The sequence below is a fragment of the Bufo gargarizans genome, chromosome 9 (genome assembly GCF_014858855.1).
Source record: "Bufo gargarizans isolate SCDJY-AF-19 chromosome 9, ASM1485885v1, whole genome shotgun sequence".
NCBI classification, from domain to species: Eukaryota; Metazoa; Chordata; class Amphibia; order Anura; family Bufonidae; genus Bufo; species Bufo gargarizans.
Window position 1 is genome coordinate 12,774,733 of NC_058088.1, and position 144,179 is coordinate 12,918,911.

At 43.8% G+C, this 144,179-nt stretch overlaps 1 protein-coding gene across 1 annotated transcript; it reads right to left on the bottom strand.

Annotated features, from left to right (window-relative positions):
• Window positions 1–2,835: 2,835 nt before the first annotated feature.
• LOC122946645 (serine-rich adhesin for platelets-like) lies at window positions 2,836–118,255 on the bottom strand. The gene is made up of 74 exons (XM_044306397.1): window positions 108,316–118,255; window positions 108,121–108,227; window positions 79,508–79,608; window positions 70,762–70,957; window positions 62,716–62,745; window positions 61,812–61,887; window positions 53,552–54,131; window positions 24,654–24,668; window positions 23,691–23,726; window positions 21,098–21,127; window positions 20,933–20,962; window positions 20,768–20,797; window positions 20,601–20,630; window positions 20,455–20,484; window positions 20,296–20,325; window positions 20,123–20,152; window positions 19,926–19,955; window positions 19,761–19,790; window positions 19,598–19,627; window positions 19,429–19,458; window positions 19,254–19,283; window positions 19,057–19,086; window positions 18,892–18,921; window positions 18,727–18,756; window positions 18,558–18,587; window positions 18,384–18,413; window positions 18,187–18,216; window positions 18,021–18,050; window positions 17,857–17,886; window positions 17,688–17,717; window positions 17,514–17,543; window positions 17,321–17,350; window positions 17,153–17,182; window positions 16,988–17,017; window positions 16,819–16,848; window positions 16,649–16,678; window positions 16,456–16,485; window positions 16,293–16,322; window positions 16,128–16,157; window positions 15,959–15,988; window positions 15,785–15,814; window positions 15,588–15,617; window positions 15,422–15,451; window positions 15,258–15,287; window positions 15,089–15,118; window positions 14,915–14,944; window positions 14,722–14,751; window positions 14,554–14,583; window positions 14,389–14,418; window positions 14,220–14,249; window positions 14,047–14,076; window positions 13,854–13,883; window positions 13,691–13,720; window positions 13,526–13,555; window positions 13,356–13,385; window positions 13,180–13,209; window positions 12,061–12,090; window positions 11,904–11,933; window positions 11,740–11,769; window positions 11,571–11,600; window positions 11,396–11,425; window positions 11,199–11,228; window positions 11,041–11,070; window positions 10,877–10,906; window positions 10,712–10,741; window positions 10,515–10,544; window positions 10,351–10,380; window positions 10,186–10,215; window positions 9,989–10,018; window positions 9,825–9,854; window positions 9,661–9,690; window positions 9,463–9,492; window positions 5,459–5,559; window positions 2,836–3,192 (listed from the first exon to the last, which is right to left on the bottom strand). Exons 1-74 carry the CDS (start codon window positions 118,253–118,255, stop codon window positions 3,143–3,145), a joined length of 13,122 nt encoding a protein of 4,373 aa, XP_044162332.1. The 3' UTR covers window positions 2,836–3,142.
• Window positions 118,256–144,179: the final 25,924 nt, after the last annotated feature.

Genomic DNA, 144,179 nt, shown 5'->3' on the forward strand with positions numbered 1-144,179 from the left:
CAGAGAAGCCAAGACAAGCAGAGTCATGCACTACATTTTCTGCCGCTTTCCTACCTCTTGTTGCTCGAGAATAAGCCGAGATGAACTGGCCAACGAATTAGGCCCATATCATTATCCTTACTGTTGTCTAATGGACGTATTCACACTACAAACATTTACCCCAAGCTCTTTGTATCATGCCTGCAATGTGCATGACTAAGGCTACATGCACACGACCGTATGTGTTTTGCGGTCCGCAAAAAAAAGGATGACGTTCCATATGGCATCCGTTTTTTTTGCAGATCCATTGTAATAATGCCTATCCTTGTCCGCAAACTAGAAAAAAATAGGACATGCACTATTTTTTTTTGCGGGGCAACGTAACGGACATACAAAAAAAACGGAATGGACAAGGAAACCAAATACGTTCGTGTGCATGTAGCATTAGGGTCCATTCACACATCCTTTTGTGTTTTGTGGACCCATGGATCCGCGGATCTGCAAAACACGGACACCGGCAATGTGTGGACCGCACATTGCCGGCACTAATAGAATATGCCTATTCCTGACTGCAATTGCGGACAAGAATAGGTCATGCTCTATTTTTTTCGGGAACAGAAATGCGGACCCGGAAGTGCATAGATGCGGACCCGGCCGCATAGAAATGAATGGGTCCGCAAAGGTACGGCGTTTTTTTTTTCATGTATAAATACCTGTAACATGTACCACTTCAGCATTAAGCCTTTTTCAGCAACATTCAATAAATAAGAACCTATTTTCTGCATTCGTCCTGGCCCGTGTCTTTGCGCCCCACTGCGATCCTGCCACACTACTACTATATTGTATTTGGAAAGATTGGGCCTCTCCCCCTGAAGAATCGGACGCTACGGCGGCATACCCGGCGATTCCAACAAACCCACAATAGGGTTGTGCCTATATTTAGCACAACCATTTAAGATGAGCCTCCATTTTTGTTCTATCAACCAGTCTCATAACCTGGAACATACTACACTATAGTGCGCTTTCTTTTATATGCTTTTATAGCTCCTGCACGCCTTTTTTTAACCTGCCACTTGGATCTGAATACTTTTGTAATTTTATGTAATACATTTTTTTCTATAGCCAGTGAGTTATTCAATAAAAATCTGAATAGCGCCACCTGCTGTTGGTTCTTTTCTTTATTTCTCCGTCCACCTCAGTAACATCACTTAGGTGGTCACACATGTTCAGTCCTTCAACTGCCACCAGCCATACCTGCTTCTTGCTTGTGGGCCAATGAGGAGGCTGCAATGTCTTTGTCTGAGCTTAGCAACATCCCTAGCGACCAATAGGAAAGTTGCCTACCCGTTACTATATAAGAACCTCCCCAGCAGCCATTTTCTACAGTTTATTGCAGTTATGAAGGCGACAGCCGTGTGATTGCTGTGCTCTGTGCTTTGTTGTATTACCTTAGACCAGGCATCCTCAAACTGCGGCTCTCCAGCTGTTGCAAAACTACAACTCCCACAATGCCCTGCTGTAGGCTGATACCTGTAGGCTGTCCGGGCATGCTGGGAGTTGTAGTTTTGCAACAGCTGGAGGGCCGCAGTTTGAGATCCCTGCCTTAGACTGTTAACATATATATATATATATATATATATATATAATACAGATAGTTAGGGGGAGATAGTCAGTGTGGGTTAGATTGATCTATAGTGTAGCTGATAGGTTCTGCTGTCCATACATAAATGCTACAGACATAGTGCTGGATGTCACAAGTTGCGCGTATTGCGCCAAAATATGCGCATCATTAATTGCCGATTTGCGCAAGTGCAAATATATTGGAGCACTCTATCTGCATATAAAGCTATTCTAATGCTCTGCCGTGCCAACCATTTTCTCTAATCTCAGGAAACTTATACCAGCTAGAAAAATGTAGCATAAGTGACCCACGCCTGTATTTCGCACACATTACGCACATATTACATTGCCGGTTTTCAAAGTCAAGAATATAACGAATATATATGACAAATATATGGCGAATATTCGCGAAATATCGCAAATTCTAATATTGCCCCTGCCGCTCATCCCTAGTTACAGGGAGAGAGATACAGCAGAAAGGACACATCCACTGAGAACGGGCATCTTTCTGAACGAGGAGAGATCTTCAGCAAAAAGGACACACCCCATGTTATTGAAGACTCTGTAGAATAACCCCGACCTGATATTCATAACTATCCTTTCAGACAGGCTCGGACTGGCCCACAGGGGTACAGGGGAATCCCCCGGTGGGCCCTTGAGCGAGGTGGGCCCCTAGTCTCCCACCCCCTACACAAGTGGCACATAACCCCGTAGACTTACTGCCGTACATACATATATTCAATGTACAGCGCCTCAACCGGTCTATGTTCATATAAAAAACTTGTTAAATGATTTATTATATTTGACTGTATCCGTATGGTGGGCCCCCAAAATAAATTTTACTGGTGGGCCCTAGGTACCCCAGTCTGACACTGCTTTCAGACAATGCATAATATGTAATTACCACAAAAAAAAATAAGACATTTTTGGTTGATGTATTTATTATGTTGATCAATAAGGTACAACCACTGCGGCAAGATGAAGACACCTGCGTACGATAGCGGTACGAAATCATCTCTATATACATCGGAGCGCTACACAAGTCTATGGCTCCTATATGTTTCACAAAAAATAAATAGACATCTGACAATAACTTATATATTACATAGACTAAAAGTAATACGGATAGTAAAGAGAGGCTACAAAAGGCTACCTCTACCCCTATCAAGTTGGGCGAGGTTCACATGATGTGGAGGTAGGATGGCAGGAACAGCGCCGCCGCCAAACTGACGAACCGTCTAAAAAAAGAGTTTAATACAGGTGGTTTTGGCACAGTTGGAGGCACAGATTTATCTTACATTTGCTATTGGATGACTCAATGTTGTGGTTTTATATGACTGACCGACTCGGTGCTCACTGATTGAATCGGCTCAATAGCAAGTGACAGTCTGAGCCTCTTGATCGTTGCCCTGAAGTAGGATAACTGCTGACTAGATGGATAGTTGTAATAAATTAAGAAAAAAAGTTATATTAGAAAAAGACACATCAAATTGGGATTTTCTGCTCATCTTCTTTTACTTGACTTAAGATAAGAAGAATAACTTCATGCTGGTAAAGGTCTTGTCTTGAGCAACAGAATTCTTACAACAGTATCTATGAAGGAAAATAGAGTAATGTTAGTTTAAATTGCCTTTAGTCACCTCCTCCACTAGGGGGAGCAGTGGAGCTTACTGCATATGGATTTATACAGCTCCCTGTATAGGGAATCAGTATACAGTGAGCTCCCTCTAGTGGTGGATGCAGGCAGTCAGACTTTGATCACATAAGTTTATGGATTGATGAAGGAAATCAGGGGATTTGGAGCTCTGTAAAATATAAAACTGGGTTTCTACCCTTATAAAAGTACATATCATATTACTGGGAATACTGTGGTACAAGGAGGTATGCGGAGATGCCACATGGACAGCAATAGAGGTTTGTACTACTAGCCTAAACCTAACCAAAATATTAACCCCTTAACCTATAACGCCGTACATGTACGGCATTATGTGCCCGTGGGTGTATGGAGCGGGCCTCTGCAGTGAGCCCACTCCATACGCTGGTGGGTGCTGGCTGTTTCATACATCCGGCTGAAGCGATCAAGCACGAGGCATAGCTCAGAATGGAGAGAGTAAAAATACAATTCAGCCTAATAGATGTCTATTAGGGTGAATAGGAGAGGAGATCAAAAGATCCCATGTACTAGGCCCCCTAAGGGGTCTAAAAGTTATAAAAACACCAATATATTAAAAGTTTAAAATCACCCCCCTTTCCCAATTTTACATATGAAAATATATAAACAATATAAAAATAAACATATTGAGTATTGCTGCGTTGGGAAATGTCTGAACTATAAAAAAATATATAAAAGAATTCCTGTGCGCTGAACACCGTAATGGGAAAAAAATGAAAAACACACCATTTGCCATTTTTTTGTCATCTTGTCCCCCTAAAAAATGGAATAACGGTGATCAATAAGTCATACACACTACAAAAATGGCTGTCAGAATATAGCGATGCCAAAAATGTTTAGATTTTTCCAAAGGTTTTTATTTTTTTAACAGTAGTAAAACAAACCAAAAGAAAAACTATTCAAGTTTGGTATCGCCGGATTCGTATTGAGCCACAGAATAAGGCCTCTATCACACTTGCATTGTTAGGATCCGGCATGCACTTCCGTTGCCGGAAGTGCCCGCCGGATCCGTAACACCACAAGTGTAACTGAAAGTATTTGAAGACTGATCAGTCTTCAAAATGCGTTCAGTGTTACTATGACAGCCAGGACGCTATTAAAGTCCTGGTTGCCATAGTAGGAGCGGGGAGCGGGGGAGCGGTATACTTACCGTCTGTGCGGCTCCCGGGGCGCTCCAGAATGACGTCAGAGCGCCCCATGCACATGGATCACATGCGCAGTGGGGCGCCCTGACTGTCACTCTGAAGCGCCCCGGGAACCGCACGGACGGTAAGTATACTGCTCCCCACTACACTTTTACCATGGCTGCCAGGACTTTAGCGTCCTGGCAGCCATGGTAACCATTCAGAAAAAGCTAAACGTCGGATCCGGTAATGCGCCGAAACGACGTTTAGCTTAAGGCCGGATCCGGATTAATGCCTTTCAATGGGCATTAATTCCGGATCCGGCCTTGCGGCAAGTCTTCAGGATTTTTGGCCGGAGCAAAAAGCGCAGCATGCTGCGGTATTTTCTCCGGCCAAAAAATGTTCCGGTCCTGAACTGAAGACATCCTGATGCATCCTGAACTGATTTCACTCCATTCAGAATGCATGGGGATAATCCTGATCAGGATTTTTCTGGCATAGAGCCCCGACGACGGAACTCTATGCCGGAAGAAAAGAACAACGCAAGTGTGAAAGAGCCCTAAGAATGTCATTTTTAGTTCAAAGTGAACGCTGTGATGTCAACACCCCCAAAACCTTGCCGGAATTCAGTTTTTTTATTTTTCAATTTTGCCACGCAAAGAATTTTGTTCCCGTTTTCCAATACAAGACATGGTAAATTAAATGGTGGCATTCAAATATGCATCTTGTCCCGCAAAAAAAAGAGGTCTCGTATAGCTATGTAAAAAGTAAAAATAAAGAAGTTATGGGTGTTGCAACGTAGGGAGGAAAAATCCAAAATATAAAAATTAAAATAGGCCCGGTCTTTAGGGGTTAAATAGTCCCCATGATTATAGAGTAGAATGCAAGCACAGGTCAAAAACCTAGCTAAGCTGGGGCAACCAGTATGCCCAGTTACATAGTCAAATCAGTGGGGACATGACTACAACTTGGCTGGAGCCCCACTAACTGGGCATGGGTGGCTTATCTTAGCGTTACATCATTGCTGCATGGGACAACCCCTTTAATTTCCAAAACTACTTACAATAGCTAATATGTAGCAGAATCCGCCAATGAGGAAAACAGAAACAACTGCTGAGAAGAAAGATATGAGCACAATGCCATAAACGGGAAGTCCTGGAGGTTCTGAAAAAAATCAAATAAAAATTAAGACTTGTGTGTTTGAAACCTCCCCAATTTTTAGATGTCAAGTTTCCGAATATGATTTGCTTATTACTATCCTGAGGCAAAAGCACGTGACAACTGGATCAGACTACACAGAGTTGGTTTGTAGTCTGTAACCGCGGAGACACATAGGTCTACATAGGAGCTGTTTACACAAAACGGTAGAAAATTTAGACATTTTGTAAAGTTGCTTATTTTTTAATATATATTTTCGATGCAGGGTTAATCTAATTATCTCTCCAAGAGATAAGGGGTGCCGGAAGTCTCTGGGAGCCATTTATCTGCCTAAACTTATCTGAAAGGTCAGGATCTGAAAACTTTTCAGTTGGTAAATTTCGGAGCCCCATACAGCGCGGGACCGTCTATTTATGGGTGGGGCTTACAGAAATCCCACCTATTTTTGATCCAGGGCAGTTCAAATTTGCAGGGACTTTCTCCGAAAATTAGGGACAGTCCCTGCAAATTCGGGACTATTGGCAACTATGTGTTATGATGGAGGATGAGGTGATGTATAGAAATACCCCTGTATATAGTCTGCTTACCTGGTTGGGCGACTGGGGCTGGGCTCTCAGCTGTCAGTGTGAATAAGACTTAAAGCTCAGTCGATAAGACTCATATAAATACATGGAGGACGATCGTATGTATAGTAATATGTGGCTCTTCTAGGACTAACACTGGAGCCTCTGCCTCAGTGCTTAGGGACACACCCCAATGACAATGGAAATGGTAACACCCGGTTGTCAATGTAGGCTACCTTCACACTCGCGTTTGGTGCGGATCCGTCATGGATCTGCACAGACCGATCTGCACCGATAATACAACCGCATGCATCCGTTTGTATTATCTTTAACATTGCCAAAACAGATCTGCCTTGAACACCATTGAAAGTCAATGAGGGACGGATCCGTTTTCTATTGTGCCATATTGTGTCAGTGAAAACGGATCCGTCCTGACACACAATGTAAGTCAATGGGGACGGATCCTTTTGCCTTTGCCTCGTCAGGCGGAGCGTTTTGGTGTCTGGCTCCAGAGCGGAATGGAGGCAAACTGATGCATTATGAACGGATCCTCATCCATTCAGAATGCATTAGGGCAAAACTGATCCGTTTTGGACCGGTTGTGAGAGCCCTAAAAAAGGATCTAACAAACGGAAACCAAAACGCCAGTGTGAAAGTAGCCTAATTCATAAATTTCCAGGAGGAATAACTGAGAAATGGCACAAAACAAACGTCATCACCACATTCACACCACAAGGGTGTGCTCAAAATTTTCTGGATGTTTACTCATTACATTTAGTGGCAGTAACGATATTATATAAGTATCGACATGTAGGCACCTAAGTAATAGTTTTGTAATTTGACGCAGTATTGTGGTATTACTTGGGCACTGTATGGTACTATTCGACAATGTATAATGGTATTTAGCTGCATTATGGCAGCAGGGCCGCCATTAGGGCTATACTGGTGGTACTCCTTCAGGGACCTGATGAGACTCCTAAACTTGAAGGAGAGTAATAATAATAAAAGTAATAGTAATAAAGTTTGTACATACAGTATCTCCGGAGAAGAGCATAACCTGTCAGGAGTTTACCCAGCCAAGGTACTATGCAGGCCTGTGCTGTGTCATGCCAACCAGTCAAGCCCTGGCTGGTCTATCAGTAAGACTGGAAGCCTGGCCAATCAGGTTCTTAGAGCTCAGGGTGAATTAAAGACCTTTAGGGTAATTTTGTTATATTTTTTTATTATTATTATTATTGCATTGTACTCATTTTAAGCTAAAAATATTTTTTTCAATTGGTCTTTATTAAAATTTTTTAACCCCTGTCTCTGTGCAGCCTTGAGTTTCTCTACAAGGAGACTCAGAATTTTCACTCTGTTTCGTCAGGCAGTTCAGCTGATGGCTCCTTAGCTCAAGTCTTATCTTTCTGATAAGAATGTGGCTTAAATAAGTGTTTATGACCTTTAAGTAAGTTAGACATAATGTTTATTAGATGTTCTACCCTTTTTGATAGAACGGCTCAATTGAAAAAAAGATTTTTAGGCCAAAATGAATGAATAGCAATCAAAATAAAAATTACTTCCAAAAGTGTACCTTTAATTCCCATTTGTCTGAGCTTTTGTTCCCTGGCCCCTGTGTTCTCAGAACAGCGCTGCTTCTCTGTTGGATATTCCTGTGTAATGACTTTTGGCTCCTTTTTCTTGTATTAACCTCTCATCTCCTGTTTTTGCAGTTTCTGGCTTTCCTGACCCTGCTTGTCTATTACACTTTGCACCCCTGGTAATTCCAGTAGGTCTGCTTTTAGCAAGTTTGCACCAGTTTTCTGCTACCTTACTCCGCAGACTTAACCTGGGTCCTTAGAGACCTCACAGCGGGTTCTGGTGATGAACCTAGAGAAAGCATTACCTTCCCAACATCTTGGCTGATTAAGGAAAACTGGTAGCAGGTTTTGAATTAACAATGGTGACAGGTCTGGACAGTGAACATAGTATTTCCACACATAAATGTTGCAGGTGCCCAGTATAATATATTCCTAGTACTGTTACTCAGTGTCCAATGTAAAGGGATTGGGGATAGCAGTGCAAACATGCCTTTTGTTGAGCTTTTATTATCAGGAGTACTGTAAATGTGAAGTTTTATTCTGCCAGATTCTGCTCCTGCAAATGCTCAGGGCAGGGCTTCACTGTGAAGTTCTCTCAGCATTAAGCTGCTTCATGGCCGCTCTCCTCTGTGTGACAGCTGTAGCATTTCACCAGGAGATCACTACAGCTATTATTCAGAGAAGAGGAAAGAGATTGTGAAACAGCTCGATATTCGAAATCAACTTTTTGCCAGGTGTGCATGGAGTGGGACCCATGATTATCGGCTGACCACCATGGTGGCTGGTTTTAATCTTGACTGATTGGTGGTTGATCACTGTATAATACTCATATTATATAGCGATCTATGCATAGGAGAAGGACTGACCTGTACTTGCTGAAGTAAAACCTGTTGTACCTGAAAATTATGAAGATTGAATTTACAAAGGTTGTGTCACGGAAGGGGAGAGCGTGCACAGCCCTGAGCTCAACCCACACCTCTGTCCCTGCCTACTTTCACGGTCCGCCCTAGGCGGCGGTGTAAAACTGGACGATGTTCCCTAAACTGAGTACATGCTGGGCCTTAAAGGGAACAATGAAACTGTAGAAAATAATAAACAAAGTGACAGGCAGCCACGGAGGGGTAAATACACCAACAATGCAAATATAAGCAGAGGTCAAAATAAAGAACTAAAGATATACAGTATATAAAAGAGTAAGGAAGGTCAAAACAAGCCGAGGTCAGTACCAGGAGGTCACGTCAGTAAAAAGGAATAACCAAATCAAAACAAACACAAGCCGAGGTCCGAATGCCAGGAGGTCAAGTCAATACAGAGGAAGCGTGGTCAAGGAAACAGAGCCGAGGTCAAGGTACAATGCAAACCAATACAGAGAACTTGGTGAATGTTAAAGACCTTATTCACAGGCAACCTGTGGCTAGCAGGCTGCCTGTTTAAATAGTCCTGGCCAGTGTCACGTGACTCACAGGAGCCCAACTCAGCCGAGCACCGATCATCATTATCGACGCTCGGCTCTCCTGCAGCTCGCCTGCTGTCATGGAGACGAGGACACAGGCTATGTCCCTCTCCCTCTCCTTGCGCAGGGTGCCAGTGGTGCTGCGAAGGAAGCATGCGTCGCCGCCCCCTCGTTACAGGTTGTGTATGGCATGAAACATATGGTGGTTGCACCTAAATGATAGATCCTCTGTTTACACATATGAGAATCCAGTTTTGGCAATAGGATTTGTGTTTGGGGAGGGAATCAATTAAGAGAGAGTAAGAGGACTGACCTGTTGTTGGGGAAGTAGATCCTGTTGTACCTGGAAAATAAAAAATGAAGACAGAATTTTCAAGAGTTCTGTATGGTGTGAATCGGGTGGTGGTGGCCCCTAAATGGTAGATCCCACATTTACACATATGAGAATCCAGTTTTGCCTACAGGACTTGTGTTCTGGGGATTCAATGAACAGAGAGTAAAAGGGACTAACCTGTCCTTGGGGAAGTAGATCCTGCTGTACCTGGAAAATAAATATAAAGATTTAAATTACAAGAGGTCTCTATGGCCTCAATAGGGTGGTGGTGGCACCTATATGTTTGAACCCCCATTTATACATACTAAGTTGTAATGAAGAGAGTAAAAAAAAGGACTGACCTGTCCCTGGTGATGTAGAGCCTGTTGTACCTGGAAAATAAATATGAAGTTAAATTTACAAGGGTCGTGTATGGCCTGAATCGCGTGGTGGCGACACCTAAATGGTTGATCCCCCTTTTATACATACTAAGATGTAATGAAGAGAGAGTAAGATAAAAACTGACCTGTTCTTGGTGAAGTAGATCCTGTTGTACCTGGAAAATAAAAAATGAAGACAGAATTTTCAAGAGTTCTGTATGGTGTGAATCGGGTGGTGGTGGCCCCTAAATGGTAGATCCCACATTTACACATATGAGAATCCAGTCTTGACTACAGGACTTGTGTTCTGGGGATTCAATGAACAGAGAGTAAAAGGACTAACCTGTCCTTGGGGAAGTAGATCCTGTTGTACCTGGAAAATAAATATAAAGATTAAAATTACAAGAGGTCTCTATGGCCTCAATAGGGTGGTGGTGGCCCCTATATGTTTGAACCCCCATTTATACATACTAAGTTGTAATGAAGAGAGAGTAAAACAAGGACTGACCTGTCCCTGGTGACGTAGAGCCTGTTGTACCTGTAAAATAAATATGAAGTTAAATTTACAAGGGTCGTGTATGGCCTGAATCGCATGGTGGCGACACCTAAATGGTTGATCCCCCTTTTATACATACTAAGATGTAATGAAGAGAGAGTAAGATAAAAACTGACCCGTTCTTGGTGAAGTAGATCCTGTTGTACCTGGAAAATAAAAAATGAAGACAGAATTTTCAAGAGTTCTGTATGGTGTGAATCGGGTGGTGGTGGCCCCTAAATGGTAGATCCCACATTTACACATATGAGAATCCAGTCTTGCCTACAGGACTTGCGTTCTGGGGATTCAATGAACAGAGAGTAAAAGGACTAACCTGTCCTTGGGGAAGTAGATCCTGTTGTACCTTGAAAATAAATATAAAGATTGAAATTACAAGAGGTCTCTATGGCCTCAATAGGGTGGTGGTGGCCCCTATATGTTTGAACCCCCATTTATACATACTAAGTTGTAATGAAGAGAGAGTAAAAAAAGGACTGACCTGTCCCTGGTGACGTAGAGCCTGTTGTACCTGGAAAATAAATATGAAGTTAAATTTACAAGGGTCGTGTATGGCCTGAATCGCATGGTGGCGACACCTAAATGGTTGATCCCCCATTTATACATACTAAGATGTAATGAAGAGAGAGTAAGATAAAAACTGACCTGTTCTTGGTGAAGTAGATCCTGTTGTACCTGGAAAAAAAATAATTATGATTGAATTTACAAGAGTTCTATAGGACCTGAATTGGGTGGTGGTGGCCCCTAAATTGTAGAACCCCCATTTACACATATTAGGTTGTAATGAAAAGAGTAGGACTGACCTGTGCTTGGTGAAGTAGAGCCTGTTGTACCTGGAAAATAAATATGAAGATTGAACTTACAAGGATTGTATATTGCTTGAATCACGTGGTCGTGGCACTTAAATGGTAGATCCGACATTTACACATATGATAATCCAGTCTTGCCTACAGGACTTTTGTTCTGGGGAATTCAATGAACAGAGAGTAAAAGGACTAACCTGTCCCTGGGGAAGTAGATCCTGTTGTACCTGGAAAATAAATAAGAAGATTGAATTTACAAGAAGTCTCTATGGCCTGAATCGGGTGGTGGTGGCCCCTATATGTTTGAACCCCCATTTATACATACTAACTTGCTAACTTGTAATGAAGAGGGAGTATAAAAAAAGGACTGACCTGTGCTTGGTGAAGTAGAGCCTGTTGTACCTGGAAAATATATATGAAGATTGCATTTACAAGGGGTTGTGTATAGTCTGAATTGCTTGGTCATGGTACCTAATTGGTTGATTCCCACCCTTTTACACATACTATGTTGTAATGAAGACAGAGTAAGAGAAGGACTGACCTGTCCCTGGTGACGTAGAGCCTGTTGTACCTGGAAAATAAATATGAAGTTAAATTTACAAGGGTTGTGTATGGCCTGAATCGCGCGGTGGTGACCCCAAAATGGTTGATCTCCCATTTATACATACTAAGTTGTAATGAAGAGAGAGTAAGATAAAAACTGACCTGTTCTTGGTGAAGTAGATCCTGTTGTACCTTGAAAATAAAAATTAAGACTGAATTTGCTAGAGTTTTATATGACCTGAATTGGGTGGTGGTGGCCCCTAAATTGTAGAACCCCCATTTGCACATATTAGGTTGTAATGAAAAGAGAAGGACTGACCTGTACTTGGTGAAGTAGAGCCTGTTGTACCTGTAAAATAAATATGAAGATTGAACTTACAAGGATTGTATATTGCTTGAATCACGTGGTTGTGTCACTTAAATGGTAAATCCCACATTTACACATATGATAATCCAGTCTTATAAAGTAAAATCTCTGTATAGGAAATTAGTCCCCTCAGGCGCTGCAAATCCTAGGACAATGTGGGTAAAAAGTCAGCAAAATATAATGATAAGAAAAAGGATTGCGCTGCAGGAGAAGATTCTTTTAAGTGTTCCTGTTTTCCTCTTATATTCGTAAAAATCTTCAGTTAGACGGACCACATTCAATCCATAATTCTCAACAGTGGCATGGAAACCTGAAATGCAGTAACAAAACGCACTATGGTGTAGTATGCTCTGAACACCTGTCGCATCGGGTGAATGCGATATACTCACAAAATTCCACTTGTGACGCGCATAGTAAGAGACCTTGTGTAATCAAAGAGCTCTAGTTGTGGAGCAGGCACGAACCAGGAGCCGTCAATTCAGTAGATCTTTATCCGAAGCACGATCCCACCAGCAGAGTGTCACTTTGAGATATCACCCGTCTCACACTTCCATGGATCTCAAAAAGGAAGGAGGGCGCAGGAATAGTGAAGTACGTACCAATTGTTGCGGATAATAATTGTTTAATATACTCACAAAATTACATAGATAAAATTGTATTAAGAACAATCTGTGTTGCCCGACCCGGGTTTCGCCATAATGCTTCGTCTGGGTCCCTCCTTTTTGAGATCCATGGAAGTGTGAGACGGGTGATATCTCAAAGTGACACTCTGCTGGTGGGATCGTGGTTTGGATAAAGATCTACTGAATCAACGGCTCCTGGTTCGTGCCTGCTCCACAACTAGAGCTCTTTGATTACACGAGGTCTCTTACTATGCGCGTCACAAGTGGAATTTTGTGAGTATATCGCATTCACCCGATGCGACAGGTGTTCAGAGCATACTACACCATAGTGTGTTTTGTTACTACATTTCAGGTTTCCATGCCACTGTTGAGAATTATAGATAATCCAGTCTTGCCTACAGAACTTGTGTTCTGGGGAATTCTATGAACAGAGAGTAAAAGGACTAACCTGTCCCTGGGGAAGTAGATCCTGTTGTACCTGGAAAAAAAATAAGAAGATTGAATTTACAAGAGGTCTCTATGGCCTGAATCGGGTGGTGGTGGCCCCTATATGTTTGAACCCCCATTTATACATACTAACTTGCTAACTTGTAATAAAGAGAGAGTAGAAAAAAAAGGACTGACCTGTGCTTGGTGAAGTAGAGCCTGTTGTACCTGGAAAATATATATGAAGATTGTATTTACAAGGGGTTGTGTATTGCCTGAATCGCTTGGTCATGGTACCTAATTGGTTGATTCCCACCCTTTTTACGCATACTAGGTTGTAATAAAGACAGAGTAAGAGAAGGACTGACCTGTCCCTGGTGACGTAGAGCCTGTTGTACCTGGAAAATAAATATGAAGTTAAATTTACAAGGGGGTGTGTATGGCCTGAATCGCGTGGTGGCGACTCCAAAATGGTTGATCCCCCATTTATACATACTAAGTTGCAATGAAGAGAGAGTAAGATAAAAACTGACCTGTTCTTGGTGAAGTAGATCCTGTTGTACCTAAAAAAAAAATTAAGATTGAATTTACAAGAGTTCTATATGAACTGAATTGGATGGTGGTGGCCCCTAAATTGTAGAACCCCCATTTATACATATTAGTTTGTAATGAAAAGAGAGTAAGAGAAGGACTGACCTGTGCTTGGTGAAGTAGAGCCTGTTGTACCTGGAAAATAAATATAAAGATTGAACAAGGATTGTATATTGCTTGAATCACGTGGTCGTGGCACTTAAATGGTAAATCCCACATTTACACATATGATAATCCAGTCTTGCCTACAGAACTTGTGTTTGGGGGAATTCAATGAATAGAGAGTAAAAGGACTAACCTGTCCCTGGGGAAGTAGATCCTGTTGTACCTGGAAAAAAATAAGAAGATTGATTTTACAAGAGGTCTCTATGGCCTGAATAGGGTGGTGGTGGTGGTGGCCCCTATATGTTTGAACCCCCCATTTACACATACTAACTTGTAATAAAGAGAGAGTATAAAAAAAGGACTGACCTGTGCTTGGTGAAGTAGAGCCTGTTGTACCTGGAAAATATATATGAAGATTGCATTTACAAGGGGTTGTGTATTGTCTGAATCGCTTGGTCATGGTACCTAATTGGTTGATTCCCACCCTTTTACGCATACTAGGTTGTAATGAAGACAGAGTAAGAGAAGGACTGACCTGTCCCTGATGACGTAGAGCCTGTTGTACCTGGAAAATAAATATGAAGTTAAAAATTTACAAGGGTTGTGTATGGCCTGAATCACATGGTGGTGACTCCTAAATGGTTGATCCCCCATTTATACATACTAAGTTGCAATGAAGAGAGAGTAAGATAAAACTGACCTGTTCTTGGTGAAGTAGATCCTGTTGTACCTAAAAAAATAAATAAATTAAGACTGAATTTACAAGAGTTCTATATGAACTGAATTGGATGGTGGTGGACCCTAAATTGTAGAACCTCCATTTATACATATTAGTTTGTAATGAAAAGAGAGTAAGAGAAGGACTGACCTGTGCTTGGTGAAGTAGAGCCTGTTGTACCTGGAAAATAAATATAAAGATTGAACAAGGATTGTATATTGCTTGAATCACGTGGTCGTGGCACTTAAATGGTAAATCCCACATTTACACATATGATAATCCAGTCTTGCCTACAGAACTTGTGTTTGGGGGAATTCAATGAATAGAGAGTAAAAGGACTAACCTGTCCCTGGGGAAGTAGATCCTGTTGTACCTGGAAAAAAAAAAGAAGATTGATTTTACAAGAGGTCTCTATGGCCTGAATCGGGTGGTGGTGGCCACTATATATTTGAACCCCCATTTATACATACTATCTTGCTAACTTGTAATGAAGAGAGAGAGTAAAAAAAGGACTGACCTGTGCTTGGTGAAGTAGAGCCTGTTGTACCTGGAAAATATATATGAAGATTGCATTTACCAGGGGTTGTGTATTGTCTGAATCGCTTGGTCGTGGTAACTAATTGGTTGATTCCCACTCTTTTACGCATACTAGGTTGTAATGAAGACAGAGTAAGAGAAGGACTTACCTGTCCCTGGTGACATAGAGCCTGTTGTACCTGGAAAATAAATATGAAGTTAAATTTACAAGGGTTGTGTATGGCCTGAATCGCGTGGTGGTGACCCCTAAATGGTTGATCCCCCATTTATACATACTAAGTTGTAATGAAGAGAGAGTAAGATAAAAACTGACCTGTTCTTGGTGAAGTAGATCCTGTTGTACCTGGGGAAAAAATTAAGACTGAATTTGCAAGAGTTCTATAGGACCTGAATTGGGTGGTGGTGGCGGCCCCTAAATTGTAGAACCCTAATTTGCACATATTAGGTTGTAATGAATAGAGAGTAAGAGAAGGTCTGACCTGTACTTGGTGAAGTAGAGCCTGTTGTACCTGGAAAATAAATATGAAGATTGAACTTACAGAGATTGTATATTGCTTGAATCACATGGTCGTGGCACTTAAATGGTAGACCCGACATTTACACATATGATAATCCAGTCTTGCCTACAGAACTTTTGTTCTGGGGAATTCAATGAACAGAGAGTAAAAGGACTAACCTGTCCCTGGGGAAGTAGATCCTGTTGTACCTGGAAAATAAATAAGAAGATTGAATTTACAAGAGGTCTCTATGGCCTGAATCGGGTGGTGGTGGCCCCTATATGTTTAAACCCCCATTTATACATACTAACTTGCTAACTTGTAATGAAGAGGGAGTATAAAAAAGGACTGACCTGTGCTTGGTGAAGTAGAGCCTGTTGTACCTGGAAAATATATATGAAGATTGCATTTACCAGGGGTTGTGTATTGTCTGAATCGCTTGATCATGGTACCTAATTGGTTGATTCCCACCCTTTTACGCATACTAGGTTGTAATGAAGACAGAGTAAGAGAAGGACTGACCTGTCCCTGGTGACGTAGAGCCTGTTGTACCTGGAAAATAAATATGAAGTTAAATTTACAAGGGGGTGTGTATGGCCTGAATCGCGTGGTGGCGACTCCAAAATGGTTGATCCCCCATTTATACATACTAAGTTGCAATGAAGAGAGAGTAAGATAAAAACTGACCTGTTCTTGGTGAAGTAGATCCTGTTGTACCTAAAAAAAAAATTAAGATTGAATTTACAAGAGTTCTATATGAACTGAATTGGATGGTGGTGGCCCCTAAATTGTAGAACCCCCATTTATACATATTAGTTTGTAATGAAAAGAGAGTAAGAGAAGGACTGACCTGTGCTTGGTGAAGTAGAGCCTGTTGTACCTGGAAAATAAATATAAAGATTGAACAAGGATTGTATATTGCTTGAATCACGTGGTCGTGGCACTTAAATGGTAAATCCCACATTTACACATATGATAATCCAGTCTTGCCTACAGAACTTGTGTTTGGGGGAATTCAATGAATAGAGAGTAAAAGGACTAACCTGTCCCTGGGGAAGTAGATCCTGTTGTACCTGGAAAAAAATAAGAAGATTGATTTTACAAGAGGTCTCTATGGCCTGAATAGGGTGGTGGTGGTGGCCCCTATATGTTTGAACCCCCCATTTACACATACTAACTTGTAATAAAGAGAGAGTATAAAAAAAGGACTGACCTGTGCTTGGTGAAGTAGAGCCTGTTGTACCTGGAAAATATATATGAAGATTGCATTTACAAGGGGTTGTGTATTGTCTGAATCGCTTGGTCATGGTACCTAATTGGTTGATTCCCACCCTTTTACGCATACTAGGTTGTAATGAAGACAGAGTAAGAGAAGGACTGACCTGTCCCTGATGACGTAGAGCCTGTTGTACCTGGAAAATAAATATGAAGTTAAAAATTTACAAGGGTTGTGTATGGCCTGAATCACATGGTGGTGACTCCTAAATGGTTGATCCCCCATTTATACATACTAAGTTGCAATGAAGAGAGAGTAAGATAAAACTGACCTGTTCTTGGTGAAGTAGATCCTGTTGTACCTAAAAAAATAAATAAATTAAGACTGAATTTACAAGAGTTCTATATGAACTGAATTGGATGGTGGTGGACCCTAAATTGTAGAACCTCCATTTATACATATTAGTTTGTAATGAAAAGAGAGTAAGAGAAGGACTGACCTGTGCTTGGTGAAGTAGAGCCTGTTGTACCTGGAAAATAAATATAAAGATTGAACAAGGATTGTATATTGCTTGAATCACGTGGTCGTGGCACTTAAATGGTAAATCCCACATTTACACATATGATAATCCAGTCTTGCCTACAGAACTTGTGTTTGGGGGAATTCAATGAATAGAGAGTAAAAGGACTAACCTGTCCCTGGGGAAGTAGATCCTGTTGTACCTGGAAAAAAAAAAGAAGATTGATTTTACAAGAGGTCTCTATGGCCTGAATCGGGTGGTGGTGGCCACTATATATTTGAACCCCCATTTATACATACTATCTTGCTAACTTGTAATGAAGAGAGAGAGTAAAAAAAGGACTGACCTGTGCTTGGTGAAGTAGAGCCTGTTGTACCTGGAAAATATATATGAAGATTGCATTTACCAGGGGTTGTGTATTGTCTGAATCGCTTGGTCGTGGTAACTAATTGGTTGATTCCCACTCTTTTACGCATACTAGGTTGTAATGAAGACAGAGTAAGAGAAGGACTTACCTGTCCCTGGTGACATAGAGCCTGTTGTACCTGGAAAATAAATATGAAGTTAAATTTACAAGGGTTGTGTATGGCCTGAATCGCGTGGTGGTGACCCCTAAATGGTTGATCCCCCATTTATACATACTAAGTTGTAATGAAGAGAGAGTAAGATAAAAACTGACCTGTTCTTGGTGAAGTAGATCCTGTTGTACCTGGGGAAAAAATTAAGACTGAATTTGCAAGAGTTCTATAGGACCTGAATTGGGTGGTGGTGGCGGCCCCTAAATTGTAGAACCCTAATTTGCACATATTAGGTTGTAATGAATAGAGAGTAAGAGAAGGTCTGACCTGTACTTGGTGAAGTAGAGCCTGTTGTACCTGGAAAATAAATATGAAGATTGAACTTACAGAGATTGTATATTGCTTGAATCACATGGTCGTGGCACTTAAATGGTAGACCCGACATTTACACATATGATAATCCAGTCTTGCCTATAGAACTTGTGTTCTGGGGAATTTAATGAACAGAGAGTAAAAGGACTAACCTGTCCCTGGGGAAGTAGATCCTGTTGTACCTGAAAAATAAATAAGAAGATTGAATTTACAAGAGGTCTCTATGGCCTGAATCGGGTGGTGGTGGCCCCTATATGTTTAAACCCCCATTTATACATACTAACTTGCTAACTTGTAATGAAGAGGGAGTATAAAAAAGGACTGACCTGTGCTTGGTGAAGTAGAGCCTGTTGTACCTGGAAAATATATATGAAGATTGCATTTACCAGGGGTTGTGTATTGTCTGAATCGCTTGATCATGGTACCTAATTGGTTGATTCCCACCCTTTTACGCATACTAGGTTGTAATGAAGACAGAGTAAGAGAAGGACTTACCTGTCCCTGGTGACGTAGAGCCTGTTGTACCTGGAAAATAAATATGAAGTTAAAAATTTACAAGGGTTGTGTATGGCCTGAATCGCGTGGTGGTGACTCCTAAATGGTTGATCCCCCATTTATACATACTAAGTTGCAATGAAGAGAGAGTAAGATAAAACTGACCTGTTCTTGGTGAAGTAGATCCTGTTGTACCTAAAAAAAAAAAAATTAAGACTGAATTTACAAGAGTTCTGTATGACCTGAATTGGTGGTGGTGGCCCCTAAATTGTAGAACCCCCATTTACACATATTAGGTTGTAATGAAAAGAGAGTAAGAGAAGGACTGACCTGTCCTTGGTGAAGTAGAGCCTGTTGTACCTGGAAAATAAATATGAAGATTGAACTTACAAGGATTGTATATTGCTTGAATCACGTTGTTGTGGCACTTAAATGGTAGATCCCACATTTACACATATGATAATCCAGTCTTGCCTACAGAACTTGTGTTCGGAGGAATTCAATGAATAGAGAGTAAAAGGACTAACCTGTCCCTGGGGAAGTAGATCCTGTTGTACCTGGAAAAAAAATAAGAAGATTGAATTTACAAGAGGTCTCTATGGCCTGAATCGGGTGGTGGTGGCCACTATATATTTGAACCCCCATTTATACATACTATCTTGCTAACTTGTAATGAAGAGAGAGAGTAAAAAAAGGACTGACCTGTGCTTGGTGAAGTAGAGCCTGTTGTACCTGGAAAATATATATGAAGATTGCATTTACCAGGGGTTGTGTATTGTCTGAATCGCTTGGTCGTGGTAACTAATTGGTTAATTCCCACTCTTTTACGCATACTAGGTTGTAATGAAGACACAGTAAGAGAAGGACTTACCTGTCCCTGGTGACGTAGAGCCTGTTGTACCTGGAAAATAAATATGAAGTTAAATTTACAAGGGTTGTGTATGGCCTGAATCGCGTGGTGGTGACTCCTAAATGGTTGATCCCCCATTTATACATACTAAGTTGCAATGAAGAGAGAGTAAGATAAAACTGACCTGTTCTTGGTGAAGTAGATCCTGTTGTACCTAAAAAAAAATAATTTAAGACTGAATTTACAAGAGTTCTGTATGACCTGAATTGGTGGTGGTGGCCCCTAAATTGTAGAACCCCCATTTACACATATTAGGTTGTAATGAAAAGAGAGTAAGAGAAGGACTGACCTGTCCTTGGTGAAGTAGAGCCTGTTATACCTGGAAAATAATTATGAAGATTGAACTTACAAGGATTGTATATTGCTTGAATCACATGGTTGTGGCACTTAAATGGTAGATCCCACATTTACACATATGATAATCCAGTCTTGCCTACAGAACTTGTGTTCGGGGGAATTCAATGAATAGAGAGTAAAAGGACTAACCTGTCCCTGGGGAAGTAGATCCTGTTGTACCTTGAAAATAAATAAGAAGATTGAATTTACAAGAGGTCTCTATGGCCTGAATCGGGTGGTGGTGGCCCCTATATGTTTAAACCCCCATTAATACATACTAACTTGCTAACTTGTAATGAGGACAGAGTAAGAGAAGGACTGACCTGTCCCTGGTGACGTAGAGCCTGTTGTACCTAGAAAATAATTTTGAAGTTAAATTTACAAGGGTATGGCCTGAATCGCGTGGTAGTGACCCCTAAATGGTTGATCCCCCATTTATACATACTAAGTTGTAATAAAGAGAGAGTAAGAAAAGTACTGACCTGTCCTTGGAGAAGTAGGTCCTGTTGTACCTTGAAAATAAAAATTAAGACTAAATGGCCTGAATCGTGTGGTTTTGGCCCCTAAATTGATTCTCCCATTTATACGTGCTAGGTTGTAATGAAGAGAGAGTAGGAGGAGGACTGACCTGTTCTTGGTGAAGTAGATCCTGTTGTACCTGGAAAATTAAAATTAAGATTGTATTTACATGAGGTCTGTATGGCCTGAATTAGGTGGTGGTGGCCCCTAAATAGTACATCCCCCATTTACATATATTAGGTTGTAATGAAAAGAGAGAGTAAGGGAAAGACTAACCTGTACTTGGTGACGTAGAACCTGTTGTACCTGGAAAATAAATTTAAAGATTGGATTTACTAAAGTTTTGTATAGCCTAAATTGCGTGGTGGTGGCCTCTACATGGTTGGTCCCGAATTTACGTATACTAGGTTGTAATTATGAAAGAATAAGAGAAAGACTAACCTGTACTTGGTGACGTGGAACCTGTTGTACCTGGAAAATAAATATGAAAATTGAGTTTACAAGGGTTTTGTATGGTCTGAATCGAGTGGTGGTGGCAACTAAATGGCTGGTCCGCCATTAACATGTACTTGGTTGCAAAGAAGAAAGAACAAGAGAAAGACTAACCTGTACTTGGTGAAGTAGAACCTGTTGTACCTGGAAAATAAAAAGTAAGACTGAATTTACAAGAGTTTTGTAAGGCCTGAATTCCATGGTGGTGGCCCCTAAATGGTAGATCCCTCATTTAGACATGCTATAGCACTTGTGTTCTGGGGGAGGATGCCATGAAGAGACAGTAAGGGAAGGACTGACCTGTCCTTGTGGAAGCGAACCTGACATATAAGCAAATCAGTACACAAGATGAAATAATAATATAATGACATGATGGGAGAGGACTGGGAATCCTGCAAAAGGTTATTAGAATTACTGGAGCCGGTGATGCGGTTGAGTTTGTGAAAGGAATATAAAGAGTTAATTCGATTAACTAAAATAAAGGAATACATCAATGACCTCTAGGTAGCATTACACTCATATTCTTCATTTGACTTTTAGCAAGGCCCTGATCCAGGTCTGCAGAGGCCCCTGAATACGATTATATTTTTGTTAAGAGATAAATGAAGAGTAACACTGTCATAGTATTGAGCAAAAATAGTTTCATATAGTGCTCACATAATAGTGCCCAAATAATATTGCCATAGAGTACACAGGTATTACCACTATACAGTGCTCACGTAATACTGCCATACTGTGCTCATATTACAGCCATGATGTGCTTACAGGCTTATGGAATATTGCATTCATAATGATGCATATTACTGTCAAGGAACCATGAACCAGACGTACAACAAGAGATGAGTGGAAATAAGAAGGCTTTATTGAAAATAAAGCTGTAAGGCAAAAGTCCAAACGGATGGCTAAACCGAAGCAGGGTCTTGCGAAACCAGAGATCAGGAACCAGAAGGGTAGTCAGACGAAGCCAGGATCAGGAACCAACAGGGTAGTCAGACGAAGCCAGAATCAGGAATCAGCAGGGTAGTCAGACGAAGCCAGGATCAGGAACCAGAAGCAGCAGCAGTCTTAGAAGCATGTGAGCACAGAAGGACCAAGCAGGGAACTGAAGCCACAGACCTCCTATATATATGAACTAGGCATCCAGCTCCTCCCAGTGGGAAGGAGGAGCCGCAGGGTGGGAGGCTACAAGAAACCCAGAAACCAAGATGGCCGCCAGCACATGTCAAACGAAGGAGAACAGCAAGGAGGTAAGACCATGACAATTACATTGCCATACAGTGCTATCAAACTACTGTCCAAATAATAGTACAATATGGCACATAAATGACATCTATGTGATCCCACCATATTGTGCCCATTTGATACCGTCATACTGTGCAAGTAAAGATAGATAGATACACAAACAAAAAACAACAGCAGCACACTCTACTACAAAAAAATGAAGTGGGTGCAATCCCTCCTAGATTCGAGGCACAAATCCTCAGATAATGTCCAAAGAACACCAAGGAAGGGGAGGGCGGCGGACCCGTTCTTTACCCCAGTCGCAACGTTTCAGCCAAGCTCAATGGGACCTTTGTCAAGCAAACAAATGATGTCCCACTGAGGTTTAAATACCCACATAGTGATTTGAATACATAATTGATAATCAATAATACACAATTAAGTGTACAAGGTAATAACACATAATATCCATCATACAAAGTGCATCAATAATTAATAATGTGAAAAACTTCATGTAAATTCATCTTTTAATATATAAGATAAACTAAATTTGAAAGTGCCTGTGCATAAATCACCTGTAGAAAGTGCAAAGTGCAATTAAAAATCATCATCAGCCGTAATATGTAATAATACAGTTAGGTCCATATATATTTGGACAGAGACAACATTTTTCTAATTCTTGTTCTGCACTTGACCACAATGGATTTTGAAGAAAACAATTCCGATGCAGCTGAAGTTCAGACTTTCAGCATTAATTCAGTCGGTTGAACAAAATGATTGCATAAAAATGTGAGGAACTAAAGCATTTTTTAATTTCTAATGCTTGGTTGAAAACCTTTTGTTGGCAATGACTGCCTGAAGTCTTGACCTCATGGACATGACCAGACGTTGTGTCTCCTCCTTGTTAATGCTCGGCCTTTACTGCCGCGGTTTTCAGTTGCTGTTTGTTTGTGGCCTTTCTGTCTGAAATTTAGTCCAATAGGGGACCAACGCTGCACCGGCCCCTGTCAATATAATGTATCAGAGCGTGGCCAGAGGTGGAAGAACGGAGCCTCTAGGAGCAGGAACAACGCCCCGCCCCCCCCCCCCCCCCGCTCCTAGAGGCTAATTAGCATATTATACAAGTTATATTTCTGGTGTGACGGGGGCATAGAGAAAAGTAGGAATAGGCTGGTTAGGTTCAGCTGACATTAGCACATCGCTAATGTCAGCTAGCTTAATAGGGTTAAATCTGGTGACAGAAACCCTTCAAAGGATGAATTTATTTTTATACATGAATTAAGTTGTTATGAAACCAGTTTTTCACATTATTAATTATTGATGCACTTTGTATCACATACTAGGGTGGCTCGGTGATTAGCTTCTGCAGGCATCAGCATGGCACTACGAGTGCCCACATAGCAATACTATACAAGACATTACATTACAATAACATAATTGGAGTGGTGGACTGGGAAGTCTGCAAAGGGTTAATATAATTACTGACCGCTGCTTGGAGACAGTGATGAAGATAAGGTTGAGCCTGTGAAAGGAATATAAAGAGTTAATTTACTCAACAACAAAAAAATAAAAAATATATAACAATGACCACCAGAGGGCACTGCACTCTTATTATTGACTGGTTCTACATTACAATCGTGCTGTGTAAACCCACAGGTACGTTTTTCTGTTTGCTGTAGGTGTACGGTATACACTGTGTATGAATGTGGGAAAGTAAAATGGGGTGCACAAGCAAATAGTGTAGTATTCTAATGACCACCAGAGGGCGCTGCACTCTTGCTCGTCATTGGTTCTGCATTATCAGGTCAGTTTTTCTGTTTGCTGCATGTGTTTAGTTTACACTATATATGAATGTGGGAAAGTAAAATGGGGTACACAGACAAAAAAACTGCAGTAATCCAATGACCACCAGAAGGCGCTGCATGCTTGAACTGTGCAGTATGCATCTGTGGTATCTGTTAGTAATAGGAGGACTGACCTGTAATAGGTGAAGTTGAACCGGTAGACTAATACTGCCAAAGAATTGTTACAGTGCCGTATAGTGGTCAGATAATACTGCCCAAATAGTGCCGCTTAGAGTTAACATGAAACACCACTTTACAGTGCTCACATAATACTGCCCAAATAATACCCATGCACAGTGCACATGAAATACCTGTACATAATGCTAAAATAATACCGCCCAACAAATACCCACATAGAGTCCAGATGAAATACCTCTATTTAATGCTCACTTAAGACTGCCCAAATAATACCAACAAAAAGTGCACACACCTGATATACCAGTACATAATACTCATCAAAAACTTCCTAAATATTACCCCCATAGAGTGGACATGAAATACTACTATATAATGCTCATATAATACTGCCCAAATAATACCCCTATAGAGTGCACATGAGATACCACTGTATAATATTCAGGAAACTCGTGGCTTCTGAGACTCACCTTTCGGTGTTGTAACTGTAATATAAAAGGAAATACATCATTTAACACACAAGAAGTTATAGTATCACATAGGATACAAAATAAGACTTATAGGGGGTCATTTATCAAACTGGTGTAAAGTAGAACTGGCTCAGTTGCCCGTAGCAACCAATCAGATTACACCTTTCATTTTGGACAGCTCATTTGGAAAATGAAAGGCGGAATCTGATTGGTTGCTATGGGCAACTAAGCCAGTTCTACTGTACAACAGTTTGATAAAGGTGCCCCATAGTGCTTTTTATCAATCATATCTATCTACAGTTGGGTCCGTATATATTTGGACACTGATACAAATTTTGTTTTTATTACCTGTTTACTAAAACATATTCAAGTTATAGTTATATAATGGACATGGACATAAAGTCCAGACTTTTAGCTTTCATTTGAGGGTATCCACATTAAAATTGGATAAAGGGTTTAGGAGTTTCAGCTCCTTTACATGTGGCACCCTGTTTTAAAGGGACCAAAAGTAATTGGACAATTGACTCAAAGCCTGTTTCATGGGCAGGTGTGGGACATTCCTTGATTATTTAACTCTCAATTAAGCGCATAAAAGGCCTGGAGTTGATTTGAGGTGTGGTGCTTGCATTTTGAAGATTTTGCTGAGAAGTAAACATGCGGTTAAAGGAGGTGAAACAAGCCATCCTTCATCTGCGAAAACAGAAAAAAACATCCGAGAATTTGCTACACTATTAGGAGTGGCAAAATCTACAGTTTGGTACATCCTGAGAAAGAAAGAAAGCACTGGTGTCCTCAACAATGCAAAAAGACCTGGAGGCCCACGGAAGACAACAGTGGTGGATGATCACAGAATAATTACCATGGTGAAGAGAAAACCCTTCGCAACAGCCAACCAAGTGAACCCCACTCTCCAGGATATAGGTGTATCAATATCCAAATCTACCATAAAGAGAAGACTGCATGGAAGTAAATACAGAGGGTTCACTGCACGGTGCAAGCCACTCATAAGCCTCAAGAATAAGAAGGCTAGATTGGACTTTGCTAAAAAAAAATCTTAAACCAGCACACTTCTGGAAGAACATTCTTTGGACAGATGAAACCAAGATCAACCTCTACCAGAATGATGGAAAGAAAAAAGTATGATAAAGGCATGGTACAGCTCATGGTCCAAAGCAAACCACATCATCTGTAAAACACGGCGGGGGCAGTGTGATGGCTTGGGCATGCATGGCTGCCAGTGGCCCCGGGGCCCTAGTGTTTGTTGATGATGTGACACAGGACAGAAGCAGCCAAACGAATTCTGGGGTTTTCAGAGACATACTGTGTGCTCAAATCTAGCCAAATGCAGCCAAACTGATTGGTCGGCATTTCATAATACAGATGGACAATGACCCAAAACATAAAGCCAAAGCAACCCAGGAGTTTATTAAAGCAAAGAAGTAGAATATTCTTGAATGGCCGAGTCAGTCACCGGATCTGAACCCAATAGAGCATTTCACTTGTTAAAGACTAAACTTCAGACAGAAAGGCCACAAACAAACAGCAACTGGAAACCGCTGCAGTAAAGACCTGGCCGAGCATTAACGAGGAGGAAACGCAGCGTCTGGTGGTGTCCATGAGGTCAAGACTTCAGGCAGTCACTGCCAACAAAGGGTTTTCAACCAAGTATTAGAAATTAACATTTTATTTGCAGTTATTTAATTTTTCCAATTACTTTCGAGCCCCTAAAATTAAGGGATTGAGTTAAAAAAATGCTTTACTTTCTCAAATTTTTATGCAATCATTTTGTTCAACCGACTGAATTAAAACTGAAAGTCTGAACTTCAACTGCATCGGAATTGTGTTCAAAACCCATTGTGGTCATGTACAGAACAAGAATTAGAAAAATGTTGTCTCTGTCCAAATATATATGGACCTAACGCTATCTATCTATTTCTATTTTTCTATCTGTCTCCATCAGGTTGCGGATTCACCAATCAACCTCAGTTTTCTGTGATATCTCAAACCCCAACAGTAAAGTAGAGAGACTCACCTTCAGGTGTTGTTGATATGACTGTAATATAGATAGAAAGACATCATTTATCACACAAGAAAATTAAAACGCATAGTATATAAAATACAACCTACTTATCACTTGCATTGTATGAATCTCATCTATCTACGGTATTATCTATCTATCTACCGACCTTTCCTTATGGTCCTATAGGCAGCACAACACAAAGAGTTAATTCCTCCCGTTTAGGACAGAAGATAAATCATTAATAAATCTGACTAATTAACCCCCTTTATAAAGGAGGGCACACCCACTAGGTAGATGTGTTTTTAAAATTCTGTCTAGGTGTCACAGGACGCCGGCTTCGCGCTCCTCCTCCTCAGTGCCGCCGGTGCCCTGTGGTGAGATCGGAGCGAGGACACGCACTGCGTCCTCGTCCCCAGAGCAACGGGGGGCGGGGAGGACCCAGCCGCGCACGCCTCCTTAGCGTGGCCGCCGTCCTCCGCTCCTATGATAACAGTGAGGAGTCTGAGCGCCGAGCTGGACACTCGGCGCTCAGCTGGATGCAGGGAAACGAGTCATGTGACGCTGGCCATGTCACATGACTCCTTTTCCCCACTATTTAACATGCAGCCTGCTGGCCACAGGTTGCCTGTGATTAAGGTCCTACACTTGGTGTATCCTCCTCAGTGATATTCCCTGGTTTAGGTATTTGAATCTCGGCTCGTTTATCGTCCTCGTCCTCGCCTGCTCCTTGTTTCCAGTTGCATCTCCGGGTATTGACTCCTGCTTGGGTTTTGACTTTTGCTCGCCTGCTCCCTGTGTCTAGTTGCATCTCCTAGTATTGACTCTTGGCTAGTGTTTTGACTTGTCTTCGTTTGCTCCTTTGGTCTTATTGTATCTCCTGGTATTAACTCCTTGCTCGTGTTGGTATTGGTTTCCGCTTGCTCCCTGGTACCGCTGTGACCTCCTGGTTTAGACTTGCTAGTTTGACTGCCTTGTGTTTGTCTTGTTTGTCTCTCCAGCACTTACCCAGGTTAGGGACCGCCACCCAGTTGCGTCCGTTACCTAGGACAGGAAAGTGCAAGTAGGCAGGAACAGAGGTATCGGTGGAGTCAGTAGTCTACCCTTCCCCACCCCTTCCTTGTGACACTAGGACAATGAAGCTCACACATACAGAGACTCCTCCTGCTGCTGTGAAGGCCAGTATGGCTGCTAAGTCTGATATTATAGAACTGGAAGTGTATCCAGAGTTATATGCATGTTCTAGAGCTGGATGTGTGCTCCAGAATTAATTGTGTGACATGACTTAACTGGAGGTGGTTTCCAGAGTTTATTTTCCCCATCGGGTGTCCATGGGATGATTGAGCTGAGATTTATCCTGGAGTGGTCCTGGTAAGTTTCTCATATGCAGCGGATGTTCCCTGCAAACTATCAATATATGTTTCAGGTTGTGTCCATGTAAGAAGTTCTGGTTCGGCTGTTACAAGCACTGTATAACCTTCCGGCCTGCAGGCAGTGTCTCCATCCAACATGGATGTCGCAGTGTGCATTCAGCATTTGCAGTTCAGAACATCTGCCCTACGATGGTAATGCCCATTCTTGTCCGCAATACGGACAAGGGTGGGGGACATTTTCTATCTCTTTTAGGGGCCTCGGAATGGATGTGCGGATGTGGACGGCACACTATGTGCTGTCCGTGTCTCTCAGTCCCATTGTAATAATAGGTCCGCATGATATCTGCAAATTAGGGGACATGTCGAAAAGAAATACTTTTGTGTGAATGGGCGCTGAATGTGCCTCTGAGTTCATGTGATCCCCATAGACACTACGCAGAGGGACATTTTGTTCCTCACCAGATTAATTCTATTTAGCATCCATCGTTGTTTCCACTATATACCTCTAGGTCTAGTTTCATTCTTGTCATTTTCATTCCAAAGATCACCTAAGAGGGACTCAGAAGGGTCAGATAGAGAAGAGTAATGTCACGGCCATGGTTATGGTCGTGACTCCTGAACCGCATGCGGTTGTCAGCGGTCTTTGGTTTGGTTGTCAATCACAGGTGAGGGCTGTGGTATTTGCCTCACCTGTGGTTGCCGCTGGCAACAGTGTGTATGTGGCAGCATAGCAGTCTGAGTTGTGTCGTGGCAGCTTGCTATGTTGGGCATGCGGTTTCATGTGATATGTGTGTATGTGTGCACTTGGTTTTATGTTATTGTGTGCACTTCCCCTTTAAGTGGTGTTTTCCCTTCCCTGGTGCTGGAAGGGTTAACTCCCTTTCTGTGTGTGTGAGACACTGTGTGTGTCTGTGTGAGTGTGGCCACTTAGGCCTATATAGCCTCTGTGTTTGGCATGTCTCAGTGGGTTGCTTCAGCCATGCTTAGCTGGAGCAGCCTCCTGTGAACTCCATCTGCCAGTGGGGGCCACCCTTGTGGTCATAAACTAACTGTGACTCTTAAGTTTATGTTGATGTCCATTTGATGTTTTCCTTTGTTATGTTATGCACCTATGGATCTGGCTTCCTGTGTGTTTGTGTGTGTGCGCTGTGTCCATCTGTGTTTGGGTGTGGACACTTGCTGTCTTGCATGGGATCCAGTCTGAGTGTCTGTGGCAGGTAGGTGTGGAAGTGCTTTTCAGCCTCCTGCCATATCCATAGGCTGTTTATGTTCCTTTCCCTGCAGCTTGGCCAGTGAGACTCCTGTTCATTCATGTCCAGAAAGAACAGGTCGTCTTACCCTGCTCCTTGTTCCAGGGCAATCCTGAGGGCTAGTAGGGACCCCTAGGCATCCGGTGTATGAGTCCTCCCACCTTCAGGGTTGACTCATATGGATAGGAGTCAGGGTCAGTTTAGGGACGCGATAGGAGGTGACCTGCTCCCTATACTGTCGTCCTGGTCAAGCAGCGCGTAACATCTTCTGGCATCGCACGGCTGAGGATTTTCCCCATCCTCAGCCATGACAAGTAAGTTCTAAATGTTCAGGCTCTCCAAGCACTAGAAAGTAGAAATTTGGAACAGGGAAACATCAAGTTTAGGACACCAGGATTCCGGTGGGAGCAAGATTACAAAACCGTTTCTCAAATTGTGCAAAGATTTACGTCAGACTCCTGGATAGAATCTTGTACCCAGGTCACTTCCCTCCAAGGCAAATAAGTCAACCCATCCCAAAGCCTCATATTGTGGTTATTCCAGGACTTCACAGGAAGATCTTGACCTCTTTCCCAGGACATTTGTGGGGTGCAGTGGATGCAGTGCCAAAGCCACAGGTAAGATGGAGGCTAGATCTGACGTGTCTAAACATATACCTTCTCGGAAGAAATTCATGATGTAACATTCACCAACAGCACGATTTTATGGCCATCATTCACCAGGGTTTCTCATCTTCAATTCACTGGCCTTTAGTTTCTCATCATCGCCTGGTGTTTATACTAAGTTAGTTGTGGCACTAACTCAGCCCTTAGCTTCCAGTTAGACTCCAGAAACTGGTTGCTTAACCACTTCAGCCCCGCTAGGTGAAACCCCCTTCATGACCAGGCCACTTTTTACACTTCGGCACTACACTACTTTCACCGTTTATCGCTCGGTCATGCAACTTACCACCCAAATGAATTTTACCTCCTTTTCTTCTCACTAATGGAGCTTTCATTTGGTGGTATTTTATTGCTGCTGACATTTTTACTTTTTTTGTTATTAATCAAAATGTAACGATTTTTTTGCAAAAAAATGACATTTTTCACTTTCAGCTGTGAAATTTTGCAAAAAAAACGACATCCATATATAAATTTTTCGCTAAATTTATAGTTCTACATGTCTTTGATAAAAAAAAAATGTTTGGGCAAAAAAAAAATGGTTTGGGTAAAAGTTATAGCATTTACAAACTATGGTACAAAAATGTGAATTTCCGCTTTTTGAAACGGCTCTGATTTTCTGAGCACCTGTCATGTTTCCTGAGGTTCTACAATGCCCAAACAGTAGAAAAACCCCACAAATGACCCCATTTCGGAAAGTAGACACCCTAAGGTATTCGCTGATGGGCATAGTGAGTTCATAGAACTTTTTATTTTTTGTCACAAGTTAGCGGAAAATGATGATGATTTTTTATTTATTTTTTTTTTCTTACAAAGTCTCATATTCCACTAACTTGCGACAAAAAATAAAAAATTCTAGGAACTCACCATGCCCCTCACAGAATACCTTGGGGTGTCTTCTTTCCAAAATGGGGTCACTTGTGGCGTAGTTATACTGCCCTGGCAATTTAGGGGCCCAAATGTGTGAGAAGAACTTTGCAATCAAAATGTGTAAAAAATGCCCTGCAAAATCCGAAAGGTGCACTTTGGAATATGTGCCCCTTTGCCCACCTTGGCAGCAAAAAAGTGTGACACATCTGGTATCGCCGTACTCAGGAGAAGTTGGGCAATGTGTTTTGGGGTGTCATTTTACATATACCCATGCTGGGTGAGAAAAATATCTTGGTCAAATGCCAACTTTGTATAAAAAAATTGGAAAAGTTGTCTTTTGCCAAGATATTTCTCTCACCCAGCATGGGTATATGTAAAATGACAGCCCAAAACACATTCCCCAACTTCTCCTGAGTACGGCGATACCAGATGTGTGACACTTTTTTGATGCCAAGGTGGGCAAAGGGGCACATATTCCAAAGTGCACCTTTCGGATTTCACCGGTCATTTTTTACAGATTTTGATTGCAAAGTACTTCTCACACATTTGGGCCCCTAAATTGCCAGGGCAGTATAACTACGCCACAAGTGACCCCATTTTGGAAAGAAGACACCCTAAGGTATTCCGTGAGGGGCACTGCGAGTTCCTAGAATTTTTTATTTTTTGTCACAAGTTAGCGGAAAATGATGATTTTTTTTTTTTTCTCTTTTTTCCTTACAAAGTCTCATATTCCACTAACTTGCGACAAAAAATAAAAAATTCTAGGAACTCGCCATGCCCCTCACGGAATACCATGGGGTGTCTTCTTTCCAAAATGGGGTCACTTGTGGCGTAGTTATACTGCCCTGGCAATTTAGGGGCCCAAATGTGTGAGAAGTACTTTGCAATCAAAATCTGTAAAAAATGACCGGTGAAATCCGAAAGGTGCACTTTGGAATATGTGCCCCTTTGCCCACCTTGGCATCAAAAAAGTGTCACACATCTGGTATCGCCGTACTCAGGAGAAGTTGGGGAATGTGTTTTGGGCTGTCATTTTACATATACCCATGCTGGGTGAGAGAAATATCTTGGCAAAAGACAACTTTTCCAATTTTTTTATACAAAGTTGGCATTTGACCAAGATATTTTTCTCACCCAGCATGGGTATATGTAAAATGACACCCCAAAACACATTGCCCAACTTCTCCTGAGTACGGCGATACCAGATGTGTCACACTTTTTTGCTGCCAAGGTGGGCAAAGGGGCACATATTCCAAAGTGCACCTTTCGGATTTTGCAGGGCATTTTTTACACATTTTGATTGCAAAGTTCTTCTCACATATTTGGGCCCCTAAATTGCCAGGGCAGTATAACTACGCCACAAGTGACCCCATTTTGGAAAGAAGACACCCCAAGGTATTCCGTGAGGGGCACTGCGAGTTCCTAGAATTTTTTATTTTTTGTCGCAAGTTAGTGGAATATGAGACTTTGTAAGGAAAAAAGAAAAAAAAAAGAAAAATCATCATTTTCCGCTAAATTGTGACAAAAAATAAAAAATTCTAGGAACTCGCCGTGCCCCCCACGGAATACCTTGGGGTGTCTTCTTTCCAAAATGGGGTCACTTGTGGCGTAGTTATACTGCCCTGGCAATTTAGGGGCCCAAATGTGTAAGAAGTACCTTGAAATCAAAATGTGTAAAAAATGGCCTGCGAAATCTGAAAGGTGCCCCTTTGCCCACCTTGGCTGCAAAAAAGTGTCACACATCTGGTATCGCCGTACTCAGGAGAAGTTGGGGAATGTGTTTTGGGGGGTCATTTTACATATACCCATGCTGGGTGAGAGAAATATCTTGGCAAAAGACAACTTTTCCCATTTTTTTTATACAAAGTTGGCATTTGACCAAGATACTTTTCTCACCCAGCATGGGTATATGTAAAATGACACCCCAAAACACATTCCCCAACTTCTCCTGAGTACGGCGATACCAGATGTGTGACACTTTTTTGCAGCCTAGATGCGCAAAGGGGCCAAAATTCCTTTTAGGAGGGCATTTTTAGACATTTGGATCCCAGACTTCTTCTCACACTTTCGGGCCCCTAAAAAGCCAGGGCAGTATAAATACCCCACATGTGACCCCACTTTGGAAAGAAGACACCCCGAGGTATTCAATGAGGGGCCTGGCGAGTTCCTAGAATTTTTTTTTTTTTTGCATAAGTTAGCGGATATTGATTTTTTTTGTTTTTTTTCTCACAAAGTCTCACTTTCCGCTAACTTAGGACAAAAATTTCAATCTTTCATGGACTCAATATGCCCCTCACGGAATACCTTGGGGTGTCTTCTTTCCGAAATGGGGTCACATGTGGGGTATTTATACTGCCCTGGCTTTTTAGGGGCCCTAAAGCGTGAGAAGTCTGGAATATAAATGTCTAAAAATGTTTACGCATTTGGATTCCGTGAGGGGTATGGTGCGTCCATGTGAGATTTTATTTTTTGACACAAGTTAGTGGAATATGAGACTTAGTAAGAAAAAACGAAAACAAAAACAAACAAAAAATTTCCGCTAACTTGTGCCAAAAAAAATGGCTGAATGGAGCCTTACCAGGGGGGGAGTGATCAATGACAGGGGGGTGATCAATGACAGGGGGGTGATCACCCATATAGACTCCCTGATCACCCCCTGTCATTGATCACCCCCCCCTGTAAGGCTCCATTCAGACATCCGCATGATTTTTTTACGGATCCATGGATACATGGATCGGATCCACAAAACGCATGCGGACGTCTGAATGGAGCCTTACAGGGGGGTTATCAATGACAGGGGGTGATCAGGGTAATCACCCCCCTGTCACTGATCACCCCCCCTGTAAGGCTCCATTCAGACGTCCGCATGATTTTTACGGATCCATGGATACATGGATCGGATCCACAGAACGCATGCGGACGTCTGAATGGAGCCTTACAGGGGGGTTATCAATGACAGGGGGTGATCAGGGTAATCAGGGTGATCACCCCCCTGTCACTGATCACCCCCCCTGTAAGGCTCCATTCAGACATCCGCATGATTTTTTACGGATCCATGGATACATGGATCGGATCCACAAAACGCATGCGGACGTCTGAATGGAGCCTTACAGGGGGGTTATCAATGACAGGGGGTGATCAGGGTAATCAGGGTGATCACCCCCCTGTCACTGATCACCCCCCTGTAAGGCTCCATTCAGACATCCGCATGATTTTTTACGGATCCATGGATACATGGATCGGATCCACAGAACGCATGCGGACGTCTGAATGGAGCCTTACAGGGGGGTTATCAATGACAGGGGGTGATCAGGGTAATCAGGGTGATCACCCCCCTGTCACTGATCACCCCCCCTGTAAGGCTCCATTCAGACATCCGCATGATTTTTTACGGATCCATGGATACATGGATCGGATCCACAGAACGCATGCAGACGTCTGAATGGAGCCTTACAGGGGGGTTATCAATGACAGGGGGTGATCAGGGTAATCAGGGTGATCACCCCCCTGTCACTGATCACCCCCCCTGTAAGGCTCCATTCAGACATCCGCATGATTTTTTACGGATCCATGGATACATGGATCGGATCCACAAAACGCATGCGGACGTCTGAATGGAGCCTTACAGGGGGGTTATCAATGACAGGGGGTGATCAGGGTAATCAGGGTGATCACCCCCCTGTCACTGATCACCCCCCTGTAAGGCTCCATTCAGACATCCGCATGATTTTTTACGGATCCATGGATACATGGATCGGATCCACAGAACGCATGCGGACGTCTGAATGGAGCCTTACAGGGCGGTTATCAATGACAGGGGGTGATCAGGGTCATCACCCCCCTGTCAATGATCACCCCCCCTGTAAGGTTCCATTCAGACATCCGCATGATTTTTTACGGATCCATGGATACATGGATCGGATCCACAGAACGCATGCGGACGTCTGAATGGAGCCTTACAGGGGGGTTATCAATGACAGGGGGTGATCAGGGTAATCAGGGTGATCACCCCCCTGTCACTGATCACCCCCCCTGTAAGGCTCCATTCAGACATCCGCATGATTTTTTACGGATCCATGGATACATGGATCGGATCCACAGAACGCATGCGGACGTCTGAATGGAGCCTTACAGGGGGGTTATCAATGACAGGGGGTGATCAGGGTAATCAGGGTGATCACCCCCCTGTCACTGATCACCCCCCCTGTAAGGCTCCATTCAGACGTCCGCATGATTTTTACGGATCCATGGATCCATGGATCGGATCCGTAAAAATCATGCGGACGTCTGAATGGAGCCTGACAGGGGGGTGATCAATGACAGGGGGTGATCAGGGAGTGTATATGGGTGATCACCCCCCTGTAAGGCTCCATTCAGACGTCCGCATGATTTTTACGGATCCATGGATACATGGATCGGATCCGTAAAAATCATGCGGACGTCTGAATGGAGCCTGACAGGGCGGTGATCAATGACAGGGGGTGATCAGGGAGTGTATATGGGTGATCACCCGCCTGTCATTGATCACCCCCCTGTAAGGCTCCATTCAGACGTCCGCATGATTTTTACGGATCCATGGATACATGGATCGGATCCGTAAAAATCATGCGGACGTCTGAACGGAGCCTGACAGGGGGGTGATCAATGACAGGGCGGTGATCAATGACAGGGGGGTGATCAGGGAGTTTATATGGGGTGATCAGGGGTTTATAAGGGGTTAATAAGTGACCGGGGGGGGGGGGGGGGGTGTAGTGTAGTGTAGTGTGGTGTTTGGTGGGACTGTACTGACCTACCTGAGTCCTCTGGTGGTCGATCCTAACAAAAGGGACCACCAGAGGACCAGGTAGGAGGTATATTAGACGCTGTTATGAAAACAGCGTCTAATATACCTGTTAGGGGTTAAAAAATTCGGATCTCCAGCCTGCCAGCGAGCGATCGCCGCTGGCAGGCTGGAGATCCACTCGCTTACCTTCCGTTCCTGTGAGCGCGCGCGCCTGTGTGCGCGCGTTCACAGGAAATCTCGCGTCTCGCGAGATGACGCGCCGATGCGTCCAGGAGGAGAAAAGCAACCACCTTCCGGACGCATCGGCGCGTTAGGCGGTCCGGAGGTGGTTAAAGGGCTTCTGTCACCCCACTAAAGTCATTATTTTTTTTTGGGCTAGTTACATTCCTTATAGTGCGATATATGAAAATATAATGGTGTTACTTACTTTCATTCAGCCGTTTCTTATAAAAACGAAGTTTTATAATATGTAAATCAGGTCTCTACCAGCAAGTAGGGCGTCTACTTGCTGGTAGCCGCTGCAAAAAACCGCCCCCTCCTCTTGTTGATTGACAGAGAAGACGTCATCGGCGCAGGCGCACTGAGGGAGTTCTGAGGAGACGAGCCTCCTCATCTCAGAGCGCCTGCGCTGAATGAACAGAGGCGCGCGATTTTTAAAATGCTGACAGGGCCGGCCGGAGGAGGAGATCGCGGCTGGCCCTGTCAATCAACAAGAGGAGGGGGCGGTTTTTTGCGGCGGCTACCAGCAAGTAGACGCCCTACTTGCTGGTATAGACCTGATTTACATATTATAAAACTTCATTTTTATAAGAAACGGCTGAATGAAAGTAAGTAACACCATTATATTTTCATATATCGCACTATAAGGAATGTAACTAGCCCCAAAAATAATAATGAGTGGGGTGACAGAAGCCCTTTAAGCTCTCACAGGAGCGGATCCAGAAATCAAGGTGGATGTGAGATCTAAGGTCCCATCACCAAGTGCCAGTCAGGACCAGTAGAGTAACTAGAAGTAACTGGGCCCCATAGCAAATATTTGAACAGCATCTTCTGTGCAAGCCCCACCCATCCTCCCGTACAACCGCCGCTCCTGTCGCTAGTCAAGATCACTATTAGATCAGGCCAGGCAACCGCTCTGTCTACAAATATATATTTTCCTGACCCCTTTGAAGTTGTAACATGGGCATTTGTGTACATTGAAAACTAGCATTGTTTCAGGAAGAAACCAATGTTTATCAAGTCCAGTTCGTCTTGTGGTGATCAAGCTGGAAACTCGGGAAGACCTGTCTTGATGGCGTCATCTGAGAAATACTGAACAAGGTAGAATTTTCTGGCCATTCCTATAACTCTGGTCAGGAAGTACTCTTCCACACTCCTTGAGTTCAGGGGAGATTGTCTCCTCAAGAAATGTATCTGTATCCAATATCAAAGACCTGGGAGTTATCTATCTATCTATCTATCTATCTATCTATCTATCTATCTTTCCATATCTCCCCCCCTTCAGGTAGCACATTCACCAATTTACCAATTTCTGTGACATCTCAGGCTCCAATATTAAAGAGTCTGTCCAGTAAATAGTAAGTGACAGTAAGTCTACTATCTATTATCTATCTGTCTATCTATCTATCTATCTATCTATCTATCTATCTATCTACAGTATCTATCTATTATCTATCTATCTATCTATCTATCTATCTATCGTATATGTATAGATCTGTTTATCTTTAATCAATCTTTTCTTTCTTTCTCTGTCAGTCTATCTATGTATCTATCTATACTTTTCTATCTGTCTCCATCAGGTACCACATTTACCAATTTCATGAGATCTCAGACCTAAATATTAAAGAAACTTGGAAAGAAGTGGTTCCGGATACAAATGGAGATCCTCTTTAAAACGTCCTTTTTATTCAATATTCCATTTACAGCAGACCGTCACTTGGCACACAAAACAAGTTGACGCGTTTCAGGTACAAGACCCTTAGTCGTAACAGTACAGCACAGTGAAACACAAGAATTTAACTAGATATTGAGCCCACCCCTCCAACAATCTGGAGGCGAGAGCACCTTTTCATTGGTTGTTTCATTGTGGTGAACACCCATCTTCCACACTGCTAATCACAGAGTAGATATCATTCACATTGTGCTAAAGCTCCCAAGCCCATTAACCCCTAGTGGGCTGTGCCTAGTTGAATTGAGCTAGACTGAGGAAAGGAGAAAGCCGCACAATGTGAATGGTGTCTTGCATATAAAAACATATAAACACATATAATGACATTACTAGAATGGCCATATTCATGCCCATGGATTCTCCACATAGGGATCAGTTAATCACCTCTAGAAGGAGGATATACAGTACAGACCAAAAGTTTGGACATATCTTCTCATTCAAAGAGTTTTCTTTATTTTCAGGACTATGAAAATTGTAGATTCACACTGAAGGCATCAAAACTATGAATTAACACATGTGGAATTATATACATAACAAAAAAGTGTGAAACAACTGAAAATATGTCATATTCTAGGTTCTTCAAAGTAGCCACCTTTTGCTTTGATTACTGCTTTGCACACTCTTGGCATTCTCTTGATGAGCTTCAAGAGGTAGTCACCTGAAATGGTTTTCACTTCACAGGTGTGCCCTGTCAGGTTTAATAAGTGGGATTTCTTGCCTTATAAATGGGGTTGGGACCATCAGTTGCGTTGTGGAGAAGTCAGGTGGATACACAGCTGATAGTCCTACTGAATAGACCGTTAGAATTTGTATTATGGCAAGAAAAAAGCAGCTAAGTAAAGAAAAACGAGTGGCCATCATTACTTTAAGAAATGAAGGTCAGTCAGTCCGAAAAATTGGGAAAACTTTTAAAGTGTCCCCAAGTGCAGTCACAAAAACCATCAAGCGCTACAAAGAAACTGGCTCACATGTGTACCGAACCAGGAACGGAAGACCAAGAGTCACCTCTGCTGCGGAGGATAAGTTCATCCGAGTCACCAGCCTCAGAAATCGCAGGTTAACAGCAGCTCAGATTAGAGACCAGGTCAATGCCACACAGAGTTCTAGCAGCAGACACATCTCTAGAACAACTGTTAAGAGGAGACTGTGAATCAGGCCTTCATGGTAGAATATCTGCTAGGAAACCACTGCTAAGGACAGGCACCAAGCAGAAGAGACTTGTTTGTGCTAAAGAACACAAGGAAAGGACATTAGACCAGTGGAAATCTGTGCTTTGGTCTGATGAGTCCAAATTTGAGATCTTTGGTTCCAACCACCGTGTCTTTATGCGACGCAGAAAAGGTGAACGGATGGACTCTACATGCCTGGTTCCCACCTCGAAGCATGGAGGAAGAGGTGTGATGGTGTGGGGGTGCTTTGCTGGTGACACTGTTGGGGATTTATTCAAAATTGAAGGCATACTGAACCAGCATGGCTACCACAGCATCTTGCAGCGGCATGCTATTCCATCCGGTTTGCATTTAATTGGGCCATCATTTATTTTTCAACAGGACAATGACCCCAAACACACCTCCAGGCTGTGTAAGGGCTATTTGACCATGAAGGAGAGTGATGGGGTGCTGCGCCAGATGACCTGGCCTCCACAGTCACACGACCTGAACCCAATCGAGATGGTTTGGGGTGAGCTGGACCGCAGAATGAAGGCAAAAGGGCCAACAAGTGCTAAGCATCTCTGGGAACTCCTTCAAGACTGTTGGAAGACCATTTCAGGTGACTACCTCTTGAAGCTCATCAAGAGAATGCCAAGAGTGTGCAAAGCAGTAATCAAAGCAAAAGGTGGCTACTTTAAAGAACCTAGAATATGACATATTTTCAGTTGTTTCACACTTTTTTATTATGTATATAATTCCACATGTGTTAATTCATAGTTTTGATGCCTTCAGTGTGAATCTACAATTTTCATAGTCATGAAAATAAAGAAAATTCTTTGAATGAGAAGGTGTCCAAACTTTTGGTCTGTACTGTATATGATACCGTATAATGCTTCTATTAATATATTCACAAGGTGAACTGGCATTTATTAGGGCATATTCCTTTTTTTGTTTGCCAAGTAAATTACATTTTTTTAATACATCTAACATCATAGACCACTTCAAGATGATTTATATTTAAATTTGGTGCACATTTATGTCACAAGGACTACATCATCATATTTGCTTATCTCTTTCCTGATACTTCTAACTTATCTAACATCTAAAATACCAATACAATTTTCTTCAGGTAACAAGTTGAATTTCAAGAAAATACAAGTTGACTTACTTGACTTAAATTGGAGAAACACTCAATATTAAAATAACATTAAGATTTTCAATAAAGAAACAGTTTTGGAAATATTACTTAAATAGGTTGTCCCACGAAAAATTTTTATTCCCTCATTCCAAAAATTAGGGGATGGTCCATAAAAAGAACTGGGGCTCTGCATTCCCCCATTTGAATGTAGCTGCACTGAACTCTTTTTTTATTTTTTTATTCTTTATTGTTTTTCTGAACCAAAAATGTGAATTCCATTACCAATAATTTAAAAAATAAATACAGATAGTCATACACCAATTCACATATTTGACCCCCACCCCCCACCACTTGATTCCCCGCTGCCGGATCCAGCCATCTCCTATTGCTGCTCGTGGTCATTCCCTGATGCCACAAACAGCCAAACTCTTAAGAACAAAGAAAAGGGAAACATCGAAGACTCGCCCCTTCCAGGACTACTCTGCCTTTCTTACGATTCTTCTATATGCATCAATAGTATCTATCTGAACCCGCCACTCGGAGTAGGTAGGACTGTTTTTTGTGTCCCAATATTTAAGAATCAAGACCTTTGCGACCATAAAGCTCTCCAAAGAGGTTCTGATCTGACAAGGCGTTAAATCCGAATGGGTAAAAAAGCCTAATATTGCCTGCGTAAAACAGCGATTCAATTTAATCATTTTCGGTTGAACATTTCCAACACATATCCCTTCTTTCCCTATATATTTTGGCAAGGAAGGCAGGGGAATAATACAGGCGATGTACAATCCTGAACTGGATTAATCTTTATTTTTCGGAGATCGATACCTTTTTAATATTTCAATATACTATATCCTAATCAACAGTACTTCCTATACCTAATTCAGCTTCCCATCCTCCCTCGCTTTAAAATTTTGTTATTTCTCCTAAGCAGTCCCGAAATCTACAATATATTTGTGAGAGAGTGAGTTGTGTATCCCTAAATTTAAAGCAATAATCTAAGGCCTCATGCACACGACAGTATTTTTTCACGGTCCGCAAAAACGGGGTCCGTAGGTCCGTGATCCGTGACCGTTTTTTCGTCCGTGGGTCTTCCTTGATTTTTGGAGGTCCACGGACATGTTTTGGTGTCTTGGTTTTTGTTTTGGTGTCCGCCTGGCCGTGCGGAGCCAAACAGATCCGTCCTGAATTACAATGCAAGTCAATGGGGACGGATCCATTTGACGTTGACACAATATGGTGCCATTTCAAACGGATCCGTCCCCATTGACTTTCAATGTAAAGTCTGGAGTCCCTTTTATACCATCGGCGTTTTCTCCAATCCGATGGTATATTTTAACTTGAAGCGTCCCCATCACCATGGGAACGCCTCTATGTTAGAATATACTGTCGGATATGAGTTAGAGTGTGAAAACGTATTTCCGACGGTATATTCTAACACAGAGGCGTTCCCATGGTGATGGGGACGCTTCTAGTTAGAATACACTACAAACTGTGTACATGACTGCCCCCTGCTGCCTGGCAGCACCCGATCTCTTACAGGGGGCCGTGATCAGCACAATTAACTCCTCAGGTGTCGCACCTGAAGGGGTTAATTGTACTATCATATCCCCCTGTAAGAGATCAGGGCTGCCAGGCAGCAGGGGGCAGACCCCCCCTCCCCAGTTTGAATATCATTGGTGGCCAGTGCGGCCCCCCCTCCCTCTATTGTAATAATAGGTTGGTGGCCAGTGTGTGGCCCCCCCGCCCCCCTTCCTCCCTCTATTGTAATAAATCGTTGGTGGCACAGTGTGCACCCCCATCACCCCCCCCCCTTCCTCCCTCTATTGTAATAAATCGTTGGTGGCACAGTGTGCGCCCCCCATCGGCCCCCCTCCCTCTATAGCATTAACAACATTGGTGGCCAGTGTGCGGCCTCCCATCTCCCCCCCGATCATTGGTGGCAGCGGAGTTCCGATCGGAGTCCCAGTTTAATAGCTGGCGCTCCGATCGGTAACCATGGCAACCAGGAAGCTACTGCAGCCCTGGTTGCCATGGTTACTTAGCAATAGTACAATAGTAGAAGATTCATACTTACCTGCTGGCTGCTGCGATGTCTGTGTCCGGCCGGGAGCTCCACCTACTGGTAAGTGACAGTTTATTTAGCAATGCGCCGCACAGACCTGTCACTTACCAGTAGGTGGAGCTCCCGGCCGGACACGAACATCGCAGCAGCAAGCAGGTAACTATGAATCTTCTACTATTGTACTATTGCTAAGTAACCATGGCAACCAGGACTGCAGTAGCGTCCTGGTTGCCATGGTTACCGATCGGAGCCCCAGCGATTAAACTGGGACTCCGATCGGAACTCCGCTGCCACCAATGATCGGGGGGGGGCACACACTGGCCACCAATGTTGTTAATGCTATAGAGGGAGGGGGGCCGATGGGGGGCGCACACTGTGCCACCAACGATTTATTACAATAGAGGGAGGAAGGGGGGTCCGATGGGGGGCGCACACTGTGCCACCAACGATTTATTACAATAGAGGGAGAAAGGGGGGGCGATGGGGGACGCACACTGTGCCACCAACAATTTATTACAATAGAGGGAGGAAGGGGGGGGCGATGGGGGGGCGCACACTGCGCCACCAACGATTTATTACAATAGAGGGAGGAAGGGGGGCCGATGGGTTGTGCACACTGTGCCACCAACGATTTATTACAATAGAGGGAGCAAGTGGGGGGGCGATGGGGGGCGCACACTGTGCCACCAACGAATTATTACAATAGAGGGAGGAAGGGCGGGGCCGGGGGCCGCACACTGGCCACCAACCTATTATTACAATAGAGGGAGGGGGGGCCGCACTGGCCACCAATGATATTCAAACTGGGGAGGGGGGGGGGTCTGCCTCCTGCTGCCTGGCAGCCCTGAACTCTTACAGGGGGATATGATAGTACAATTAACCCCTTCAGGTGCCGCACCTGAAGGGGTTAATTGTGCTGATCACAGCCCCCTGTAAGAGATCGGGTGCTGCCAGGCAGCAGGGGGCAGTCTTGTACACAGTTTGTAGTGTATTCTAACTAGAAGCGTCCCCATCACCATGGGAACGCCTCTGTGTTAGAATATACTGTTGGATATGAGTTTTCACGAAGTGAAAACTTAGATCTGAAAAAGCTTTTATGCAGACGGATCTTCGGATCCGTCTGTATGAAAGCAACCTACGGCCACGGATCACGGACACGGATGCCAATCTTGTGTGCATCTGTGTTCTTTCACGGACCCATTGACTTGAATGGGTCCGTGAACCGTTGTCCGTCAAAAAAATAGGACAGGTCATATTTTTTTGACGGACAGGATACACGGATCACGGTCTTGGCTGCAAAACGGTGCATTTTCCGATTTTTCCACGGACCCATTGAAAGTCAATAGGTCCGCGAAAAAAAATGGAAAATGGCACAACGGCCACGGATGCACACAACGGTCGTGTGCATGAGGCCTAAGACAGAGTTTGCCCTAGCAATCAAAGAATCTTTATCCTGAGTGTTCATATATGCGTGTCTAATTTGTGCATATCTATATCAATCTAAAGAGGTGACATTTATACCCTTTATTAAATCATCGAAGGGGATAATTGTAACGGGGTGCCGAAGGCGCACTGGGTCTCACATCAGCCGCAGACCTGCTGCTTAGCTTCGGGAGCGAGGATCTGTGTTTGGCCTCGTTCCCAGGGCGGCTTTGCTAGCTGGGAGGCTCCCTGCTCCTAGGTCTGCCTTGAGCGCCGAGCTAATCACTCGGTGCTCGACTGGTCGGTCTGTCGGTCATGTGACACTGGCCACATCACATGATCCTCACTCCCCACTATAAATACAGGCCGCCTGCTGGCCACAGGTTGCCTGTTAATTTAGGTTCCTGGCAGTTGTTGGATACCTGTATACTTACCTGATCCTGTTCCCTGACGATCCTTTGCCTGCTCCTCCTGTACTGCGCATCGTTCCTGGTATATTGACCTCGGATTCCACCTGACTATTCTTTGCGGACTCCTTTGGTACTTCTCGACTCTCCTGGTATTTATGACCCCGGCTTCTCCTGACCTTTCTTTGCTTATCCCTCTGTACTGTGTTGTCCTCTTGGTTTTGACCCGGTCCGTTCACTATCCGTTATTTGTCTTGTCTGTCCTTCCCACACGAATTCTAAGTTAGGGACTGCCGTCCAGTTGTCCCCTGTCATCAGGACTCGTGAGGCAAGTAGGCAGGGCCAGGGGTGAGGGTGGAGCGCAGTGGTCACTATCCTCCCCCCTGTGTGTGTGTGTGTACGTGACCGTTACAATAATACTTCCATGCAATGTTATTTGGATTAGACGGTTAATACCATGTGAATTCCAATACTTATAATCTTCAATTAACCTAAACTCTTTTAAATTGTAATTGTGCCAGTGGAGTAAAAAGTGTGGGGCTGCTTACACCCAATATCTTTTTCGTTTTATTCCAGACCTTATCTAATGTATCACTGATTAAACACAGTTTTTTTCTTTTTCCTGGTCTCCAGAATGGAAAAAATATCTTCATATGGCCCCAAAAAGTCCCTGACAAGATATTCAGCAGCGTTGCAGACTGCTAGTCCCTCCCCCCCCCCCCCGCGCCCCACCCACCACCTTATCTGATCTGCGATATAGTATTAGGGCATATTCCTTGACAGGTTAAATTTACATTTATTGCCACCGTTTATTTTAGTTGGATCTAAGGCATAACATACTGTAATTACAGGTTTGTTCCTTTGTTTCTATGCATCATTCACATTTGTTAATTAGAGACATGTTGTTCTTAACCTTGTTCTTTATTGAGTCATCAATTTTATAGTGTGGAAGGAAAGTTGCGAGAAGAAGGAAAGAAAAAGCAACGGCAGATCAGGTTCCTAGAGGAGGCTACAGAGCAGGGATCAGCAATCTCCGGCACTCCAGCTGTTCTGAAACTACAACTCCCAGAGTTCTCCATTAACTTCTGTGGGAGTTACAAGAACAGCCGAGTAAGTGTGCATGCTGGGAGTTGTAGTTTCACAGCCGCTAGAGTGCCAAAGGTTGCTGATCACTACTATACGGTCATCTACATACACAGGTAGACCTTCAAAATGATGGTCTTATAAAAAAGTGTCCTGTCCCTGTACCCTGCTAGTCCCATTAGGTTCCTGTCCACCTGTACATGAAAATCTCTTTCTAACAAAGCTAGAACCAGCCCTGTACCTCACATGGATCCAGAGATCTCCCCATTCATTGCTTCCATTGCTCTGCTGGATTTATATTGAGCTCGGGGGCATGCCCTTTCTGCTGCAGCTCTGTTCTTCTCACAGCTCAGCAGACAGTTAAAGGATGAAACTGAGCATGTGTGTCCACCTCAGCGAGGTAGACAGAGAAATGAGAAAAAACAAACAAACAGCAGGTGGCGCTATACATATATATTTTACAACCTTTTTAATGGGACGCCTGCTTCTCTGGCCATCTAGAGGTGGCTTATTTCCTCTGAGCACTAAAAAATTAGGCATGTCTAAATCCAATTTTTCTTTCACCCACCAGCTATATGAGAACACCCATATACACATTAGTCCCACCAAACCAGGTGGGTTTGATCACAGTAACCTTTTTCTGACAGATTTACCATTTTCGTTTTTCATTCCCTGTCTTCCTGATGCCATAATTTTGTCTTATTCTTCTAACATAGCCGTATGAGGGCTTTGCCTTTTTTTTTTTTTTGGAGGGGGGGGGGACGGACGGACAATAATAATCAATTAGCACCATGTATTACTGCACATGATGCAATGGGAAGCTGGAAAAAATAAATAAAAAAAAAACAGTTCCCACATAGTTTTGTGGGTAAATTTTGTCTGCCTTCCCTAAGCAGTAAAACTGACCAGATACCATCACTTTATGAGCCGGTACGATTACAGAGATACTACATTCATATAGTTTTTCTTCTGTTTTAATATGTAGATAAAAACTTTAAAAATAAATAATTTTTTTCTTCGCATCCCTAAATTCTGTCCCCTATAACTTTTTCTTATTTTATATTACTGTCTACGGAGCTGTGTAGGGGCTAATTTTTTGTGGGGTGTAGTTTTCAATGATACCATTTTTGGGTGTGTGTGTAACTTTTTGATTCTAAATCATTTTTTTTTGGGGGGTGTGATGTGATGAAAAATTGGAAAATCCACAATTTTGAATCCCCCCCCCTTGTTACAGTGTTCACTGTATTGGATAAATATGATTTAGATTTTAATATTTCTTGTAATTTGGGAAATGGTGGTGCATATAATATTTATTGTTTATTTTTATCTTTATTATAGGGAAAGAGGGTGATTTGAATTTTTATATATTTCATAAAAAAATAAAATAATTTATAAGCCCCTCTAGGGGGTCTGAATGTGCAATAATTACATTGCTTTTCCCAAACACTAATGAGATTTAATGCATTAAACAAGCATGGACTCGCAGGGAAGGGATGTAATATTGCCACTTTACAAAGCGTTGGTGCGGCCTCATCTGGAATATGCAGTTCAGTTCTGGGCACCAGTCCATAGAAAGGATGCCCTGGAGCTGGAAAAAGTACAGAGGAGAGCGACTAAACTGATAAGGGGCATGGAGGGTCTTAGTTTTAAAGAAAGAAAAAAATAATTAAATGTATTTAGTCTTGAGAAGAGATGTCTAAGGGGGAACATGATTAACCTATACAAATATATAAATGGGCCATACAAAAAATATGGTGAAAAACTGTTCCATATAATGTCACGACCATGTTCATAGCCGTGACTCCTTGGGAGCCGCATGCAGTTGCCCGCGGTCTGGTGTTGTGTCAACCGCAGCTGGGGGCACTTTGCTGTTTGCCTCAAGTGCGGTTGCCGCGGACAACAGGTATGCGTGCGGTTGCCTTTTTGTTTGTGTGGGTGTTTGTATGCACTCTGAATGTCTGGTGTGCACTGTGTTTTATGTTTTGTGTGCACTCTGACACTTTCCCTTCGTCTGTGGCTGCCCGTGGCAATGTTTGGTGTTTGTACATGTGATGGCAGTGTCTCGGCTCTTTGGCCGGCTCCCAGGACACGTTTACCACGCATGTCGTTGTCAACGGTAACAGCTGCAGTGAGAGTTTGTGTGTATTCCCCTTTATGTGGTTCCACTACACTCCCTGGTGTTGGAAGGGTTAACTTCCTTCCTTGTGTGTCTGAACACTGGGTGTGTCTGTGTGGGTGTGACTACTTGGGCCTATATAGTCTCTGCTTTAAGCATTAGTCAGAGGGGGTTCTTCAGCCATGCTTGCTGGAGACATCCTCCTGTTATTCACCATCTGCCAGTGGGGGCCACCCTTGTGGTCATAAGATTTATGTCACGAGGTTATGTAGATGTGTATGTGTTTTGCTTGTTATTGCACCTTATGGTTTCCTGGTTTCCCGTGTCTTGTGTGGTGTGTGCTGTGTCCGTGTGTGTTCTTTGGACAGCAGCGCGTCTGCATGGGTTCCAGGCTTTGTGTCTGTGGCAGGTAGGTGCTATACTTTGCATTTACCTGCCATTGTCATAAGTTGTTTGTGTCTTCCCCTTTCTTTGTAGCTTGGCCACTTTAGACTCCTGTTTCTCCGCGTCTAGGAGGAACAGGTAGTCTACCCAGCTCCTAGCTTAGGGACCTGCGAAGGGTTAGTAGGGACCCGAGGTTCCGGAGCATGGGTCGTCCTACCTTCAAGGTCGGCTCATGCCGCTAGAAGTTAGGGTCAGATTAGGGAAGCTTTAGGAGGTGACCTTCTCCCTAATTCTGCCTTCCTGGCTGAGTCGTGATTACCATCTTCTGGCATCGCACGGCTGAGGGTTTTCCCCATCCTCAGCCGTGACATATAAATTACCCTCAAAAGACAAGGGGGCACTGCCTCCGACTGGAAAAGAAAAAGTTCAGTCTCCAGAAGCGTCAAAGCTTCTTTACTGTAAGAACTGTGAATCTGTGGAATAGACTTCCTCAGGACGTGGTCACAGCAGGAAAAGTGGACAGTTTTTAAAAAGGGTTTAGATGAATTCTTAAAAGTAAATGACATTAATGCTTATTCAAAATGTGTAGAAATCTGAGTCTCTTTCTTCTATAATTCGTATCCCCACCAATCCCTTGGTTGAACTTGATTGACTTATGACTTTTTTCAACCGTATTAACTGTGTAACTATGTAACATTAGTATATGGGAAATTTAGTGTAATCTGAAGTAGGTCTGCCACCTGCAGGCTTAAATTACAATTTACCAGTGATAGGCCTTTTAGCCTCATATGCTCTGGCCTATCACAACCAAGGAGCAGTTTCCCGATCTCAGTGCAGGGAAGACATTCTGGCCCCTGGAGATCATTGCTCCCTGGGAAAATCACCTCAGATACTGTGGTCACAGCTGACCACCACTTTAGAGGGGTTAAATGTCAGTGATCAGCATTATTGCAGATTACAGGCATTACCCCCAGATGTCTGTTGTATAAAACATCAGAAACCAGAAGACTATGGCGCTTGCCCTGCTTCATTTTTAAAGACCTGACTTAGGATATGTTATAAATATTAGATAGGTGCAGGTCCCACCTCTGAGACTATCCCCTACATCAAGAACTAGACCCTGAAGTGAACAGACAGCAAGTTGCACATGCACAGTCACCCACCCCACCATTCCCTCCTACCATATGCCTGACATATCACAGATAAGACAAGACCTTTTATCTAATATACTGTAGACGACCAACTTTAGTATGGTCTTGACGACAACCCTAAATGGAACTGGAATAAACACTTCCTTCTGTGTTGCCAGTTAAAAGGTAGGAAGGGCTAGTGGATAGTTACATTGCTATTGTAGGGGCCCAAAATAAGAATGGGGTAACGGGAAGACTTTTACCTTCCCTTATTTCCCATGGTGGAGGTTTTTATGGGTGCTGTCCATCTTCAAGGGTCCCATAGGAGCTACCATGGCTGTCTCTATATGGCATGCATACCCTAGGTTCAAAGTGCTCCAGTATATTTTGGTATCATATATACAACAAAGAAATCTAATCCAATAAAATATAATACAAAATACAATATTACATGCAGTTTATATAGAGAATAAAAGAGACAAAGGAGCACAAAATATCCCAGAAGAACAATTACTCCTAATTTTCAATGAATTATTGGAACGGTTCCTTATTGTTCCTAGGTCAAGACAAAGTCCTGATTGATTTACTCAGTATATCTACTCAGCGTCACCTCTTGGTATGGAAGATAGGCTCAATTTTAGTACATTAGTAACCAGGGGCGTAGCTAAAGGCTCATGGGCCCTGGTGTAAGGGTTCAGCTTAGGCCCCTCTTTCCTCGGTGCTTTGTGGCCAGGGACATGGAAACACATAGCCTTCATGCTGCTTGAGGCAAAAATTGAAATAGCACTCTCCCCCATGCCAAATTCTTAACCTAACCCCTTCCCTCCAGCCAGAGATGTAACTTGTGTGCTTTCTATAATACCGTTGTTTTCTTATGCGGCACAAGGGTCTTTGGGCCCCCTTAGGCTTCTGGGCCCACTAGCGACTGCTACCTCTGCACGTCCTATAGCTACATCTCTGTTGGTAACATTACTATCTAGATCCACTAAAACAGAGAACACTTAATAGGTGAGTCTGCCCTATCCAAATAATGCAATGTGTGTAAGAGGCTTCTGGTCCAAAAACTTTCCATTCATTTCTGAAAATCGGCCTGACAATTGTCCGATGTAAATCCAGCATTACACCCCAAAATGCACAGAAACATACAATGATGGTACTAATCTATATCTTCTTCAGGGTACAGCTTATGTCTGGATGTCTCACCTTGTGCTTGTACACAGAGCAGTGACAGCATCAATATTGCAGCGAAAAACATTGGGCTCCTCATTGTTCCTGGTGCCAGGCTTGTGTTCTTGTTCTGGGTCAGATATGATAATCATACTACATTTCCTTCTCTGTGCAGCTTATTTAAAACCCTTGGAAACACGCCTTTCTTGACAGGTGCACCAACACAATTATTTACACACTATTACCATGTCTCATCATTAAGATATCTGTTTGATAATGTTCCTCCATGGTCCTAGGAGGGACTTGACTAGGAGGAACCTGACTTATCTAGGAGGAAGGTTGTTATTGTGAGTGTAAAGATACTAACCAAATGTGTCATATGGTGATGTTCACCTCGAGATCCTGTCTTCTATAAAGAACTTATTTAAGATTAATTTCAAGGTGCCCATTGGAATCTAGACAACTCACATTTTCTTCACAGATCAACTCATGTTCAGTTGAACAATGGTGGTCTACCTGCTGTTGTCAATGGAAGGGAAAACACCCATTTAATTCAATGGGTGACCATATAATACACGGTCAAATCAAGTTGGACTGAAATTAGCTACTTTTTTGCACAATTTATCTTCTGGCTAATATAGAGTTATCCCAAAGGAAGAATTTCCCTCCTATATTATCCATAAGATATAATAAGAAATCTTTGATGGCGAATACTCAAAACAATAAAAGATAAAGAATAAAAAGTATTGCATGAGTGGTCATCCTCCAGCTTTTTCTAACGGACAATACTGGTCATCGGGAAGGTCCCCCCTCTCTTCCTGCTGTCATTACAAGCTGATAATAGATTGTCCATCATAAATGTTAATTCAGCAAGACAATGTGCTTCTGGACTCTTCTGCACAGGATAGATGATAATCGGTATCCATCATTTGGTGAGCAAACATCCAGGTATATGTATGTAGGCCCCTTGACTACCTGGACGGTAGATGCTCAAGTGCAGAGGGACTTAGTACAATGTCTTTAATATGCCTAAGCCTTTTGTTTTCTATGTTCTTCATTGCCTAATTCTTGATGGAAACAAAGATTGGGCATGGAGAAATCTAAATGAGCCGAGACACGAGAGAGGGTAATTTTTGAGTGAACCAAAAGATGGGGCCATTGTTAGGTATCTCATTCATCAATTATTTCTTTCGGAAATCAAAGATTTGGCATAATGAAACCAAAATGAGCTGAGGCGAGAGGTGATAAGCCATTGTCAGGCACGTCTTTTATCAGTTATTTCTTGAGGGAACCAAAGATTGGTCATGTGAAATGTAATTGTCGTCATACATAACTGAATGCTTGTTTGATCAACAGCTCGTTGTCTTGGCCATGCATGCATGTGTTCTGAAAAGGGAGACCGAGTGCCAGACAAACCTGGTGGCGACTTACCTCCCATGAGAAAATCCAACATGCCCAATCCTTCTTTTCCTCAAAATCTGCTTTCGGGGAGAGTCGAAGCATACACACAATATGGTTGACGCATCCCGCTATAATTGACAGATATAGCTGCCAATCATTTATGGCCACCTTACCAGGCCTGATCTATTTCATTGACAATCCATGGACAACACCAAAAATAGAAATCTTAAATGGGTTTTCTTTTTTACTCATGACCTATCCTCTGGATACGTCATCAGTATCTGATCAGTGGGGGTCTGACAGACGGGGTCCCCACCAATCAGTTGTTTTGAGATTAACCATACATTGTGTAGCGGCTGTGCTTGATATTGCAGCCCAGCCCTATTCACTTTAATGTGGCTGAGCTGCTCCTAGGCCATGTGATGAATGAATGTGTCGTCACTGACCTAGGAATAGCTGCGAGAAGGCCGCAGCGCTCACAGGAGAACCTCTGCCTTCTCAAACATCTGATCGGTAGGGTGTTGGACGCCCACTGTTCAGATACTGATGACCTATCCTGAAAATAGGTCATCAGTAAAAAAATCTTGGAAAACCTCTGTAAGACTACTTTCACATCTGCATTGTGCTGTCCGGTTTTAAGATCCAGCACAGGGTCTCAAAACCGCAGCACAACCCTCCAGTTTTTCCCCATTCATTGTCAATTAGAAACAAACCGGAATGGAGTGCACCGGAATGCATTCTGTTCCGTTTTGTTGCTTTCCCATGCTGGATACAAAATTGCTGAATTAATAAATAATTAAAATCGGGGGAAAAAAGGGTGTATCACAAATCCTCAAAATATAACAATTTATAATACACAAAATGACACTTGCTGGCTGAAGAGGGTCAAAGGAAAGACCGAAGACTGTAACATATAAGTCCAATCTTTTCTAGAAAAATCACTCTATCACTAAAGAGGCCAAAGCATGTGTCAAAAGTACCACACAATGAATCAGTATTGCCTGATAACCCGATTGTGACTAGTTAGCTGTCACCAAAAATCGTTTACCCTGTGCGGACACACAAACAGCTGGGTAGGTAGTATAAAAAGGTATGGGAAAGTAGGTAGTCAATATACAACCCTAACTGGGGTATATCAAGCTACAAGGGAACTGACAATGTACACCAGTATCCCCAGGGTTAATAGTCACAGGCGTTTCATCAATAAGAATCATCAGGAGCAGCATTATAATGCACTTGGTGAGGTTGTAGCACACGCTGCCACATTGATGGTGTGTGACAGCGTATCCGGCGCCATGGCGGCCGTGAGGCGGCCGCATAAAAGGTCGGTATATATGGGGGAAGTAGACACACCCCCAGGAGGCTGGGAAGACGTGCGGCCAAAGGGAGTCAGGCGAGGTGGAATTTCCGCTGGTTAACCCGCCGGCATTCCAACAGCCCCACATGATAAGTCCTCCACCCTCCGAAACTAAAAATAAGTAAGGAGGGATCAAATGAGCAGTGAACCCCTTACAAAACTAAGGTATGAACAAGGGAACGGGACAGGTAAGTATAAGTAACAGTGATCACGGAAAATCACTGTTACCAGTCAATCAGACTGATGACATGTATCAGCATACCGAGACGATGTATGCCAGATGGATCCAAGATCGAAGTGTCCGCAGTCTTCCTAATATCATTCAGATGCTCGCCAATTCTGAAATTCACGGATAGTTTTCCCGACATACTGCAACCCACAAATACAAGTGGACAAAAAAGAAACTGTCCAGAGGATCTGCAGTTTACAAAGCATCTGATGTTAGAGGATTTTGAAGTGGTTGTGCTGATGAAGGTACGTCCTGGTTTGACAGAGTCACACGCAACACAACCACTACCACGGAAGGTACCTTGCATAGAATTTGTCAACCAAGTATTTGGACGCGGGGTCTGGAAAAAGCTGTGAACCAGCCGATCCTTCAAATTGCGTCCCCTGCGATAAGTAATGGCTGGACGATCACCCACCAAATGTTCAACATCAGTATCCATTTTTAAAATACCCCAGTGTTTGCGCAAAATATTTTGAACCAGCTTATTAGCCGCATCAAAGGTTGCCATCAGGCAATTCTGTTCATCGTCTCTTTGCTTCTTTCTGGGATTAAGAAGAGACTCGCGTGTGCATGCCAAAGAATGTTGGTATGCTGATGTAAGAACATTATGCAGATAGCCACGTCTCAGGAACCTGTTCTCAAGATCCCTAGCTTTAAAAAAATATCTGAGATGGATGAACAGTTGCGGCAAACACTGAGATACTGCCCCTTAGGTATCCCTCTTTTAAGAGGGAGAGTGTGGCAGCAATCCCAATGTAAAACACTGTTGGTCACAGTTTTTTTGCGAAACAGCCTGGTATGGATCTTGCCGTCATCAGTCTTCATAATAGTTAGATCCAAGAAGGTGATTTGAACTGGGTTGATCTCAGATGTAAAGAAAGGGCCACATTTATTAATGTTCAAATTCTTTCTCAGTCCCAGTCCCAAAAAATCAGGACATCATCGATGTACCTAAGCCACATCGAAACATTAGAAGACCACATCATAAGCTCATCACCAAGGACCACTTCTTTCTCCCACCACCCCAGGTACAGATTGGCATAGAATGGCGCGCATGGACTTCCTATGGCCATGCCTCTGAGCTGTTGGTAGAAGTGGCGATTGAAGAGAAAGACATTGTGGTGTAAAATAAACTTCAGGAGATCAATGACAAACTCATTGTGGGGTATGAACTCTCTCCCCCTTTCCTGCAGGATGTAGTTCTCCTCGTGGGGAATGGAACTATAGAGGGCCTCTACGTCAAGGCTGGCAAGCAGTGTTTTGCTCTCGACATAGAGGCCATCCAATTTATTGACCATCTCCATTGAATCTCTCACGTAGGAGGGTAGGAACAGAACAAAAGGTCTGAGTATGACCTCAACATAGTTGCTGATTTGATGTGTGAGACTGTGTGTGCCCAAGACAATTGTACTGCCCTTTAAGGACTGTAAGCCCTTGTGTATTTTAGGCAAACTATAAAAGCAGGCCAATTGTGGGCACTTGGGCAGAAGAGCTTGATACTCGGCTTTATTGCTGAGGTTGGATGCCAGGGCTGGAGTAAGAAGAGTTTTCAGCTCATGAAGATATTGCTCAGTGGGGTTTCCTGAGAACAACCCATAACAGTCCACGTCCTGAGACGTTGCTATCCCCATAAAGTTCTTACATCAGCATACCAACATTCTTTGGCATGAGTCTCTTCTTAATCCCAGAAGGAAGCAAAGAGGCGATGAACAGATAATGGCCTGATAGCAACCTCATATTATTCCGGTTCTATCTGGCATAACAGACACAGTGTTGTCATTCACGTGATATGACTTATACTGTGTTGGTGCATTTTTCTACTCTTTATGTACGTTGCAAACCTCACTGTTCAATAGTGAGTTGCATGTATATATATGGCATATCTTGGATCCATCTAGCATACATTATCTTGGTATGCCGATATACGGGTGAAACTCGAAAAATTTGAATATCGTGCAAAGTTCATTTATTTCAGTAATGCAACTTAAAATGAAACTAACACATGAGACTCATTACATGCAAAGCAAGATATGTCAAGCCTTTGTTATAATTTGGATGATTATGGCTTATAGCTTATGAAACCCCAAAGTCACAATTTTGAGGTCCCCTTTGCTCGGGGGGTATGGATTAATTAGCTGACTAGAGTGCGACACTTTGAGCCGAGAACATTGAACCTTTTCACAAAATTCTAATTTTAAGCTGCATTAATGCAATTCCTTTTCACTTGCATAACTGAAATAAATGGACTTTTGCACGATATTCTAGTTTTTCGAGTTTCATCTGTATGTCATCAGTCTGATTGACTGGTAACAGTGATTTTCCGTGATCGCTGTTACTTATACTTACCTGTCCCGTTCCCTTGTTTATACCTTAGTTCTGTAAGGGATTCACTCCCCATTTGATCCCTCCTTGCTTATTTTTAGTTTCGGAGGGTGGAGGACTTATCATGTGGGGCTGTTGGAATGCCGGCGGGTTAACCAGCGGAGATTCCGCCTCACCGGGCTCCCATTGGCCGCACGTCTGCCCAGCCTCCTGGGGGGGTGTCTACTTCCCCCAAATATACCAGCTTTTCATGCGGCCGCCTCACGGCCATCATGGCGCCGGATACGCTGTCACACACTGCAAGCAGCATTTTTTGTGCGGCATAGAAAACTGAAGAAGCCGGATCCAGCACCAAAAACCATGTAAGTCAATGGTGCCGAATCCGGTTTTTCTGACACATTGTCAACATAATAGAACTGGATCCATTCTGAACGAATGCAGTCAGTGGTATTATTCATTTTGCTGAGGTTTTGAGATCCCATGCTGGGTGCCCATACATATTACACATTACACATAAGGTGTAAATTGACCAAACCCACTGACTGGCCAACTATCAAATGTGTATGGAGGTTTCCTGGCTCTCTCCTTAAGACAAATGCTGGGAAATGAAGGATTGGGCATGTTGGCCTGATGAATGAGCTTTCATCCAATTTATAGACACCTTTAGGGTATATTCACTGCGTGGCGATAACTGCACAGTAGTGAAACTGTCGCAATTAGTGGTACAATAGTGTTCTTAGTCATGTGGTAAGAACCGTGGCATGAAACTATCATGTCTGATTTGGCAGGTAACAGACGTGCGGCGCAGAGGGGAGGGAAGAGGAGTACCCTTCCACTAGGGAGAGGGAGTGGTGACCCCTAACTCACCTAGCACTGCCACCTGGCTGCCCTGATGTCCCTAGACGGGCTGATAACCCGTACGCCCATCACATGCCTCGTCCCTGGCTTACCCTGAAATAAGCCCTAGGTAGTGAATAGGGTGGTGGGAGCACTAGTCCTCACCACTGACGCCTAGGGTAACAACAGGGAAAGAACAATCACCACAAACAATCCCAAAAGGGAGACAACAACAACAGGAGTGAACTAGAGATCCAACAGCTCCACAGCAACAGTTGTCCCAACTTCACCAGAGGTCAGAATAGAAGATCTGGAAATAAGTATAGAAAGGTATAGAAAGAGGCCCAGTGGGGTTTCCTGAGAGAAACCCATAACAGTCCACGTCCTGAGACGTGGCTATCCCCATGAAGTTCTTACATCAGCATACCAACATTCTTTGGCATGCACACACAAGTCTCTTCTTAATCCCAGAAGGAAGCAAAGAGATGAACAGATTCGCCTGATGGCAACCTTTGAAGCGGCTAATGAGCTGGTTCAAAATATTTTTCAAAAAAACCCTGGGGTATTTTAAAAATGGATACTGATGTTGAACATTTGGTGGGTGATCGTCCAGCCATTACTTATCGCAGGGGACGCAATTTGAAGGATCGGCTGCTTCACAGCTTTTTGCCGACCCCGCGTCCAAATACTTGGTTGACAAATTCTATGCAAGATACCTTCCGTGGTAGTGGTTGTGTTGCGTGTGACTCCATTAAACCAGGACCTACCTTCATCAGCACAACCACTTTGACATCAGATGCTTTGTAAACTGCAGATCCTCTGGACTGGTTTATTTGGCCACTTGTATTTATGGGTTGCAGTATGTCGGGAAAACTACCCGTGAATTTCGCTGTAGGATTGGCGAACATCTGAATGATATTAGGAAGAATGCGGACACTCCGATCGCACGTGGCATTCATTTACATCATTCTGGTGATGTGCGATCTATTCTGTTTCAGGGTATTGAGATGGTGAGACCATCCCTGAAGGGGGGCAATTTTGACCAACGTGTCCTCCAGAAAGAGGCCCAGTGGACATTTAGGCTGGGCACAGTTCGCCCTTTCGGACACAATGATCATATTTCATATGCATGTTTTATAGATCAATAAATCACTCTGAGTCCATGTGTTTACTAAGTATAACTGGTTATTGGATGGCTTTGACACAATATTGGCAATTTAATTAGGTACCTCATATTATTCCGGTTCCATCTGCCATTATTGACACAGTGTTTCACATGATATGACTTATACTGTGTTGGTGCATTTTTGCACTCTTTACGTACTTTGCAACCCCTCTGTTCAATAGTGAGTTGCATGTGTATATATATAGAATATCTTGGATCCATCTGGCATACATCGTCTTGGTATGCTGATATACAGGTGAAACGCGAAAAATTTGAATATCGTGCAAAGTTCATTTATTTCAGTAATGCAACTTTGAGATATGAGATAGACTCATTTCATGCAAAGCGAGATATTTCAAGCCTTTATTTGTTATAATTTGGATGATTATGGCTTACAGCTTATGAAACCCCAAAGTCACAATTTTGAGGTACCTTTTGCTCAGGGGGTATGGATTAATTAGCTGACTGAGTGCGACACTTTAAGCCTAGAATATTGAAACTTTTCACAAAATTTAAATTTTAAGCTGCATTAATGCAATTCCTTTTCATTTGCATAACTGAAATAAATGGACTTTTGCACGATATTCAAATTTTTCGAGTTTCACCTGTATGTCATCTGATTGACTGGTAACAGTGATTTTCCGTGATCGCTGTTACTTATACTTACCTGTCCCGTTCCCTTGTTTATACCTTAGTTCTGTTAGGGATTCACGCCCTATTTGATCCCTCCTTACTTATTTTTAGTTTCGGAGGGTGGAGGACTTATCCTGTGGGGCTGTTGGAATGCTGGAGGGTTAACCAGAGGAAATTACTCCTCGCCTGGCTCCTATTGGCCGCACGTCTGCCCAGCCTCCTGGGGGTGTGTCTACTTCCCCCATATATACTGGCTTTTCATGCGGCCGTCATGGCGCCGGATACGCTGTCACACACCATCAGTGTGGCAGCGTGTGCTACAACCTCACCACTTGCGTTATAATGCTGCTCCTGATGATTCTTATTGATGAAACGCGTCAAGCCTTTTTTTAGACGCTACATGTGGGAGTTCTAGCCTAGTGGGGGCAGGTAGTTAGGTATTGGGTTTTTGTTTTTCCCGGGCTGATTACTAGCAACATGTGACTATTAACCCAGGGGATACTGGTGTCAGGGCCGTCTTTAGCGTGGGGCAAAAGGGGCAGCTGCCCCGGGCCCAGTTGTTCCTGGGGGGCCCAAGGCAACTGCCTCTTGAGCTTTGCTGGCCACTGGAGGACCTTTCATGGGTCCATACTTTATTAACTTTTCCTACATGTATGCCCTACATGTCCTGCTACTAAGTTTATAAAGTATGGACCCATGAATGCAGCAGCGGCACTTGTGTTCTCCCTCTTGCCCAGGGTCCAATCAATATTAAAGACGGCCCTGCCTGGTGCACATTGTCAGTTCCATTATAGCTGGATATACCCCAGTTAGGGTTGTATATTGACTACCTTCTTTCCCATACCTTTTTATACTACCTACCCAGCTGTTTGTGTGTCCGCACAGGGTAAGTGATTTTTGGTGACAGCTACTTTCACATTAGTGTTTTTCTTTTCCGGCATTGAGTTCCGTCCTAGGGGCTCTATACCGGAAAAGAAATGATCAGGCATATCCCCATGCATTCTGAATGGAGAGCAATCCGTCATTTTGACTGATCAGGACAAAGATAAAACCGCAGCATGCTATAGTTTTATCTCCGGTCAAAAAAACGGAAGACTTGCCTGAATGCCGGATCCTGCATCTTTTTCCCATAGGAATATATTAGTGCCGGAATGACCGTATGCGCAGACTGAAAAAAAGGTGAAAAAAGTAAATGCCAGAACCGTTTTGCCGGATGACACCGGAAAGACGGATCCGGCATTTCAATGCATTTTTTTGACTGATCAGGCATTTTTAAGACTGATCAGGATCCTGATCCGTCTTACAAATGCCATCAGTTGGCATACGTTTTGCCGGATCCAGCAGGCAGTTCCGGCGAAGGAACTGCTTGCCGGATCTCTCTGCCGCAAGTGTGAAAGTAGCCTAAGTAGTCACAATCGGGTTATCAGGCAATACTGAATCATTGTGCGGTACTTTTGACACATGCTTTGGCCTCTTTAGTGATAGAGTGATTTTTCTAGAAAAGGTTGGACATAGGCCCCATGCACACGGCCGTGTTTCACAGCCGTGTGCGGGCCGTGGAACCGCGGCCTGGATCCCTCCTGAGAGCAGGAGCGCACAGCGTCACTGGTTGCTATGACGCCGTGCGCTCCCTGCTGCCGCCGCAATACAGTAATACACTGGTATGATCTATACCAGTGTATTACTGTACTATTAAGCTAAATATTAAGCTAAATATTCATTTTGGTTCAGTAGATTTAGTTAAAAAGCTATTTTTATAATATGTAAATTACCTTGCTACCAGCAAGTAGGGCAGCTACTTGCTGGTAGCAGCCGCATCCTCCTCTCATGACGCCCCCTCCGCTGTGTGATTGACAGGGCCAAGGAATGGAATCGTTCTCTGCTGGCCCTGTTTGAATTCAAAATATCGCGCCTGCGCCATACCTGTCTTTAATCGGCGCAGGCGCACTGAGAGGCGGCCGCTCGCTCGGCCGCTCCATCCTCAATGTGCCTGCGCCGGGTGTAGATGTGACGTCATCGGCGCAGGCGCATTGAGGATGGAGCGGCCGAGAGAGCGGCCGCCTCTCAGTGCGCCTGCGCCGATTAAAGACAGGTATGGCGCAGGCGCGATATTTTGAATTCAAACAGGGCCAGCAGAGAACGATTCCGTTCCTTGGCCCTGTCAATCACACAGCAGAGGGGGCGTCATTATGAGAGGAGGATGCGGCTAGTAGCAAGGTAATTTACATATTATAAAAATAGCTTTTTAACTAAATCTACTGAACCAAAATGACTATTTAGCTTATGTACAGGGAGCTCGCAGTGTAGGGATTATTATTAACAAAAAAAAAAAAACGGTTTAGTGGGCTGACAGAAGCCCTTTAACTTAATTAACTCCAAACCTTTCCACTGCATTTCATTGCTGTCATTAAAGGGAACCTGTCGAGGGGATTTTGTGTATAGAGCTGACATGGGTTGCTAGATCACCGCTAGCACATCCGCAATACCCAGTCCCCATAGCTCTGTGTGCTTTTATTGTGGAAAAAAAAACACGATTTGATACATATGCAAATTAACACGAGATGAGTCCTGTCCCTGACTCATCTTGGGTTAATTTGCATATGTATCAAATCGTTTTTTTTCCACAATAAAAGCACACAGAGCTATAGGGACTGGGTATTGCGGATGTGCTAGCGGTGATCTAGCAACCCATGTCCTCAGCTCTATACCCAAAATCCTGGTGACAGGTTCCCTTTAAAGGACCTGCTGAGATCATTTCAGTAATCGTCTTGTTAACTCAGGTGAGAATGTTGATGAGCACAAGGCTGGAGATCATTATGTCAGGCTGATTGGGTTAAAATGGCAGACTTGACCTGTTAAAAGGAGGGTGATGCTTGAAATCATTGTTCTTCCATTGTTAACCATGGTGAGAAGAAAAGGTGAGCGCTACCATCAGTCCTGTGTCATGCCAACAGTAAAGCCTCCTGAGACCATTCATGTGTGGGGTTGCTTCTCATCCAAGGGAGTGGGCTCACAATTTTGCCCAAAAACACAGCATGGCACCAAAGAATGGCACCAAAACACCCTCCAACAGAAACTTCTTCCAACAATCCAACAACAGTTTGGTGAAGAACAATGCATTTTCCAGCACGATGGAGCACCGTGCCATAAGGCAAAAGTGATAACTAAGTGGCTCGGGGACCAAAACGTTGACATTTTGGGTCCATGGCCTGGAAACTCCCCAGATCTTAATCCCATTGAGAACTTGTGGTCAATCCTAAAGAGGCGGGTGGACAAACAAAAACCCACTAATTCTGACAAACTCCAAGAAGTGATTATGAAAGAATGGGTTGCTATCAGTCAGGAATTGGCCCAGAAGTTGATTGAGAGCATGCCCAGTCGAATTGCAGAGGTCCTGAAAAAGAAGGGCCAACACTGCAAATACTGACTCTTTGCATAAATGTCATGTAATTGTCGATAAAAGCCTTTGAAACGTATGAAGTGCGTGTAATTATATTTCACTACATCACAGAAACAACTGAAACAAAGATCTAAAAGCAGTTTAGCAGCAAACTTTGTGAAAACTAATATTTGTGTCATTCTCAAAACTTTTGGCCACGACTGTAGGTCATAGCAGGAGGGCCTGTTTCACCATTGGCAAAGTTCGACTATACAAGTTGCTCGGAGCTGCCCACAAAAGTGTGACCTCAAAGAATGTTTCATAAAATCCAAACTTTACAAATTGAAGCTGCTGTATAATTACTGAAAATAATAGCAATTAATTGAATAATTGCCTCAATTACTGTTGAATCTTAATGAGAGTCCTAAATTATCTTACGATGATAGACACATAACTGAGTGTAGGTATACAGTACCGGATAATATAGGACCTCCAGCCATTACTGAAATCCTCTTAAAGGGACAGTAAACCTAACATTTATTTACAGCTGGATGTAATTTTCCTTCCCATGTGCATCAGCTGGGGAGAGGATGCCTTTGATATGGATATGAGGGTGAGTTCACCTTTAACTAAGCCGTAAATACATTAAAACAATAGTCTACGAGCATCAAGAGCTGGCGTATAAGGCATGAAACAACTTGTCACTTAATTGGCATTTCCCGTAGGTACGTCAGTGTTCCACCTCACGTTTTTCTTACTAATCATCAGAAATATAAATTCATGCCACCAGGAAATCTTTGAGAGCGTGTACTGCTGGAACGCGTCAGCCTCTGTGTGTCGAAACGAAACCTATATAGTCTTAAATGGCCACTGACCTGACGTTGTCGAGTGATCAAGAAGGTCTTCGCACTCTACAAAGTTATATGCACGCGGTGCGGATTCCTTTGCAAACTGCATGAAAAAGAGATAAAAAACGCACATAACGTGTGCTGCAGAAAGGCTTCACAATCTGCACCAAATTGTCCATCTGGGCATTATCTGGGCATTTTACCAAGCCCATCGAAGTCTAGCCATCAGCCACGGAGCCGCACAAACGATTTTAAAAGCCACCCCGCAGGTCGATTTCTGCTCCTATAAAATACGCACCTTGCACATGAGCTTTGGAAGGTCTCTTTAACTTCGCTGGTACGGTATGGCGCTGCGGTTTTTATGCACGAAAATGCATGTGAAAAATGTGTGGTTTTTGCAGCTTTTCTGTAACAAATTCGCAATAAATTCTGTGTTATTTTGAGGATTTTATGGCGGATTTGCTCCAGATCTCACTCTTTGCCATGTAAATCTGCACTGAAAATCTGCACAAGCAGTTGACATGTTGGGGTTTCGAAATACGTATCGGAAATTTTCCGAAGTGTGTACGTGAGATTTTGATAATGAAATGTACTTAGCAGGTGCTGTATTAGGCCTCATGCACACGGCCGTTGTTTTGGTCCGCATCCGAGCCGCAGTTTTGGCAAATTCACTTCAATGGAACCGCAAAAGATGCGGACAGCACTCCGTGTGCTGTCTGCATCCGTTGCTCCGTTCCGTGGTCCGCCCAAAAAATATGACATGTCCTATTCCTGTCCGCTCTTTGCCGACAAGAATAGACAGTTACATTAAAATTGCAGAACGCACACGTACGATATCTGTGTTTTTCTTCCCACTTCTTGCAAACGCGCTGACGGTGTTGGAAAAAGCTAAAACGTTGCAAATTTGCAAATGACCCTCAGTGTGACTTACCAATGGCCTTTTCCTCAAGGCATTTTCCCCCTATAGAGAAGATGGTAAAAAAATGTCAGAAAAAAATGCCGAGACCTACGGCATGCTATGCTTAAAAAAAGAAACCATGAAGACAAAAACCGCCACCTAATAAACAAAAATGCCAGAACCCAAAAAATGCTTGTGTGACCTCTGTTTCATATTTCCCATAGACCTTTAGCTAACATCTGGAGCAAAAAATGCAGTAAAAATGCAGGTGCAAAAAAATAAAAATAAAAATAAAAATAACAAAAAAACACTAAAAGCCAAAATGTGCAGAAAAATCCCACCAACTCTTTACCTGTTTGCTGTCGCATCCGGGGGTGATCAGGTGTAATCACAACTAAACTGTCCCATTCACTTCAACGTGTAAGCGCTGCGTTCTCTTCAAACAGCTGATCGGCGGCGGTGTCGGGTGTTGGACCCCTGCCGATCCGATATTGATGACCTTTCCTGACTAGGACAGGTCATCAATATTTTTCCTTTAAGGAAAACAATTTCTTTCGGTGCCATATGGACAAAGAAATGAAAAAATAAGAAATAGTAGTCGGGTACAATATGAAAACCACACAAAGATATTTGATACATTGTTTCCCTGGATACCGGTCACATGACTTGAGTTGTCATAATAAAACACAGAATGAGAATCTGCAGCTACAGTCCCCTCCTCCCCCTCTTTGATGTCTTATTACTTCTATAATACTCTTGAGAGACTTTTGGTAACTGAAGAGGTTGGTTAATGGTAACCTAGAGCAGGCAGAGGTACAAGCTGATGGAAGGTGAGGAAGATGCTGATTTCTACAAATGACATCATTTAAAAAAAATGTACAGAAAATAAAGATTTACCCTACCAGAAACAGCACCACGCCTGTAAGTAGGGTGTCTCTAGTATTGCAGCTCAGTTCCAATGACATGAATTTAGGCTGAGCTGCAATACCAAACACAAACTGAGGACTGGGGTGGCAGTGTATCTGGAAATGTAATTCAAAAGGGGGTGGGCACTTGAACAGTAAGAAAATCTGTGCATTACATTGTCAGCCTATTGATATTGGTGAGAATTATGATTTACACTGATGAGCAAAAGGGTAACAATGTTTTGAACTTTTGACTTTCAGACTCCATATCTCATCATCCACTTCAGCTTCGAACATGATGCTACCATCATTTTATAGACAATCATCTTGGCTATCTCATACATAAATTGGACTTGCAGCTATTTAACATATGATTAGTTATGCAGATTCTTGTCATGTAACTGCATTGTTCCTAAAATTCTAAATTGGTGTATTTATTTTGTAAATCCACTTTTGGCTTTCAGAATTGCCTGAATCCCTCTGGACATGCTCTCGATCAGATTCAAGCGTCTCTCGACCGAAACCTGTTCCCAGGTCTCTTCTACACGTTGTCTACAATGTTGGCACACACTGGTCGACTCACTTGGGTACGAATACAGCTTTTTCTTCAACTTCTACCCACAAGTGTTCGATTGGGTTGATGTCTGGGGCTGTGGAGGACAATCGAGAACCTCTACCTTGATGTCATTGAACTATTTCTTCGCTTATATTGACGTATGCTTAGTCATTGTCCAGCTGGAACATTATATCGTCCTTTTCATACCCATAGTACTCGAGTATACAAAGTAACTCATCTTGTAGGATACTCACATATAGCTCAGCATTGAGAGCACCATCGATCCTGGTCAAGTATCCAATGCCGTTGGCCGTGAAACAACCCCATATCATCAGGCTTCCTCCACCGTACTTGATAGTTGCGCCATGTTTTCTCATAAGTGAGCAGCGCTGGATGCATTATCGGCATATCGGCAAGGCTAGATACTTTGAAAATCATGAATGTCGTCCGATAATGTCAGTAAATCCGATAATCGGTCGATCCCTAGTGGCTGGTTGTGTTGCAATTTAACAGCACTTAAAGGCACTTTTGGATATAGGTGTCCACTGTGCGATACAGGCTTGAAGTTAGTATGGCCTGTTGGTTGTTGTAGGTGACGGATGTCTAACCTGTTTTCCCTCACCGACAGCAGGGTCTGTGAAGCTGTGGTTTTGCTGATCACTCTGCTGTCTTTATTCAGAGTAGCTAGCTTCTGGATACCGGTAATCTCCTTGGAGTAATGGTCTCACAGGAGAACTGTGTACGGCCTCTTGGAGTAGGAGCTCTAGCATGTGCTTCCTTCCTTCTTGCAGTCTGGACTCCAACTCCCCTTCATGGCAGGAAGTCAGACCAGTCCACGCCTAAATGGGTGGTTAGCCCTCTTCCTGCCAACCATTGCCAACCATACCTTCTCTTCTGGAATCAAGGGCATAAACAATGTATAACATTACACATGATTGCAGATACTCCCAGGTCAAGGGTACTACATTGTTCCTGCTGAAAGGTGCTCTTTAAGTGCCCTATACCCAGGGATGCACCACCAATGAGGCCAGGTGAGGCTATCGCCTCAGGCAGCACCAGGTAGGGGCATGAGGGTGGCAGCGGAAGGGCTGAAGGGAAGGGATTAGGTTAAAAAATTGGCATGGGGGGAGCTGTTTCAGTTTTTGCCTCAGGCAGCAGAAATGCTAGGTGCACCTCTGCTCATACCTGATTGCTGAAAAGGCTCTAATCATCTTATTTTTGGAAGAACCATCTAACAGAATGGAATTGCAAAACATGGACAAGCCCTTTAAGAGAAGCAACTGAGCGCATGGCCCATACAAATTAAGGACACTGCGTTTCATAACCTTGTTTATTCCTCATCTATAGATGAATATTGTATGTAGAAGAAGAACGGCTTTGTCGTGAACAATAGGGATCTTGCAATAGTAGGGTGGAGCATTTCTTTATGTCTGAATGGTATCTAAGGAGGGGACCTTAGACATTGCACTAAGTGTCATCATGTGCAGTTCCTGATCTGATGACGTCAAATTATTTGTAAAGAGGCCGTACGTTCCCTACACCCTGTATAGAAGGGCTCTGAGCTACCTGTGTTGGGCCCCACGTTGATTGTTTCCTATCCAAACAATAATGCGGCATTACTCATACAAAATCTTGTATAGCCATATAATTATGTGGAAAATAGTTGTGACCGAGCCCTGAGCGACCTAATGCGACACAATAAAAGCCACATACAATATATATACATAAAGGCTCTGACTGTGCCCTGAACCCTCACCATTTAGGGGCCCTCATCCTCAAGGAATGGACTTCAGTACTTATAGCAGTGGCAGAAAAATTGGTTGGCCATAGCAATCAATCATAGCGCAGCTTCCATTTCTTATAGTACTCCTGAAAAATGAAAGCTATTGACAGGGGTGCACCACCAATGAGGTGAGGCGATCGCCTCAGACAGCACCGGGTAGGGGCAAGAGGGGGGCAGCAGAAGGGGGATTATCTGTTTCTGCAGTATAGTATTGAGAAGCACAGTATGTATTACCCTGTATGTTTTGTAACTCTGTATGTAATGTTTTCCAAGTATGTCTTTAACAGTAGGGCTGTAGGGAAGGGGTTAGGTTAAGAAATTGGCATTGGGGCAGGGGGCGCCATTTCAGTTTTTTGCCTCAGGCAGCAGGAAGGCTAGGTGCACCCCTGGATATTGGGCAACAAAGAGATTAATGTAATAGATCAGCCCAATCTAAAGGCCTAGTAATCGCTTGTTTTTCAGCCACCTGTCTGCCTAGTAAATATCTGGCTCTCCCCATAGTCCCGAATTTGCAAGGACTATCCCTAATTTTCAGAGAAATTCCTAGCAAATTCGGGCTGAAAAAAGATGGGCTTACATAAGCACCACCCATAAATGGGCAGTCTTGTACAAGTTTAGGGAGCATTCCTGTGTCCAGGGGCTTAGGGCTCATGCACAAAACACGGATCCGCAAAAAATATGGATGACGGAACGGACACGGAAAGAAAATTTGTTAGTGTGCATGAGTCCTTACGTGTCCCAAATTTACTAACTATTATGTTGGTAGGTTTGGTAAGTAACCCTGTCATGCACTAGGTGATTGTGGCAAAACAAATCTTGTGTCGCCTGCTGTGCTATTAAGGTGGCCATACACATTAGGAGGATGGCGAGCCTGACGATTTCTGAGAGACTGGTCGACCAACTGTCACGGTCATATTGGTGTTTGACCGTGACGCGGTAGCCATGCAGACTGTTTGCCGGTGGCAACGTGTTGTTGACAGTTTGCATGTGCACTTCCCCTTTAAGGTTTGCCTCCCTCCTGTTTGGTGAGCAAGGGGTTAATCTTCTTGCTAGTGGGGATTAAGGTGTTTCCTGGGTGTGGCCGCGGGCTTGATATATATATATATATATATATATATATATATGTGGCTTGCTGGTTGGGGGCAGTTGTACTACAGCCTTGCTTGGTATTGGAGCTTTGCTCCTTGCCTGGGTGTTTCTGCCCAGTCCTTGAGGGCCACCTTATGGAACATAAATTTCCCTCCCTTTTGTACCCTCCTTGTACCTTTACCCTCACTTGTTGCATGTGTGGTGTGGGTTTATGTTCTGGGTGTGTGTAGTACTTTGTTAGTTGTTACATGTCTGGGCTGTTGTTGGTGTTAGTCCCTGCATGTATGCTATTCGTCACCCGGTATGTTGATGCCTCCAGAAGGGGTCTGGTTTCCCGGAGGGGTGAACCATAAGTCTGGATGCAGTGCTGCCTGGGACTGCCATGCACCTTGCTGTATGGGGCCCAGGCAGTATCAGGTGTGCTGGATACCTGTGTGTGGTGTTGCTTGTACGGTGTCCTATTTGGTGTGTGGGCACCTGTACTTTTGCACGGGTTACAGTTGTGGTGGCTGCGGCAGGTAAGTGTGTTTCTGGGGTTCTTACCTGCCGACTCTGTTGCTGTATTCAGTCGTCCACTTTTCCCTGCAGCTAGGCCTGTGGAGACTCTGGTTCATCCGTGTCTTGGATGAACCTGGTTGTCTCTTGTTCCTGTCTCCTAACCTCAGGGATATTTTGGGATTTCAGGGTTCTGAGGTTTCCAGTGTATGGGCCCTCCTACCTTAACGGTCGGCTCATACTGTTAGGAGAAGAGGGACAGATTTAGGGATGCTATAGGAGGTGACCAGCTCCCTTTTCTTGGTAGCCTGGTTTAGCTGCTACCTCTATCCCTTTTACATTGTACGGTGACACCAACTTTCTAGTGGGTCAATTGGGGGCATTAGACAGCCCAAACTTACAGGGACTATGTCTGAAAATTAGGGGCCGTTAACTATGCATCCAATGTGTGTTCCAATTCTAATAGGGGGGTGTCCGGATTGTCCCCCAATGGTAGATGTTGGATTTCTTTCCTTTCAAGGGAAATAAGCTGGCGGCAGTGAATGGCAGTCTTAGTTGGGTACAATATGGCACTAATTATATCAGCAATGCTTTGCACTTCTGTGTGGGCACTCAGGTTCAGGAATTCAGCACTATATGGCGGTATTATTCGGATATATCTTGGCAGTATTATTTGCCATTGGTTTACAAATCTGTTGATTTATGGCCATCACTCGCTGAAAATGATCTGCAGCCAGAAGCCTACGAGCCCACCACAGGCCACCATAAAATACTGCATCCGGCCTGTAGTTATCAGAGCTGTCATTACAACTGTAAAAAGAGAAATAAATGACGCCACACACTGCAGAGCACAAGGGTGATGTAATGATAATATAATGGATCAGAAAAGCCATTCAGCTTTTCTTATGGATTATTTAATTAAGGCCTCTTTCATACGGGCGTCGCGTGTGAGGGCCGGATAGGATGTCGGTGCGTTGCGGGAAAATGCGTGATTTTTCTGCGCAAGTGCAAAGCGTTTTAATGCGTTTTGCACGCGCGTGAGAAAAATCGGCATGTTTGGTACCCAGACCCGAACCCGGACTTCTTCACAAAAGTTCGGGTTTGGGATCGGTGTTGTGTAAATTTTATTATTTTCCCTTAAAACTTGGTTATGAGGGAATATAATAGCATTCTTAATACAGAATGCTTAGTAAAATAGGGATGGAGGGGTTAAAAAAATAAAAATGTAAAATTAAACTCACCTCCTCCAATTGTTTGCGCTGCCCGGCTTCTCTTCTGTCTTGTTCTTTGATGACCTAGGAGGAAAAGGACCTTTGGTGACGTCACTGCGCTCATCACATGGTCCATCACATGATCCATCACCATGGACTCCATAAGGTCCTGGTAGGTTGTCACAGGTGGCTGGAACCATGCTAACTGCAGTACATCCCACAGCTGCTGGAGGAGGATCCATAGAGCGAACACAACTTACCGTACGAGGTGGTCCCACAGATGCTCAATTGGTTTCAAGTCTGGGGAAATATGGGGCCAGGGTAGTACTTGGAAGTAGTCTAGTGCCCAGGGCCGTATTTACAATTAGGCATCTGAGGGCATGTACCTGCAAGGAAGTGTATTACTAAGGGCATTTTTGGGGACATTATTACTGGGGGCAATATACAGGTATTACTGGGAGCACAATGGGGGGTATTATTATTGCTGGGGGCATTTTAGGGGTAGTATTTGAGGGCATTGGGGAACACAGTTCACACAGAATTGGGGTGTCAATACACCCGCGGTAACAGGCTTGTCATTCTGTGGATTCTTGAAGCTGGTCCCGGAGGTTGGGGTATCCTGGACAGCTGTACCTCCGGGAGAAACTCCATGGGTGGTCCTCTGGCAACCTCCTGTGGTGGAATCTGGAACCACTGGATTAATATTTGTTGCCAATGGAGCGAGAGCCATGCTCCTGACTGAACTCACTCAGTTCCCAGTTCATCTAATGTCCTGATCCAGAGGTGATGGAAATCACTGGGCTAACAATCACGGTGTGCCTAGCTCCCAGGGCCATGACTGGAGTCAGAACTATAAAATAAACTATTTAAATAAAAAACTATAAAAATTCCAATCACCCCCCTTTCCCCAAAATGTAAATAAAAATGTAAACAATAAACAAAATACACATCATGGGTATCGCTGGATGAAAAAAAAACGCCCATACTATTAAAATATAAAACTATTTTCCCATACTGCAAACGGTGAAATGGAAAAAAGTCTAAATGGCAGATTTGTCCTTTTTCTGGTCGCTTCACCTCCCACAAAAAACATGAATAAAACGTAATCAAAAAGTCTTGAACACCCCAGAATGGTATCAGTGAAAAGTACAGATCATCTGGCAAAAAAGAGCCCTCACACATCTCTGTACATGTAACTACAAAAAAGATTATGGTGCTGAAAATAATTATTTTTTCCAAAGTTTATTTTTATTTTTTTATTAAAATGCAAGAAAAACTATACATATGTGGCATTGCCGTAATCATACTGACCTGGAGAATGAAAGTAGCAGGTCAGTTTTACTGTATAGGGAACGCCATAAAAACAAAAGCCATAAAACTTTAGCAGATTTTTAAAAAAAAATTCCACCCCATTCAGATTTTTTTTTTACAGCTTCCCACTACATTGTATGCAATATTAAATGGTGGAATTAGAAAGTGCAACTTGTCTCGCAAAAAACAAGCCCTCATACAGCTATGTAAATGGAAAGATCATTAATTTCTAACGATAATTTGTTTTCCCTTAGTCCTAACAGCAGCACAGACGGGGTTAACTGCCCCCTGTGGACTGGTAGGACCGGCGGAATTTATAATGAGCCCAAGAACCAATAATAAAGATCCCACTCCCTCAAAAGGAGGGAACTACCCCCCAGCCACCGTGTATTCAGCAAGCATACGTACTTAGGGTGGGAAATTTGTGTGCTGCTGTTAGGACTAAGGGAAAACAAATTATCGTTAGAAATTAACGATTCCCTTACGTCCTACCAGCAGCACAGACGGGGAGATAACAAGAAGAAACCCCTAGGGAGGGCCTTCCTGCCTGGCAGAATTAAAAATAGTCTGCCCAAAGGCCGAAAACTCAGCAAACTTAGCACCAACTCTGTAGTGCGAGATAAAGGTCTATTCGGAGCTCCAGGAAGCTGATTTACAAATTAACTCTAAGGGAAGATGATTTCTTTCCGCCACAGAGGTTGAAACGGCCCTAGTAGAATGGGCCCTAACAAACTCCGGAGGGTCCAAAGATTGAGACAGAAAGGACTCTTTAATGGCTTCTCTGATCCAGCGACTAATGGAAACTTTAGATGCTTTGCTGTCTTTAGATTTACCGGCAAACAGGATGAAGGGATTCTCGTCAATCGTGAACTCCTTGGACCTATCCACATAGGTATGGAGGCATCTCGATATGTCCAGAGGATGTCTGACAGGACAAAGAAATTACCTGGTTAACATTCTGAAATGATAAAACCTTAGGTCGAAAGTAAGGTAGGAATCTTAAGAGGACTCGGTCCTGCAAAAAGGTGATATATGGATGCAGAGCCGAGAAGGCTTGTAACTCCGAAACCCTCTTAGCTGAGGTCACAGCTAGCAAAAAGACAGTCTTTAAGGTGACAAACTTGAAACCGACCTCCTCTAATGGCTCAAAGGGAGGAGATGCTAACCCATTGAGCACTACTGAAAGGTCCCACTGAGGAATGGGTCTCAGTATTGTAGGCTTCAATCTATCAGCTCCTTTAAGGAAGCGTTTGATGAGCGGATCCCGAGAATATGGCTTGCTTAGACAGGCCGAGATAGCAAAAACCTGAACCTTCAAAGTGGCCGGAGCAAGGCCCTTGTCTAGTCCATCCTGAAGGAACTGTAGTATGGCGGAAAGGGGCGGATCTGCAGACGCCACCTGGTTGGAATCACACCAAGAGGTGAAGATTCTCATTACTCTGGAGTAGGCCTTCTTAGTGGACTCCGCTCTTGAATGTGATAACGTTCTCAGGACCGCCTCAGAGAGCCCTTCTACTCTGGGAAGGGACTGATCAACCTCCAGGCTGTCAGGTTGAATCTGTGCAGATCTGGGCAGAGATCTGTGTCCCCTGACACCAGGGTCTGCTCCGGGGGGAGTCTCTAGTATTGTCCCCGACTCATCTGAATGAGCTGGGTAAACCAGGATCTCTTGGGCCAGAACGGAATGATGGCTATTACCGAGGCCCGATCCTGACGGATCTTCATCAATACCCTTGGTATCATGGAAAAGGGAGGGAAGATGTAAGCCAGCCCGAACCTCCTTGGTATCGACAGAGCATCTATCGCCAGGGGGTTGTCCTCCCTGTATAGAGAGCAGAACCTCTGTACCTTGGCGTTGAACCTGGTTGCCATGAGATCCACCTCCGGTAATCCCCATCTGAGGACTATCTGTTTGAAGATCTCCGGATGCAGAGACCACTCCATGGTCGGTAATCCGCGACTTAGACGATCTGCAATCATGTTGAGGGACCCTCGAATGTGGGTGGCAGATAGATGGGATAGGTTCAACTCTGCCCACCGTAGAATTACCCCGATCTCTGAAAGAAGGGGTAGGGATCTCGTACCCCCCTGTTTGTTTATGTAAAGAACTGCAGTCATATTGTCTGACTGTACTTTCACAGCTTTGCCCCGGATCCGAGGGGCGAAGTGAAGGAGGGCTAGCCATATAGCTTGCATCTCGCGGAGATTGGAAAAGTGTCACGGCGGGCTTGCACTCCGAATAACAGATAACGCACCAACCAGGCTCTGGACGAGAGACAGGGGAAGGGTCACCTCCTAGCTAATCCCTGACCTCTTTCCCTGCACTGCTCAGCCCACATACAGACCTTGAAGGTAGGTGTGATGTGTCCTCCAGTCTGGGCTGACAAAACCCTGAATTCCCTGAAATGGTGAAGTGGGGAAATAGGAGCAGCCTGCTCGCACAGAACCTGGATGGGAAAGATGACACAAAACAACCAAACTAGAAATGACACTTATCTTCCAGAGGAGGAACAGACAGCCAACCTTCCCTCCTAGCTTCCCAGACCACAATGATTAGTATAATCCGCTCAGATCACTTGGCTGGAGTGCCATTTAAACTAATGACTCCACCCAGTGCACCTGATTAGAGGCGGATCCAGCACGGCACCAAAACAAACACTAACTTTGTGCTGCTATTCTGGCCGACCTCCGCACATCGTCAGAGTGGGGCATGACAGTACCCCCCCTTCTACGGGTGACCTCTGGACACCCCGGACCAACCTTATCCGGATGGGACTTATGAAAGGCCCTCACCAGTCGGCTGGCGTTGACATCTGACGCTGGAACCCACATCCTCTCCTCAGGACCGTATCCCCTCCAGTGTACCAGGTACTGAAGGGAACCCCGAAGAACTCTCGAGTCGAGAATCCTGGAGATCTCAAACTCCAAGTTTCCCTCGACTAGAACAGGAGGAGGAGGCAATGGCGATGGTTCCACCGGTTTCACATATTTTTTTAGTAAAGACCTGTGGAAGACATCATGGATCCTGCAAGTCTGCGGAAGATCTAGCCGAAACGCCACAGGATTGATCACCGCAGAAATTTTATACGGACCAACAAATCTTGGACCCAGTTTCCAAGATGGCACTCTCAACTTGATATTCTTAGTGGACAACCACACCAGATCACCCACACACAGGTCCGGACCAGTCATACGTCTCTTGTCAGCCGTTCGTTTATACCTCTCACCCATCCTCTCCAAATTCCCTTGAATCATCGGCCAGATAGAAGACAAGGCAGAAGAGAATCTCTCCTCCTCTGGCATCCCGGAGGAACCAGACCCAGAAAAGGTACCAAACTGAGGATGGAAACCGTATGCGCCAAAAAATGGTGACTTACCCGTGGACTCCTGCTTACGGTTATTCAACGCAAATTCTGCTAAGGACAAGAATGAGGACCAGTCCTCCTGATTCTCAGCCACAAAGCACCTCAAGTAGGTCTCCAGGTTTTGATTAGTACGCTCCGTCTGACCATTCGACTGCGGATGAAAAGCCGAAGAGAATGAAAGTTGAATGCCAAGCCGAGAGCAGAACGCCCTCCAAAACCTGGAGACAAACTGCGTGCCCCTATCAGAGACCACATCCGAAGGAATACCGTGCAATTTCACAATATTATCCACAAAAATCTGCGCAAGAGTCTTAGCATTAGGCAGACTCGTTAGTGGTATAAAGTAAGCCATTTTACTGAAACGGTCGACTACCACCAAAATTACTGTTCTCCCGGAGGAACTCGGCAGGTCCGTAATAAAGTCCATAGACAAATGCGTCCAAGGGCGAGATGGAATAGACAATGGAAGAAGTGAACCAGTCGAATATGAGCAACCTTTGACCGAGCGCAGGTTTCACAAGCTGTCACGTAATTCTCAATGCTCTTACGTAACCCTGGCCACCAGAACCTCCGGGACACCAGATCACAGGCGGACTTACCACCAGGATGTCCAGCGAGAACAGTATCGTGATGTTCCTTGAACACCTTGTATCGTAGGCCCTCAGGAACAAACAACCTCCCTGGGGGACAAGAACCAGGAGCCCCCTCCTGGGCTCCCAACACCTCCATCTCCAATTCAGGGTACAGAGCGGAGACCACCACCCCATCCGCCAAAATCGGCGCCGGATCTTCTGAATCACCTCCCCCAGGGAAGCTGCGAGACAAGGCATCTGCCTTGACGTTCTTGACCCCTGGGTGAAAGGTAACCACGAAATTGAACCTGGTAAAAAACAGTGACCATCTGGCCTGCCTAGGGTTCAGACGCTTGGCAGATTGCAGGTAAGCCAAATTCTCATGGTCTGTATACACCGTAACGGGGTGAGACGCCCCCTCTAACCAGTGACGCCATTCCTCAAAGGCCAGCTTGATAGCCAACAACTCACTATCCCCAACATCATATTTCCTCTCGGCGACCGAGAGCTTCTTGGAGAAGAAGGCACACGGGACCCACTTGCCAGGAGATGAACCCTGTGACAGCACCGCCCCAACCCCCACCTCTGATGCATCAATCTCCACCACGAATGGCTGAGACACATCCGGCTGCACCAGAATGGGAGCAGACGCAAAACGCTCCTTAATAACCGAAAAGGCCTGCAATGCCTCATCCGACCAGAAAGAGACATCGGCGCCCTTCTTGGTCATATTAGTAAGAGGTTTGACTAGGGTAGAATAATTCGAAATAAATTTTCTATAATAATTCGTAAACCCCAAGAACCGCATCAAAGCTTTCTGATTCTCTGGTCGGTCCCACTCCAGAACCGCCCGGCCTTTTCGGGGTCCATACGAAAACCGGAATCAGAAAGCATGTATCCCAAGAACGGAAGCTCTTGCACCGCAAACAAACATTTCTCCAATTTGGCATATAACTTATTCTCCCGAAGGATCGTCAAAACCTGTCTCACATGATCCTGATGGGTCTTTAGATCAGGAGAATAAATTAAAATGTCATCCAGGTAAACTACTACGAACCTCCCCACCAAGTGATGAAAAATGTCATTGACGAATCGCTGAAATACTGCTGGCGCGTTCGTCAACCCAAAAGGCATTACCAGGTTCTCAAAATGACCCTCGTGCGTATTGAAGGCCGTTTTCCACTCATCCCCCTCCTTGATCCTGATCAGATTGTATGCTCCTCTCAAATCCAACTTGGAGAACACCTTGGCTCCAACAATCTGATCAAAAAGATCAGAGATCAAAGGCAGGGGATATGGATCCCGGACTGTAATACGGTTCAATTCCCGGAAATCCAAACACGGTCTCAGTGATCCATCTTTTTTCTTCACAAAGAACAAACCTACTGCCACTGGAGACTTAGATGGTCTAATATGACCCTTTGCCAAACTCTCGGCGACATACTTTCGCATGACCTCTCTTTTGGGTTGAGAGAGGTTGTAAAGCCGAGACTTTGGCAACTTAGCCCCCGGAATGAGATTCACTGGACAATCATAGTCTCGGTGAGGGGGCAATTCCTGAGCCCCCACCCTCCGAAAAGACATCCGCAAAATCCGAGAGATACTGAGGTAAAGCCGTAATGGACACACCAGAGATAGAAGTGCCAAGACAATTATCCGAACAAAAATCGCTCCAACCAATGATTTGTCTTGCTTGCCAGTCTATAATTGGGTTATGTCTAGTCAACCATGGCAACCCCAAAACTATAGGAGCGGGCAAATCCTTCATGACAAAACAATAAATAATTTCAGCATGTGAATCACCCACCCTTAAATGAATCCCATGAACAATGTGAGTAAGGCTCCTTTGAGAAAGAGGGGAAGAATCAATAGCAAAAACACAAATCTCGTTCTCTTACGTGCAAGTACTTAGTCCTAGGTTTTGAAGAAAAAGAAAGTCAATTAGGTTTACCCCAGCACCACAATCAAGGAATACATCAACAAACACATCTTTTGACTCTAGCGCCACCATAGCTGAAAGGAGAAAACGGGAACTGCAGGGAGCTTGCATACCTGTCTGCTCCACCACACCATTCATACTACCATTGTTAGGGAATTTTTTTTTTCTTTTTTCTTTTTCTCTTCCACCTGTGGTTTAACATAAGGACAAGAAAAAATAAAATGACCCCTCTTTCCACAATAGTAACATAGATTGTGCACCTTTCTAAAGTCTCTACTATCAGAATGCCAAGATATCTGACCTAACTGCATGGGTTCCTCCCCTACCCCAGGGTTATAAGTAATATCACCCTGGGCAGTAGGTGAAACAAAACCACACGCAGGAGGGATCCCCTGCACGGAGGGACCCTTACACCTCTCTCTGATACGTCTATCCAACCGTATAGCCAAAGACATTGCATTCTCTAGAGTATCCGGATACTCATGAAAAGCCAGGGCATCTTTCAACCTTTCAGATAACCCCTGACAAAACTGACTACGTAAGGCGGGGTCGTTCCACCCCGACTCAGTAGCCCACCTCCTAAACTCTGTGCAGTAACCCTCTGCAGTATGTTTACCCTGTAGTAGGTTACGCAATTTCGATTCTGCCATCGAGACCCGATCTGGGTCATCGTAAATCAATCCCAGGGCTTTGAAAAATTCCTCCACCGACCGGAGGGCCAGAGAACCGGGCGGCAGAGAAAAAGCCCAGGATTGCGCGTCCCCTTTAAGCAAAGACATGATGATACCAACCCTCTGATCTTCATTACCTGACGAAAATGGACGCAGTCGAAAGTACAATTTGCATGACTCTTTAAAGCGGAAAAAATCATCCGTACCCCCTGTAAATTTCTCGGGAAGAGCGACTTTAGGCTCCCCACCAATTTGACCTGTACCTGATGCCAGAACCCTCTGACACTGTGTGACCGAACTACGCAGATCCGCAACCTCTAGGGATAAACCCTGCATGCGGTCAACCAGTGCATCAATTGACGCCATCACAAAAGCGCTGAGTAATGGCAGTCACAGTATGGCGGATTATAATGTCACGGCGGGCGTGCACTCCGAATAACAGATAACGCACCAACCAGGCTCTGGACGAGAGACAGGGGAAGGGTCACCTCCTAGCTAATCCCTGACCTCTTTCCCTGCACTGCTCAGCCCACATACAGACCTTGAAGGTAGGTGTGATGTGTCCTCCAGCCTGGGCTGACAAAACCCTGAATTCCCTGAGATGGTGAAGTGGGGAAATAGGAGCAGCCTGCTCGCACAGAACCTGGATGGGAAAGATGACACAAAACAACCAAACTAGAAATGACACTTATCTTCCAGAGCAGGAACAGACAGCCAACCTTCCCTCCTAGCTTCCCAGACCACAATGATTAGTATAATCCGCTCAGATCACTTGGCTGGAGTGCCATTTAAACTAATGACTCCACCCAGTGCACCTGATGAGAGGCGGATCCAGCACGGCACCAAAACAAACACTAACTTCGTGCTGCTATCCTGGCCGACCTCCGCACATCGTCAGAGTGGGGCATGACAAGGAGAGACCCCGCTCCATGGGAGACCAAGTTCTCCGAACTGTGGAACCGTCTAGATGAGTGCCCCAGCCTACTAGGGACGCATCTGTAGTCAATATGAGCCAAGATGGTTTGGTCATAGACTTCGCTGCAGGGAGATGGAACTACCATCTCAGTGAATTCCAAGTTTGGGAGGATAGAATTCCAAGTTTGGGAGTATAGGAAATCTAGCCCCGTAGGGCTGCCGTCCCACCTGTTTAAAACTTCTGTTTGAAGAGGGCGGAGGTGCGATAATGCCCAAGGGACTGTACTTGCGTAGTATCGCATAAAAAGTCCATAGCCAAATTCACAGTTTTAAAGGCAGCCAGGATGTCATCACTGGATACACTCTGATCCACGTCGGTCTGGATCTGATTTAGCTTATTCCTTAAGAAGGAAGACACTTCGGATGCTGCTATGGCAGCAGATGCTGAAGCTGCAGCGCTGAATAGCCTCTTCTTAGTGTGCACTCTGCCCTTCTATCAAGAGGGTCTTGCAGACTCGACCCATCATCTGCAGGCACCAGAGTGCGTCTAGATAACTTGGCTATGGCCATGTCAACCCTGGGAATGGAAACCCACGATTCCATCAAGGGTTTCGCCATTGGGAACATCATCTTGAATCTGCGAGTCAGGACTGGTTCTTTCTCCGTTTTTTTCCATTCAGTACGCATGACTGAACGGAGAGTCTCATCCGCCTTAAAGACACGCTGTGCCCAACCGGCAGGATCGGAGGACTCCCCAACGTCAACACCCTGGTCCCCCGACCTGATGGACTTCAAGAGCTTTTGAGTTTTTTCAGGGAAAAAACATGAGGTTAATTCCTCCTCGTCAGAGGATGATGAGCCCACAGAAAGGACAGCGGGTCTCTCGCTTGGTGCGGTGACCTCCATAGGAGTTTGGGAGGGTCCCGGCAACCTCTCATTCAACAGCTTGACTACCCCCTTAATTGAGTCATCCACATAACACCTAGCCTACTTATACATTTCCTGCGTATGTAGTGTCCCACTAGGTAAAGGTGGGCACTACACAAGGGTTAATATGTCTATTGCATTAATGTGATGTTTAATGTGCATTTCCCTGTATTATCTAGGTGTCAGGCCTGTTAGGGTGTAGTTTAGCCTCCCAGATGTTGGAGGGAGCTAGAGAGCCCTAGGTATATATAGGTAGGCCCAGACAGGGGAGAAGTAGTTTATGCCAGGGGACTAGAAGTGCAACCTTCTTAGCTTAGCTCAGTAGAGTCACCCCAGAAGAAGAATCTACCTCCTGGGAGGAACCTGCAGCCACCTTCAAACCCAGCAGAGACAGAACACCCACCTCAGAGAAGTAAGCTGAGGGGCAGAGGTACTTTAATATAAAGCAAGGGTCAATACTGGAGGAAGATTTGTATACCAAGGATTAAAGCCAGCATTTAGGCATCCGGGCCTTGGGATCTAGCCAGCTAGAATAGCTAAGGGGATAGTGCAGCAAAGTACTGTGAAGCATTAACTGTTTGCCCTCCAAGTATCTTTGCAAGATTTATGCCTGCCATATTGTGAAGTGAACCTGCTGTGCATTTGTGCTATAAGGGACTGCATCATCATCAACTGTAACTGTCTGTACAAAGTTGGACTGTTCTTCCAAAGTAAAGCAACATTTGGTTTACCGTCTGTGTACTCTATTAATACTCCTACAAATCGGTGTGCCACCGTTACAGGCACTGGCGTCACGATTCTTAAAGGGACTTTGCCTCAGGCACTCAAAATACCTGCAACATCCAGGGCACCTCATCCACCATCAGGCCTGGTCCCTATTTACAGAGTGTGCCCCAGAGGAACTTGTGTCTACCTCTCCTTCACTGCCGCATGCCTGCCCAGGGTTCTCCTCCAAAAAGTGAGTAACCCTCGATTGCTCATAACCGTGACCTCGCTATCGCAATACCCTGCAGGTCTGGCGTGCTGCACATAGTGGGTTCAGTAGTGGTACGGGAACGGCAGCTGTCACATCTTGATCTTGAATACGGGCAGTTGTCGTCTAGGGGGGTATTACAGTCGAAACAGGCCAAGTGCTTGTGTTTGGCGGTAGGATTTCCGCTGGTCAGAGTCTCGCGGAGAAGACATGACTGCGAAAAAAGAAAGAGGAGGATTAAAAACATATTCAGCAATAAGAAGACAAAACACAACCTTAAGAATAAGCCCACGAAACAGGAACAAAGTTCCGAGATCTCAGTATCACAAGGAGAGCTAGAGAAAATGATCTCTCTGCACAATAGGGCTCTGGAGGCTTGCTTAAATAGCTGCACAACCAGAGACTGAGCAAAGGTAACTGAGGGCTTATAAGGAGGCGTAAGGGTCTGCCCTAGGGCGTAACGATTGCAGGCAAACGAATCACATTTGATGCAGCCGCCCACTTTCCCTCCTATTTTCTTTCCCTCTTTTTTTTTTTTTTTTTTTTTCCCCTGGGGATGTTATTCCCCATTGAAAACAGGGGATTTAATAATATCCCTGTCTAACAGAAAATCTATGTGCAAAAGGTCATTCAATCCTCCCCCCCCTCCCCTGCAAGGAGTGATTGCCGGCAGCGCATAGCTGCCGGCGAGGAGGAGCACACAGAAGTGACGTCGCTGGTGACGTCATCCAGGGGAGACAGCGGCGAGCGCCGCCGGAATCCCTCAGTCGGCGCCCGCAACTAGAGCGACTAGGGGACCGGATCACCAGCGATCCCCTGAACGGGCAAGGATAAAAACAGGTTAGCAAAAGGGAGCCTGCTAGAGAGGGGAGGAGGGGTCAGAAGAAAAGCCCTAATATAAGTGAATACAAGGGGAAAGATCTATTCCCCAAATCTATGCTCCCCCCCAACTAAAAAAGAAGAAGCAGGGGGGAGCTACACGCCAGTCCACCTGTCCAAAGGACAGAAAAAAACACGGTGGCTGGGGGGTAGTTCCCTCCTTTTGAGGGAGTGGGAACTTTATTATTGGTTCTTGGGCTCATAAAAAATTCCACAGTTAACCCCGTCTGTGCTGCTGGTAGGACGTAAGGGAGTAAGAAAGTTATCGCCCTAGAAAGGCAGGGAGTGAAAAATGAAAATGCAAAAGCAAAAAAAACTCCAGGCTGAAACATTTTGTAGATACCTCTGCTCTGGGGTACTGCACTTCTTACCCCTTTTTGTCATATCATAGGGTATTAACTATTGAGGGTTCAATGCAAAGTTAATGAAGCTGTTACCGACCCCCATCCAAGAAAAAATGTTAGGGCTCTTTCACACCTGCGTTCTTTTCTTCCGGCATAGAGTTCCGTCGTCGGGGCTCTATGCCGGAAGAATCCTGATTAGTTTTATCCTAATGCATTCTGAATGGAGAGAAATCCGTTCAGGATGCATCAGGATGTCTTCAGTTCCGAAACTGAACGTTTTTTGGCCGGAGAAAATACCGCAGCATGCTGCGCTTTTTGCTCCGGCCAAAAATCCTGAAGACTTGCCGCAAGGCCGGATCTGGAATTAATGCCCATTGAAAGGCATTGATCCGGATCTGGCCTTAAGCTAAACGTCGTTTCGGCGCATTGCCGGATCCGACGTTTAGCTTTTTCTGAATGGTTACCATGGCTGTTGGGACGCTAAAGTCCTGGCAGCCATGGTAAAGTGTAGTGGGGAGCGGAGGAGCAGCATACTTACCGTCCGTGCGGCTCCTGGGGCGCTCCAGAGTGACGTCAGGGCGCCCCACGCGCATGGATGACGTGATCACATGGCACGTCATCCATGCGCATGGGGCGCTCTGACGTCATTCTGGAGCACCCCGGGAGCGGCACGGACTGTAAGTATACCGCTCCCCCGCTCCCCGCTCCTACTATGGCAACCAGGACTTTAATAGCGTCCTGGGTGCCATAGTAACACTGAACGCATTTTGAAGACGGATCCGTCTTGGGAAAAATTCTGTTTGATCTGAATATATTTGCGGCGAATTTCGTTAAAAAAAACAGCTATTTCCTGGCTCCTGAGAGCCTTTATAGCGGTGTAGAACACTGTGCCTTGCAGTAACACGCATAGGGAGTCTGCTGTGGTAGTGAAATAATACTGTGAGTCAGTATGACATGCAGATGACAGGTGTCGCTCTTAGAATCACAGCACCCTTCACTTTTTTGGGCAGTCACGGGGCCAAAACTGACCAAATAACTCAAGTATGAACTCAGCCTTACAGGTCGATGTTAGCGCCAAGAAGAAGCACACTCCAAGAAGAAGCACACTCCTCGTCAGCTGATTCCACATAGATGTCTACAGAACCTGTTCTATTAAACGCTTATACAAGTAGAGCCCCCCGACAGAGTGGAGAGGGTGTCAGCAGTAAGTTTGTGTTGACGTCACTGATTATTTTGCCCTTCCTCTGATCCGTCAGAACAATAATCCACAAAAAACGGATCCTGTCTGTGGAGCATCCACCTTCACTCGGTCAGAATTTGGTCAGTAATTCATCAGTATTGCTAATGACAAAAAAAAACACGAGTGGATCCAAAACACGAGATGACATGTGAATGGGATATTTGCATGTCTTCTGTGTTTTGCACCCACTCCTGCTTTTCACTACCAAATCATAAGCCAATTCTGATGGTACCATGTCATACAGGCATTACAGTTGCTACACACAGAGGATCCGTTGTGCATCTCATTTTACCTTCCTTCTGACAGATAAGAAGAAGGGTCAAATAAATGATGATGTCAGCTAAGCCAAGAAGGCTAAATAGTGGCTCAGTCATGAAGTGGGGAGGGTGAGAACAGCATGAGAAGTCCAAATAGTGGCCCTATGACATAGTGGTGAGGTGGAAGCAGCATGAGGAAACCACAGAGTAACCCAATGACAGTCTGTAGGTGGCGGCAGAATCAGGAAGCCACAGAGTGGCACAATGACATATTGTAGAGGTGGCGGCAGCATCATCATCAGACCACAGAGTGGCAAGGTGACATAGTGGTGAGGTGGAAACAGCATGAGGAGACAACAGAGTGGTCCACTGACAGAGTGTGGAGGTGGTGGCAGCATCAGAAGAACACAGAGTGGCAAGGTGACATAGTGGTGAGGTGGAGGCAGCATGAGGAGACCACAGAGTGGTACACTGACAGAGTGTAGAGGTGGTGGCAGCATCAGAAGACCACAGAGTGACAAGGTGACATAGTGTGGAGGTGGCAGCAGTAGCATGAGGAGACCACAGAGTGGCAAGGTGACATAGTGTGGAGGTGGCAGCAGCATCAGGAGGCCACAAAGGACATATTTATGTTGCCACTAATACACGGAAAACTGGGCTTTAGAGTATATCATTGCACCGCACAAGTGCAATTAAGCCCTAATTTTTTTCTACCTTTACACATTACAACAGGCTTTACAACAGATAAGTGCAACGCTGAACGGCTAATATATTTTTATTTTGCCACTAATACACGGCAAATTGGGCTTTAGAGTATATCACTGCAATGCACAGGGGCCATTAGGCCCTATTTTTTTCTACTTTTACACAACACAACAGGCTTTTCAACAGATAAGTGTAACGCTGAACGGCAAATATATTTTTATTTCACCACTAAAGCACGGCAAACTGGGCTGTAAAATATATCACTGCACAGCTGAACGGCAATCAGACTCTAATTTTTTTTTCTACTTTTACACTACACAAAAGGCTTTTCAACAGATAAATGCAACGCTGAACGGCAAATATATTTTTATTTCGCCACTAATACACGGCAAACAGGGCTGTAGAAAATACAGTGGATATAAAAAGTCTACACACAGAACTTTTCCCACCTTTAATGTGACCTATAAACTGTACCACTCAATTGAAAAACAAACTGAAATATTTTAGGTGGAGGGAAGAAATAAATAAAAACTAAAATAATGTGATTGCATAAGTGTGCACACCCTCTTATAACTGGGGGTGTAGCTGTGTTCAGAATTAAGCAATCACATTCAAAATCATGTTACATAGGAGTCAGCATACACCTGCCATCATTTAAAGTGCCTCTGATTAACCCAAAATAAAGTTCAGCTGCTCTAGTTGGTCTTTTCTGACATTTTCTTAGTCGCATCCCACAGCAGAAGCCATGGTCCACAGAGAGCTTCCAAAGCATCAGAGGGATCTCATTGTTAAAAGGCATCAGTCAGGAGAAGGGTACAAAAGAATTTCCAAGGCATTAGATATACCATGGAACACAGTGAAGACGTCATCATCAAGTGGAGAAAATATGGCACAACAGCGACATTACCAAGAATTGGACGTCCCTCCAAAATTGATGAAAAGACCAGAAGAAAACTGTTCTGGGAGGCTACCAAGAGGCCTACAGCAACATTAAAGGAGCTGCAGGAATTCCTGGCAAGTACTGGCTGTGTGGTACATGTGACAGCAATCTCCCTTATTCCTCATATGTCTGGGCTATGGGGTAGAGTGGCAAGAAAAACATCCAAGCCAGGCTACAATTTGCAAAAACACATCTGAAGTCCCCCAAAAGCATGTGGGAAAAGGTGTCATGATCTGATGAAACTGAGGTTGAACTTTTTGGCCATAATTCCAAAAGATATGTTTGGCGTAAAAACAACACTGCACATCACCAAAAGAACACCATACCCACAGTGAAGCATGGTGGTGGCAGCATCATGCCAAGGGGCTGTTTTTCTTCAGCTGGAACTGGGGCCTTAGTTAAGCTAGAGGGAATTCTGAACAGTTCCAAATACCAGTCAATATTGGCACAAAACCTTTAGGCTTCTGCTATAAAGCTGAACATGAAGAGGAACTTCATCTTTCAGCATGACAATGACCCAAAGCATACATCCAAATCAACAAAGGAATGGCTTCACCAGAAGAAGATTAAAGTTTTGGAATGGCCCAGCCAGAGCCCAGACCTGAATCCGATTGAAAATCTGTGGGGTGACCTGAAGAGGGCTGTGCCCAGGAGATGCCCTCGCAATCTGACAGATTTTGAGTCTTTTTGCAAAGAAGAGTGGGCAAATCTTGCCAAGTCAAAATGTGTCATGCTGATAGACTCATACCCAAAAGACTGAGTGCTGTAATAAAATCAAAAGATGCTTCAACAAAGTATTAGTTTAAGGGTGTACATACTTATGCAACCATATTATTTTATTTGTATATTTTTTCTTCCCTCCACCTAAAATATTTAATTTTTTTTTCAATTGAGTTGTACAGTTTATGGGTCACATTAAAGGTGGGAAAAGTTCTGAAATGATTTATCTTTGTCTCATTTTTTTACATCACAGAAACCTGACATTATAACAGGGGTGTGTAGACTTTTTATATCCACTGTATCACTGCACCGCACAAGGGCAAATATATTTTCTTTTTCCACTAATACACAGCAAAAAGGGCTTTACAACATATAACTGCTCCACACAAGGGCAAATAAGACGTTCTGTAGAAATATTTCATTGTAATAAACCCTGTCAATAAAAAGAACAGTTTTCTGAATTACAGAGCTGTATAATGGCAATCTGGATTCGCAGTCAGTGCAGCAAGGTGTACTAGGATTGTTCCTATTACCCAGGCTGTAACCTCCCCTACTGAACCCTGTTCTGCATATATGCTGTGGAACGATTCCTCTCTATACTTTCCTTGCACTTATAAATCGTTTTTTCACCATAATCAAGTTTTTCCTATCACTGTCCCTAGCGCCTGCTGATGTCTCTCCCTGCACTAAGTACACTGGTAAATGACAGAATCTAAGATGGCTGCTGCTATTTCTAGGGCTGTGACATCACAGGACTGGCTGGCTGCTGATTGGCTGCATGCATGGCATTATGGGTGATCCCGCCTTCCCAAAGTTCCTTTCTCCATGTCCTCCCACGTGCAGCAGCCATTTTAGGAAAAAATCCTATTCGTTACCACAAAGCGCGAGGAAATTCGGCTTTGGTGTGAATAAAATTTTTCCTGAAATTCGAATCGAATTCCACTTTGATTTGCTCATCTCTAATAATTACAGCTCTAACAGTGCCAAGATAATATTGCCATATACAACATACATAATACTAGGAATAGATTATCAGTAAAAGATAATTATACGTCTTAAAATCATTAACTAAGTACAAATTAAACCTGAAGGTGAAGTGTATGGTTATTAAATAGGTCATCACTGGATACATTTGGCATCCTAAATAATATCATAACAACAACTGAAATTCAGATTTTTCCACCCGAAATGCCAAACTGGACCTGTTTTATAGAAGATGGAGAAACAAGCCACGTAGAACTCCGTGCTTGCCGTTTAATTCTGCTTGTGCCAAGATAATTCCTTCATACAAAAGCCATAACGTGCCGCTATATAGTGCCACGATCATACTGTCATATACAAGCCACATAATACCATCATATAGTGGTAAGATAATTCTGCCATATACAACCCACATTATTCCACCATATAATGCCATGTTATTACTGTCATATACAACCCACATAATGCCACCATATAGTACAACTATAATACTGCCATACACAAGCCACATAAAACCACCATATAGTGACATGATAATACTCCAAAATAAAAGCCACATAATACCATCATATAGTACCACTATAATACTGCCATACACAAGCCCACATAAAACCACCCTATAGTGACATGATAATACTGCAATATGAAAGCCACATAATATAGTGGTAAGATTGTTCTACCATATACAGTACAGACCAAAAGTTTGGACACACCTTCTCATTCAAAGAGTTTTCTTTATTTTCATGACTATGAAAATTGTAGATTCACACTGAAGGCATCAAAACTATGAATTAACACATGTGGAATTATATACATAACAAAAAAGTGTGAAACAACTGAAAATATGTCATATTCTAGGTTCTCCAAAGTAACCACCTTTTGCTTTGATTACTGCTTTGCACACTCTTGGCATTCTCTTGATGAGCTTCAAGAGGTAGTCACCTGAAATGGTTTTCACTTCACAGGTGTGCCCTGTAAGGTTTAATAAGTGGGATTTCTTGCCTTATAAATCGGGTTGGGACCATCAGTTGCGTTGTGGAGAAGACAGGTGGATACACAGCTGATAGTCCTACTGAATAGACTGTTAGAATTTGTATTATGGCAAGAAAAAAACTGCTAAGTAAAGAAAAACGAGCGGCCATCATTACTTTTAGAAATGAAGGTCAATCAGTCCAAAAATTGGGAAAACTTTAAAAGTGTCCCCAAGTGCAGTCACAAAAACCATCAAGCGCTACAAAGAAACTGGCTCACATGCGGACCGCCCCAGGAAAGGAAGACCAAGAGTCACCTCTGCTGCGGAGGATAAGTTAATCCGAGTCACCAGCCTCAGAAATCGCAGGTTAACAGCAGCTCAGATTAGAGACCAGGTCAATGCCACACAGAGTTCTAGCAGCAGACACATCTCTAGAACAACTGTTAAGAGGAGACTGTGTGAATCAGGCCTTCATGGTAGAATATCTACTAGGAAACCACTGCTAAGGACAGGCAACAAGCAGAAGAGACTTGTTTGGGCTAAAGAACACAAGGAATGGTGTCACCACCAGACATCTGAGAAGCTCTGACAGACATTTTTCAGAACTTCCTCCTTGAGGTTCCTTTTGTTTTGCTTTCCTTTTCTCATCTCGTTAGCCTCTCTCAGCTGTCATGTAGGTGCACTGATTGCATCCCTTTAAATCCCTTCCAATACTGCATCACTTTGCGGTTTATACAACTTCCTGGAGTGTATGCATGCTGGATGCTACTACTGAGTCTTCTACAGATAAGTTTTGTTTATTCATTTGTATTTTACTTTTTGCTGGATCCCAGGTGACCCTGACTCCCTCCGTATCAAGTGTAGGGAGCCGGTGGTCGTGTCCCCTCACTATTATAGGGTGTTCAGGTGTTATACAGTCGAGAAACGAAGGATATGCGATCATCTACCATTGAGATTTTTGCATAGGCTGAGCATTTAGGGAGAGAGCCAGGTCTGTTGCAGGGCTATCCCTTTGGTGCATTTCATTCCTTTTCCTGGCTTGCCCAATGCTAAGACGCAGGCATTTATTGATCACATTGTCAAATTGCATGGTATTCCTTCAGACATAGTCTCTGATCGGGGCACGCAGTTTGCTTCCAGATTCTGGAAGGCTTTCTGTTCTCGCTTGGGGGTTCGGTTGTCATTCTCTTCTGCTTTCCACCCGCAGTCGAATGGCCAGACAGAGCGCGTCAATTAGAATCTGGAGACATATCTGCGCTGTTTTGTGGCGGAGAATCAGGAGGATTGGTGTTCTTTTTTGTCCTTTGCTGAGTTTGCTTTAAATAACCGTCGTCAGGAGTCCTCTGATAAGTCACCATTTTTTGGTGCATATGGGTTTCATCCGCAGTTTGGGACATTCTTATCACGACCGGCGTGCCTATCACATACGTGACACAAAGGGAGGGAAAAGGGGAGCCTCTGTCCAAGGGAGAGGGAAAGGTGGTGACCCCTATCTCACCTTGAGGCTGGCACCTGACTGCCCTGACGTCCCTAGACGGGTTCCTCACCCGTACGCTGATCGCGTGCCTAAAACCCTGGCTTTCCCTAAGATGAGCCCTAGATAGTGAATAGGGCGGTGGGAACACTAGTCCGCACCACTAACTCTAAAGGAAAGCACCAAGGGGAGGACAGACAATACAGACAACATATAATCCCAGGTGGCGACAACAGAAAACAACAAAAAGCCCAACAGGGATCCGGAGGGTAACACTCTGGAACAACAACCAGGATTCACAGCTCCAGTGGGTCAGTATAGAAGTCCAGGCAGGAAGCTCTATATCTGGCAACCAGAGAAGTGAGAGAGGAGAATATAAGGAGATTGGGAGTGACAGACAAGAAACAGCTGAGGAGGAGAAGCTACGGATCCCTGAGTGAGACAAAAAGGATAGTAAGGCAAACACAGAAAACTATCATTAAGAAACAGCGTGATCTTTAGACATAGAGCGCGCAGCCACCCGCTGCGACTTCCTGACCCCGGGTATAACGGAGTCAGATGTGGCTCTTGACACCCTTGTGACAGTACCCCCCTTTCTACGAGGGGCCTCCGGACACTCAGGACCAGGTCTCTCAGGATGAGAGGCATGGAAAGCCTGAACTAACCTGTTGGCGTTTACCTCTGACGCTGGAACCCACATTCTTTCCTTGGGGCCGTAACCCCTCCAATGCACCAGATACTGAAGAGAGCGGTGGACCAGACGAGAATCAACAATTTTGGATATTTGAAACTCCAGATTACTATCCACAATAACAGGAGGGGGTGGCAGTGGTCATGGTTCTAGAGGTGGAACATACTTCTTGAGTAACGACTTATGGAAGACGTTATGGATCTTAAAAGTCTGAGGTAGCTCCAGGCGAAAAGCCACGGGGTTAATGACGGCTACTATTTTGTAAGGACCAATGAACCTAGGACCCAGTTTCCGAGAGGGAACCTTCAACTTAATATTCCTAGTAGATAACCACACATAGTCATTCACTCCTAGGTCCAGACCTGGCGACCGTTTCTTATCAGCCATGCATTTATATTTACCTCCCAAATTTTTCAAGTTAGCTTGCACCTTCCGCCATACAGATGAAAGAGATGAAGAAAACCGTTCCTCTTCGGGAACCCCAGAAGACCCCCCCTCTTTGAAAGTACAGAATTGGGGATGAAAACCATATGCACCAAGAAATGATGATTTGCCCGTGGATTCCTGACGGCGATTATTTATGGCAAACTCGGCTAACTGTAAATATGATGACCACACCTCTTGATTTTCAGACACAAAACACCTTAGATATGTCTCAAGGTTTTGGTTGGTACGCTCAGTCTGTCCATTCGACTGAGGATGGAAAGCTGAGGAAAAAGATAAGTGTACCCTCAAACGGGAACAAAAAGCTTTCCAAAACTTAGAAATAAATTGGGTTCCCCGATCCGAAACCACATCGGAAGGGACCCCGTGAAGCTTCACGATTTCACTGATGAACACCTGAGCAAGAGTCTTAGCATTAGGAAGTGCGGGTAACGCAATGAAGTGTACCATTTTGCTAAACCTGTCTACTACAACCAAGATAACTGTTTTACCTGCAGACAAAGGTAAGTCAGTGATGAAATCCATTGACAGATATGTCCATGGCCTATTGGGAATGACAAGTGGCAATAAAGACCCTGCAGGACGTGTATGAGAGACTTTCGCACGTGCACAAGTAGAACAAGTAGACACAAAATCCATTACATCCTGACGCAACCTTGGCCACCAAAAACGACGAGACAATAGCTCCAAGGTTGCTTTACTACCCGGGTGCCCAGCAAGTGGCGAATTATGATGTTCCTTTAATAATTTGAGACGCAGGTTTAACAGTACAAACAACCGTGACGGGGTGGATTGCTCCCTCTAAGAAGTGACGCCATTCTTCAAACGCTAGTTTAATCGCTAATAGTTCCCTATTTCCAATATCATAGTTTTTCTCAGCTGTAGATAATTTTTGGGAAAAGAAAGCGCAAGGACGCCATTTGCCAGGAGACGGACCCCCACTCCCACCTCTGACGCATCGACTTCAACAATAAAAGGCTGGGAGACATCGGGTTGAATTAGAACAGGGGCCGAAGTAAATCTCTCTTTTAGAGAGGAAAATGCAATTTTTGCGGCGTCAGACCATTTAGAAAAATCAGTCCCCTTCCTAGTCATGTCAGTAAGGGGTCACTGAATAATTTTAAATTAACTTTCTATAGAAATTTGCGAAACCCAAAAAACCGTTGTAGAGCTTTAAGGTTCTCAGGAAGATCCCAATCTAAAATTGCCTGGACCTTCCTAGGATCCATAGGGAAACCTGAAGCAGATAATAGATATCCTAGGAACTGTATTTCCTGAACGGCGAAGACACACTTTTTTCAATTTTCGCATATAATTTATTCGTTCGTAGGACCTGCAGTACCTGTCTGACATGTACTTCATGTGTTTTCAGATCAGCCGAATAAATTAAGATATCATCTAGGTATATCACCACAAACCTGCCGATAAGATGACTAAAAATATCATTAACGAAATGTTGGAAGACAGCAGGAGCAGTGGTCAGACCGAAAGGCATGACTAAATTTTCATAATGCCCCTCAGGGGTGTTAAAAGCTGTCTTCCACTCATCCCCTTCCTTGATACGAATCAGATTGTAGTCCCCCCTAAGATCAAGTTTGGAGAACCATTTAGCACCCGCAATCTGATTAAAAAGGTCAGGAATGAGAGGAAGAGGGTATGGGTCTCGGATGGTTATCCGGTTTAGCTCGCGGAAATCTAGGCAAGGACGCAGGCCCCCATCTTTCTTTTTAACAAAGAAAAACCCTGCAGCCACGGGTGAAGAAGAGGATCTGATGTGTCCCTTAGCCAGACTCTCGGAAATATAATCTTTCATGGCTTGTCTCTCGGGACCTGAAAGATTATATAACCTGGTCTTGGGTAATTTTGCACCGGGAATCAGGTTAACCGGGCATCAGGTTAACCGGGCAATCATAAGGACGGTGAGGTGGTAACTTCTGACAACCCTTTTCAGAAAAAACGTCCTCAAAGTCCGAAATAAATGTAGGTAGGGTAGCTATGGAGGCGACTAAGCAATTGCTATTTAAGCAATTTTCTCTGCAATGCTCACTCCACTCGAATATCTCCCTGGCCTGCCAATCCACCACAGGATTGTGCGCTACCAACCAGGGAAGACCCAATACCACAGGAGAGGGAAGGCCCTCCAGAACGTAACATGAAAGACACTCATTATGGTGGTCCCCTACTCGAAGGTGTAAGTTATGGACAATGTGAGTGAGGTTTCTCTGAGACAGAGGAGCAGAATCAATAGCGAATATGGGAATAGGTCTCTGCAGCGTACGGAGAGACAAACCCATGGTGCGGGCAAAATGGGCATCAATCAAATTTACCCCTGCTCCACTGTCTAAAAAAAAAAGAAATAGTCTCCGTCTTAACACCAAAAACAATAACCGCTGGCAACAGAAATTGAGATGTTCGTATGGAGGAAACGTATACCCCCCGGCTGACATCCTCCACACAGCCTGGGGTTAGTGGTTCTGACGGTCTTTTGTTTTTAAGAAAGGAAGGACAGACATTAATGAAATGACCCCTTTCCCCACAGAAAAAACAAGCCCCACGCCTACGGCGAACCTCAGGAGGATGGACCTGACGAGTAGTTCCTCCTAGCTGCATTGGCTCGTCTAGGTCAGTACAGACTAACTGCTGCTTGGGAGGGGTTACCAATTGCTCCGGAATTTTCAATCTCTCCCTAAGACGTCTATCTATTCTGATAGAAAGAAAGTGTGGGCAGCACCACTATCTGTAAAGTATATGTGGAGTGCCAGCGGCTGGGTAGGCGATCCACCTCCAAATGTATAAAAATAAGAAATTCCGCAGCACATCCAGGTTGTAAGAAAGTAAAAAAAGGCTTTATTCACCAAGCATGCGACGTTTCAATCCTCTCAATGGGATTTTCCTCAAGCAGTGAGGAAACTGCTTGAGGAAAATCCCATTGAGAGGATTGAAACGTCGCATGCTTGGTGAATAAAGCCTTTTTTTACTTTCTTACAACCTGGATGTGCTGCGGAATTTCTTATTTTTATCTATTCTGATAGAGAGGGACATAACAGCATCAAGGGAAAGGGGAGTCTCATACAGCGCAAGCGCATCCTTAACCCTTTCGGATAGCCCAGAGCAGAACTGACTCCTGAGAGCCGGGTCGTTCCACTGAGTATCCGTAGCCCACCTACGGAACTCTGAGCAATATTCCTCTGCTGGCCGATCTCCCTGTAGGAGTCTCCGTAACTTCGACTCAGCCAGGGCGACTCGGTCAGGGTCATCATATATGAGACCCAAGGCCCCAAAAAATTCATCCACTGACCGGAGAGCCTGGGAACCAGGGTTAAAGAGAACGCCCAGGATTGCGGGTCCCCCTGAAGCAGGGAAATAACAATCCCCACCCGCTGTTCTTCATTACCAGAGGAGTAAGGGCGCAGCTTAAAATATAATTTACAGGCCTCACTGAACGTCACAAACTTGTCCCTTCCCCCAGAAAATCTGTCAGGAAGAACAACCTTGGGTTCTGCAACAACCTGGTTACCCATAGCAACCGCTGGGCTTGCGGTCTGCTGCATTTGCTGCTGTTGCTGGAGGACCGACGCCTCCAATCCTGCCACCTCCAAAGACAGGCCTTGAAGTTGTTTTGCCAAAGCAGCAATAGGATCCATGCTGGATTCTAAATAGAGAGAGAATTTTTTTTTTTTTTATCCCTCCCCCTCCCAAAAAAATAAGGGCCAGATATAATATCACGACCGGCGTGCCTATCACATACGTGACACAAAGGGAGGGAAAAGGGGAGGCTCTGTCCAAGGGAGAGGGAAAGGTGGTGACCCCTATCTCACCTTGAGGCTGGCACCTGACTGCCCTGACGTCCCTAGGCGGGTTCCTCACCCGTACGCTGATCGCGTGCCTAAAACTCTGGCTTTCCCTAAGATGAGCCCTAGATAGTGAACAGGGCGGTGGGAACACTAGTCCGCACCACTAACTCTAAAGGAAAGCACCAAGGGGAGGACAGACAATACAGACAACATATAATCCCAGGTGGGCGACAACAGAATACAACAAAAAGCCCAACAGGGATCCGGAGGGTAACACTCTGGAACAACAACCAGGATTCACAGCTCCAGTGGGTCAGTATATAAGTCCAGGCAGAAAGCTCTATATCTGGCAACCAGAGAAGTGAGAGAGGAGAATATAAGGAGATTGGGAGTGACAGACAAGAAACAGCTGAGGAGGAGAAGCTACGGATCCCTGAGTGAGACAAAAAGGATAGTAAGGCAAACACAGAAAACTATCATTAAGAAACAGCGTGATCTTTAGACATAGAGCGCGCAGCCACCCGCTGCGACTTCCTGACCCTGGGTATAGCGGAGTCAGACGTGGCTCTTGACACCCTCGTGACAATTCTCTGGAGAGGGGTCTTCTGGTTTACCTGATGAGGACAGATTCTCCTCGTCTTTGTCATCTTTAGACTATTCAGGATAATCTAAAGAGCATGAGTGAGAGATATAAGCGTGTGGCGGATAAGAGACGTGTGCCTGGTCCGGACCTGAATGTTGGTGATCTGGTGTGGTTGTCTACTAAGAATATCAAATTGAAGGTTCCCTCCTGGAAGTTGGGTCCTAAGTTTATTGGGCCTTACAAAATCTTGTCCGTCATCAATCCTGTTGCCTACCGTCTTGATCTTCCTCAGACTTGGAAGATCCATAATGTTTTTCATAAGTCCTTATTAAAACCTTATGTCCAACCCATTGTACCCTCATCTTTGCCTCCTCCTCCGATTGTGGTTGATGGTAATCTTGAATATCAGGTCTCTAGGATTGTGGATTCTCATGTTGTCCGCGGTTCTCTCCAGTACCTCGTTCATTGGGAGTGTTATGGTCCTGAGGAGAGGATGTGGGTCCCAGTGACGGACATTAAGGCCACTCGTCTCATCAGGGCTTTCCATAGGTCCCATCCTGAGAAGGTGGGCTCTGAGTGTCCGGAGTCCACTCGTAGAAGGAGGGGTACTGTCACCACCAGACATCTGAGAAGCTCTGACAGACATTTTTCAGAACCTCCTCCTTGAGGTTCCTTTTGTTTTGCTTTCCTTTTCTCATCTCGTTAGCCTCTCTCAGCTGTCATGTAGGTGCACTGATTGCATCCCTTTAAATCCCTTCCAATACTGCATCACTTTGCGGTTTATACAACTTCCTGGAGTGTATGCATGCCGGATGATACTACTGAGTCTTCTACAGATAAGTTTTGTTTATTTATTTGTATTTTCCTGTTTGCTGGATCCCAGGTGACCCTGACTCCCTCCGTATCAAGTGTAGGGAGCCGGTGGTCGTGTCCCCTCACTATTATAGGGTGTTCAGGTGTTATACAGTCGAGGAACGAGGATATGCTATCATCTACCATTGAGATCTTTGCATAGGCTGAGCAGTTAGGGAGAGAGCCAGGTCTGTTGCAGGGCTATCCCTTTGGTTCCTTAGTTTTGGATCCAGTCAGTCAGATCTTCATTTTGTGTCTTCTAAGTTTTCTGCACTCCTTCCGTGACAAATAGACATTAGACCAGTTGAAATCTGTGCTTTGGTCTGATGAGTCCAAATTTGAGATCTTTGGTTCCAACCACCGTGTCTTTGTGCGACGCAGAAAAGGTGAACGGATGGACTCTACATGCCTGGTTCCCACCGTGAAGCATGGAGGAGAGATGTGATGGTGCTTTGCTGGTGACACTGTTGGGGATTTATTCAAAATTGAAGGCATACTGAACCAGCATGGCTACCACAGCATCTTGCAGCGGCATGCTATTCCATCCGGTTTGCGTTCAGTTGGACCATCATTTATTTTTCAACAGGACAATGACCCCAAACACACCTCCAGGCTGTGTAAGGGCTATTTGACCATGAAGGAGAGTGATGGGGTGCTGCGACAGATGACCTGGCCTCCACAGTCACCGGCCCTGAACCCAATTGAGATGGTTTGGGGTGAGCTGGACCGCAGAGTGAAGGCAAAAGGGCCAACAAGTGCTAAGCATCTCTGGGAACTCCTTCAAGACTGTTGGAAGACCATTTCAGGTGACTGTGCAAAGCAGTAATCAAAGCAAAAGGTGGCTACTTTGAAGAACCTAGAATATGACATATTTTCAGTTGTTTCATACTTTTTTGATAAGTATATAATTCCACATTGGTTAATTCATAGTTTCGATGCCTTCAGTGTGAATCTACAATTTTCATAGTCATGAAAATAAAGAAAACTCTTTGAATGAGAAGGTGTGTCCAAACTTTTGGTCTGTACTGTACATCCAACATTATTCCACCATATAATGCCATCATAATAGTGCCATGGGCCACCTAGTAAAGGGGAGGTTGCCCATTGTGCCTGTTAGCAGCCCTATAAGAAAATCTTCCCAAACAGGAGGAGTGATCTGCTTGCTGCTCTGTATATCCCTTTTTTAATATATATACACTATATGATGAGTAACTAGTTTTACGAAACCTACGGTATTTATGAGTCTGGAAGTCAGACAGATCTTTGATAACAATCAGGGCTAAGCATGCAGACAGAAAATGTAATGAAGTCACTAGAAGTGATATCAGTAATAGACGTCTTCTTCACGGCTGCTGATGCACCTTTGGGTGTCGGGCCTCACTGGTAAATCTCTCTCTTTCAGGATGTATCTGAATGATGACAGAGGAGAAGAGCACCACCAGGCACCCACGATGGCAGCTTCTCATCATCAAGAGCAGAAGAGTTGAGGGTGTTGAAATCCAACAGCCCGATTCTTCTCTCTCCCAACATCAAGAAGGAGTTGGAAAGGCCATACAAATTAGATGGTTGTTGATCTTGCTGAAAACGTCTGACAAATATAATTTGCCGCCAGTTGCATGCACGATGTAGGTGCTCTCATCAGCTAGTTGTCATGGCGGCACTCGTGCCCACTGCTGTCCCACTATCTGGGGCGGACATGGGTGCATCCTCTTCCTTAGAAGAACTAGGTTTTTCTTGCTTGCTAGATCCTGAAAGGTGACATAATATGTTTGTTTACTTGTGTAATTCCCGGATTCTGACTGTTTCCCGCCTGTCCTGACCTTTGGACTGTTTCACGGATTTGCACTAACTTTGCCCGCCTTGACCTTGGCCTATTATTGGCTACAAGTTTAATTCTTCCCTTCGTGCCCTGTACCGATGTCTGTAACCACCTGTGGGTCAGTAGCCAACTACTCGGAGGCTACTCTAAGAGGTAGCAGCCTGGTGGGTACCCTGCAGTGAAGACCAGGCCCCTGTACAGGGTTTAAAGGGTGAATACCAGGGAACCGCCAGGATAACTCCCTTGGATGTGGCTCATAGCTAAATCTGTTGGTTGGCACATTGTTTCCACAACCGTTGGCCGAAACACTAGTAAGCAGAAGGTACGAGGAGCCTGTTTCCGTAGCCCTGTTCTGTACCTTTGCATAATTATTACAGGAATAATTTGATAATTTGAACTTTGGGTTTGTCATTTAAAGCTTTAATTAGGTAGTACAACTGAACAAACCAAATAGTATAACTTCTAATCTATTGTATATTTACTCTATCTATCTATCTATCTTGCTACTATCTATCTAATTCAAAATCTATCTATTGCACCCCTTTTATTCCTTTCTCACAAACTGTATTTGGAAACATTGTAGGGTCTACAGACAGGAGATCTCAGCACTAATGTCTATCCTGGTCTTGGTGCCCTCTTTTTAAAGGCCTCATACCAGTCTCATGCACTGTCTATGACCCCCCACCCCCCTCGCAGCTCACCTGGCCCTGGTCCCGTCTGCAGCAGCTAGCTTCTCCTCTGTGTGGTCCTGGTATCTGTTCTCTGCTTCAGACAATTGCTGGTTTGAAGACCGTATTTTTCGTCCTCTAAGACGCACCGACCCATAAGACGCACCGAGGTTTTAGAGGAGGATATTAAGAAAATAATATTTTCCATCACACCTCAGGTCAGGCCAGCAATCAGACGCCCAATGTTAATCAGACCTCAGATCAGACCCCCATGTCAGACATTAGCACCCATCCATCAGCCCCCCATGTCAGCCATCATACCCCCATGTCAGCCATCAGCCCCCATGTAAGCCATCAGCCCCCATCTCAGCCATCAACCCCCCATGTCACATTTCTCCCTCTCGATGTCAAATCACCCCCCTATGTCACATCAGCCCTCCATGTCACATTTCCCCCCTAATGTCACATTTCTCCCTCTCCCCCTCCTTTTTACTTAATCCCCTCTGTCACATCACCCACATGTCAGATTTCTCCCCCTCCATGTCACATTTCACCCTCTCAATGTCACATTTCTCCCCATCAAGGCCTCAATGTAGGAAAAGGACCTGTGGTGACGTCACTCCGGTCATCACATGGTCCGTCACATGATCTTTTACCATGGCGATGGATCATGTGAGGGACCATGTGATGACCGGAGTGACGTCACCACAGGTCCTTTTCCTGCGCACAGCAAAAAAGAAGACAGAAGAGATGTCGGCTGCGCGAGCAAGTGAATTAAGGTGAGTTAAAAAAAAAAATTTTAACCCCTCCAGCGCTATTGCACTATGCATTCTGTAATCAGAATGCTATTATTTTCCCTTATAACCATGTTATAAGGAAAAATAATACAATCTACCCAGCACCTAACCCAAACCCAAACTTCTGTGAAGAAGTTTGGGTTTGGGTACCAAACATGCCGATTTTTCTCACACGAGTGCAAAACGCATTACAATGTTTTGCACTCGCGCGGAAAAATCGTGCATGTTCCCGCAACGCAGCCGCACATTTTCCCGCAATGCCCGTGTGAACTCGGCCTTAGGCTACTTTCACACTAGTGTTTTTTGCGGATCCATCATGGATCTGCAAAAACGCTTGCGCTACAATAATACAGCCACATGCATCCGTCATGAACGGATCTGATTGTATTATGTCTTCTATAGGTCAATGGGGGACGGATCAGTTTTCTATTGTGTGAGAAAAAACTGATCAATCCCCATTGACTTACATTGTGTGCCAAGACGGATCCGTCTTGCTCCGCACCACATCGCGGACAAAAAAACGCTGCTTGCAGCGTTATTCTGTCCGCGATGGGGAAGCAACCAAACGGAATGGAATGCATTTAGGTGCTCTCCGTTTCGTTTATTTCAGTTTTTGTCCCCATTGACAATGAACGGGGACAAAACTGAAGGGTTTTCTTCCGCTATCTTATGACGGATCTCAATAGCGGAATTGAAAACGCTAGTGTGAAAGTAGCCTTAGGCCTAGTTCACACGAACGTATGGCTTTTATAGTTTTTTGCGGTACGTTTTTCATGGATCCGTTGTTCCGTTTTTGAGTTCCGTTGTGTTCCGTTTTTTTTGCGGATCCATTGACTTGAATGGAGCCATGGAACGTGATTTGCGGGCAATAATAGGACATGTTCTATCTTTCAACGGAACGGAAATATGGAAACGGAATGCTTACAGAACACATTACGTTTTTATTGCGGAACCATTGAAATGAACACAAAAAAAGGGCTCGTGCACTCGCAAAAAAAAACGATCGTGTGAACTAGGCCTTATAGATTGCTAGCAATCCAAGGAGATTGCTCAGGTTGGAAAAAAACTAAGTGCAAGTTGCAAGTGCAAATGTCAGGCGAGATTTACAATCGGTGAAGATGTCTTAAAATGGTAATTAACAAAATACAAGCTAATGAAAGGAGATTATTTTCCAAAAACATGGGTAGTTTAGATAGTAGAGGTGGAGGACAGCCATTTCTCTGAAGGTGGTAATTATTGCTTTGAGTTCTGGTGATCATTATGTTTATTGAGAATATTTTGAGCTTTGATCGGGCCTTCAAGATTCTTGATGTTATGCTCAAGATTTTTTCGATCTTTATCCAGTTGGTGCCCATGGTAGAGACAACAAAATGCTCCCCCTCCACATCATGCCCAATTCTGATAAAAAGTGATGTTGCATCATTAAGATATGCCTTGAAATGAAGTGGTCGCATTTGGTGCCACCCTTTCACTTCAGTTGAGCTCTATTCTTATGGCTTTGAGGGCTGCTTTGTAGGGAGAACTTTGAAGGGCACTGAATGCTACACCAGCTCTGTGGCCCCTAATTCTCGGGATCGGTGAGGATCCCATAGGTTGGTCCTTCAGCAATCATAAACTGATGGACATCACTTTATCAGACGGGGATAAGGGAGTCATTTCTAATATCTCTGAGAACATTGACCAATAACACTATTATTAGTGGTGCTTTAGGATGATCATGGGCAGAGATCGATGAAGATCTAGGGTGAGTTTAGAGATTTAATAGGGTTGTCCAAGATTAGAAGAACAGTGAATTGAACTCAGATACAATGTCGCACACAACCTGCGGACAGGTGTGGAGCTGTTTTTAGATGAAAGCACCTGCTTTCAATCCTGTACAACCCCTTAACACTTGGAGTTAGTGTAGGACAGTAAAAGTTCTTCCAGGTCCTCTCTCTCTCTCCTGAGTGTACTTCTGGATTTCTGTAAGGTTCACCCTAAGCGGAGTTTCTTGAATGACAGGTTCAGAGAAATCACATGCAATGAAAATTTGACCCAAAAATATTTTATGAGACATGTTTATGCCGTAGCAGAAGATCATTTCACCTGGACTTCCCCTTTAAGAATGTAAGGGACAGATCGGCACATAACTCACATTCCTCTTATGGGAGTAGACTTTTTTTTGAACATTCATAGAGGATCACTCTAGGATTTTGCTCTGATGGGAGTGGTGATACTAATGACTCATCGCTCAGCTAAGACTCAGAAACCCAGATCATACATTATGAATCTGTGCCCACAGTGTTTCCTGGATACCGTATTTGCATCAATTGGCTATGTCGCCCGTGAGAATGTGGTCACTCATATCCGATACAGGAATTAAACGCTAATTATCACGTTTGTCATCAAGGAGGGCACTAGATCATCCAGGTGATATGAGGAAAGTAGGAGAGGAAGAGTTTAAAGGGTTTTCTCTGTGACTTCTGAGTTCATAGGGGCAAATTGTCCATTCTGGATCCTCATCTGTGAGGTGCAGTAACAGTGGTGATCATTTATCAAGGGACTTGCGACTACTCTAGTCGAAAAAAAAAGTCACAAGTCCCTTTTTTGCAACGGAAGAGGTTCTGCTATGGCGCAAAATCACCGGTGGAGACGGTCTTATTAAATTAAATTTTATTTATTTAATGAAAGGTAGCGCATAAATAAAAAACAACGTGTTTCGGGGATTAACACTTCCTCTTCATCAGGTTTCACAACAATATGGTGGCTACAATAAATAGGTCTGTATTTATAGGCAACAAAATAGTCCCTTTTTTGACCAGCCATGCGACAATATTTGCGCCATGTTTGGCAGCTGGGGCATGCCTAAAAACAGGGGCTGGAGTAGTTTTCATGCCAGGGCATGGACTGCTGTAGATGTGCCTAATTTATGACGAGGAACAATGCTTTGTAAGGGCGAATCTAAGGCCAGGGTAAAAGGGTCGGTGTTATTAAATAACCCAACATATTCATTCATTACACCGACAACCCGTTGATGCGGATGAGAACAGGGTAATACTTCATGTCACCTGTGGTGGCGCTGCTACTGAAGGATAGGTTCTACACAAGCCACTAAACTACACAGACAGTAAGTTGGCACTTCTTGTGTTCTGGAGCTGACTGGAGGGAGATTTGAAGGGATTGTCCAGGACTGTAAAAATGTGGACAGCGCCTCAACTGTCTACAGGTTGAGTGTGGTATTTCAGCTCACCATTAATGACATCAGAGGTGCGGAGTTGCAATACCAGGCACAGTCCATGGATATGCTCAGGGGCGACTGACCATTCAGGCACTCGGGCACTAGGGGGCCCCGTAAGGGCTGTCTTCTGCACTCACATGTAATGGAGCGCTCTGATGAAGAGGCACATAATTTGGCAGAACTACTGTGAGTGGGCATATAATCTGGCATAACTACTGTGAGGAGGCACATAATCTGGCAAAACTACTGTGAAGGGGCACATCATCTGACATAACTACTCTGAAGGGACACATATCTGGGCATATCTACTGTGAGGGGGCACATATCTGGGCATATCTACTGTGAGGGGCTTATATCTGGGCATATCTACTGTGAGGGGCTTATATCTGGGCATATCTACTGTGAGGGGGCACATATCTGGGCATATCTACTATGAGAAGCACATATCTGGGCATATCTACTATGAGGGGCACATATCTGGGCATAACTACTGTGAGGGGGCACATAATCTGGCATAACCACTTTGAGGGGGCACATATCTGGGCATATCTACTGCGAGAGGCACATAATCTAGCATAACTACTGTGAAGAGGCACATAATCTGGCATAACTACTGTGAGTGGGCACATAATCTGGCATAACTACTGTGAGTGGGCACATAATCTGGCATACCTTCTGTGAGGAGGCACATAATCTGGCATAACTACTGTGAGGGAGGAACATATCTGGGCATAACTACTGTGAGGGGCACATAATCTGGCATACCTTCTGTGAGGAGGCACATAATCTGGCATAACTATTGTGAGGGAGGAACATATCTGGGCATACTTACTGTGAGGGGCACATAATCTGGCAGAACTACCGTAAGGGGGCACATATCTGGGCATATCTACTGTGAGGGGCATATAATCTAGGGACTGAGAGGCAAAATGGGGGCTGGCTGAGAGGAATAATAGGGGCTGAGAGGTATAATGGGGGCTGAGAGGCATAATGGGGGCTGATGAGAGGCATAAGGGCTGATAATGGGGGCTGATGAGAGGCATGGGCCTCTCATCTGAGGTCTGATTGGGGGTAATTTACATTGGGGTCTGATTTGAGGTCTTATTGGGGTCTTATTTACATTGGGGGTCTGATTGGGGGGTCTGATTAACATTGGTGGGGGTCTGATTGGTGGTCTGACCTGAGGTGTAATGATTTTTTTTTTTCTTATTGCCCCCCCTCTAAAACCTAGGTGCCTCTTATAGGTCTCCTTCCTGCAGAGCGGTGCCCACTTCCAGCCCTGAGCCCAGCTGCCCAGAGCACTGGTCCTGAGCCGCTGGAGTCTTCACTGTAAGCTATAATATATATATTGCTTGTTTTATGTGAGTAAGGGTGCTGGGTGGTTTGAGAAGGTGGGGGGGGGGATGGTAAAGAGAAATTCTGTACCAAGTGTAGGTGATGTGGGGGGCGCATTATGTGGGTGGGGCTGTGTGTGGGTGTGACTTGAGGGTGGGCAGGACACAGGGGGCCCAGGGGCCCCATGAGTTGTCAGTCCGCCCCTGGATATACTATATACTATACACACAGAGTAATCTCGTTAATCAGGGCTTAGAGAACATGATCTGACATTGAGTAAATGTTGTAGATAAGATTCTTCTTAATGTTCGGCATGAAGTCAAGTGAACTTTGAGTTACGTTCCCGGGAAGTGTCGCTGCAGAAGGAGAATAATTATAGACTGGATTATTGTCTGAAAGTGAATTACATCTTGTCATGGAGGCCACGCTCAGTGGTTACCGCCAACCGCTGCTAAATATTGTCATAAGGTTAATTACACCAAGTAGGAAGAGTCGTCCTTACCTGTGAATTGTGAATGTAATAATATACACTGTGTGTGTGTGATGACGGACTTGCTGGTGACGTCTTCATGCAGATGATTCACAACCCAGATTTTGGGTCCTAATGTTCTTCATCCATTTCTAGGTCACATTGACAGTGGATGTGTTATATTGGGGAACACTCTACGGGGGCACGCTGATTGTGCAACTGTTTATGTGGCGTTCTCTGACACTGTTTACAGGGACACTCTCTGGCTGACACTGTATATGGGGATACTCTTTGGCTGACACTGTTTACGGAGGCACCCTCCGGCTGACCCTGTTTATGGGGGTACTATCGTTCTGACATTATTAATAGGGCTTCTCTCTGTCTGAAAACTATGGGGACACTCTCTGGCTGACTTTGTTCAAGGGGACACCCTCTGTGGGACGCTATAAATGGGGCCACTCTATGTCTGACACTTTATGGGGATAATCTCTGGCTGACACTCTTTATGAGACATTCTCTGGGTGACACTGTCTATGTGGGCACTCTTTTTGACACCGTTTATGGGGACACTCTCTGGCTCACTGTTTATGGGAATGCTCTCTTGCTTAAACTTTTCATGAGGACACTCTCTGGCTGACACTGTTCATGAGGACACTCTCTGGCTGACACTGTTCATGAGGACACTCTCTGGCTGACACTGTTCATGAGGACACTCTCTGGCTGACACTGTTCATGAGGACACTCTCTGGCTGACACTGTTCATGAGGACACTCTCTGGCTGACACTGTTCATGGGGACACCCTCTGGCTGACACTGTTTATGAAACACTCTCTGGCGGACACTATTTATGGGGGCACTCTTTTTGACACTATTTATGGAGACACTCTCTGGCTGAAACTGTTTATGGGGGCACTCTCTGACAATCTCTTTCTGACACTGTTTATGAGATGCTCTCTGTCTCACACTGTTTATGGGGGCACACTCTGGCTGAAACTTTTCATGAGGACACTCTCTGGCTGACACTGTTTATGGTGACATTCTCTGGCTGACACCCTCTGGCTGACACTGTTTATGAAACACTCTCTGGCGGACACTATTTATGGGGGCACTCTTTTTGACACTGTTTATGGAGACACTCTCTGGCTGAAACTGTTTATGGGGGCACTCTCTGACAATCTCTTTCTGACACTGTTTATGAGATGCTCTCTGTCTCACACTGTTTATGGTGACACCCTCTGGCTGACGCTGTTTATGGTGACATTCTCTGGCTGACACCGTTCATGGGGACACCCTCTGGCTGACGCTGTTTATGAAACACTCTCTGGCTGACAATGTTTATGAGGGCACTTTTTCTGATGGTATGGGGGCACTCTTTGACATGGTTTATGAGACACGCTCTGTTGGACACTGTGTATGGTGACATTCTCTTTCTGACACCGTTCATGGGGACACCCTCTGGCGGACACTGTTTATGAAACACTCTCAGCCTGACACTGTTTATGGGGGCACTCTTTTTGACACTGTTTATCGAGACACTCTCTATATGAAACTGTTATAGGGGCACGCTCTGGCTGACACTGTTTATGGGGTCACTCTCTGAAAATTTTTATGAGGGCACTCTCTGAGAATGTTTATGGGGGCACTCTTTCTGACATTGTTATGGGGGCACTCTCTGACACGGTTTATGAGACACTCTCTGTCTGACACTGTTATGGGGGCACTCTCTGGCTAGCTCAATAATAATAGCAATAATTAATAATGGCTCAGATGCTGAATTCCTGGTATTACATTTCTTTAATATCAGGACATTTGCAGCTTTATGACTTTAGACTGCACAGTAACTTTAAGATACAAATACAAAAATAAGTTATAAAATACATTTATTACAAAATATTTATTATATATTATCTTTGCACTGACCAGCAATGCTGCCTCATTTAATAACGTTTATATCCTATCCGATTCAGTTAAAACTAATATAATGTAACTATCACAAAATAACCTATGCAATACACACATCTACCACCAGATGTCACCCTCACACTGTCTTCTATATTGCAGAGCTTCTATAACACACGCAGTGGCCATAGGGCGTCGGTATCACTACCGGTAATTAACATCTAGTGCTTAAATAAATACATAAAATGTGATTCCAAAAATCAGTAACAGTCATCTACATCTAATAAATATTTCAGATGTGATACTCCCACTGGCCAGTAGTGGCAGTATATCACAAAAACCTCTTTGAGCGTAATACTGTTGATTCGAAGGTAGAAATGATTATGTTTGAGTTATTCAAGTCCGCATCTTAAACGGAGGAGCCTGAAACAACATAGCGGTGCATTCCTTTAAGTCTTCGGATATAGTATATGGCCTGTAAAATAAATGAGATCATTAGTCATTCATATTGTATCACATGACTGAGTCAAAATTATGGTTGTCATAGTAAATCATAGGCAAATGTCAATTTGGATTGAGAAGGATGATGAGTAATCCAGTAGGTTGGGCACGATTAACCCCATTAAACCAGGCCTGGTAGGGTTGATCCTGCTGATTAAAATTATACCTGTCTTGTGAATATCGGTTGTGGCGTTCCAGAGAAAAAAAGTTTTCCATTCTCTGTGCACACGAGGGTTTCAGTGCACCGAAGGGCGTGTCTTAGTGCACGGAAGCCCTCATTTGTATAAATACTAAAAGTATTTTTTCTTGGGAACGTTGCATCCGATTTTCATAAGACAGGTATCATATTACTCAGCAGGACCAACCCCACCAGGAAGCAATCCTGGATGTAACAGAGATTCTGCTGAGAGGCGCTCGTTAACCCTGGGTTCACACCTGAGCGTTTCTGAGACGCGCGTTTTACGCGCGTATTTGTCGCGCGTTTTTATGCGCGTTTTTTGCAATAGTAAACGCGCGTTTGACGCGCGTTTGTGTGATTGATTGCAGTGTTGTCCAATGAGTCTATGGCCAAAACGCGCGACAAACGCCCAAAAAAAAGCTCAAGAACTTGTTTATGCGTCGGGCGTTTTACAGCACGTTTAAACGCGCTGTAAAACGCTCAAGTGTGAACCAGGGCCATAGGGAAGCATTGGTTTTCACGTGTTGAGCGTTTTACAGCGCGTTTGAGCGCACTGTAAAGCGCTCAGGTGTGAACTTAGGGTAAGACTAATATTACCCTGAGGACATTGGGGTAGCACTGTATACTGAGGGTTTTGCCTGCCATATTGTAATGTACACTGTGTCAACGTGTACGGGTTCCTGAAAATCAATGGAGATCTGAATTGGTGGAGGTCTGCTCCATGCCGAAGAGCAGAGGCAACCCAAGGTTACAGGGTGCTGTGACTAGGGTAATATCCCTTTCTAGATGATTATGTGGATGACAACTGATTTTGACCCCCAACACCATTGAGATTTAGACTCTTTGTCTTCTCATTCTTCAAATCCCCCAAGACCCTTGGATTTTCAGTTTTTGTGTTTTTACTCCCTTCCTTCACCAAGCCGTATGAGGTCTTGTTTTTTTGTATGACAAGTTCTAATGTCACCATTTAATAGTGGAAAGGTGGGGGGAAGAAATCTAAATGGGGTGGAATTGGAAAGTGCAATGCAATTCCACTTCAGTTTTATGGCTTTCGTGTTTACGGCACTCTCGATGTGGTCTTGTGGACCTGTTACCTTCATTCTACAGTCAGTACGATTACAGTGTTGTCACACTTTTGTATAGTTTTTCTTGTGTTTTAATGCTTAAAAAAATAAAAAAACTTTGGTAAAAGAATTTTTGGGCTTTGCATTGCCATATTCTGATCCCCACCACTTTTTTATAGTTAGGTATTGAGACCACTTTACGTGATAAATACGTTTATTTTTTAATAGCATTGGTGTAGTAATGATTTACATTTTTTTATTGTTTAATTTTATTATGGGGAAAGGGGGGTGATTAGAATTTTTATATTTTTGGGGATATTTTTAAAACCTTTTTACAGTTAGGGCTCTTTCACAAGAGCGGATGCCGTGCGGGTAATCCGCTGCGTTAAAGAGTGCCAAGCCCCGTTCTGGACAGCAGAGACACTGAGCATTAACATGATTGATAATGCTCCGTGCATCTCTGTGATCTTTTTATTACAAGATCACAGTGAGATAAAGTTGTCACCGTGATTTTGTAGTAAAAAGATCACAGAGAGGCACGGAGCATTATCAATCATGTTAATGCTCAGTGTCTCTGCTGTCCAGAACGGGGCTTGGCTCTCTTTCACGCAGCGGATTACCCGCACGGCATCCGCTCGTGTGAAAGAGCCCTCACAGATCCGGAGAATGGAGGAACTTACCTCTCAGCTGAGAGCCAAACATAAAGCCTTTCTTGATTCATGGGCTCCCTGGTTTTCTTTTCAGGAGTCTCAGGAGTTCCAGGACCTTCTGGTCTAATTGGTGGATTCCACTTGATACTTTTTATTTACTCCTTATGTGATATCTGCTCCCTTCCCCTTTAATGTCTACTGTTTGTGTGTATTGTCATCCTTCTCCTGTGGTTATTGCTTAAGGTCGCTTTTCCTAGTCTGTGTCCACTTAGGCATTTCACTCATTCTGGGAATTTTCGATATGAGGCTAGGATGTTGTCCGTATCTGGTTTGTCTCCTTTTTTTTTTATGGGCCAGTTATAAAGGGTCCTTGCTTGGGCGAGGTGCCTTCCATTATGCCACAAGTGCCATAAGATATTATTATGGGAATTGTCGTTTGGTGTAATTTTATTTTTGTGCTATGTTTTTGTTACGAGGATTGTATGTCCTTACGAATGCATATTTGGACTTTGATATTTGCTTAAATAAAGAATAAAAAAAAAAAAAAAGAAAGAGCCCTCACATTAAGTTCTCTTAGGGGACTTGAACATGCGATAGTTAGATGGCTTGTCCCATAGACTGCAATGAATTACTATTGCAGCCTATGGGAGTTCTGTTATGTTCCTATGGAGTTCTGCCACACTTTTGCTCTGATATCCTTGGATCCATCAAAGAGACCCAGGCTACCACAGCGATCAAATGGCTTGCTTCATTTCTGCATGGGAAAGCCGATCACGCCCAGGAGCACAGCAGTCCCAAATGACCACAGCATCTATGGGGTTGAATGTCTGATCGCCGTTATTGCTATTTACAGACATTAGCCGCTGGCAACCAGGTGCCATCTTTAAACACCCGATTTAAGCCATAAATGTACAGTGGTGGTCGGGTAGTTGTTAAAGGGGGTTTTCCAGTTTAGAAAACCCATGTTCATCAACCCTAATACACAGTGTAGAGCACAGGAAGACTTGTCCTTTTCTAAATTTAGACAACCTATTGACATCAATGGGAACTATGCAATACATCATTTACCCTGTGATGGTGCTCAATGGAAATTAAACATTTATGGCCAGGTTTCCCCACAGATTACATTTGATCGCTGAGGTCCCAGCAGGGGACCACTTAATAATCAGTTTATTGATATGGGACCCTTCTAACAAGTCGGGATTGTCCAGGGAGAAGAACCTCATTAATGTGAATTCAGAGAAGAACTTACCAATAATGTTCCTCCGACAACCACAAAAGTTCCAATGCTAACAGCCAAGGAGATGACAATTATTTTCCAAGGAGCCAAAAGATTGGTGGATCCATTGGTTGTAGCAACTGAAAGAAAATTCAAGTTGTGGATTAGCTCGTACTAATATATTTTCCTTCTAAATCTCATCTATTTGTCCTTAATATATTCATTTACCTGAATTCTGGCCCTGGGTGCTTGAGTTATCTGTGAATGAGGTGGAATGAGTTACTTGTGAAGAAGAACCAGAGTTGGTCACTGCTCTTGAAGAAGATGTTGTATCAGTACTGGACACTGTACGTGCACTGGAGCCAGGAATAGTGGAAGACGAAGACGTTGTAGATGATGTTGGGTTGCTGGGAGACGTGGATAAACTGCTGGTTTGGACCACTGAGTTACTTGTAAAGTTCATTGTAGTTCTTTGTACTGATGTTAAAGTTGATAAGCTAGCTGTAACATCTATTGTAACGGTGGAACTACTGGTAAAATCTTTTTGTGGGGCTGTTGTGCTGCTTGCTGAAGTTGAGTAGACACTGGAGTCTTCACTGGAAGAAGCCATTGTAACATTTGATACTGATGTCATGGAAGATGATACTGTTTTAGTCATGTGAAATGAGGGACTACTGGTGACAGTAGATCTATTGGAAACTGTTGCTGTACTACCGGTTGAAACTGGCTGGACACTGGTATCATTATTAGATGAGGTCACCATAATAGAGGCTGCAGATGTGGATGCTGATTGCATAGATCCTCCCATATCTAATGAGGTTGTACTAGAAGCACTGCTTGAAGATGTCACTGTGGTACTGTTTGGGGTTGTCAGGATGTTGGTATTATTAGAAGTTGAGGTTCCATCAGTCATAGTAGGTGAAATAGTAGTAGCGTCAGAATCATTATCAGAAAATGTGACCAAGTGGTTGGTATTTGAATAAGACTGTGGGCTGGTGCTAGCACTTCTGGCTGTTGTGCTTTCAAACCTTGGTGGTTGGCTATTATTGCTGGAAGAAGTCAACTTGTTGTCTTTGGTTGAACCCAATGTACTTGATTGTGTGACTTTATTCGTTTTAGAACCTTGTGTGAAACTACTAGAAGATTCAATTGAGCTTTGGGTAGGGATCATACCTGGTGCTGATGTAACAGAAGATGTAACTGAGTTGCTTTGAGAAGAAGGTTGAATCAAGGTTGTTCCCAGTTGGGAAGCATTTGTTGATTGGGCATTAGTTGACATAAGAGTGTTACTGGGTGCTATAGTCTGGGCATTAATAGTAGTATCTGTAAATGTTGATGGAGATCTGCTGCTGTATGATGGTGGTTGACTACTAATTGATGTTAGCTTTATATTTGTGACACTATTGGAAGAGTTGATTACAATACTGCTAGTTGATGCTGATGTATTTGAATATACACTAGTAATGATGATAGGAGGAAGAGGACTACTGGTAACTGTACTAATGTTTGGGTTGTTTTGTGATACTGGTTGAGTAATAGTTGCTCCTATTTCATTAGAGGTCTTTAGTATAGTAGATGATGATGATGATATACTTGGAAATGCATCTATGTCATTAGTTGAGTTCGGAGATGGTGGTAATGTACCAGAGGACATAATTGTTCTATTACTTACTAATGGTTTATCTGTTGATAGTGGAAAGGCACTAATACCATTTTCAGTCACAGGTGTGCTATTATATGATGTAGACTTGATACTCATGTCATCGGTTGTTGATATTGTGCTGGTAAACATTGAAGAGGAAGTACTAGAAGATGTACTTTTGCTTGATGATAAGTAGAAAGTGGAAAGTGCTGGCTGGGCACTTGATTGTGTAAAGTTTGCTGTTGTATTTGCACTTGTGGTCTCTTCTGGTTGACTATTGATATGAGTAATGGAAAAAGTTGTTGTCGTAGTAGTATCTTCTGCCTGACTGCTGGTTTCATTGAAGGAAAGAGTACTTATATATGTTGTATCTTGTGGTTGACTACTGGTTTCTGTAACAGGAAGAGTACTTATATACTTGGTCTCTGGTGCTTGTCTGCTGGTATGCATAAAGGAAAGAATTGTTGTCTCAGTAGTATCTTCTGGTTTACTACTGGTTTCAGTTAAGGGAAGAGTACTTGTCTCCTCTGGTTTACTACTGGAGTCAGTAAAGGGAAGAAATGTTGTATCAGTAGTGTCTTCTGGTTGACTGCTGGTTCTTTTGAAAGGGAGAGTACTTATATATGCAGTACCTTCTGTTTGACTACTGTTTTCAGTAAATGCAAGAGTACTTATATACGTGATTTCTTCTAGTTGTCTGCTGGTATGGGTTAAAGAAAGAGTTGTGGTCTCAGCAGTATCTTCTGGTTGTCTACTGGTTCCATTGAATGAAAGTGTACTTATAAATGTGTTCTGTTCTGGATGACTGCTGGTATTGGTAAAGGAAAGGGTAGTTGTCTTAGTAGTATCTTTTGGTTGACTGCTAGTTCCATTGAAGGGAAGAGTACTTACATAAGTGGACTCTTCTGGTTGACTGCTGGTGACAGCAAAGGGAAGAGTTGTCTCAGTAGTGTCTTCTGGTTGACTACTAGTTCCATTAAAGGGAATTGTACTTGCATGTGTAGTACCTTCTGGTTGACTACTGGTTTCAGATAAGGGAGGAGTACTTATATGCATGGTTTCTTCTGGATGACTGCTGGTATTGGTGAAGGAAAGTGTAGTTGTCTCAGTAGTAACTTCTGGTTGACTGCTGGTTCCATTGAAGAAAAGAGTACTTACATAAGTGGACTCTTCTGGTTGACTGCTGGTAGGGGTAAAGGGAAGAGTATTTGTCTCAGTAGCATCTTCCGGTTGACTACTAGTTCCATTGAAGGGAAGTGTACTTACATGCGTGGTACTTTCTGTTTCACTACTGGTTTCAGATAAGGGAAGAGTACTTATATGCATGGTTTCTTTGGGTTGACTGCTGGTATTAGTAAAGGAAAGAGTTGTCTCAGTAGTATGTTCTGAATGTCTACTGCTGGTTATGGTAAAGAAAAGTGTAGTATTCTCAGTATTATGTTCTGGTTGAGAACTGGTTGCTTTGAAGGGAAGAGTACTTATATACGTTGTCTCATCTGGTTTACTACTGGTGACAGTAAAGGGAAGAGTTGTTGTCTCAGTAGTGTCTTCTGTTTGACTACTAGTTCCATTGAAGGGAAGTGTACTTACATGTGTGGTACCTTCTGGTTCACTACTGGTTTCAGATAAGGGAAGAGTACTTATATGCATGGTTACTTCTGGTTGACTGCTGGTATCAGTAAAGAAAAGAGTTGTCTCAGTAGTATCTTCTGGTTGTCTACTGGTTTCATTGGATGAAAGAGTACTTATATGCGTGGTCTGTTCTGGATTACTGCTAGTATTAGTAAAGGAAAGTTTAGTTGTCTCAGCAGTATCTTGTGGTTGAGAACTGGTTGCTTTGAAGGGAAGAGTACTTATATACGTTGTCTCATCTGGTTTACTACTGGTGACAGTAAAGGGTAAAGTTGTTGTCTCAGTAGTGTCTTCTGGTGGACTACTAGTTCCATTGAAGTTAAGTGTACTTGCATGTGTGGTACCTTCTGGTTGACTACTGGTTTCAGATAAGGGAAAAGTACTTATATGCATGGTTTCTTCAGGTTGACTGCTGGTATCAGTAAAGAAAAGAGTTGTCTCAGAGGTATCTTCTGGTTGTCTACTGGTTTCATTGGATGAAAGAGTACTTATATGCGTGGTCTGTTCTGGTTTACTACTGGTGATAGTAAAGGGACGAATTGTTGTCTCAGTAGTGTCTTCTGGTTGACTACTAGTTCCATTGAAGGGAATTGTACTTGCATGTGTAGTACCTTCTGGTTGACTACTGGTTTCAGATAAGGGAGGAGTACTTATATGCATGGTTTCTTCTGGATGACTGCTGGTATTGGTAAAGGAAAGTGTAGTTGTCTCAGTAGTAACTTCTGGTTGACTGCTGGTTCCATTGAAGAAAAGAGTACTTACATAAGTGGACTCTTCTGGTTGACTGCTGGTAGGGGTAAAGGGAAGAGTATTTGTCTCAGTAGCATCTTCCGGTTGACTACTACTTCCATTGAAGGGAAGTGTACTTACATGCGTGGTACTTTCTGGTTCACTACTGGTTTCAGATAAGGGAAGAGTACTTATATGCATGGTTTCTTCGGGTTGACTGCTGGTATTAGTAAAGGAAAGAGTTGTCTCAGTAGAATCTTCTGGTTGTCTACTGCTGGTTATGGTAAAGAAAAGTGTAGTATTCTCAGTATCATGTTCTGGTTGAGAACTGGTTGCTTTGAAGGGAAGAGTACTTATATACATTATCTCATCTGGTTTACTACTGGTGACAGTAAAGGGAAGAGTTGTTGTCTCAATAGTGTCTTCTGTTTGACTACTAGTTCCATTATAGGGAAGTGTACTTACATGTGTGGTACCTTCTGGTTCACTACTGGTTTCAGATAAGGGAAGAGTACTTATATGCATGGTTACTTCTGGTTGACTGCTGGTATCAGTAAAGGAAAGAGTTGTCTCAGTAGTATCTTCTGGTTGTCTACTGGTTTGGGTTTCATTGAATGAAAGAGTACTTATATGCGTGGTCTGTTCTGGATTACTGCTGGTATTAGTAAAGGAAAGTTTAGTTGTCTCAGCAGTATCTTGTGGTTGAGAACTGGTTCCTTTGAAGGGAAGAGTACTTAAATACGTTGTCTCATCTGGTTTACTACTGGTGACAGTAAAGGGAAGAGTTATTGTCTCAGTAGTTTCTTCTGTTTGACTACTAGTTCCATTGAAGGGAAGTGTACGTACATGTGTGGTACCTTCTGGTTCACTACTGGTTTCAGATAAGGGAAGAGTACTTATATGCATGGTTTCTTCTAGTTGACTGCTTGTATCAGTAAAGGAAAGAATTGTCTCAGTAGTATCTTCTGGTTGTCTACTGGTTTCCTTGAATGAAAGAGTACTTATATGCGTGGTCTGTTCTGGATTACTGCTGGTATTAGTAAAGGAAAGTTTAGTTGTCTCAGTAGTATCTTGTGGTTGAGAACTGGTTCCTTTGAAGGGAAGAGTACTTATATACGTTGTCTCATCTGGTTTACTACTGGTGACAGTAAAGGGTAAAGTTGTTGTCTCAGTAGTGTCTTCTGGTGGACTACTAGTTCCATTGATGTTAAGTGTACTTGCATGTGTGGTACCTTCTGGTTGACTACTGGTTTCAGATAAGGGAAAAGTACTTATATGCATGGTTTCTTCAGGTTGACTGCTGGTATCAGTAAAGAAAAGAGTTGTCTCAGTAGTATCTTCTGGTTGTCTACTGGTTTCATTGGATGAAAGAGTACTTATATGCGTGGTCTGTTCTGGATTACTGCTAGTATTAGTAAAGGAAAGTTTAGTTGTCTCAGCAGTATCTTGTGGTTGAGAACTGGTTGCTTTGAAGGGAAGAGTACTTATATACGTTGTCTCATCTGGTTTACTACTGGTGACAGTAAAGGGAAGAATTGTTGTCTCAGTAGTGTCTTCTGTTTGACTACTAGTTCCATTGAAGGGACGTGTACTTACATGTGTGGTACCTTCTGGTTCACTACTGGTTTCAGATAAGGGAAGAGTACTTATATGCATGGTTTCTTCTGGTTGACTGCTGGTATCAGTAAAGGAAAGAGTTGTCTCAGTAGTATCTTCTGGTTGTCTACTGGTTTCATTGAATGAAAGAGTACTTATATGCGTGGTCTGTTCTGGATTACTGCTGGTATTAGTAAAGGAAAGTTTAGTTGTCTCAGTAGTATCTTGTGGTTGAGAACTGGTTCCTTTGAAGGGAAGAGTACTTATATACGTTGTCTCATCTGGTTTACTACTGGTGACAGTAAAGGGTAAAGTTGTTGTCTCAGTAGTGTCTTCTGGTGGACTACTAGTTCCATTGATGTTAAGTGTACTTGCATGTGTGGTACCTTCTGGTTGACTACTGGTTTCAGATAAGGGAAAAGTACTTATATGCATGGTTTCTTCAGGTTGACTGCTGGTATCAGTAAAGAAAAGAGTTGTCTCAGTAGTATCTTCTGGTTGTCTACTGGTTTCATTGGATGAAAGAGTACTTATATGCGTGGTCTGTTCTGGATTACTGCTAGTATTAGTAAAGGAAAGTTTAGTTGTCTCAGCAGTATCTTGTGGTTGAGAACTGGTTGCTTTGAAGGGAAGAGTACTTATATACGTTGTCTCATCTGGTTTACTACTGGTGACAGTAAAGGGAAGAATTGTTGTCTCAGTAGTGTCTTCTGTTTGACTACTAGTTCCATTGAAGGGACGTGTACTTACATGTGTGGTACCTTCTGGTTCACTACTGGTTTCAGATAAGGGAAGAGTACTTATATGCATGGTTTCTTCTGGTTGACTGCTGGTATCAGTAAAGGAAAGAGTTGTCTCAGTAGTATCTTCTGGTTGTCTACTAGTTTCATTGAATGAAAGAGTACTTATATGCGTGGTCTGTTCTGGATTACTGCTGGTATTAGTAAAGGAAAGTTTAGTTGTCTCAGTAGTATCTTGTGGTTGAGAACTGGTTCCTTTGAAGGGAAGAGTACTTATATACGTTGTCTCATCTGGTTTACTACTGGTGACAGTAAAGGGTAAAGTTGTTGTCTCAGTAGTGTCTTCTGGTGGACTACTAGTTCCATTGATGTTAAGTGTACTTGCATGTGTGGTACCTTCTGGTTGACTACTGGTTTCAGATAAGGGAAAAGTACTTATATGCATGGTTTCTTCAGGTTGACTGCTGGTATCAGTAAAGAAAAGAGTTGTCTCAGTAGTATCTTCTGGTTGTCTACTGGTTTCATTGGATGAAAGAGTACTTATATGCGTGGTCTGTTCTGGATTACTGCTAGTATTAGTAAAGGAAAGTTTAGTTGTCTCAGCAGTATCTTGTGGTTGAGAACTGGTTGCTTTGAAGGGAAGAGTACTTATATACGTTGTCTCATCTGGTTTACTACTGGTGACAGTAAAGGGAAGAATTGTTGTCTCAGTAGTGTCTTCTGTTTGACTACTAGTTCCATTGAAGGGACGTGTACTTACATGTGTGGTACCTTCTGGTTCACTACTGGTTTCAGATAAGGGAAGAGTACTTATATGCATGGTTTCTTCTGGTTGACTGCTGGTATCAGTAAAGGAAAGAGTTGTCTCAGTAGTATCTTCTGGTTGTCTACTAGTTTCATTGAATGAAAGAGTACTTATATGCGTGGTCTGTTCTGGATTACTGCTGGTATTAGTAAAGGAAAGTTTAGTTGTCTCAGTAGTATCTTGTGGTTGAGAACTGGTTCCTTTGAAGGGAAGAGTACTTATATACGTTGTCTCATCTGGTTTACTACTGGTGACAGTAAAGGGTAAAGTTGTTGTCTCAGTAGTGTCTTCTGGTGGACTACTAGTTCCATTGATGTTAAGTGTACTTGCATGTGTGGTACCTTCTGGTTGACTACTGGTTTCAGATAAGGGAAAAGTACTTATATGCATGGTTTCTTCAGGTTGACTGCTGGTATCAGTAAAGAAAAGAGTTGTCTCAGTAGTATCTTCTGGTTGTCTACTGGTTTCATTGGATGAAAGAGTACTTATATGCGTGGTCTGTTCTGGATTACTGCTAGTATTAGTAAAGGAAAGTTTAGTTGTCTCAGCAGTATCTTGTGGTTGAGAACTGGTTGCTTTGAAGGGAAGAGTACTTATATATGTTGTCTCATCTGGTTTACTACTGGTGACAGTAAAGGGAAGAATTGTTGTCTCAGTAGTGTCTTCTGTTTGACTACTAGTTCCATTGAAGGGACGTGTACTTACATGTGTGGTACCTTCTGGTTCACTACTGGTTTCAGATAAGGGAAGAGTACTTATATGCATGGTTTCTTCTGGTTGACTGCTGGTATCAGTAAAGGAAAGAGTTGTCTCAGTAGTATCTTCTGGTTGTCTACTAGTTTCATTGAATGAAAGAGTACTTATATGCGTGGTCTGTTCTGGATTACTGCTGGTATTAGTAAAGGAAAGTTTAGTTGTCTCAGTAGTATCTTGTGGTTGAGAACTGGTTCCTTTGAAGGGAAAAGTACTTATATACGTTGTCTCATCTGGTTTACTACTGGTGACAGTAAAGGGTAAAGTTGTTGTCTCAGTAGTGTCTTCTGGTGGACTACTAGTTCCATTGAAGTTAAGTGTACTTGCATGTGTGGTACCTTCTGGTTGACTACTGGTTTCAGATAAGGGAAAAGTACTTATATGCATGGTTTCTTCAGGTTGACTGCTGGTATCAGTAAAGAAAAGAGTTGTCTCAGAGGTATCTTCTGGTTGTCTACTGGTTTCATTGGATGAAAGAGTACTTATATGCGTGGTCTGTTCTGGTTTACTACTGGTGATAGTAAAGGGAAGAATTGTTGTCTCAGTAGTGTCTTCTGGTTGACTGCTGGTATCAGTAAAGAAAAGAGTTGTCTCAGAGGTATCTTCTGGTTGTCTACTGGTTTCATTGGATGAAAGAGTACTTATATGCGTGGTCTGTTCTGGTTTACTACTGGTGACAGCAAAGGGAAGAATTGTTGTCTCAGTAGTGTCTTCTGGTTGACTACTAGTTCCATTGAAGGGAATTGTACTTGCATGTGTAGTACCTTCTGGTTGACTACTGGTTTCAGATAAGGGAGGAGTACTTATATGCATGGTTTCTTCTGGATGACTGCTGGTATTGGTAAAGGAAAGTGTAGTTGTCTCAGTAGTAACTTCTGGTTGACTGCTGGTTCCATTGAAGAAAAGAGTACTTACATAAGTGGACTCTTCTGGTTGACTGCTGGTAGGGGTAAAGGGAAGAGTATTTGTCTCAGTAGCATCTTCCGATTGACTACTAGTTCCATTGAAGGGAAGTGTACTTACATGCGTGGTACTTTCTGGTTCACTACTGGTTTCAGATAAGGGAAGAGTACTTATATGCATGGTTTCTTCGGGTTGACTGCTGGTATTAGTAAAGGAAAGAGTTGTCTCAGTAATATCTTCTGGTTGTCTACTGCTGGTTATGGTAAAGAAAAGTGTAGTATTCTCAGTATTATGTTCTGGTTGAGAACTGGTTGCTACGAAGGGAAGAGTACTTATATACATTGTCTCATCTGGTTTACTACTGGTGACAGTAAAGGGAAGAGTTGTTGTCTCAGTAGGGTCTTCTGTTTGTCTACTAGTTCCATTGAAGGGAAGTGTACTTACATGTGTGGTACCTTCTGGTTCACTACTGGTTTCAGATAAGGGAAGAGTACTTATATGCATGGTTACTTCTGGTTGACTGCTGGTATCAGTAAAGGAAAGAGTTGTCTCAGTAGTATCTTCTGGTTGTGTACTGGTTTGGGTTTCATTGAATGAAAGAGTACTTATATGCGTGGTCTGTTCTGGATTACTGCTGGTATTAGTAAAGGAAAGTTTAGTTGTCTCAGCAGTATCTTGTGGTTGAGAACTGGTTCCTTTGAAGGGAAGAGTACTTAAATACGTAGTCTCATCTGGTTTACTACTGGTGACAGTAAAGGGAAGAGTTGTTGTCTCAGTAGTGTCTTCTGTTTGACTACTAGTTCCATTGAAGGGAAGTGTACTTACATGTGTGGTACCTTCTGGTTCACTACTGGTTTCAGATAAGGGAAAAGTACTTATATGCATGGTTTCTTCTGGTTGACTGCTGGTATCAGTAAAGGAAAGAGTTGTCTCAGTAGTATCTTCTGGTTGTCTACTGGTTTCAGTGAATGAAAGAGTACTTATATGCGTGGTCTGTTCTGGATTACTGCTGGTATTAGTAAAGGAAAGTTTAGTTGTCTCAGTAGTATCTTGTGGTTGAGAACTGGTTCCTTTGAAGGGAAGAGTACTTATATACGTTGTCTCATCTGGTTTACTACTGGTGACAGTAAAGGGTAAAGTTGTTGTCTCAGTAGTGTCTTCTGTTTGACTACTAGTTCCATTGAAGGGAAGTGTACTTACATGTGTGGTACTTTCTGGTGGACTACTGGTTTCAGTTAAGGGAAGAGTACTTATATTTATGGTTTCTTCTGGTTGACTGCTGGTATCACTAATGGAAAGAGGTGTGGTCTCAGTAGTATCTTCTGTTTTCAAAATAGTTCCATTGAAGGGTAGAGTACCTGTATACATTGTCTCCTCTGGATTGCTATTGGTTTCAGTAAACAGAAGAGTTGTGTCAGTAGTATTTTCAGGTTGTGAACTGGTTCCATTTGATGGAAGAGTACTTACATAAGTGTTCTCTTCTGGTTGACTGCTGGTATCAGTAAAGGGAAAAGTTGTTGTCTCAGTAGTCTCTTCTGGTTGACTACTGGTTTTGTTGAAGGGAAGAGTACCTATATATGTGGTATCTTTTGGTTGACCACTGGTCTCAGTAAAGGGAAGAGTACTTATATGTGTGGTTTCTTCTGGTTGACTGCTGGTATGGGTAAAGGAAAGAATAGTTGTCTCAGTAGTGTCTTGTGGTTGACTACTGGTTCCATTGAAGGGAATACTTATATATGTTGTCTCTTCTGGTTGACCACTGGTTTCACTGAAGGGAACAGTACTTATATGCGTGATCTCTTCTTGTTGACTGCTGGTATTGTTAAAGGAGAGAGTTGTTTTCTCTGTAGTATCATCTGGTCGACTGCTGGTTCCACTGAAGGGAATAGCTGTTATATGCGTGTTCTTGTCTACTTGACTACTCGTAGGGAGAGTTTCAGGTGTATCGGTTGTACTAGGAGATAGTGAGCTGTTTATAGTGCTAAATGAGGATCCAGAGATAAGCTGGTCTGTGGTACTCTGACCTGTGAAAAGTTACATTGTGTAAGACATCTAAGTGCAAAGAAAATATAGGACTTATCCATTGACATAAACCATGAAAGTCATACTGGGAAGGGTCTGTAGAAGACCAGAAAGAAATGGTCTCTTTGTTTTTTCTACCAGTAACAGAGCCATTTTTGTCTATTGGCTAAGACAGTTTAGCTCCATTCAAGTCAACGGGGCTGTTTTAGAATACATTTCAGCCATGGACAAGAGTGGCCTCTGGAGGAATATTTGGACAGAACCTGAGATTAGAAAAAGGGGTATGTTTTTTCTAGAGTTAGATTGGTCCCATGCTGATGCCTCAAGGTATAAGTAATAAGCATTTAGTAAGGTTTAGCTGGACCAAATTTTTAGGTCTTGTGAAGTGTAAAAGGGGTCAAGTGAAACTGTACTGTTTGTCCTAGGGTTTACATGGCCCTGCTAAAAAGTTTCTTGCCTTTCATTCATACTCTCATAAGATAAATACATTACATATAACCTCCAAAAGAGCACTTTCAGAGTCATATGCTCAAGCTGACATAAGATCAATGGGGCATATTTATTAAGCTGACCTGTTTTAAGACGTGAAATTAGACAGGCGTATTTGCTTCATCTGTAGGCCTTTTGCCTAATATTTATAAAAAGTCCCACAGCACTTTGTTAGACTAGGTGTATTGCTATTAGTCTGACTTCTGGTGGTTCTTTATCAGTATGACAGGTTCATACTAACTAAGCCTGGTCTAATTAGTATGCACATGGAAATGTTGCGCAAGTGACCATGAAAGTGCGACTTTATTAGGCAAAATGTACACAACTCACCAATCTAAACTGATGAAGAAAAGTATACCAGCCCTGGAGTAGAGTTGGGACTAAATCAGGTGCAAAAAAGGCATACATACATAAATAGATTGGAAGATAGGTGCAACAGTTAGAAAATGTCTGAATTAGTCAAAAAAATCTAAATAGCTGAACAAGGCTCAAAAGCCTCCAAAACAGGCACATTTTCAGTAGTAAATGCGACTAAAAAAATAAGACAGTTTAAAACAGTATTTTTGCACACAGGCTGGCCGGGCTGAAACGCATCCTCTACTGACTACTAATGTATACCGTACTTGTTGAAATAAATAGGCATATGAATTGGAAACATTCAGCACGTGTCGGGATTTCGTTACATTGTGTTTGTTGGAGATTCCTCCTTTCCGCTCCGGCGCGCACAGGGATCGTGTGCATACCAGATTTATCTAAAAAGAGGTTCAGATACTATAGCAATGTGTCCCAATGTCTATTTCTTATCCTCTCAAAAATTCATAATTTACTCTCATCCATTCCTTATGTAAGAACAATGCGTTAAACTTATCCATCCCCGAAGTTCAGTTCCTTACATCTTCATCTTCGAAGACATTCACTTGATATTAATTCACTGTGAATGCAGAACAATTTCTTACCAGTTTGGACACATACTATAAATTGTTCTGGTGAACCAAAGCTGTTCTAATGTTCCTTCAGCAGATCCTCCAAGATGTTTAATGCCACAATTTGTCCAACCATGGAGACATTTTTGGTCTAACTAGATGATTAATTTAAATTCTATGAAAATCTTATTCTTGCAATGGTAAACACATATTATCTGTCAGCCAAAAGTACCAGATATGGTTTATCGAGAGGCTGGTAAATCATCACTGCATGAGATGTACTCTTGTCAACACACACATTTTCGACTGTTTTCTAAAAGTTGGGGAGATTATGGAAGGAATGTCAGACCAATTTTACTTCCTCAGGTCAAAATTGTTTCATGTGGTCTAATCACACTGGTGATTAAGACCCCATTCACAAGTTCTTAATTTCGTTCCGCATTTTGCGTAACGGAATTGCAGACCCATTCATTTCTATGGGGCAGCACGATGTGCTGCCCGGATACGGGATTGAGGACCTGCACTTCCGGGTCCGCAATTCCGTTCCCGAAAAAAATAGAACATGTCCTATTCTTGTCCGCAATTGCGGACAAGAATAGGCATATTCTATTAGTGCAGACGATGTGCGGTCCGCAAAATGCGGAACGCACATTGCCAGTGTCTGTGTTTTGCGGATCTGTGGATCCGTGGATCCGTAAAACACGCTATGGACGTGTGAATGGAGCCTAATTGACATGTTTGGCCAATAGTCTTAAGTGTGGGGGTAACCTTACAGTCCTCTGCGTTCGATATGGCTGAGCTTGGTTCCCCTGAGAGATAAGCTGCTTCAAAAGAGTAATATAAATATGAATAGTTGACTCATCATTTCAGGTCAATAACATATTCTCACCCTCACGTCAGGCGAATGCCAGCTTCTCCCCCCTCAAATAAGATCTGTGCCACTTTCTCACCCACACATAAGACAAATGCCACATTCCCAGCCTCACATAAGATCAATGCCACATTCTCACGCTCACATAAGACCAATGCCACATTCTCTCACCCTCACATAAAACCAATGCCACATTCTCATGCTTGCATAAGACCAATGCCACATTCTCACCCTTACATTAGGCAAATGCCACATCCTCACCCTTACATAAGACCAATTCCACATTCTCACCCTCACATAAGACCAATTCCACATTCTAACCCTCACATATGAGCAATGCCACATTATCACTCTCACATAAGACAAATGCCACATTCTCACCCTCACATAAGACAAATGCCACATTATCACCCTCACATAAGACAAATGACACATTCTCACCATCACATATGACCAGTGCCACATTTTTAGCCTCACATATTTGTGGTGCTGGGGTTGTTAGTACATCCAGTAATATACTAAATTGGCTAACTGTAGATATAGTCTGAGCTAAGTTAAATAAGGTAAATGTGAACAAGGCTCCTGGTCCAGATGGATTACACCCAACAGTTCTTAATCATTGATGTGCCCCTGTTTATCATTTTTAAAGATTCTCTGGGGACTGGTACAGTGCCAAGTGATTGGCGCAAGGCAAATGTGGTGCCCATATTCAAAAAAGGATCTAGATCCTTCACAGGTAATTATAGACCAGTTAGTTTAAATTCTGTCATGGGAAAAATGTTTGAAGGATTCTTAATGGACTATATACAGGAGTATGTGACTGTAAATAATATTATAAGTGATAACCACCATGGGTTTACCAAGGACAGAATTTGTCAGACTAACCAGATTTGTTTTTATGAGGAGGTGAGTAGTAGCCTGGACAGAGGGGCGGCTGTGGATGTAGTGTTTCTGGATTTTGCAAAGGCTTTTGATGTTGTCCCTCATAGACGCTTAATAAGTAAAGTAAGGTCTATAGGCTTGAAAAGTATTGGATTGAAAACTGGCTGAAGGACCGTGTCCAGAGAGTTGTGGTCAATGATTGCTATTCAGAATGGTCCCGGGTTATAAGTGCTGACCCCAAGGTTCAGTGCTGGGTCCTCTATCATTTAATTTATTTATTAATGATATCAAAGACGGGATTAATAGCACCATTTCTATTTTTGCAGATGACACTAAGCTGTGTAGAACTGTACGGTCTATGGAAGATGTCCATAAACTAGAAGCTGACTTGAACACTCTGAGTGATTGGGCATCAACTTGGCAAATGAGGTTCAATGTGGACAAATGTAAAGTTATGCATCTTGGTAGTAATAATCTCCAGGCTTCATGTGTCCTAGGTGATGTAACACTGGGAGAGTCACTTCTGGAGAAGGATTTGGGTGTCCTTGTGGATGGTAGATTAAATAACAGCACACAATGTCAATCAGCTGCTTCTAAGGCCACCAGGATATTGTCATGCATTAAACGTGGCATGGACTTGCGGGGAAGGGATTTAATATTACCACTTTACAAAGCATTGGCGCAGCCTCATCTGGAATACGCAGTCCAGTTTTGGGCACCAGTCCATAGAAAGGATGCTCTGCTGCTGGAAAAAGTACAGAGGAGAGCGACTAAACTGATAAGGGGCATGGGGGGTCTTAGTTATAAAGAAAGATTAAAAGAATTACATTTATTTAGTCTTGAGAAAAGACGTCTAAGGGGGGACATGATTAACCTATACAAATATATAAATGGGCCATACAAAAATACTGTGAAAAGCTGTTCCATGTAAAATGCCCTCAAAAGACAAGGAGGCACTGCCTCCGACTGGAGAAGAAAAAGTTCAGTCTCCAGAAGCGTCAAAGCTTCTTTACTGTAAGAACTGTGAATCTGTGGAATAGACTTCCTCAGGACGTGGTCACAGCAGGAACAGTGGACAGTTTTAAAAAGGGTTTACAGTAGATGAATTCTTAAAAGTAAACAACATTAATGCTTATGAAAATCTGTACAAATCTGAGTCTCACTTCCTTCTGGGATTCACGTCCCCACCTATCCCTTGGTTGAACTTGATGGACTTATGACTTTTTTTTTACCGTATTAACTATGTAACTATGTAACATAAGACCAATGCCACATTCTCACCTCTTCATAAATTCAAGGCCATATTTTCACATTGTGCAGTAACAAAATGCCCTGATCTCGCCCTCACATACTGTGCCTTACAGTCACACTCAATGTCCTCACGTTGTCCTTCACTTACTGTACCTTCAGAAACACCTTATTCCTTACACCCAACCTCATATGACTATTATCTTCCCCTTAGCCTTCATAGAAAGTATAGTTTATTTTACCCAAATCTTAGAAGTTTTGAACCTTATAATAATCTGTGGATGGTTCCTTATCAGTAATCTCAGTTTCTATTGCCTATAGCTATATACTCCTAGGAGACAGGTACACTATGCCATATGTAGACTTACCAGTGATGAGTGTGAACAGCACCGCCTGGGTAACAGCATATAGTCCGGGGTATTTCATGGCATCTCTTGCAGTTACAATTAGCTTAATAAATGATTCCTTAGCCTCTGAATATGGTTTTATATGCCATGATTAATTCAATGGGTGGGACAATGACTTATTTTGACATCATCACTGATCTCACATGAGGCATCCCTTTTGTAAACTTTAGATACCTCTCTCTCTGTCATACACAAAAGGTAGAGCGGTGAAAACAGGGAGTGCCGCTACTGAAGTGTGCTCTTGTTCCATGAATACAGGGCTTTATCTACTGGGAGGGGTGTAACTGTTTATATACACAGAGGCATTAGAAAGATGGAAGAGCACAGAAAATAGATAGACGTAAATAGATAATAGATAGATAATAGAACGATAAGACAAAGTATATGAAAGATAAATAGATCTTTCTGGCAACTGGTTGTAAGAATAAAAAATAATACATAGATCTGTGATAGAAAGTGGGACAGATATGAAACAGGTTGTAAAAAGGATCAATGGATAAACAAGTAGATATGAGTATAAAATGTGTGAGATAAATAGATAGATATTAGGTAGATAGATTTGAAAAAGGCAAATACATATGTGATAGACAGATTAGATAGATACATTTAAGATAGATAATAACAAAATAGATACGTAGATAATAATGATTGATACACACAGTGGATATAAAAAGTCTACACGCCCCTGTTAAAATGTCAGGTTTCTGTGATGTAACAAAATGAGACAAAGATAAATCATTTCGGAACTTTTTCCACCTTTAATGTGACCTATAAACTGTACAACTCAATTGAAAACCAAACTGAAATCTTAGGTTGAGGGAAGAAAATAAATAAATAAATAATGTGGTTGCATAAGTGTGCACACCCTCTTATAACTGGGGATGTAGCTGTGTTCAGAATTAAGCAATCACATTCACAATCATGTTAAATAGAATAGTCAGCATACACCTGCCATCATGTAAAGTGCCTCCGATTGACCCCAAATAAAGTTCAGCTGCTCTAGTTGGTCTTTCCTTAAATTTTCTTAGTCGCATCCCACAGCAGAAGCCATGGTCCACAGAGAGCTTCCAAAGCATCAGAGGGATCTCATTGTTAAAAGGCATCAGTCAGGAGAAGGGTACAAAATAATTTCCAAGGCATTAGATATACCATGGAACACAGTGAAGACAGTCTCCCAAAAGCATGTGGGAAAAGGTGTTATGGTCTGATGACCAAGGTTGAACTTTTTGGTCATAATTCCAATAGATATGTTTGGCGCAAAAACAACACTGCACATCACCAAAAGAACACCATACTAGGGATGAGCGAACTCGAACTGTATAGTTCGGGTTCGTACCGAATTTTGGGGTGTCCGTGACACGGACCCGAACCCGGACATTTTCGTAAAAGTCCGGGTTCGGGTTCGGTGTTCGTCGCTTTCTTCGCGCTTTTGTGACGCTTTCTTGGCGCTTTTTGAAAGGCTGCTAAGCAGCCAATCAACAAGCGTCATACTACTTGCCCCAAGAGGCCATCACAGCCATGCCTACTATTGGCATGGCTGTGATTGGCCAGAGCACCATGTGACCCAGCCTCTATTTAAGCTGGAGTCACATAGCGCCGCCCGTCACTCTGCTCTGATTAGCGTAGGGAGAGGTTGCGGCTGCGACAGTAGGGCGAGATTAGGCAGATTAACTCCTCCAAAGGACTTGATTAACTGATCGATCTGCAGCTGTGGATCATTGAGCTGCTGATCCTCAATTGCTCACTGTTTTTAGGCTGCCCAGACCGTTTGTCAGTCACATTTTTCTGGGGTGATCGGCGGCCATTTTGTGTCTTGTGGTGCGCCAGCACAAGCTGCGACCAAGTGCATTTAACCCTCAATGGTGTGGTTGTTTTTTGGCTAAAGCCTACATCAGGGTGAAGCTGTCACACCAAGTGCATTTAACCCTCAGTAGTGTGGTTGGTCAAGCTATCACACCAAGTGCATTTAACCAGCAATAGTCTGTTCATTTTTTGGCCATATACTAAATCAGGGGCAAGCTGCGCCCGTCACCAAGTGCATTTAACCCTCAGTAGTGTGGTTGGTCAAGCTGTGACACCAAGTGCATTTAACCAGCAATAGTCTGTTCATTTTTTGGCCATATACTACATCAGGGGCAAGCTGCGCCCATCACCAAGTGCATTTAACCAGCAATAGTGTGGTTATTTTTTGGCCATATCCCAGTCTAATTCTGTCACTAAATCCATACCGGTCACCCAGCGCCTAAATACTAGGCCTCAAATTTATATCCCGCTAAATCTCTCGTTACCCACCGCTGTCCTGTTGTGGCTGGGAAAGTTATTTAGTGTCCGTCAAAGCACATTTTTTGTTCTGGGTTGAAATACAATTCCCAATTTAGCAATTTAAAAATTTAGTGGTTTCTGCTGTATCAGAGCTATTTGAAATCTATCCCTAAAAGGGTATATAATATTCAAGGTGCACATAGGGTCATTCAGAATAACTTCACACACACCCGCTACTGTGTATTTCCAAGTCTAATTCTGTCACTAAACCCATACCTGTCACCCAGCACCTAAATACTAGGCCTCAAATTTATATCCAGCTAAATCTGTCCTTAGTGCTGTAGCTGGGCGAGTTATTTAGTGTCCGTTCAAGCACATTTCTTGTTCTGGGTTGAAATACAATTCCCAATTTAGCAATTTCATAATTTAGTGGTTTCTGCTATATCAGAGCTATTTGAAATCTATCCCTAAAAGGGTATATAATATTCAAGGTGCACATTGGGTCATTCAGAATAACTTCACACACACCCGCTACTGTGTATTTCCAAGTCTAATTCTGTCACTAAACCCATACCTGTCACCCAGCGCCTAAATACTAGGCCTCAAATTTATATCCTGCTAAATCTCTCGTTAGTGCTGTAGCTGGGCGAGTTATTTAGTGTCCGTTCAAGCACATTTCTTGTTCTGGGTTGAAATACAATTCCCAATTTAGCAATTTCATAAATTAGTGGTTTCTGCTATATCAGAGCTATTTGAAATCTATCCCTAAAAGGGTATATAATATTCAAGGTGCACATTGGGTCATTCAGAATAACTTCACACACACCCGCTACTGTGTATTTCCAAGTCTAATTCTGTCACTAAACCCATACCTGTCACCCAGCGCCTAAATACTAGGCCTCAAATTTATATCCTGCTAAATCTCTCGTTAGTGCTGTAGCTGGGCGAGTTATTTAGTGTCCGTTTAAGCACATTTCTTGTTCTGGGTTGAAATACAATTCCCAATTTAGCAATTTCATAAATTAGTGGTTTCTGCTATATCAGAGCTATTTGAAATCTATCCCTAAAAGGGTATATAATATTCAAGGTGCACATTGGGTCATTCAGAATAACTTCACACACACCCGCTACTGTGTATTTCCAAGTCTAATTCTGTCACTAAACCCATACCTGTCACCCAGCGCCTAAATACTAGGCCTCAAATTTATATCCTGCTAAATCTCTCGTTAGTGCTGTAGCTGGGCGAGTTATTTAGTGTCCGTTCAAGCACATTTCTTGTTCTGGGTTGAAATACAATTCCCAATTTAGCAATTTCATAATTTAGTGGTTTCTGCTATATCAGAGCTATTTGAAATCTATCCCTAAAAGGGTATATAATATTCAAGGTGCACATTGGGTCATTCAGAATAACTTCACACACACCCGCTACTGTGTATTTCCAAGTCTAATTCTGTCACTAAACCCATACCTGTCACCCAGCGCCTAAATACAAGGCCTCAAATTTATATCCTGCTAAATCTCTCGTTAGTGCTGTAGCTGGGCGAGTTATTTAGTGTCCGTTCAAGCACATTTCTTGTTCTGGGTTGAAATACAATTCCCAATTTAGCAATTTCATAATTTAGTGGTTTCTGCTATATCAGAGCTATTTGAAATCTATCCCTAAAAGGGTATATAATATTCAAGGTGCACATTGGGTCATTCAGAATAACTTCACACACACCCGCTACTGTGTATTTCCAAGTCTAATTCTGTCACTAAACCCATACCTGTCACCCAGCGCCTAAATACTAGGCCTCAAATTTATATCCTGCTAAATCTCTCGTTAGTGCTGTAGCTGGGCGAGTTATTTAGTGTCCGTTCAAGCACATTTCTTGTTCTGGGTTGAAATACAATTCCCAATTTAGCAATTTCATAAATTAGTGGTTTCTGCTATATCAGAGCTATTTGAAATCTATCCCTAAAAGGGTATATAATATTCAAGGTGCACATTGGGTCATTCAGAATAACTTCACACACACCCGCTACTGTGTATTTCCAAGTCTAATTCTGTCACTAAACCCATACCTGTCACCCAGCGCCTAAATACTAGGCCTCAAATTTATATCCTGCTAAATCTCTCGTTAGTGCTGTAGCTGGGCGAGTTATTTAGTGTCCGTTTAAGCACATTTCTTGTTCTGGGTTGAAATACAATTCCCAATTTAGCAATTTCATAAATTAGTGGTTTCTGCTATATCAGAGCTATTTGAAATCTATCCCTAAAAGGGTATATAATATTCAAGGTGCACATTGGGTCATTCAGAATAACTTCACACACACCCGCTACTGTGTATTTCCAAGTCTAATTCTGTCACTAAACCCATACCTGTCACCCAGCGCCTAAATACTAGGCCTCAAATTTATATCCTGCTAAATCTCTCGTTAGTGCTGTAGCTGGGCGAGTTATTTAGTGTCCGTTCAAGCACATTTCTTGTTCTGGGTTGAAATACAATTCCCAATTTAGCAATTTCATAATTTAGTGGTTTCTGCTATATCAGAGCTATTTGAAATCTATCCCTAAAAGGGTATATAATATTCAAGGTGCACATTGGGTCATTCAGAATAACTTCACACACACCCGCTACTGTGTATTTCCAAGTCTAATTCTGTCACTAAACCCATACCTGTCACCCAGCGCCTAAATACAAGGCCTCAAATTTATATCCTGCTAAATCTCTCGTTAGTGCTGTAGCTGGGCGAGTTATTTAGTGTCCGTTCAAGCACATTTCTTGTTCTGGGTTGAAATACAATTCCCAATTTAGCAATTTCATAATTTAGTGGTTTCTGCTATATCAGAGCTATTTGAAATCTATCCCTAAAAGGGTATATAATATTCAAGGTGCACATTGGGTCATTCAGAATAACTTCACACACACCCGCTACTGTGTATTTCCAAGTCTAATTCTGTCACTAAACCCATACCTGTCACCCAGCGCCTAAATACTAGGCCTCAAATTTATATCCAGCTAAATCTGTCCTTAGTGCTGTAGCTGGGCGAGTTATTTAGTGTCCGTTCAAGCACATTTCTTGTTCTGGGTTGAAATACAATTCCCAATTTAGCAATTTCATAATTTAGTGGTTTCTGCTATATCAGAGCTATTTGAAATCTATCCCTAAAAGGGTATATAATATTCAAGGTGCACATTGGGTCATTCAGAATAACTTCACACACACCCGCTACTGTGTATTTCCAAGTCTAATTCTGTCACTAAACCCATACCTGTCACCCAGCGCCTAAATACTAGGCCTCAAATTTATATCCTGCTAAATCTCTCGTTAGTGCTGTAGCTGGGCGAGTTATTTAGTGTCCGTTCAAGCACATTTCTTGTTCTGGGTTGAAATACAATTCCCAATTTAGCAATTTCATAATTTAGTGGTTTCTGCTATATCAGAGCTATTTGAAATCTATCCCTAAAAGGGTATATAATATTCAAGGTGCACATTGGGTCATTCAGAATAACTTCACACACACCCGCTACTGTGTATTTCCAAGTCTAATTCTGTCACTAAACCCATACCTGTCACCCAGCGCCTAAATACTAGGCCTCAAATTTATATCCTGCTAAATCTCTCGTTAGTGCTGTAGCTGGGCGAGTTATTTAGTGTCCGTTCAAGCACATTTCTTGTTCTGGGTTGAAATACAATTCCCAATTTAGCAATTTCATAATTTAGTGGTTTCTGCTATATCAGAGCTATTTGAAATCTATCCCTAAAAGGGTATATAATATTCAAGGTGCACATTGGGTCATTCAGAATAACTTCACACACACACGCTTCTGTGCATTTCCAAGTCTAATTCTGTCACTAAATCCATACCGGTCACCCAGCGCCTAAATACTAGGCCTCAAATTTATATCCCGCTGAATTTGAATACAATACATTGGGCCAAATAATATATTTGTTGTTGTGGTGAACCATAACAATGAGAAAAACATCTAGTAAGGGACGCGGACGTGGACATGGTCGTGGTGGTGTTAGTGGACCCTCTGGTGCTGGGAGAGGACGTGGCCGTTCTGCCACATCCACACGTCCTAGTGTACCAACTACCTCAGGTCCCAGTAGCCGCCAGAATTTACAGCGATATATGGTGGGGCCCAATGCCGTTCTAAGGATGGTAAGGCCTGAGCAGGTACAGGCATTAGTCAATTGGGTGGCCGACAGTGGATCCAGCACGTTCACATTATCTCCCACCCAGTCTTCTGCAGAAAGCGCACAGATGGCGCCTGAAAACCAACCCCATCAGTCTGTCACATCACCCCCATGCATACCAGGGAAACTGTCTCAGCCTCAAGTTATGCAGCAGTCTCTTATGCTGTTTGAAGACTCCGCTGGCAGGGTTTCCCAAGGGCATCCACCTAGCCCTTCCCCAGCGGTGAAAGACATAGAATGCACTGACGCACAACCACTTATGTTTCCTGATGATGAGGACATGGGAATACCACCTCAGCATGTCTCTGATGATGACGAAACACAGGTGCCAACTGCTGCGTCTTTCTGCAGTGTGCAGACTGAACAGGAGGTCAGGGATCAAGACTGGGTGGAAGACGATGCAGGGGACGATGAGGTCCTAGACCCCACATGGAATGAAGGTCGTGCCACTGACTTTCACAGTTCGGAGGAAGAGGCAGTGGTGAGACCGAGCCAACAGCGTAGCAAAAGAGGGAGCAGTGGGCAAAAGCAGAACACCTGCCGCCAAGAGACTCCGCCTGCTACTGACCGCCGCCATCTGGGACCGAGCACCCCAAAGGCAGCTTCAAGGAGTTCCCTGGCATGGCACTTCTTCAAACAATGTGCTGACGACAAGACCCGAGTGGTTTGCACGCTGTGCCATCAGAGCCTGAAGCGAGGCATTAACGTTCTGAACCTGAGCACAACCTGCATGACCAGGCACCTGCATGCAAAGCATGAACTGCAGTGGAGTAAACACCTTAAAACCAAGGAAGTCACTCAGGCTCCCCCTGCTACCTCTTCTGCTGCTGCCGCCTCGGCCTATTCTGCTGCTGCCGCCTCGGCCTCTTCCTCCGCCTCTGGAGGAACGTTGGCACCTGCCGCCCAGCAAACAGGGGATGTACCACCAACACCACCACCACCACCTCCGTCACCAAGCGTCTCAACCATGTCACACGCCAGCGTTCAGCTCTCCATCTCACAAACATTTGATAGAAAGCGTAAATTCCCACCTAGCCACCCTCGATCCCTGGCCCTGAATGCCAGCATTTCTAAACTACTGGCCTATGAAATGCTGTCATTTAGGCTGGTGGACACAGACAGCTTCAAACAGCTCATGTCGCTTGCTGTCCCACAGTATGTTGTTCCCAGCCGGCACTACTTCTCCAAGAGAGCCGTGCCTTCCCTGCACAACCAAGTATACGATAAAATCAAGTGTGCACTGCGCAACGCCATCTGTGGCAAGGTCCACCTAACCACAGATACGTGGACCAGTAAGCACGGCCAGGGACGCTATATCTCCCTAACTGCACACTGGGTAAATGTAGTGGCAGCTGGGCCCCAGGCGGAGAGCTGTTTGGCGCACGTCCTTCCGCCGCCAAGGATCGCAGGGCAACATTCTTTGCCTCCTGTTGCCACCTCCTCCTTCTCGGCTTCCTCCTCCTCTTCTTCCACCTGCTCATCCAGTCAGCCACACACCTTCACCACCAACTTCAGCACAGCCCGGGGTAAACGTCAGCAGGCCATTCTGAAACTCATATGTTTGGGGGACAGGCCCCACACCGCACAGGAGTTGTGGCGGGGTATAGAACAACAGACCGACGAGTGGTTGCTGCCGGTGAGCCTCAAGCCCGGCCTGGTGGTGTGTGATAATGGGCGAAATCTCGTTGCAGCTCTGGGACTAGCCAATTTGACGCACATCCCTTGCTTGGCGCATGTGCTGAATTTGGTGGTGCAGAAGTTCATTCACAACTACCCCGACATGTCAGAGCTGCTGCATAAAGTGCGGGCCGTCTGTTCGCGCTTCCGGCGTTCACATCCTGCTGCTGCTCGCCTGTCTGCGCTACAGCGTAACTTCGGCCTTCCCGCTCACCGCCTCATATGCGACGTGCCCACCAGGTGGAACTCCACCTTGCACATGCTGGACAGACTGTGCGAGCAGCAGCAGGCCATAGTGGAGTTTCAGCTGCAGCACGCACGGGTCAGTCGCACTACAGAACAGCACCACTTCACCACCAATGACTGGGCCTCCATGCGAGACCTGTGTGCCCTGTTGCGCTGTTTCGAGTACTCCACCAACATGGCCAGTGGCGATGACACCGTTATCAGCGTTACAATACCACTTCTATGTCTCCTTGAGAAAACACTTAGGGCGATGATGGAAGAGGAGGTGGCCCAGGAGGAGGAGGAGGAGGAGGAGGAAGAGGGGTCATTTTTAGCACTTTCAGGCCAGTCTCTTCGAAGTGACTCAGAGGGAGGTTTTTGGCAACAGCAGAGGCCAGGTACAAATGTGGCCAGCCAGGGCCCACTACTGGAGGACGAGGAGGACGAGGATGAGGAGGAGGTGGAGGAGGATGAGGATGAAGCATGGTCACAGCGGGGTGGCACCCAACGCAGCTCGGGTCCATCACTGGTGCGTGGCTGGGGGGAAAGGCAGGACGATGACGATACGCCTCCCACAGAGGACAGCTTGTCCTTATCCCTGGGCAGCCTGGCACACATGAGCGACTACATGCTGCAGTGCCTGCGCAACGACAGCAGAGTTGCCCACATTTTAACCTGTGCGGACTACTGGGTTGCCACCCTGCTGGATCCACGCTACAAAGACAATGTGCCCACCTTACTTCCTGCACTGGAGCGTGATAGGAAGATGCGCGAGTACAAGCGCACGTTGGTAGACGCGCTACTGAGAGCATTCCCAAATGTCACAGGGGAACAAGTGGAAGCCCAAGGCCAAGGCAGAGGAGGAGCAAGAGGTCGCCAAGGCAGCTGTGTCACGGCCAGCTCCTCTGAGGGCAGGGTTAGCATGGCAGAGATGTGGAAAACTTTTGTCAACACGCCACAGCTAACTGCACCACCACCTGATACGCAACGTGTTAGCAGGAGGCAACATTTCACTAACATGGTGGAACAGTACGTGTGCACACCCCTCCACGTACTGACTGATGGTTCGGCCCCATTCAACTTCTGGGTCTCTAAATTGTCCACGTGGCCAGAGCTAGCCTTTTATGCCTTGGAGGTGCTGGCCTGCCCGGCAGCCAGCGTTTTGTCTGAACGTGTATTCAGCACGGCAGGGGGCGTCATTACAGACAAACGCAGCCGCCTGTCTACAGCCAATGTGGACAAGCTGACGTTCATAAAAATGAACCAGGCATGGATCCCACAGGACCTGTCCGTCCCTTGTCCAGATTAGACATTAACTACCTCCCCATAACCATATATTATTGGACTCCAGGGCACTTCCTCATTCAATCCTATTTTTATTTTCATTTTACCATTATATTGCGATGCTACCCAAAGTTGAATGAACCTCTCCTCTGCCTGTGTGCTAGGCCTAAATATATGCCAATGGACTGTTGCAGTGGTGGCTGACATGAAGCCTGATTCTCTGCTATGACATGCAGACTAATTCTCTGCTGACATGAAGCCAGATTGTCTGTTACGGGACCTCTCTCCTCTGCCTGGGTGCTGGGCCTAAATTTATGACAATGGACTGTTGCAGTGGTGGCTGACGTGAAGCCTGATTCTCTGCTATGACATGCAGACTGATTCTCTGCTGTCATGAAGCCAGATTGTCTGTTACGGGACCTCTCTGCTCTGCCTGTGTGCTAGGCCTAAATATATGCCAATGGACTGTTGCAGTGGTGGGTGACGTGAAGCCTGATTCTCTGCTATGATATGAAGACTGATTCTCTGCTGACATGAAGCCAGATTGTCTGTTACGGGACCTTTCTCCTCTGCCTGGGTTCTGGGCCTAAATATATGCCAATGGACTGTTGCAGTGGTGGGTGACGTGAAGCCTCATTCTCTGCTATGACATGCAGACTGATTCTCTGCTGACATGAAGCCAGATTGTCTGTTACGGGACCTCTCTGCTCTGCCTGTGTGCTAGGCCTAAATATATGCCAATGGACTGTTGCAGTGGTGGGTGACGTGAAGCCTGATTCTCTGCTATGATATGAAGACTGATTCTCTGCTGACATGAAGCCAGATTGTCTGTTACGGGACCTTTCTCCTCTGCCTGGGTTCTGGGCCTAAATTTATGAAAATTGACTCTTACAGTGGTGGGTGACGTGAAGCCTGATTCTCTGCTATGATATGAAGACTGATTCTCTGCTGACATGAAGCCAGATTGTCTGTTACGGGACCTTTCTCCTCTGCCTGGGTTCTGGGCCTAAATTTATGAAAATTGACTCTTACAGTGGTGGGTGACGTGAAGCCTGATTCTCTGCTATGATATGAAGACTGATTCTCTGCTGACATGAAGCCAGATTGTCTGTTACGGGACCTTTCTCCTCTGCCTGGGTTCTGGGCCTAAATATATGCCAATGGACTGTTGCAGTGGTGGGTGACGTGAAGCCTCATTCTCTGCTATGACATGCAGACTGATTCTCTGCTGACATGAAGCCAGATTGTCTGTTACGGGACCTCTCTGCTCTGCCTGTGTGCTAGGCCTAAATATATGCCAATGGACTGTTGCAGTGGTGGGTGACGTGAAGCCTGATTCTATGCTATGATATGAAGACTGATTCTCTGCTGACATGAAGCCAGATTGTCTGTTACGGGACCTTTCTCCTCTGCCTGGGTTCTGGGCCTAAATTTATGAAAATTGACTCTTACAGTGGTGGGTGACGTGAAGCCTGATTCTCTGCTATGATATGAAGACTGATTCTCTGCTGACATGAAGCCAGATTGTCTGTTACGGGACCTTTCTCCTCTGCCTGGGTTCTGGGCCTAAATTTATGAAAATTGACTCTTACAGTGGTGGCTGACGTGAAGCCTGATTCTCTGCTATGATATGAAGACTGATTCTCTGCTGACATGAAGCCAGATTGTCTGTTACGGGACCTTTCTCCTCTGCCTGGGTTCTGGGCCTAAATTTATGAAAATTGACTCTTACAGTGGTGGGTGACGTGAAGCCTGATTCTCTGCTATGATATGAAGACTGATTCTCTGCTGACATGAAGCCAGATTGTCTGTTACGGGACCTTTCTCCTCTGCCTGGGTTCTGGGCCTAAATTTATGAAAATTGACTCTTACAGTGGTGGGTGACGTGAAGCCTGATTCTCTGCTATGATATGAAGACTGATTCTCTGCTGACATGAAGCCAGATTGTCTGTTACGGGACCTTTCTCCTCTGCCTGGGTTCTGGGCCTAAATTTATGAAAATTGACTCTTACAGTGGTGGGTGACGTGAAGCCTGATTCTCTGCTATGATATGAAGACTGATTCTCTGCTGACATGAAGCCAGATTCTCTGTTACGGGACCTCTCTCCTCTGCCTGGGTGCTGGGCCTAAATTTATGACAATGGACTGTTGCAGTGGTGGCTGACGTGAAGCCTGATTCTCTGCTATGACATGCAGACTGATTCTCTGCTGACATGAAGCCAGATCCTCTGTTACGGGACCTCTCTCCTCTGCCTGTGTGTGTGCTGGGCCTAAATATATGCCAATGGACTGTTGCAGTGGTGGCTGACGTGAAGCCTCATTCTCTGCTATGACATGCAGACTAATTCTCTGCTGACATGAAGACAGATTCTCTGTTACGGGACCTCCCTCCTCTGCCTGGGTGCTGGGCCTAAATATATGCCAATGGACTGTTGCAGTGGTGGGTGACGTGAAGCCTCATTCTCTGCTATGACATGCAGACTAATTCTCTGCTGACATGAAGCCAGATTGTCTGTTACGGGACCTCTCTCCTCTGCCTGTGTGTGTGCTGGGCCTAAATATATGCCAATGGACTGTTGCAGTGGTGGCTGACGTGAAGCCTCATTCTCTGCTATGACATGCAGACTAATTCTCTGCTGACATGAAGACAGATTCTCTGTTACGGGACCTCTCTCCTCTGCCTGTGTGTGTGCTGGGCCTAAATATATGCCAATGGACTGTTGCAGTGGTGGCTGACGTGAAGCCTCATTCTCTGCTATGACATGCAGACTAATTCTCTGCTGACATGAAGACAGATTCTCTGTTACGGGACCTCCCTCCTCTGCCTGGGTGCTGGGCCTAAATATATGCCAATGGACTGTTGCAGTGGTGGCTGACGTGAAGCCTCATTCTCTGCTATGACATGCAGACTGATTCTCTGCTGACATGAAGCCAGATCGTCTGTTACGGGACCTCTCTGCTCTGCCTGTGTGCTAGGCCTAAATATATGCCAATGGACTGTTGCAGTGGTGGGTGACGTGAAGCCTCATTCTCTGCTATGACATGCAGACTGATTCTCTGCTGTCATGAAGCCAGATTGTCTGTTACGGGACCTCTCTGCTCTGCCTGTGTGCTAGGCCTAAATATATGCCAATGGACTGTTGCAGTGGTGGGTGACGTGAAGCCTCATTCTCTGCTATGACATGCAGACTGATTCTCTGCTGACATGAAGCCAGATTGTCTGTTACGGGACCTCTCTCCTCTGCCTGTGTGCTAGGCCTAAATATATGCCAATGGACTGTTGCAGTGGTGGCTGACGTGAAGCCTGATTCTCTGCTATGACATGCAGACTAATTCTCTGCTGACATGAAGCCAGATTGTCTGTTACGGGACCTCTCTCCTCTGCCTGGGTGCTGGGCCTAAATTTATGACAATGGACTGTTGCAGTGGTGGCTGACGTGAAGCCTGATTCTCTGCTATGACATGCAGACTGATTCTCTGCTGACATGAAGCCAGATCCTCTGTTACGGGACCTCTCTCCTCTGCCTGTGTGTGTGCTGGGCCTAAATATATGCCAATGGACTGTTGCAGTGGTGGCTGACGTGAAGCCTCATTCTCTGCTATGACATGCAGACTGATTCTCTGCTGACATGAAGCCAGATTCTCTGTTACGGGACCTCTCTCCTCTGCCTGTGTGTGTGCTGGGCCTAAATATATGCCAATGGACTGTTGCAGTGGTGGCTGACGTGAAGCCTCATTCTCTGCTATGACATGCAGACTAATTCTCTGCTGACATGAAGACAGATTCTCTGTTACGGGACCTCTCTCCTCTGCCTGTGTGTGTGCTGGGCCTAAATATATGCCAATGGACTGTTGCAGTGGTGGCTGACGTGAAGCCTCATTCTCTGCTATGACATGCAGACTAATTCTCTGCTGACATGAAGACAGATTCTCTGTTACGGGACCTCTCTCCTCTGCCTGGGTGCCGGGGCCTAAATATCTGAGAATGGACTGTTCCAGTGGTGGGTGACGGGAAGCCAGATTCTCTGCTATGGAACCTCTCTCCAATTGATTTTGGTTAATTTTTATTTATTTAATTTTTATTTTAATTCATTTCCCTATCCACATTTGTTTGCAGGGGATTTACCTACATGTTGCTGCCTTTTGCAGCCCTCTAGCTCTTTCCTGGGCTGTTTTACAGCCTTTTTAGTGCCGAAAAGTTCGGGTCCCCATTGACTTCAATGGGGTTCGGGTTCGGGACGAAGTTCGGATCGGGTTCGGATCCCGAACCCGAACATTTCCGGGATGTTCGGCCGAACTTCTCGAACCCGAACATCCAGGTGTTCGCTCAACTCTAATAGTGACTTTAACAGTGTACCATAAGGCAATTTAAAGCAATTTAAAAGTGGTCTCCCCATAAAATATAACAGGGGGTAACAACTCGTAGCGATCTTTCTCCCCTTATCTCAGAGTGTACGAGGTGGGTCGAATGGATAAAAAACGAAAACCACTATAATCTCCATCTTAACATAGCCCCAAAATGTATGAGGAATAATGCGGTCCCTTGGCTAGGGTACGATCTTGAGGAATGCGTAAACACGATCAGACATCTTTGGAGAGACAGCAATAGTAAGTAGAGTTGTAGGCTATACCGGTGGATATACAAGTACCTATATCTATAATAATGTATCGCCCTGTTAAATTGAACACTTACAGTTCGGATGAAGATCTGAGCGGGTGTGAGTGGTTCCCGCCACTGATGGCTTGGTATGTGAAAACTTCGACAGCCGTCAATTTGAAGACTCAGGGTCAGAGTAGGTAATACCCCACATTAATAAGGGGAAAAGTAGAGCTGAGCCTGAGGGCTAATCAAAGAGCCCTACTATAAAGAAAATCAGGTGTTTGATTGTCCCCAATCTTGTATATCTTCGTTGGCAGGGAGAAGATATTTCATCTCTTGATACTTTCTTAGGCTGTCTGTGCGGTTTGGGAGTTAAGGGCCTATCCGGGTAGTCCAATGTGGGTAGTTGCTTACGTTCTGAGAGAATCTCTCTAAGGTGCATCTTCGCCTCTTCTGGGCCGTAAAAGGATATAGATGTACCATCAGGTAGAGAGACCCGGAGGATGGCTGGGTTTATTAGAGCAAAGCAGGTCTGATTCTTGTACAGCGCAGAGCAAATTGGAGTGAATAGTTTCCTCCTTCTTGTAACTTTGGCTGAAAAGTCCACAAATATTAAAATCCGCTGGCCTCTTAACATTACTCCAGTACCCTTTTGTTTATATGCTCTCAACAGTGCGGCTTTGTCCGAGTAATCCAGGTACTTGATTATGACCAGTCTGGGTCTTGTATTGCGGTCTGGATGCAAGAGCAATCTGTTTGATCTGCCTGAGGGCTCTGGAGGCATCCCCTGGCCCACCCTGTGTGCTCGTTCAACCTTGCAGCAGGATATTAGTCCCAGGGCCCTGGGGAGCTCTGGTTCACATATGGATATGAGCTTTTTTGCCGGGATCTTTTCCGACAGACCCACGATGCGCAAATTGCTCCTTCTGGAGAGATTTTCCAAGTCGTAAATTTTTGCCCATACTTTTGTGTTTTCCTCCACCACATGGGAGAGCTGGTTTTTAATCACTATGTTATCTGTTTCGACCGCCGCCAGCCTTGTCTCCAAATCCTCCAGGTGTGCCGAGTGTTGCTTGACCTCAGCCTGAAGCGCCCCAAGGGATTGGGTCATGGTGGAGGAGAGAGCCTCTTGGAGATCTGGTATTATACGGGTGGCGACTTCCAGGTGTTTGTAGTCCATATTCGGCTTGTCACCTTCATGTAGGAGATCGCCGGGGTTGTCTGCCGGGGGTACCGGAGATCGTGTGCTCTCATGTTCCGCTGGTGGAGCCACCATCTTGGGGTCCACAGGTTGTTTGTCAGCTTTTGCCGGATTTCTTTTTGCTTTGCTCCCCATGGGAATCAGGAATCGGTCCATAGACTGAGGATTTAGAATTGGGCGTTTGTATCCAGCTGCACGTCTATTGCTGCAGCCGGGAAGATGAGGGGAGCAATAGCTAGGGTGCTTCAGGCACGGAGCTCCTGCTACACGCTTCCGCTCATGCTGGCGCTGGAACTGGAAGTCCATGTGGTATTTTTATAGAGCAGGTTTTTACGGATGTGGCGATACCTAATATGTCAACTTTTTTTTTTTAACATTTAACACAATAAAAGCATTATTGAAACAATGCCTTAGTGTCTCCATAGTCATATTATTATTATTTTTTGGATGATTGTCTTAGGTAGGGGCTCATTTTTTGCAGGATGAGGTGACAGTTTGATTGGTACTATTTTGGGGGGCATAGACTTTTTAGATCGCTTGGTGTTGCACTTTTAGTTATCTAATGTGATAAAAAATAGGTACCTTTTTTTTTAGGCACAGATAGATAATAGTTAGATTAATATTAGATAGGTAGGAAGATAGATATATAGATAAATAATTAGAGAGATAGAAGATAGATAGATAATTAGAGAAATAAATAATTAGAGAGATAGATAGATATTAGATAGGTAGATAGATAATAAATAAAAAGATAAATTGATCGTAGAAGGAATGAATATATAGATAAAAATAAGATTAAAAGATAGATGTTAGATAGATAGATAGATGGATAGATAGATGATAGATAGATATGAGATAGATATTAGATAGGTAGATAGATAATTAGAGATAGATAGATAGATATGAAACTGGTTGTTATAAACAGTGGCATTTACATGCAAAACAATGCACTGATCAAGTAATGAAACCAGTTATGTTACAATTTTGTGGACTGAAGCCAACCTCGCCACTGTGAGATCGCCGGCCAGGGTGGTACAGACATCTACAGAGTATTTACTAAGATCCAAAACAAGTGCTTTTGACTATGTGTCATGTGTGAAGAAGAAGTCAAGTATGCTCCATAAGTGTAAGTGAGCACATAAGAAAAGATAACCCCTGTGGATTAGGCTTGGAAAGAAGGAATTATCGCCTCAACCATTTACACCCTGCGGCCGGCGCTGTGAGTCAGGACAGGTGGGTTTGTGAATAGCAGGGATAGATGTGGGTAACACAAATCTAAAAAGAATTTCAAGGAACTGATAACATTTTTTGTCTTGCTGATCATATTTTAACCGCTTCCAGACTGGACCATTTGCCCCCGTTCTGACGAGGCCTAATTTTGTGAATCTGACATGTGTCACTTTATGTGGCAATAACTTTGGAACGCTTTTACTGATCCAAGCCATTCAGAGATTTTTTTTGTGACACATTGTACATCATGTTAATGGTAAATTTGAGTCGATATGTTCTACCTTTATTAATGGGAAAAAATCTAAAATTTACCGAAAATTTGGAAAAATTCACTATTTTCTAAATTTGAATCTCTCAGCTTTTGAAGGGGTATTCATATCTCAGACAATGGGGCATATTGCTAGGATGTGCCCCCATGGTCTTATAGGCGTGAGTCCCACCTCTGAGACCCGCACCTGTCTCGTAAATGCAGCCAAAAACAAAGCCGACAAGTGGTGGCCGGCAGTGTTGGGTCTGGCAACCACCAAGCGTTCCTATTGGCCCACCAAAAATAGCCGAGCGGCGCACTCGGCTTTTTTCGGAATCCCTATACAAATAAATTGGAGCGCACTGGACTAGCGCAGCCACCACTTCCAATCACTTTTATGGGGCTGATAGAAATAGCCGGGCCAGTGCTTGGCTATTTTGAGTGGCCCCATAGAAATTAATGGAGGATAGCTGTGCATGCGTCGTGCACCCTCCTTTGCTTTGCTGGCTGCATTTTTTAGATTGGTGCAGGTCCCACCTCTGGCACCTAAACCTATAAGACAATGGGGGCATATCCTAGTGATACCTTCCCATTGACTGAGATGGGAAAACTCCTTTAAGACAGATAAAATATTTATTAATTAACATTCATCATATGTCTACTTTATGTTGGCATCATTTTGGTAATGTAATTTTATTTTTTAATACTTTAGAAGGTTTAGAATTTTAGAAGCAATTTTTGAAATTTTTGAGACAATTTCCAAAATCAACTTTTTTAAGTACCAATTCGGCTCTGAAGTCACTTTGAGAATCTGACATAATAGAAACCACCCGTAAATTACCCCATTTTATAAACTACACATCTCAAGTTATTATAAAATGATTTTATAAATGTTGTTAACACCTTTAAGTATTCCACAGGAATTAAAGCGAAATGGAGGTGACATTTCTAAATGTCACTTTTTTTTGCACCTTTAAATCAAATTTTTTTCCTGTAACACACCAAGGGTTAATAACAAAACAAAAACAAACCTCAATATGTATTGCCCTGATTCTGCAGTTTCCAGAGACACCCCATATGTGGTCGGAAACTGCTGTACGGGCACACGGCAGGGCTCAGAAGGCAAGGAGCGTCATATGGTTTTTGGAGAGCAGATTTTGCTGCAATGGTCTTTGGGCGCCTTGTTGCATTTGAAGAGACCCTGTGGTACGGTCCAAGGTGAAAACACCACATTTTGGAAAGTACACTACCCAAGGATTTTGTAAGGGGTGCAGTGAGCACTTTGACCCAACAGGCGTTTCATAGAATTTATAACACTTGGATGTGAACATGAAAAATTATATATACTGTATATATATTTTTTTTACAAGAAAATGGTTCTTTAAGCCCAGACTGTTTTTTTCTCAAGGGATAATAGGAGAATATCATCCCACAATTTGCTACCCATTTTTCCTGAATACAGTAACACCCTATTTGTGGTCGTAAACTGCTGTTTGGGGATACGTTGCCTTCTGTGCTCTGTTTACCTACTGGCCGTCACAATTGCCGTGGTGAGCAGGTGTAATTACAAGTATGGTGTCCCTATTCACTTCTATGGGACGGCTGCGTCTGTTCAAATGCATAGGAAGGATCTGTCCCATAGAAGTGAATGATGATGTCATTATTGTAACTGCACTGCTCACCACTGCAATTACTGCAGTGAGCAGGTAAACAGAGCAGAGAAAGAAGCTATCATATGAGAGCAGCCTTCTCTTCTAACAGCTGATCGGCGAGGGTGCTGGGAGTTGGACACCAGCTGATCTGCTATCGATGACCTATCCTGAGGATAGGTAATCAATAGTAAAAAGCGAACAACCTCTTTGAAGACATAAGCTCTACAAATCATGCAGGAGAATACACCCCCACATATGTACCTCTTACATCCAATGGCGTCTCCTCTCTGATGTAGATGTTCTCTTTTCTCATCTTCTCCATTCAACCCAGACCGCCATGATGATTTCTTTCAGCCATCTTTTCTCTCTGCACAGTTTTACAAACAGATATCTTAGTTTCCTACTTTTTCATAATCCTCCCAAATTCAGAACACCCCATCCTGCCACCCCCAATACTGTGCCCGCTTTGTTCCTCAATACTATACTGCAGAAACAGTCCCCCTGAAAAGTCCCACCAATAGAAATAATTATCCCTCAGAGTGCATAGTGTTATCAGTTCCCTAATAGTAATAATGCCTCCATTGTGCCCATACTAGTAATCATGTTCCCCATAGCCCCCCCCAGTAGTAATACATCTCCTTATATTGTGTGCCAATAGAAAAATACCACCCAATGTGTGCCAGTACAAAAACTACCCCCTTATAGTGTGAGTCAGTGCAAATACCCCTTATAATGTGCTCAAGTACAAAAAAATACCTCCTTATAGTGTGCGTCAGTACAAAAAATACCACCTTACCTTTCAGATCAGACCGCCATATCAGACCCTAGTTTCAGAAGTCAGTTCAGACCCTCATTAGACCCCCATGTCAGAAACCCGGATATCAGACCTCAGAAAGACCCCTATTAGACCCCAGACCTCCATTAGACCTTTAAACCCCCATATCAACCCTCAGACCAGACCCCCATTAGACTTCTCATACTCCCATTAGATCTCCAGACTTCTATTAGACCTCCATACCCCCATATCAGACCTCAGACCAGACCTACAGACCCCCATTAGACCTCCAGACACCCATATCAGACCTCGGACCAGACCTCCAGACCTTCATTAAACCTCCAGACACCCATTAGACCTCCATACCCCCATATCAGACCCCCATTAGACTTCCAGACCCCATATCAGACCAGACCTCCAAACCCCCCATACCAGACCTCAGATCACACATTAGATAAATTAACTTACCTCTCCTGCTCCACCGCCACTCTCCTGGTCCAGTGGTCTCCCCGGCTCTCTTCTCGGGTCCCGCGTGGCACAGTCACCTGACTGCATGCAGCATCAGGTCAAAGTGCACTCTGTACGTCCTGACGCTGCAGGCAGCCAGGACATAGCAGCTCGGGCCCTGAGAAGAGCAAGCAGGGAGGAGGGGTAAGTACAGCACTCATAACTCTTCACTCCCCCACCTCTTGCATACTAGTGAGCGCTTCCATAATGGAAGCGCTCACTAGTATTCCCTTTAGAAGATAAGATCCCCTTGATATTGGCAAGGTGAGCCTGCAGGGCCCTTGGCTAAGGGGGCCCGGTTGCAACTGTGACCGCTGCGACCCTACAGCTATGCCAGTGGTGGAACCTCTCGTGTTGCAACTCCAATGGACCCCACTCTTCACTCAAATACCCCCTCACAATTAGTGCACTTAGCCCATTTTGATCTAGGCTGATGCCCTCGAATTAGTCACCGCTTGCCACTCTTGTTGACGAAAGATAAGGAAGAGACTAAGTTTAATACCAGGGAGCCGTTGAGAGTCCAAAAAGGATTCTGCAATAGTTTCCACTTGTTCTACGTCCGCTTCTGCAGTACGGACACTGAATGAACAATATTCCCAAAACTA

Bases quoted from the DNA above. Each gene is read 5' to 3' on its own strand.
- LOC122946645 (XM_044306397.1), bottom strand. From the start codon at position 118,255: ATGTATACAGGTACTCTACCCTTCAATGGAACTATTTTGAAAACAGAA. The intron at 14,584-14,721 runs GTCAGTCCTTCT...TTATTTTTTTAG, and splicing joins CTCTACTTCACCAAGCACAG to GTACAACAGGATCTACTTCA. The intron at 11,071-11,198 runs GTCAGTCCTACT...TTTTTTTTCCAG, and splicing joins CTCTACTTCACCAAGCACAG to GTACAACAGGATCTACTTCA.